Source organism: Coturnix japonica, chromosome 5, assembly GCF_001577835.2.
Source record: "Coturnix japonica isolate 7356 chromosome 5, Coturnix japonica 2.1, whole genome shotgun sequence".
Taxonomy (NCBI): domain Eukaryota; kingdom Metazoa; phylum Chordata; class Aves; order Galliformes; family Phasianidae; genus Coturnix; species Coturnix japonica.
In genome coordinates this window covers 3,177,287-3,295,936 of record NC_029520.1, presented here as the reverse complement: position 1 = coordinate 3,295,936, position 118,650 = coordinate 3,177,287, and the positions used below count along the sequence as shown (strand labels likewise).

At 36.2% G+C, this 118,650-nt stretch overlaps 2 protein-coding genes and 1 long non-coding RNA gene across 7 annotated transcripts; 1 reads left to right on the top strand and 2 right to left on the bottom strand.

Annotated features, from left to right (window-relative positions):
- Positions 1-861: 861 nt before the first annotated feature.
- METTL15 (methyltransferase like 15) lies at positions 862-76,150 on the bottom strand. Of its 4 annotated transcripts, none has more exons than XM_015863454.2 (6): positions 76,128-76,150; positions 74,362-74,641; positions 45,642-45,778; positions 13,319-13,510; positions 10,686-10,864; positions 862-3,303 (listed from the first exon to the last, which is right to left on the bottom strand). In XM_015863454.2, the coding sequence occupies exons 2-6, from the start codon at positions 74,638-74,640 to the stop codon at positions 2,858-2,860; spliced, it is 1,233 nt and encodes a 410-aa protein (XP_015718940.1). In that variant the 5' UTR covers position 74,641; positions 76,128-76,150; the 3' UTR covers positions 862-2,857. The 4 variants fall into 4 exon arrangements, with proteins under 4 accessions (XP_015718940.1, XP_015718938.1, XP_015718937.1 ...); XM_015863452.2 differs by having other exon boundaries at positions 76,110-76,137; XM_015863451.2 differs by lacking the exon at positions 76,128-76,150 and adding an exon at positions 75,574-76,103.
- Positions 56,112-62,960, bottom strand: LOC116653485. The gene is made up of 2 exons (XR_004307390.1): positions 62,215-62,960; positions 56,112-62,017 (listed from the first exon to the last, which is right to left on the bottom strand). It is a non-coding gene; the product is annotated as an uncharacterized LOC116653485 (long non-coding RNA).
- Positions 76,145-116,797, top strand: KIF18A (kinesin family member 18A). Of its 2 annotated transcripts, none has more exons than XM_015863449.2 (17): positions 76,145-76,241; positions 76,822-77,215; positions 77,852-78,009; positions 78,820-78,924; positions 80,015-80,125; positions 83,876-84,073; positions 87,191-87,367; positions 88,096-88,170; positions 88,438-88,547; positions 94,301-94,463; positions 96,921-97,085; positions 98,553-98,674; positions 99,834-100,069; positions 111,537-112,014; positions 112,277-112,381; positions 115,030-115,139; positions 116,456-116,797. In XM_015863449.2, exons 2-17 carry the CDS (start codon positions 76,888-76,890, stop codon positions 116,602-116,604), a joined length of 2,790 nt encoding a protein of 929 aa, XP_015718935.1. In that variant the 5' UTR covers positions 76,145-76,241; positions 76,822-76,887; the 3' UTR covers positions 116,605-116,797. The 2 variants fall into 2 exon arrangements, with proteins under 2 accessions (XP_015718935.1, XP_015718936.1); XM_015863450.2 differs by lacking the exon at positions 76,145-76,241 and adding an exon at positions 76,506-76,738.
- Positions 116,798-118,650: the final 1,853 nt, after the last annotated feature.

The window sequence follows — 118,650 nt, the reverse complement described above, 5'->3', positions numbered from 1 at the left end:
ACTAGGCTTTAAAAGCACTAGCAAAGATGCAATTTTCCTAAAGAACAAGACATAATGAAAACATTCTTTAAAAACATGCCTATGTGAGAACAGTAAGAACTCTCACCAACCAATCATTTGCTGCTTGTTTGTTGTGGTGTTTATTTTTTTTGTTTGTTTGGGTTTGTTGGGTTTCTTTTTGTTTTTTTTTTTTTTTTTTAAGCTTAGACTTTCATGAGCTATTTATGTGTTTCTGATCCGGTGATGTGAAAAGTATTGGAAAGCACAGTATGTCATCAGCAAAGTATGTCAAAAAGTATTAAATACGGTATTTAATAAAGTCAGATTGACGGGTGCCATGAGTTTTCTGAAAACAAAAAAAGCCTTTCCCTCTCATTTATCTTGAGATAAGCTTACACTGGATTCACAGGTGGACACAATTCTAACCACAAAGGACTCAAAGGTAAGAATATACAGAGCTGGATTTAAAAGCATACGTGTCTTCCCCCTGCTACTGCTGACCATGCATTAGAAATCATGCATCCATGTAGAGACACTGAGCTATCTCACCACTGCTGCTTACCCTAAAACAGGAAAAAGTGAATGAAAAATCTAACAAAATATTGCACACATTTATGAAATTACATAAAATCCATAATCCATAAAGTGGATTTTTTTCCACTAAGGTGTTCAATTTTACAGCTTAATTCTTACACTCCGATTAAATGCTTTCCCCCCCACCTTGATCTTCCACAACGTCTGAGGAGAGAAAGGGCAGATGTTCTACTTTCACTTGAAGTTTCTGCAACATTTATTATAGCACTGCAGTTTTAATTAATCCCCCCAAATCCTGCTTTAACTGTACTACGTGTGAGGCGTAAAAAGGCCTCCATATTTGCTTTAATTCTGAAAGACTGATAATAGCACACTACTTGTTTTGAAACAACTGCCACATCAAAACAATACATGCATGGACATAAAGACAGAAACCCACAGTCCACCAAACAGAATTTGTGATCCCATGAAAAGAGCCATTCCTGGGGGGGCATGAGAGATGCAGGTCTGAACTCTTTACTACTTCTGCTAAAGACATTAGGTAGGACAGCAACAAAATGGCTTACGGGTTTTGGTTCTTCAAGTTCTTCTCATTTTTCACGAGTACTTTTGTACAGAGATACACTAAATAATGAGTCAAGACTAAGGTAATTTAAATTAAACAAATTAAATCAGTAACAATCTGCATCTCGGACTGCTTGTCACAACCATCCCACCTCTGCATGTCTCCTTACCTCAGGGCAAACATCCTCACACTTCCTTCCTTACGGTGCTGTGACATTCCTTACAGTATAAACTTTCTAATTAATACCATGTCTTTTCCAATATAAAGTGCAGCATTACAGCAAATTACTACATGAATCATTAATAATAATAGAAATGTTAGTCCGGAAAGCAGCACGCAAAGCCTTATACAATTGCTATCAGAGAATGGCCATTTGTTAGCAACATATACAAAACTATATTTTCCACTTACAGTACATTAAAACCTCTCTCTTCCAAATGTGTGTCCGCCAAATACCATAACACATGTATATCAAAGCTCACGTTTCTGACACTGATTTTTCCCAGTCAAGCACCAATCTCAGTAGATGTGACTATAAAAACACTAAGAAATTACTCAATTGTAAGACATTAGAAGTTATTAATTCATTGTATTACTTCAAAAATTTATTAACCCTTCACATTCTGAAACAATGAAAGCTATTACATAATCATTATTGACATGCAAAAATAGCAACAACAATGAACTTTTACAATAAAATACAAATCTACAGCTAAATCCAATTCATTTTGACCTATTCAAAAAAATATTACCAACTTTACTAGTTAGTATGCTATCCAAGTAGAAAACTGGTGTTTTAGTAGTTCACTTATAAGATAAAAGTCTCTGCTTACCTAAAATAACTCTTAAAACATCATTTGCAAAGGAGAATACTTAGGAAGAATCACAATACACATGTTAATAGCAATTTCATCAACTCAAACTTCTACTGGATCTATGCATCGAATTTAGGACTGCAGGAATAACCTCAAATTACCTACTGCAAATCTTCCTGGTGTTTCCTCACTGCATATAATGTCCAAGTGCAATACAGAGGCCTTCTGAAGTCCCTTTTATCTCAAGACCCACTCATTATTTAAAATCAATAAACATTAAATAACCAGGCTGTCACACATGTAATTATTTTCTTATTAGCAGAGGTAAGAGATCACTCAAACTCTTGGATTAGGCATAAGGTTATGATATCAATTAATGTAAGATCAAGCTACTGTCATACAGATGTTAATTCAATAAGTGAACAGACACAGATTTATATCTCAATAATTCTTTATATCATGAGTTCTTAGGCTAGTTTAAAAACGTACACTAGATTAAAACAGTCAGTTGACTTAGTTGTTTGACATCAACAGCTATAAAAACACGGCTGTATCAATCAGCTACTGAATTTAGACTGGAAGTGTCACAGTTCTGAGTTGAGTCTAGAGGAAACATTTTAAATATATCAAAATTGTGGTTTATAAAAACTTCAGTTTTTGTCCTTTGTAAAGAGATATACGCTTGGTATAACCAGTAACACCCACTCATGCAACTTATTTTACTTATTTTATTACCCTACCTTTTGATGTTTTACTCTACAGCCCAGTCAAAAAGAAGTAGAATGGTGGGTAAAATGTTTTTTAACCATCTTTTCTATTTTATTTTTCTGTTTGGTGTTATCTGTCCAGTTAGTCCTCCAGAAAACAAAGTTGTAGGAAAGTATATATTATATAAATTATATATAATTATATAAATACAATTACATAAGGATTCATTTTTATTTCAGAGTTTAACAGCAGCTCTTAGCTTGGCTGACCTTGCTCTTGGGTTTGTTAGAATATCTTTGGCCTGGGGTGTGAGAACTTTTTTCTGTATAAAAGTCCACTTTGGGTTGGATTTTCCATGGGGGAATTCTTGTGTATTTTCTTCTTTGGAGCAATTTTTCAGAGCCCGTCTTATCTTCTGCCTTGAGCTAAGATTGTATTTTTCCGTCATGTCTATTCCATGAAGAAAACGTTTGATGATGCGATCTTCTAGAGAATGGAAGGAGAGGGCTACAAGTCGACCTCCAGGTTTCAGAAACTTCTCAGCTGTCTTCAGGCCTATAAAAAGCTCATGAAGCTCATCATTTACAAATATTCGCAGACCTTGGAAAGTTTTGGTAGCAATGTGTGTAGGTCTCTGAAGCAGATCCTTTCTTGCATACAACGCTGATGCTGGAAAAGCACCTGTCATACATTTGAAAAGGCACATGTCACAATTTTGTTATTCCTACACTGCTATGCTGACATTAATCCATGTATGCATGATGACTTTGAAGGAGTGCATACTTACCACAGAACCTTGAGTGAGCTTCCTTCTTTTAAATACATAATTATCTTCTGCTTTAGATCCCCTTTCCTGTAATTAAACCCTACTGTACTGAGCTAGCTTGCAGGCTTTCCTACAACCCATTGGAACTGCTTCCTCAAAGGCTTCAAGTTAAAATGCAAAATGATAGCTGAAACCAAAATAGGGAAAAAATGAAGATGATAAAAATTCTTGCTCCCTAAATCAGTGTTCCTTCAAATGTTCATGAAAGGACATTTGGAAATTTGGAAAATGCAGCTAATATTGTTGATTTTTGACAGAGCTGAACATAAGAGTTACTTGGAAGAGAAATCACAAGCTCAGGAGACACCAGTGGCACTAAACTTAATACACTCTGTTCTTGACCTTCCCCAGACAGTTATTCAAATCTCTTTATAAAGGTACTGAAATTTTGATGGGAACTCTAATATAGCCACATTTGATGTATTTTAGGTTTGAATCTTCATTATCAAAGTACAGAGCAAAGAATTGGAAATTTAAGGGATCAAAGTAGAAAAATAAAAAAAGTACAAGAGCCTACAAGATCTGTGAAACTTGAATAAACTTATAACCTATTATTTAAGTAAATGCAGAAATCACAGGAGCACATAAATGGAAATAATTATTTTTCCAAAGAAGAGGGTCCATCAGAGATAAGACAATACATCACATATGTATTAAAAAGCCTTAATCCCATTCCAGTACTAAACTACAAAATTACAAAGTAATGGATCTGAAGTAACTGTAGTTTATTACCAAATAACTGATAATCTATCTAATAGAGAAAAGAGCGTGGTGCCTGTAAAACTAATTGACTAAACTCGCATTTAAAAAAGCTTTTGAAGAAAATTTAATAAAAATATCATATTATTTCTACATTTGCACAAGTATGCTAGCACAAAATACTGTATTTCTTTACAGTTTTAAAGGAAAGATTCTACTCATGTCAGGGAATGTAAATGCACAGCATCACAAAAGCAAATGATCATCACTATTCAACAAAGGTAGAAGACAATAATGAGATTTAAAACTTGAGTTGTTATCAAAGTCATTCTAATGTATGTGAAGCATCCAAGATGCATTTCCACATACCCAATTTTCACAGCTATATGCCATACCTCCTCTGACCCCAGTAACAATAATGCCTGAATTAACTGAAAAAAAACACTGCCATTGCTGTTTCTATTACAGCTGCCTGAATGCTTCAAGATGGGAAGAGGCAATGGGATCCATTTATCTCAACACGCTCTACTATTCAGGGTTGTGAGGCTTTAAAAAAAAAAAATCTACTTCACAATCCAAATAAAGCCAACTTAAAAATGTATAATCTCTGGAAACTTGACTCCTCTATCATTTGCACTCTCTAGAAAAAGTTATATTTGCTGGGAAGTACCACTTCTGTCTTCCAGACCACCATATTCTGTACTTTGTATAAATAAAAAAAGGAACACTTAATCTAATTTCAGGAGTCAAAAAGCTTAAAAAATAAGGGCTTGGGCAAAATGAGAACTCAGTTTCAGAAGTTAAGGCGTCCTAAGAAACCAGCTGACACACCAAGCCTGTAGAACCTGGCACAACAGCTCTTTTTCTACATGCCTATAAACTGCATCAGATTTGAAAATAGAATGCTTCAAACAGCCACTGATTGCCATTTATGTGTGGAGAAAATTGTCTCTTTGTACATAACATAAGGACATCGTATACTGAGGAAAAGTAACTATTTTCTTTAAATGGCCAACTAATAGCTACAAATACAAGGAGTTTGCTCAGAATTCTTGAGTAATTATTAAATGAAATATCAGAGTTAAAATCAGCATATAACGTATTCAAAAAATGCATCAGGACACACATATTTCAATAGCATTCACCAAATGGCACAGTTTCCATACAAAGTATTACCTACTAACAAGCCGGTGGCCTAGAATGGACTATACTTTTTCTCCCACCCAACTCTACCTGTACTACCACTGTTACACAGTATCTCCTTTCTTGCTACAGGTTAAATTTACAGCCCTGACATCAAGAGCTTTCACTTTTGGGGTTTAACTATCCATAGCTGGTGTTCACCTCTCAAAGTAGACCCACAGAATTTGTCACTGTCGTATTTTAACAGCCTAACTATTTTAGCAGGCTAAATATTCTCTAAAAAACACTGCTGGCTTTCTGTGAATAATCTATTTCTGATATTCTAAGCACATTCCAGCTTCCAAAAGCATCACAGATAAAAATGAACTCAACTCACATGAGTACAGGATGAAATTTTGGTACAAAACTGACAGCATTTATTGATTGGAAGCCTAGAATGAGATTCTTTACTGAATTTCTGCAGTCAATCTCACTGTAACTTTAGTGAAGCACTCAAAGTTTTAGGTCCTGTGTCATCAAAACTATCTTTTTTTTTTCTTTTTTTTTCCCTTTTGTCAATGAATTGCATGATACACAGATGAAGTCATAAAAGTCACATGTTAATCTCTGGTCAGATAACTGTCCGATCTTGTTGAGTGCAATATCATCCTTCAATAATCTCCTATGACAATTAACTTCGTTTCAAAAAACGTTTGTATAAAGTAGGAGGTAAATTTGAAAAGTGAATCCTTGCAACACAGATTTATGAAAAACACGAAGAGAAATTGAGAAATTAAAATACTACTATATTCTGTAAATATATTAAAACATTACAGGCCTCAGATGAACACGTGTAAACTGCATCATTGAAAATATACAATGGAATAGAAGCCTATTCAATAAACTGGTAAAGAAATACAGCCACAGAGTAGTGTTAGGTAACTAAAAACCCTAACTAAAACCATAACATCTTAAAATGCAATGGCTTACTGGTTTGTCTGTCAAGATTGCTATCAGATAATACTCATAATTTGTGGTAGTGATTTCTGTCAGACAAATGGATCCTTCATCTCTTCTAATAAAGGCAGCAGATACTATCTAAGTGCCAGAAGAGTATTTTTTTTTTTCTGCTCTACTCTTAGCCCTTTGGTATTGTTAAACAAAATCTGCCTGTATTTTCTGCTAAAATCTCTCACCCAGCCCCCTCTAATTACCACAACACTAAAAGAAAATCCTTCCTGATAACAGGCTTCACAATACACAAAAATACATATCTAAAGAAAGCAAAATGAATTTCATTCATAAAAACATAGCACTTCCGGCTAGAAAACTGGTTTGAAATCCCAGTGAGAGGAATTATCATTTTTAGTTTTGGGTTGCCCTGATGCTACTAACACTTTACAAAATGTAATAGATTCACAAGTTAAAATGTATTGAAATTCTTAAGCTTGTGAATGAAATTAGCAACGTGATGTGCCTGTCAATAAGAACTATTAAAGTCCCCAGAGTGCATGAGTGTGGGAGAGTTTAAAAATTAATTCAGATTGTGCACCTGTTTGCAGGAATTCGTCTGTTGAATTAGAATTGCATTTAATAAGTTTCTGTGACGCAACTAATGTCCTTTTGCCTAGGCTCCCTCAGTACAATGTTAATTCCCACTCTTCTGAAATTCAGGCAATATTACAAATTCCAAACTGATGAAGTCTATAAACGTGGTTCACTCTGAATGAGATTGGCTTTAACTATCAAAGTTTTTTAAACCATTCAGGTTTCTCTAATAACTCGTCATTAACTCCTTTCAAGTTAAGTCCTAAGGACTATAAAAATCTCAAAACGACACAATAGTAGATCACACATCTAGGTGTCATTACAAAAAAGAAAAAAGACCGACTCTGGAAACAAAAATATAACAAATTGTATTACTCACTAGAAACAAAAATTTAGAGTAGTATAGAAAAAAAACACATTAAAATTATCACCTAAAAGTTTCACAATTTCTAACCAGTTTTCCCACCTATCCAGTTAATTCTACACACCCAAAACAGAATTCAAGAAGCTTCAGCAACTGCCATCAGAAATGTTTCTTAGTTGACTTCCACATATATATTTGCACAAAAATTGTAAGCAGAAGAGGTGAACTGCTGGAGAAAGAGATGATGTTTACATCAGTGATAAAAAAAATAACTCACAAACAATTCCTCTTTTTTCCCTATGTAAATTCTAGACCCCATAGATTACTCAGCTGACCCCTTATCTAAATGGATCAAAACCTTTTACAAGTACTTTTTTTTTTCCCCCCCTTTTCTTTCTTTTTGGTAGGATCATATTCAATGGCACAGTACGTAGAAAGACAACTTCCAGGCTCTATACAAAGAGTTAGGAGGACTTGTTTTCTTCAATTGCAACAAAAAACTGCATTGATACCTGGGCTAGCCTCAAGCTGTCATAAGCAAACTCGATATACAAATCTATTTATGATTATTTGAAGCTGTACCTTGACATTCTAACTTGCCAATACAAACTTTAAAAATGTCTGATTGTCATGTCACTGTTATGGAGGTGGGTGCTGTTTTTTTCTGTCTTTTTTCCCCAATTATATCTTTCAAATTTATATCCCAATCAATTAGTAACAGCAATATATCCTCTATTACTTTCTGTTTATTGGGTAGACCAGACTAGCACTTGCCTTTTCCAGTTTCCGTCTAGTACAAATCTAACTTGAATTCATTGGGATTAACTTAGTAGCCAGAACTTTACACAGAGTTTGGAGTTTCGGAAAATCTGAAGTCATACTCAATAATCACATGTAAAAAAAAAAATAAATAGGGACTATATATGACTATATATCAGGTATTCAAATCAACAAAGAGATGCATGGAAATAACCAGTCTCACTGACAACATTTTTTGCTTGTATCCTCGTTTCTTTATCAAGCAGATAATGTTTTTGTACTGGAGAGAAAATTGTGCTCTGATAGAATCTGGAAAATTTAGAAGATGAGATTTTACTACTATAATGATTTAATTGCTTATTTCTAAGGACTTGGCATTTAACTAATAAGTCATAGAGCTTAATCCACTTAAACCCTTAACTAGTCAAGGTTTTCATATTTGAGCTACAAGACGATTCTACAGCTGTAATCTCTGGTTCTTTAGTTATTGTTTACCTTAACTTCACAGATATCATTATGCAGAAGAACTGATTATCAATTAAGCTGTTAAACTTACCAGAAGCTTCCTTAATGTATACTCAGTTCAAAAATCTAGTAAGGATTTACCCTTGATCTCCTCTATTGGAGAAAACAAATCAAAATTGTAAAAATTTCTACCCAAACAGGGATTAATGCAGTGGCCCTAAAACTGTTTTAACTACTTACATACTCAACAGTAAGTCCAAAACACTTATTAACTGTCTCAGCAGAAAAATGCTGAATTAATTTTCCTTGGCAGGCACAGTAAAAAACGCCTTCCTGATTTCACATACGAAGCAGCTCTTCAAACATATTAGAGTTTAATGTGAGAAATAGAAAAACCCTATCACTGAGGCAGAGAGTGACAATTATGTCACAAGTCACATGCAATCCATTAAACATAAAGGGATCACAGAATGGTCAAATTTGAATCAAGGCTAACCCTCCCACTGCTTCAAGCAAAATCACCTAGAAAACATTGACCAGGATCACATCCAGGCAGGTTTTGAGTATCTCCAGAGAAGGAGACTCCACAACTTTTCTGAGCAGCTTGTTCCAGTGCTCCGTCACCCTCACAGTGAAGAAGATATTCTCGCATGCAGACAAAACTTCCTGTGTTTTAGCTTGCGCCTGTTCTCTCTTGTCCTGTTGCCAGGCACCACGGAAAATAGACTGGTCCTTACCATGGTACACTCTCTTAAAACATATTTATGCATTTCTAAGAGTCCCTCTTCAGACTTGTCCAGGATCAACAAGCTCAGCTCTCTCAGCCTTTCCTCATAAGGATGATGCTACAGGTCCCCAACTATCTTTGCTGCCCTCCAGTAGTTCCCTGTCTTGTTTGAACTTGGGAGCCCAGAATTGGAGACAGTACTCTAGATGCAGCCTCACCAGGGCAGAGTTGAGGAGGAAAATTACCTCAGCCTGTTGTTGCGCTACTCTTCCTAATGCACCCCAGGACCCCATTGGCCTTCTTGGCCACAAGGGCAGACTGCTGGCTCATGGTCTGCCCACCTTCCACCTGGACCCCCAGGTTCTTCTTTGCAGGGCTGCTTTCCAGTAAGTCAGCCCTCATACTGCACTGGTGTGCATGCAGTTATTCCCTCCTATATGCAGGACCCTGAGCTTGACCTTGCTGAACTTCATGATGGTTTTGTCTGCATATTTCTTCAAGGACTCTTTGAATGCAAGCGTAGTCCTCTGGTGTGTCTGCCAGTCTACCCAATTTTCTATCATCAGCAAACTAAAGGGTGCACTCTATGCTTTTACCCAGGTCACTGATAAGGTGAACAAGAATGGCCCCAGTACAGATCCCGGCAGACATCACTAGCTGGAGTCCTCCAATCAGATCCAGTGTTGTTGATAATAATATTCTGAGACACGCCATTCAATCAGTTCTTAATCCATCTTGCTGTCATCATTTTTTTCAAGTCTTCACAGTACAGACGGAGCTTTTAATTTAGTAATGAATGGCATTACATTTTAAAGTTCTAAATTTGGTTGTCAAGACTTTATAGCTATTAGTGACCAGACCCAGTAATTTTCAATTCTTGGTTAAATAAAAAGTCCCAAAAATAAACACTACAATGTTAAGGTACAGTATTTCTATCACACATTTTTCCTTGGAAACTTTGACTCAAGAACACAAACGTGAAGGTTTTAAATGTGAGCACAGCTGCCTAACTACATTTTGTTCATGTTGTTTACAGTTAAGAGCAGGTAAGATGAAGTGTTTCAATAGGGGCTTCAGGCTGCTCTAGTTGGCATTCACAAGATGAAGCAAGCTACGTGTTGCTTTACTTTTTGCTTCTTTGTTCTTTAAGCAGAGAGAACAAATCTAATTTCATTCATAATTGGAAACTGCCATCATACTTCTCTTCAAAATATTAAAATGAAGAAATTTAAAACTAAGAGATGCATATGACGTATCTGATATTTGAATGCTTACCAATAGCTAGGACAAAAAATTCCCTAGGCTGCTGTCATTCTGTGTTTTAAGTTGGTAGGCAAAATGATAAATCACTTCATGTAAAATCTATTATTAAACTAATCGGCAAAATACAGTATAACAAGTGGGAACTTGCAGGGGAAAAAAGAGAACTGACATCAGAGCAGAACAGGCAGGATCAGATCCTGCATGATTTCAAGTACAAATAGATCCCTCTGGGACTTTGGGGATTAATATTTTTTCCTCTTTCAGCCACTGTGAAGAATTAATGAGGGTACCTGCAACAATGCTTGCAAGCTGCTGAGTTCTGGTGATGGGATATATGCTGCGTGCCTGAACGATGGCTGAAGCGATTTTCTTGGCGTGCTTCTCCTCCCCGTATGTTCTCAGGATGGACGCAAGTGCCTGTTGATCTAAAGCATTCACAACATCAGCAGCAGTGGGCATGTCAGGGTACCTACGCACAAGAAGAGCCAATTAGTTCACTGACGTCAGTTTTCATTGACAAGAGGTGAAGCTTCATAGCTTTGAGACAAAGTCAAACACACACAGTGTATACAAGTGCCTTTGAGGTTTTCAAGTAAGAGACTGCAAACCAGTGAAAATGTACTTCTTGCTACTTTAAGTGGAGTTTCTTCCTCAGTATCAATTATAACAGCTGAAACTTCCAAATCTGATCATAAACTATGTCTAATGAGCTGGCAATGATAAATACAGTTTAGTATCATGCTAAATTGGAAGTGTGACTGTTCCTATTTTGACAGCTTTAGAATGTAAACATGCCCCTTACAGGTTCATTTTTGTTACCTCGCAACATACATTGTTTTTTATTCAGAACTGATCTCAAGGATCTTTTCTTTCCACATCTCCTGCTATGAAAACAATTGCCTATGAAAATCATTCAACTTTATGGTTCATTAAGAGGCATAAAAATGTATATCCACATATTGCTTTTGAGACAATACAAGTGATCCCATATTAAATGAAAGGAATTACTACAATTGAAAGGGTCTAAGTCATACATATGTATTTCTTCTTAATCTGCTCCACTTCACTATTGAAACAGCTCAAAATATTAACTGTTCATCATCTAAGGATTAACTAAAGTGAAAACATGCAAACTACTCAATAAATTCTCTCCTGCAAAAACAAAAGCATGCTGAATATTTTTCAGGCATTCATTACTACCATGCAGAATCTTAAAAAAAAAAAGATAACAAAACTTAGATATCAGAAGCAAGGTGTATCATAGCAACAACTGTAGCAGAAGGCTTTTGTTATGCCACAGGTAGCCTCTGTTCTTATATACCGTTACACATATGTATCCTCATGATGCAAATACAAGTCTGAAGCTTAGACTCCTGAAATCAGAGGGCTGGATCCCAGCAGAATCACGTGAGATTTTTACACAAAAAACCAAAAATAGAGAAAATAGAGCATCAAGAAATTTGCAGTGTTTAGCCTTAATGTTAATGTAAGAGAACAACTGCTTAGAAACAGAGGTTTCCCATAGGCTCTATGTGAGCAACGAAAGACCAAATTACATTTCTTAAGACTACACGTTCATCAAAACATGAGGCAAATAAATTTTCATACTCCTAGTAGTAATATATTATGCAATTACTGCCACCATCTATGCAACACAGATCTCTGTCATTTACCCATAAAAAGCATAACACGACAGGAATATATATTAGGTCATTTGAAGACAAAAACCGCTGTGTAAGGGTAATTTCATGCTCCTGAGTGAACTCAGCACTAATACTGATTACTTTAAATATAGGTGATTCATTTTGTAATTGTTAATTTAACAAATAAACCTGATATGCCTCCTCCTGCACAATACAAAATAAAACCAGCAAGGCTGCTAAGGAAAGTGCCATAGCAAAACATAATGCAACTTAACAGATCTTAACTGTTGGATATTACTAATAGGATACATATATTTTTAGGACTTATTTTAAGGTTGATTTTACAGAGAAGTAAATGGGTAAGGCAGCCATTGCAGAAAGGAGGGAGGAACATAATTTGGCCTAGTGATCATTCCATGAAAAGCAAGTGTAGAAAAAAAAAGGAAAGGGTATGCAGTAATTAACTGTGAGCCTGCAGTCCGAGGAACAGCACAAATAACATGGAAAACAGGCCTCATGTCATGTTGGGTTTTGTTTTTTGACCAATGACAGGACAAGGAGCAATGGGCAGAACTCGAACACGAAGTTCCATCTGAACATGAGAAAACTTCTAACTTTGAGGGTGACAGAGCACTAGAAAAGGCCGCCCAGAGGGGCTGTGGGGTTTCCTTCTCTGGAGATATTAAAAACCCTCCTAGATGCTTTCCTGTGTAACCTACTGTAGGGAACCAGCTTTAGCAGGTGGTCGGACTCAATGATCTCCAGAAGTCCTGTTGAACCCCTACAATTCTGTGCTTCTACACAAGCCTCCAATCTTCCTCGTGGAACGCACTACAGGAAAAAGATCCTAGAAATACATCTCTGAACTCTGGCTAACTCAGACTCAGTGTCCTGTCAACATAACCATATTTGGCATCTTCTTTTGCTTTCCATAATATTATCACAATCTTTAAGCCTTACAGTAAAGCTTGTCCCTGCAACTGTATACCACACACACCAAAAAAGTAAGATTTGAATGGTGAGAATGGTGTAGTTCAAAAAAATGTTACTAGATTACATACCACTGGAACATTCCTATTATTCTATAAAAGAAAGGAACATGCCTGGATTCTAATTACTGAAAATTTAAAAAGGTTTTGTAGCAAAAGATAGACAGTAAATTTGAGCAAAATTAGGTATGGTTTTATCATGTGAATTCTTCACTTTAAAAGGAAATGAGATATACAGTGTTACTGAGCACACAGTTGAATTCCAAGGATAAGTATTACATTAACAAATACCTGTCACAATCCATCCTCATGTCCAAAGGTCCATCCTTCTGCAGGGAAAAACCTCTTTCAGGAGTATCAAATTGCATAGAAGAACATCCAACATCCAAGAGAACTCCATCTAGAGTTCCAGGCTCAACTCCTGATGAGATTAACAAAGCCTCTGACTGGCTAAACTGTCCTAGAAGAGCTTGAATCTGTTTCCTGTAAGAAAATCACAAATACAAACCCTCAGTTTTAACAGTACAGTGTTTTCACCTAATATAGAAGGAACAAGCTGGTAATGCTCACTTGTCTCTGAAGTAATAGTGTTATTCCCAAAGTAACAATTTAGGTATTTTTCATGTGCCAGCATGCAAAACTGATCCTACTCACTCATCGGTGGTTATTAAGCTTGTCTTTATTTCCTTCCTGCTTAATCTCAAAGCGCCCAAAACGCTCACAACAAATCAGAAGCCTGATAAAATTTCATTTTCCAGTATGGAAGAACTCAGTGTCATCTTTCATATCCAATGCGAATTCTCTGACCACTACAGCATTCCTTATTCTGGGCACGACTCCTAGTTATGGGACGCCAAAATGCAGAAAAGAAACAAATGGTTCTCAGACCTAGAGAAAAGCAGGTGATATGGAATACGACGGCCCAGTCTTGTGGCTAATACTCCTCTATCAGGAAAAAAAGTCCTTAATTCTTCCCAGGGGACAAATACTTGTTTTTATGGTAGTTGTCAATTTAAAAATAATTGGGCAAAATTAGTTGCACTGGATCACAAACAAATAAAAGGTAACAGAGTTGCTTTGATTTAGGCACCTAAATAGTGTGGAGAATAATTTTATACGCTTTTTTGTGCCTTGTACTTCTTTTTCTTGCCTTAAGGAGATTCTTGCTCAAGATTTCTCTGCTGGAGAACAAAAATGGCACAGTAAGGGAAAAGAACATCTCTGACATGCCCAGCTCTCTCTTGGCATCTAAATTTTGAAATCTTTTAATCAGTAACTGCAAACAATCAAAGAAACAAAGAGAAAACAGTACATTTCATTACCTGAAAAGAAACCACTACCTCTACATCAGAGCTCTGATATTGGCTGGATAAGTGCTCCTCAGTCTCAAACTGCTACAAGATAGTCAAATTAACTCACAACTTACATGGGCAGTGGTGTGTGGATGGCACAGTCCCAAAAGGACAATGCTTGTATGAATTCTGAGAAGTCAACATTATAAACATTTTGGAAAAAAGAAAGAACAAAACTAAAAAAACCTACATCCTCCCCCCAAAACAACTGCAGCCAAACTTTTTCTAAACATCAGCTGAAATCTAATCCACTTTTCAGGTGAGTTTAACATAAACACAAACTGGCATTATTTCTATTCAGTTGACTCCAGAGACCACAGTTTTCAAAGAGCTCACAAACAGGAGGGAAATCAACTACTTTTTGTGTCCATCCAATTAGAGTGAGGAAAAAAAAAATAAACGCTCCACTCAGAAGAAGATGCTATAAATACATAACCATATGAAAGAACATTTAGGTATATAATGGTATCCTCATTAGAGCAGAATGAATCTACTGAACATAGCTCAAAAACTGGGAAATGCCTGGAAAGAACAGATTTCACAAGGGATATCAAATTCACACATACACACTTCAGAATTGAGTACTGTCCAGCATGTAATTAAATACAACTATTCAGTCTAATGAGAGCTGAATTCCTGAAAAGTACAATGATCTACTTAACACATTTAGCTTAATTTAAACTAAATAGTTGTAGGTTTGACATTACGTTTCCTTTCAATATGAAAGGAATTTTTTTTTAAAAAGAAACTCTCCACCACCTTGTCCAACCCAGCAGTGTTTCTTTAAAGAAACCATTTATGTTAAACCTTTGTGATTAGGAAAAGGGAAATGAATGTGCAAATTTGATGTAAGTTGAAATTTACTGTTTGGAGAAAGATGTTTCAAATAGAAAGTGTCCTGGAGTTCACAAATAAAGATTAAAAAAGAATTAGATGGACATCTGGATGTCAGCCTTTCAGTTGTGAGAAAATAGAGCCTATGTATATACTTGTGTGTTACATGATTAATTTTACACCACTGGTAGAGTCAGGTGTCTTGGTGAATATAAATCTTTAATAAAAGCAGGTGCATTTTGTGAGATTAAAACTAGATTAAAATCTTCTGTTCTTTGAATTGTTTATTCGTGAGTCAGAAGAAACAACTTCAAGCACCTTGGTTATCTCAAAATATTTTAATTAATCAAATCAAATATATGGCTGTGAGTGATCATTTATTAACTTATCAAAACAAATACAGATGTTGACCTTTTTCATTTTACAGAATGGTAACTATGATGGAATGATGGTAATGTTGACAAGGACTTACCTATTAGATCATGCGAATCCCAGTCTTTAAGCTTGCCCGGGTCACAATGAGTTAAGAGTATTTCTCTTGAGTAGCACATAAGGTATGTGATATAGTTAATGTGTGTAAGTAACAAAACATCTTTTTTTAATTAAAACATAAAAAAGAGGGTAATAAAACCATAGAACTAGCAGGTTGGACACGTATGCGTTAGATGATGAGTATGACATTTACCAAGGAAAAATGTTTCACCAAGCACTCAGAAGCATTTATTAAAACACAATAAACTCTTCCCGTCTACTATTCTTCATACCTCCATCTAAATACTAATGGTATGAAGTGCACAAGATCTTCTTGAGAAAATATTTCAATTCTTTCTGCCCTCAGGTTTTTGTTTACATTGCTGTAAAACAGCCTCAAATAAACAAACTGACAATAAAAACTGCGTACACTACTCCACAAAGGAGTATGTTGTACAGTTACAGGTCATTGGCTTTTCTCATGAATAGGGAAATTCTTCATGCTTTCTTTTTTGGTAGTCCGATGTTTCAAAACCACTTGCCTCTTGCTCAAGAGAAAAATGTTAAACATGGCACACGAACACCATCACTCAACATACTCAGACTATTTCAGAAACCTAAAAACACTATGAATAGCTTGTAGCCCAAACCCATGAATAAAAAAATGAGATGCAAAAGGTGAAACACCAACTTAAATGTATTTAGAAAGAAAAGACAGCAAGGCAATGGCGTAAGGATGTAAAATCAGACAACAATCATCATATTTTTAACACCCATTTGGCTTGCCTTTTTCTTTTGGTTTTTCTAAGTTTTACTGAACTTCCAACTGTTGCTATCAAGCAACTTGTAACTTCTCAAATTATTCAAAATACACACTCTCTGTTCCTTAATTCTGACATTCTCCAGGGAAAAAAGTATTCCCCAAGAATGTAAAGGAACATTGGGCACACACGGATGACATAAGTTAATTTCACCTGCTACAGAGGTTCTTGGGGCCCTAATAGATTGTATTGTAAAACAATCTCAAGAGCCTTCAGGCTTCTGGTAATGTCTGTAGTAGTTCAAAAATAAGTCATGACCTCAAGTTCAAGACCCTTCAACTCAGGTCATAACACAGCGTTTAATTGTATTATACTATGACACAGAGTACAGGATTACTGACAGAAAGCACTTGGATCAATACTTCTCGATTATATGGAAGAGTTAAACGAGAAAGAGAGAAGAGCTCAAAGTCTAATGCATTTCAGGCTCTTCTGCTTTCAGTTAACGTGATATAATGCTCCACAAAAATATTTCACTTATTTCCCTCAGCTGAGAAGGATGCACACACACAAAAAATAGTGAAACGTGAATACAACTTCTACAAAATGAACAGAGAAAAATCTTTTCCCTTCCCTAGTTACTGTGTTGCCACAGAGGTTTCTGTGACATCAATCACAAGTAATTTCACAGAAAACTATGATTATGCTTTCACGGCACTTCAGTATTTTTACACACATATAATGATAGTTGCTCTTGATCCTCTCACCATTGCTACTCTTATAAATTCTAGGTATGAATAGATACAATGTCAGAAAGTGATGATCCCTTGTCCGTAATGAAAACTACCCTCCACTCAACCAGAGTAAATGGTTCCTTTGAGAGAGCTGAAAAAAAAAGTGTAGCTAATTCTTGCCAAAGCCATCAAATAAGGGGACCAGACTGGTGCACTGTTTTGATTCAGTGACTCCACTGAGACTGCCAGAAGGGGTGCCAATTAGTAACAGCTGTAATTAGGATATTGGTACAGGCCTGGTTTGATAGCACTGACTCACTTCACCTAGGTCACGTAACAGCTGTCAGACAACTGCCACTTCCACTCACTGCTGCTCTGAGCCAGAAACATCTACAAGACAAAGTATACTATTTGTAAATCCCTGGAACTTTCAACATCCTATGTAGAAATTGTTATGAACATTACTCAGCCTCAGTGCAACTATCCTCTCTGTATATGTTTTTGTATACTGTGGGAAAAGCCCATATATCTGTCTGAGAACAAACAGACCAGTCTAGGTTGGGTTTTGTGCTACAAAAGTACAATACCCAATAACCAAATCCCAAACGCCGATTAACCTGAAAATGGGAAGATATATAAATGAAAAGCAGTTCCCAGAAATAAATTCATGTTTTCAAATTTAAGAATCAAAATCACAATTTTATGTGGCATGTAGAAATAGAAATAACCCGTGACATAAGTATTCAAGAGTTGGTGAACATTTAAGTACCAAGTGCTCCCACTTAATGTTTGGGAAAATTTAAAGGTATGCATATGTTCTAGAAGTTAAATACTTTTTTCTGCATAACTTAAAGTCATCACAAAGAATGCAAACAGGAAAACCTCATTTCCCATTAACGTGTAGAACACTCACCATCTTACATTGCCAAAACCAGCATACCAACGATGATACACATTCTTTTCTCTCCTCTTATCAATTGTCCTTTTTTTTTGTAACACAGCCTCCTACTCAATCCATTATGAAACTAGTTATTTCTGGCTTTAATCATCCTCCTGTAGCTTGCAACAAAACTCCCTCCCCTTATCCACCCAACGGACTCCATAAAAGGAGGCTTCTTTGATTCCTCACACCTCATCCAAGTACCAAAAATTGGATATAACGTCCTCACAGACATACCTGTATGAAATTTCAGGATGCCCGGAAGCTGACTGCTCATCATTTTAGGACAGAAAGTATCCATTCCTTTATTATGTACATTAACAAATTGTCAGTGAAAAATACTGTTTGATATTGAAGCTGTAAATGCAGTTTTAATTAAAGGAAAATAGTTAATCAAAAGCACACAGATCAACACTGATTCCCACTGAATACATCAGAAATCTTAAGATATCTGAAATCTTTTGTAAGTTACTCATCACAGAATCGTAGGGACTGGAAGTCCAACCACCTGCTCAAGTGGGTTCCATACAGTAGGTTACAAATGAAAACATCAAGGGGGATTTTCACTATCTCCATGAGAAGACTTTGCAGCCTCTCTAGTCAGTCTGTTCCAGTACTCTGTCACCCTCAAAGTCAGGAAGCTCTTTCTCACATCCAGATGGAACTTTCTGTATCCCTCTTTCTGCCCATTGCCCCTTGACTTGTTGCTGAGCACCGCCTGGCCCCCATTCACTTGACTCCTGCCCATTAGATATTTGCAAGCAGTGATCAGATCTGCCCCCCTTAGTCATCTCTTCTCCAGGCTGAACAGCCCCAGGTCTCCCAGCTTTTCATCAAAACAGAGATGCTCCAGGTTCCTGATCAACTCAGTAGCCCATTAATGGACTCTCTCCAGAAGTTCCCCATCTTTCCTGAAAGTTTCTCTTTGGCTAATTTACAGAGTAAGGAGGGGATTTATTTCTGGGAAGACTCAAGAATACTACAATAAGGCAAATGATTCTGAGAGTAAACATCAAAATTCGCAGCTAGGCAGAATTAATACCTTTGTATATAATGAGTAACATTTTGTTTTGTGTAACAGCTTTACTAATAATATTAATATAATAATATTAATATTATTAATATAATATTAATAAATGCAAAATATATAATACACTGTCATCATTCAGACGTGCCAAGGAAGCCAAGCTACTGGAACTGTTTGCCTTTCACCTGTGGGACCTGTCAGTTTGAAGAATAAAACACTGTCCCAACAGAAGAATCATAAATATTTTTCCGACTTCACAAAGCATTAGCTGGGGATTTTATTTTACAATGTATATGAGGTTACCTTTCATAGGAAATGGGCAGTCCAGTTCTACATGGTTTAATGGGCATGGTGTAAGAGCAGTGTAATACCTGTATAATTATTTTGGATCTACCAAATACTGTTGTGTCTCTCAGCTTTTCTGACATAGAGTTTAACTTTAAAGCTAATGAGTCTCCTTTATACAGCTAGCACTCTTTATATTGGTTATCATTCCCTCTCCTACTCACCTCACATAACCTCCCTGGCACAAATAATGAACAAGACAAAACACGAACATAAATTCTGAAACCACTGGCTGAGTAAAACAGTGAACCAGGTGTTCAAAATAGTTCAAAAATGCTCAGTTTCCATGACCAGAGAAATGAAAGATTAATTATTCAAGAAAAAACAAACTGCATAAACCACAGCTTTATGTTTTGGTTTGGATGTATAGTCTCTACTGATACAAGCATGCCTGGCTACGGCAGTTCAGAATACTTTCACAAGCACAACCACTATGGTTCCACTTTTGTTCAAGCAAAAGTGGCCAAGATAAGGCATAATTCTGAAACAAGGAAAGACTCACAAGAATGAAGAAAATTTCTATTTAACACCAAAATCCTGCAGAACATGGTAAGAAATAGTGGATATACATCTGCAGATATTAGAAACATAAGAGCTGTGCATATTAGTGGCGTGGTTGGTTTGTAAAATATGGCTACCCAGCTTCCAAGAGTATTCATTTATTAGCTGAACAAAAGGTTTTGCTTTCTGACTGTTACTTTCACGTAAAACAAACTTGGTTTGCAGAATGTATATTGATAATTTAAAAAGTGACATGCAATGAGCTGTCAAAAAGACTGCTTCTCCCTAATGCCCATGCAGTCAATTGCTATAAAATGACTCCTATTACAACTTCATTTACATATTGTAAGACCATTATAAAAACCACAGACATACAGAATCTCTTCTTCCTCCCTACTAAACCAAACCGTAAATGTAACTTTGGTTATATTTCATTTAGCTAGCAAAGCAAATTTACACAATGCTTTTCCACATCATGAATTCTGGCATTCTGAAGTGCTCTAGTCACAGAGAGAGCCTGCTAAAGATTGTACATAATAGTTGCTTTGACAGACCTGCTGCCACTAATACTTGGAATATATTTGCATAGCCTTTGCCTTGTTAACAAAATACAAGTCTAGATCTTGAGACTCAGTTGTAAAACTATGGCATAATGAATGGAAAAGCAATCTGAACCACAGAAGCTTTTTATTTTTTTCTTACTTATCCAGCAGCCAACAGTATTGGAGAAGGCTGATACAACCCTAAATAGTTTTTATTTCCTTTGAAAACTATGTCTTTGACACCACATCTTAAACCCTAGAACAGTAAGAATGAGTAAACCTGATATCAAAAATTTATTGCAAATGAAACAAGTAACTCTTTCCTTCCTACATGTAATTCCTACTATGCAATCTCATATAAAAGCATGTTTGCATTCCTAAATTATTCCCAACAACCTCAACCTTTTCCCATTTCAAAAAATTCACATGAAGAACACAAACCTTAACAATAAAACTAGCTTGTTTAGGAACATTAGGTCTTGTGTTCTGAAGGCAATATTTAGTCAACTTCCACGTGGAATCTTACACGCAATTCTGTGTTAAACTTTAATTCTCTCCTGTCATATCTGAAACATTTTGTAATGAAAATCTCACAGTATTTAATTTTTAAACACTGCATCACTTGTGAATCAAAAATATCCACAGCTTAAGTGTAATAATGTAACTCAACAGCTGTACAAAGTCTGATTGTTTCAAGCAGCCAATATCCACACCTTAAGTTAAAAAAGTACCATAGGGAAGAACCAATGTGGAAACAATGTGATTGCAAGGGAATCAGCAACTGCTGCACAAATAGATACATACCATCATGAAACATGATTCTTAAAATACTACTTTGGTTATGCATTTTGAAGATAAGTTTCTATGGATCTAGAAAAGGATACATTAACTCAGTTAAATTGTTTCTAACCACAGCAGTAAAAAAACAAACAGGGAAAAATTGAATGAGTTGAACAGCTTAGCATGCAAAACTATGTCATAAAGTAACAGAAAAGAGAACTTGTATGAGCTGGAAGCTTATGACCATGAGGAAGAGGAAGGTGCAGTTGTATTTGACCATAAAATGAATACTATACTAGTGTGAATGTAACCATAAAAAGACAAAGATGTACAAGTCAAAATCATCTTTGTTAGAAAGATAAGCTGTAAGACTTCATCTGGAGTACTGAATGCTACTGTGGGAGCTTTAGTTAAAAGGGAACAACTCAAAGTAGAATTGGCACAGAGATAACTACAATGAATAAGAATTATTATCATGAGATGAAACAAAAAATACCCTAGTCTTGTTTTGAATACAAAAAATAAAGTCGACAATGGATGTTAATGTTCTCTTATTTTAAGCACCAGAGAGATATTAATAGATTAAAAAAAATAAATAGATATTAATCTACTATTAGTTAATTTCATTTAACTAAGAAGAAATTGAACAACTACTATAACCAGAAATTTCCAAAAGAAAAACCCTATCATGAAAAATTAGACTCTAGAATAGCTGATGTATATAGAACTCCTAATTATGTTCTGAGATAGAGCACACTGCAGGAGATTAAATTATGCAGTGGTTTGAAATACCAAGCAATTGGATTCAGTAATCTAGGAGTCTCTTACAGTACATTAATACTTCAACAGTTATTATAATTCTGCATTGTAAAGTTCATCCTTTTCTAGTTATTCTTCTCAAAGTGATGACCAGTCTTGCAAACCAAACATAACATAGACACTGACTGGAAACTTCTACTTTCTGATATCAAATCCCTAAAGACACTGCTTGCAGATAAGATGATTTACAGCTTTTCAAAATTCAGAAGACAAAGCAACTCCCAAAGCTTTTTCTTGCTACAAAAGGATGATTTGGATCCTGAGTCACCCACGTTTGACCATTACTGAAGGAAAACATCCATATCTATTACTTCAGTAAGAGATAAGATAGTTTGAAGGCATTAACTTATCGTGACATATAAGACAAGTTCAGCAATAACCAAGAATACCCTACACACACACACACACACACACACACAAAAACAACAAATACACAACAGCAAAACAACACCCAAAACAAAAAGCACCAAAACAAAAACCCTTTTAAGTCCAGTGGTTGTTTCTATATTTCTTTCCAATCAGAACACAGGAGGGCTGGCTGATCTATATAGAATAATTCAACCTAGAGTTTGATCGTTCATTATTTTGTACACTGTACTTTCTCCCTATTTATGAGTACTTTCCCATATGCTTTATGTGGTTGCTGATTGGATGGTTTGGTGAATTTTCTTTTGTATTTCTAGTTTTAGTAGAGGCTAAGTTGGTACAGGTAAAATAAGCACAGGTAATTTCCAAGTGAAATGGAATACCCCGTGACTGCTAGAAAATGCACAGTAACATGATCTTAGCAGGCTTCAGAAAACAAGCACAGTCCACTTTGTTTAAACAGCAGCTTTACAAAACTGGAATTATGCAAAAATCCTTTTCATACAAATGTTCAGACTGCTACAGAGAACTGTTTTCTAGAACCACAGAATCTCAGTACAGTTTGCTGTAAGACACCTCCAGAAGTGATCCAGTCCAGTTTCACACTCAGAGCAGGTTTGATCAGATGGGATTGCTCAGGGCCACATTCAGCTGAGCCTTGAACACCTCCAAAGGTAAAGATACCACAACCTCACCAAGCATGTTGCTCCATTACTACCACCCTCATGGCAGACTTCTCCCCCTTACACCTAATGAGAATTTCCTGCCTTTTAAACTCATGTCCCAGAAACTCTACAGGACTCAAGCTACATGGCAGCCCTTCAGGCAGGTGAAAAGCTTTAGCACACACTGCAGATAAAGCTGGTAAAGGAATATAAATTATTGAAGTCTTCAAGAACACTGTAGATCACTGATCCTGTTTTGTGAACACTGATGTGTTGGTTTTTTTTTAAAGTAACTTAAAGAAAATTAATACAAAGCAATCCTTAGTATCATTATTCCAATCATAATACATATGGTTTGACACATCCTCTAGAACACTGTTTGGTCCACTTTGTCAAACATGCAGCTAATAGAAGTAGTTCTGAATCATTTACATATATTTTTCAGGTAGGTTCTTTTCTTATATTTGTGTACTAATACTCATTTTTTGATGTTGGATTCTTGACAGCATATGAAATAATTGCTCATCATTACCCTGAGGACATGAAATAATTAAGACTCAAACTGTACAAGGTTTTACAAGTTGTATTTTTGTGTATTCTCAAAATAACTGATTTTTCACTTACATAGCTTAGCTTTGGTAAAGTTGGTAAGTGGAGCTTCATTGTTATCCACTTCCTACAACAGACTCTTAGCTGAAAATTTGTTGCCAAGTAGAATATTGAAAGAAGTTACTTTTTTCCCTATATTCATGTAGCATGGATCACATAAAGCACTTTGGACATCATACTGCTTTTGTCCTTAAAACCAATGAGTTAGTTGAGACACAGATTATTGTCACAGCATTACAGAAGATGCTGTTTGGTGAGAGAGTTCTACTAAATGGGGAGGTAAAACATGCACATTTTGTTACAATTATTTTACATCTCTCCTTTTATACAGTATCTAGGAAAGCAAGTTAAGACAAAACGTATTAAGTCAGAAAGTCAGTGGAGTCTTCTCAGCAGATTCTCTCAGTTTCTTCATTTCTTGTTTAGCTGATACCATCTCTTTATGGATCACTCGGATGAATACTGAGATCTTCTCTAAAGTTCAGTGAAAAGCAGAACAATATTCTGCACAATTAGTACATACAAGTACGCAGCTTCCTTTTGCTACTTAGCCTAACAAATTTTTGCAATAAATGGTCTTCTGAATGAAACAAGAAGGCTTCTGCTGATCTCAGGGACTTGAACCAAATTTCTCTCATAGACAGGAAGCTATTACACTAAGATCCTTCATCAGATCTGCATGTGTCTGGCAGCTATACGCCATTATTTTAGACAGGAGAAAAAATATCCTCTCAGACCATCATCTGATCATCTTCACTTACTGTATCATTTTCCCCCACTTACTGTACTGGGTTTGTAGCACATTATTTGCATTCCTAACAAAACATGAAGATGAGTACTTGAAATGTTCTAAGTACTAAGGGGCATTCAGATCTAGAGATTTGCCAGTAAAGAACGCAAAAGGAACTAAATACAGATGTCACCTTGAAAGAGCCTCAACTTCTGCTGTATTCACACCATGTGCTAACACAGACAAGTCTTACAAATACTTTAAACGCAGATCTGGGAAATCATATGAACACAAATTCCACCATGATACACACTCATGTTTCCAGGTAGCACCTGGCTCACTTAACAAAACACCTCAAAAAAAGGAGATGAGAAAAGGTACATCTTCAGCACTTGCTTCAAGTATTACTGAAAAACCAAAATATAAGAACCAAAAAAAGGCTACATAGGTATTTACTAAATAAAGCCTCTTGAAGCGTGTATTTTGACAAAGAGAATTATCTGTTTTTTACATGGACTCTAATACTGACTACAGAGCATACATAGTGCTATATGTTGACTATTCAACTGTACAATATACCAAACAAGGAAGTTATGAGCCAAACTTCTGTAGGGTGCAGAGAGTTTAAAAAACATCAACCCAGTTATTAGAAAATTTCTAGAGCCAAACTAGATGGGATAACCCAACAGGATTTTACAGGCACCAATCCCTGGCCTCAGACAAGTGAATCTTTACTATACTTATAAAACGGTAATGTATTTATTATCTTTTAGAGGTTCCAAGTGGCTCTGAGCTGGGATATACATATATAACAAAATTAGCATAATGCTGGGGGGGAAAAAAAGAATTTCATTATTCAACAAAATATCCTATATTACAATGTGATGCTGATAGGAAACAAAGATGAAATATTTCACAATATAATGAGAAGTCAGATAAACAAAATTAAGAGTCAATTATTCCATACTACACAGAACTAATTAGGTCTCACCTGAAGTATTTGGACAAGTTACAGATCCAGTGCTTTAAAAAAAAAAGGTAGCCAAACAAACTGAAAAAAATTCAGAGACCAGCACAAACGTGGTTAGAAATAATGACTCATATGGAAACATTCAGCGTTACGTTATGCTTTGTTTTGTTTTTCTTCTGGGATAAAAGAAAGCTGGAGGGGATCAGGATGCTTATCTCTGTAAGAAGTTGTTAAAAAGACGGCAGAATTCAATCATTCTGGATGCCAAGTGAGAACAAGTCAAGGAACATTTGACTAATTTGCTAGAAAAGCAACCATGATCTAGACATTGGGATCAATCCTTTATATGTAGAACTCACAAAATAACCAGGCCAGGTGATTTATGCAATTCCTATTATTTGCATAATAACTCCAAGAATAGGGAAGAATAGAATACTTAAGGAATTCCATCAATATATCTGATGTTGCTGTTTTAGATTAAGGAAATCAACCAGATAGTGTCTTGCCACTGTTTGAAACCTATGTTTTTAAAATTTATAATTTATTACCTCCAAATTCAGTTTTGGAAGTCACTCATGATTCAAGTTCATTAGTTTCTCTGTTTGCTTAGGAAACCTGCATTTCAATTTACAATTGGGAACACGACTGATGCAATTTCTTCTAAACCACCTTATAGTCTTTTCAGTCTTATTACCTGAGACTTCTGAGAGTTTTTTCACTCCAGACTTGTCCCTCTGTTTTAACAATGTAGGCAGAATAGATTCCATGGTGCCCTTATCTTCTACCCTTGCAGTCAAGATTCTCCCAGGTATTTCTAGGAGATCATGCAACCTATTCTTTTATACATTAATGAAGTGATACTTTGTGTTGATAAACTGGAATTTGGAAATATAGAAAATATTCTGCTCAGCTCTATTAGGTTGCATTAGACTCTCCCACCTTCAGTATCATGAATGTCAAGTCATGTTCAGCTGCTTTAGTAGACTTAAAATAAATATACAGAACCACCTCAGGAAACTTAATAGGCGCATGAGATAATTATTTCATCATTGTTAAAGAGCTGTTACATATAGAACCCATAGTTATTTAATTAACACAAAAAAAAAAAAAAAAATCACAATTCTGCTTCCTGAGAACCAAGTAATTATCACAAGACCTGAAAGATCCTTATTTCCCTACCTGTGGGCACATGAAGGGCCACAGAATTTTCTTAAAATCTTTGCTAGTGAAATAAAACAGGAAGTGCTACACAAGCCCATGTAAATGAAAACAGTGGCACAAAAATCTTTAACACATTCAAACGTAAGTATCTGCTTCCCATTTCAAATGAGAAATGGAAAACTTCAGCTCAAAGCTGGATCAGAAAATGGCCCACAAAAAAAAACCAAAAACAACACAAACAAAAAACAACCCATAAAGAGGCGGCTCATTTGCAAGGGATTTTGAACTGGCCTGTGTGAGAGCTGAACTGGGCTATGTGTTCAGAGAAGAGTTTTCACCAATTGATTTCATGCTGAAGTGGACAAAGAGGTGTAAAGCCGCAGTACTTTCCATGACAACTGTGAGAGAGCACATTTCTTGCTGTTGTGCAACACAAAAATGCACAATCATGCGAACAACTATCTTTTTTCCTCTCTCTAAATAACAAGTTTATTTTTCACTCAATACTTCCATCTAAATTGAGATAGCCTAAAGACTTACCCTGTGGTCTCCCTAAAGCATCTTCTTGGCTATCTCCTACTTACCCACAAAATTTTAACTACTGATGTTGAATGGTCAATCAATATTCAACTCCAGTTCATTGCCATCTTGCCTGTCACGTTCCACATTTATATCTTTTCCATTAATTTTACCTCTGACTCATATTACTCCTCCTAAAAATGTCCTACTCCCATTAATCATGAATTATTCAACACATTTGGACTTTCGGTATGCTTATGACAGTGCACTTCCCTCAGCAAACCTTGTATGGGTCTTCTAGACCTGCTTTTGGTCCTTAGATTGCTTTTTTTTTTTTTCCCCTGTTCTCATCCTCATATTCCTGATTTTCTTGCTTTCATCTATATTTTTCCATGTAACTTCTCCAAGAAGTATCAATACTACACAGCAGGTATTCTCCAAACATTATACAAGGGATGCTCTGAAAGTAATGCCTCCTATTTTTATCATGTGGGCCATCATCAAGACATCAGAGGCAGATGCCAACAGTATGGCAGCAGTGGAAAGAAATAATAGAAACAATATTTCTACCCCCGTAATTGCCTGCTTGCTTTCTGCAAAGTAACCGGAATTGTCTCCTGCAGCTTGCCTTTCCCTTCTCTTACAGAATCAAGAGTAGCCCTTCTCCTTTCTGTGTTAACGGTCTCCAAATCCCTCTAGCTCTTAAGCAGCCTTTCCACTCAGTCCTTTGGGAAAAAAAAAACAAAACAAAACAAACAAAAAAAAAAAAACCAAACCAAAAAAACAAAAAAAACCCACTTCTCAGTCCTCACAATTACTTTTTTTCTACCCAGTATGTTTCAGCGATTTTCTCAGCCACTACATGGTTTGTCTCCATTAACTTAATAAGGCCACTAAAACAGACTGATAAAGAAGACAGCAGAGCCCTTGACACACTGCCTGCTGTCAGACTGTCCAAGACACCCATCCAGACACTGCATTCAGCAGCTTTGCATGGGGTCAATATAAAAACTAAGCAAAAAATACAGAATTCTCCTTTTTTGCCCCAAGGGTGCTCAAAATGTTGCTCTTTACACAAAATTACCTGAAAACAATTTAACTATATTATACACAGAACAGCTTGAAAATACAAATGCCTGATGCTTTAAGATGATGCAACTTCTACTCACTCGGAAAACTGGCACATGACTGCTGCAGCTACAGAACTTTTGTTTGCAACTGTGAGCATTTAGAAAATATGTTAAAATTAGCCTTTTAAATTGGCATTTGAATAAGTATTTTTGCAGGGAGCTTTCAAGAAAAGCTGACAATATTTTCACTGCTGATCTCATGAATAGGGAGTTAGTAATGGAGTGCAACAGAAAACTGTTTTATATAAGAGTGATCCCTTCAAGATATACAAACTTGGAGGCCACCAGTAAAACAGTGCATACAAGCAGCTGTTTCATAACAGGTGACTTCAGCTTCATGCACGAACACACAGCACATATTGCCAAGGCCCAGGAGATGTCCGAAAACGACACAGAAGGAAGAAGTAGGGTACGCTTGTACATAATGGCATTCCCCATTCCCAGAACACAGACTGTGATGCTAACAACCAACAAGGAAAAGCATCAGACTCTAAAACACTTTTCTATGAGGGCCACGATGCCCTGGGTGTAGTCTATGCAAGCACCCTCAAGTCTAATCTTGCTGAACTTTGAAGTTCTGGGAAAAGAGCCAGCAACAAACAAGGTACATTTTGGCCCCCCGCTCCCAATTTTATTCCATACCCCTGCATCTCCTTAATTCTCTCTTCCTTAAGTCTTTGGCCACATCTACATCCTGCTGAAGCTGCCAGAAGGACCTGCAAGCATGACTCAGCTGTAATTGCATTAAATTCTAATAAAGGCTCAAGCATTTGACAAGGCAGCCTAGCTTAACCCCTGACTGTGAAATACACACATACAGCAATCTCAAGCATGGCTCAATAGTATGTTTTGTGAACTCTAAATGCAGTAATTCACACTTTTATGCTGTTGTTTTTAGAAAGCTACATTTAGTAAGATACAAAAAAGATCTCTTCCCTTATTTCTATATCAGGAAAGACTCCTAATTGGCCAGAACCAGTCATAAAAATTTAACCATGTTTCTGAAAACACGAGTGCCAAAGGGTAATGCATTGCTAATGGCTGCCAGTGGAATAAATAGCAGTTCTGACGTCAAAACTTTGTTACACTCCAATAACTGGCTCACTTGGGGTTTCAGGTACTGCAAGTTACATGTCAGTTTTAAATAAAGTTATAAAAATAGAATACATGGTGAACCATATTGTCACTATGCAACCTGAAACTATATGATTTATGTCTAATAAAATGTTAACAAAGGTGATAGATAGCATAAAAATAGTATTTTCTGTCTTATAATATCTTCTTACATCAATATAAGAGGGCAAAACAAGGCAGATATTTCTCTTGCATTCCTCAAATGTATGGCCAAAACCAGAGCAAGCAATTTCAAGTGAAACTGATATTTTTAAACACTTAGAGTACTTTTGCCCAAGACAGTCTAGTAAAACTCAAGTTGTAGAATCCTCCCCACTACAACACAACTTCATATTCTTTCTCTAATAACCACACTAAGCAGCAAGCAGTTTTCCTTTGCCTCACTTCCATACAGCTGCTTCTTAATAAAGTACCCTTTTTACATTTAATTTTACAAAAGACATAAAATATGAGTCAGTTTTATAAAACTGAATTGTTTATAGGTTCAGTCAGGCAGCCACCACAGAGAAGATTATACTGCATGTCTGGAGCTTAATAGTTGAACATACAGAAGTTTGAATTTGCAAACTATGGTTGTGATCACACAGAAGGGAATGGACAATGCTTGCAAGAAAAATTACAGATAGAAAGACTGACCTGAGAGGGTTCCCCAGACTTTTAACTGGGATCCCACCCTGGTAGAATACTAGCATTAAACCTGACTCATTTTCCTTTCTAAATCTAGGACTGATTGTCCTGTCTTGACAAAATATAGCAGTAAGTGATAACCATTTTCCATTTCAGGATGGTTTAAGTGCTCTGAGAGACTTCCACAAAAGAGGTCTATCATATATAAAGTTAGATGTAAACTGTCATTTTGCCAAGCACATCCAAGTCCACATCCAAGTCAAGCATATCCAGCAGCACACTGTTCTGTAGCCAGGACTATATGTGTGGCAACAGCATGAGATACAGCTATAATTTCATTTGTAACCTCAGTCAAGTTTGCCTTTTAGTCCTCAGTCTGTCCATAACGTTTGTGTGCCCAAATAACATAATTTGAAAACGCTACTTCTCTTTCCATGCCACCAGGTACTGCAGGTACTGAATACTTCTACTATTACTTCTAATAGACTACAAGAATATTTGGCAACTAAGACTTCACAATGTTTAAAAAACTGAATTTTAAACTCAGCGTATGCAACCATTTAAACACAAATTTAGATGACGGTTAAAAAACTGTTTTTTTCTTTATTTAAATGCTAACGTGGAATTAGCATTTAACTCCGTCTCTTTTCAAAAGTGAACAAACATTAGGGCAGTCAACATCAATCTGAAGAAACAGAAGCCAAAAAAAACCTGCCAAAGGAAATCCCTACAGATAATCACGAGCACCACAGGGGTGGGAAAAAATAGCTTACTACATACACTAGAATATTATCACTGCTATGTTGTCTAATTTCTGTACTTGATCCTGAATGGAAGAAAGCTACTGAGAGCAAAAACTGTCTGCAAGCTCCTTTTAAATAGTAAATTATACCCTATTTATGTACCGTAAACACTTCTCTTCAGATGCAAAACAGTCCTAATTTTCCAACAGAAGATTTTCCCCTCTAGTGAGTAGAGCAAAATGCTTAAGAGAACATGAATGAAAAGCAACAACTGTCCTTTCCAAGTACAATGGGCTATGAACACTGCATTCCTTCTGCAAAGATAAGGTGGCTGTTAATCTTGCAAATGAAGGTCACCTTTTTACTTGCCCTATTCATCCAAGTACTTTCTAACATTCCTTCCTGACACCACAAGAAGGAAGAAGAACCACTATGTTTATACTTCTGTCCAAAATTACTATTTTATTTTTTTCTTACATAGCAAAATGTGGTTAAAAAAAGAACCACGAGGGTCCAGCTGTTTTTTTTGTTTGTGGTTATAAAATCAGCTGGTGCATCTGTCACAGCTGGTGAAACAAAATTCATCCCAAGGGGGAACAAGCATGTTTCAGGCACAGGTTTTTGTGAAGAACAAACAGCCAGACTGGTGATACAGACAACTAAGATATTGTTTGCCAGGGGCAGTGGTGAAGTAATGCACATTCGCAGCCCTGGCCACGTCCCCATTTCTGTCAGTATCTTTAATCTTCTACTACATTGAGATATCTACTTTTTTGTCTTTTCACTGGGGAAAAGCAAGTTTCAACCCCTTTCTTATGTGGCAGAAGTGGCAAAAGATCTTGTCGCACTGCTAAATCAGCTGGTTAAAAGCCATAAAACCATTACCAGTAAGGAGAGTGGAGGAAAGAGAGCTCTGGCCAAGAACAAAGGCATAAGTAAGCAAGAGCAGGTGGCAGCTCCGCATGGTACATATTCTTCTACTGACTGTAAATGCATCCTTTATGCCACGGTGTGATGCCCTACTGCCATCAACTGACACAGCCAAGCAAAGAAGTAATATTTGCATTCCTTGCAAAAAAAATGTAGTGCTCAAGAGTTGCCCATTCTATCCATACTTTCAACTCTACCCAGGTGCTTTCTAACAAGAGTCAAAGAAAGCGTTTAACAACCCTGGATACTCATCCATTCACATAAGACAAACATTCTAACTGAAAATAAAAACACAGCTTAAACTCTAAGTGACTTAGCAAATGAGAATATAAACAGAAATAAACAGTATAAAAGTTGACAAAACATGAACATGCCACACAGACAGCTCCCCTCTAAGCTGCTCCACTTCAGTCTGAGTTCAAGTAAAGACCTTTTGCAAGTAGCCTGTGTTCTGTTCAGTACATAAACTTATTTATATAAGACAGGTTTGTTTCTAATATATTAAATAAGAAAATCCTCTTAGTGCTGACTGTGGGAGGTAACAAGATTTTGCAGACAATTTCCAGACTTTTGCTGGTTTTCCACATTATACATGATTCTAACACAGATGTACTTCTTTCACTTAGTGAAGTGTATTGTCCCAAGTTAATAAAACTTCTAACTGTAATCAGTAGTTACAGTTCCTGTGGATGGGAGACACTCCTCATCATTTCCTTTCTCATTCTTGGCGTAACCCAGAATTTAAGTCAACATCACAAGAGACAATCACAGACCTTACAAGAAGAAACAAAAATATTATCTATTAATTCTGAGAGCTTCTCTTTGCTTTCAGTGTTATGTGCTTGGGGGATGGGGGGGTTGTTGGTTTTGATTTTGTTCTCAAAACCTACAGTACTCTGGAATAGTTCTGTTTTTTATTATTATTACATCTTAGAGATGTAATAACAGCAAGTCCAGAGGATGCCACTAAGATGATCAGAGGGCTGGAGCATTTTTCCTATGAGGAAAGGCTGAAGGAGCTGGGATGGTTTAGTCTGAGAAAAGAGAAGGTTCTGGGGACACATCATTGTGGCCTTCCAATACTTGAAGGAAACAGATCAAAAGGAGGGGGTATGTTTGTTTACAAGGATGGATAGCGATAGAAGAAGGGAGAATGGTTTAAAACTGAGACAAGGGGTGTTAAAGTTGGATATTAGGAGGAAATTTTTCCATGCATTGGGTGGTGACACACTGGAACAGGTTGCCCAAGGAGGCTGTGGATACCCCATCCCTGCAGGCATTCGAGGCCAGGCTGGATGTGGCTCTGGGCAGCCTGGTCTGGCTGTTGGTGACCCTGCACACAGCAGGAGGGGCTGAAATTGGATGATCATTGTGGTTCTTTGCAACACAGACCATTCTGTGATTCTGTGAAATCGTGCCTTTCTGGGAGGTTGATAAGCTTACTAGTCACCTACACTGCATCAAAATGTCCAGCAAAAAATTCAAGCAGCCTAAACGGCTGGAGACGCATGGAAGAAAAAACTTAGCACCATCTGCAAAAAAAAATCAAGATCTGAAATTAAATTAACCAAGTACTACTATTATAAAACACAGCAGTGAGAGAAGATTTGTAAAACAAAACTGCCCTTGCAGAGCTGAAGGCAAGCATTAGCCTGAGCGGGGGTGATTAAATAAAACAAAAGTATATCCCACTGTTTCATGTTCAACAAATTCTGCCCATTTAGATGGCTTAAGATATTGCTAGTTAAAAGGTTTATAGAAATTAAACTTATTCATAGGGATCCTGAAGTTTAAAAGGAACAAAGAACAATACAAGAAATTAAACCCTATAAAGAGAAGCATCCAGCACACCCACAGAAATGGCCACACTGCTGCTCTTATAGATCTCATGATATTAGAAGATACCCTGCCCTCCTGCTCTAATGACAACCTCCAGAAACACTGACAACAGAAAAAATACACCTAGAAAAAAAGAATATATTAAGACAAATATTCACTTCAGTAAATGGGCTTCAGAAAAAGCTATACAGCAACATTTGACAAATTGAGGAATCACTGTATTAAATATAAAGAGGAAAGGCTAGGATCTTCATAAAATTACAATAGAAAACTTATTATTCAGAGCTGTTCCTGTATTTCTAACAATTATATAAATTCTATTGTATCAAGTGCAACTAATAAAATTATACTTATTTTGACTTGTATAATTTATTTCTTTGCTCATCAGCATCAATTGCACTACAGCTCCTGCTGTTTATTGTCCCGGTCGATTATAAGCCCTTAGGTGACTTGTTAGCAAATGATTTGGAAATAAAAAGTGACGCAAAAAGCTGTGTAAATCCTTATTAATCGTTAACTCACTCTACCTTCAAGCCACCTGCAGTACTTCTTAAAGTTGATTATGAGATAGAAAGACGTCATAAAACCAAAACGCTGGGAACATTCTGGTTCTAGTTAAAGGGTATACATTTTTTCATATAAAGCTTGATTGAAATCGTCATTCAAGCTTAAAATATTCCAAGAGTTTAACCAAAGCATTTGTAAAGATGTGTTAAATCTAATCCACATTGTGACTGACGTGAGCACTGCAATAAAACAAACAAAATATCCTACAGACCTCTTAAAATCCAAGACTGAAAAAATAAACTAGCTTTATAACTGCCTCCCCCTCATCCTCAATACTACTGAACAAGGTTATGAACAGAACCAATCAAGGTCTATTTTTCTTTTTTTCTTTAAGTCATGTAAAAGAAACAAATAAAAGTTTAATAGCCAATCCACACTTATCGTACAGTGACCTTTCCAAAAGCACACACTACTTGAGAGAGGAGCTTTACTCTTGTCTAATCACAGTCTTAAGAAGTTGCCCTTGATATTCTCAGGGTGTGCAACCTTGATTCTTAAATCCATCTAAAGGAACTTAGTGTTCCAGATGTGCAAAGTGACAGAACACATCCGTTTGGTCTTGTTAGTTCGAAAAGCAACAGATTGCACATCCTAACTCTGTAATGATAAATGCAGCACATTTTAGGAAAGGGTAGGAATAGACAATGGGAAAATGGACTTCCCTGATAACAGAAGAGTTTTTAATGGCTGTTCCACACTTCACAGGAAATAATTTTCAAAATAACTATGGGTTCTCAGGTTCCCACGTATCCACTGGAATTAAGATACTACTGGGTGCTTTCCCAGAACCAGAAATAAAATTATTTCGGGAAAGGGAGTGCTTCTTATTCTCGTCTTTCCCTCCCCAGATTGCTTCAAACCAAGTAAAGGTGAGAGAAGGTGGGCACTGGTTACCTTGCAGACAGAAGTCTAATAATCAGAAGGAATTTAGTTCTCTTCTGAACTCAAATTTAAATACCTACATTTCATAAGCCTCCAACTTCTCATAGCCAGCAGAATACAGTATAGCTAACAACACTCAATACATGTTGCTTCAGCTGTTGAGATGTGACAGTTTTTGTATTTCTGAGAACTCAGTGCATAAAGAGTTAATGCCATTCACCAGTCAACAATGGACTCAAACACTCGCAACACACAGCAATGACAAGGCCACAGGTAACTTCCATTCATTCATTATGCTCTCTCCCCCCAAGGTTTTTAACAGAAATTCTCTGAAATCTTTCCATCCAAATCCTTACTGTATCAACTATTGCTGTACGTCTTTATGGCAACTGAATACAAAGAAAGCAATTAAATATCTGATTTTACTTTCAGACCTTTAGATATTCTGCACAGCACTTGGTACAGCTGAGTCACATTGGCTACAATCAAATTAAAATGCAAACGATGTTTATTATTATGACAAGAAAAAAATATAATTACGTAGTCAATCTCAGAAGTAATTCATTTTTACAGTCTATGTCACTTGTACACATGGTCCTAGTAAGAATAATAGTTTATGAAGTACAGTGACTCAGAAATCATTCCAACACGTAATGACTTCCCACATGTACTTCATACTTAGTTAACTGCAAAGCTCAATACTAATATAAAAATGTGTTACATATTTTCATTTAGTTTTGTTTTCTTTCATCTTCATTAAATTTTAAGAAATAAAATCATGAATCTCAGACTATCAGATTTCTTGCTATTGTTACTTATTAAGCAACATGTTTAGCTTAAGTACTAAGAGAAAGTCAACAGTGATTAATAAACAAGCACCATTGTGTCCTTACATTCATATGATCACCAGCTTCATAAGAAAATGCTGGTATCTTCTACACTAAAAAACAATAAACTACATACCAATAAAACATAGTTCTACACACAATGACCAGCACAAAAAGCAGTATTGCCATAGTCTACCTGGTTTTGTAGAGACTGCCTCAACTCTCCTTATTGTAAATACAAACATAAGATACAGCTCTTAACAATTAGCAAGCTAACATACTGCTGCTGATTAATACGAAGATATCATCCTCTCAGTGTGAAAAGACCAGTAGACAACTAGCTACCAGGTGCACAAAACTTCAGATCAGACACTACATTCAATTCCTTCCTACCTCTGACTCCCTTGTGTCATTACTGAAAAATGTCAGTTTGTGTCATTACTTAAAAACTAACAGAATACTCATCCCATCAGTTTTGTGAGAAAATACATTAATAAACACCAAACTGGCCTGCTACTCTAAAGAAAACATGACTAATACAGAATTGTTCAAATACAATGCTTTAAATGTTAATTAAAAAAAATGCTTTTCAGGATATCTTGTATGTATAATATGTCAGAATGGTGAAAATTAGAATTTTGTTAAGATTTTTTAAACATTTTTTTTATTTTATTTTTTTTTTTAACATACACTCATTGTAAAAGTAATATAAAACTATCCTACATCTTTTAGAAACCTTCGTATCAAAACCAAGAAGATGAAGAACTGGTTGAATTTAAAAGTCAGTGTCTTCTTCATGGACCATTTAAGTTCAAAACAGATTTCAGCATCATCATGATTTACTTTATTAAAAAAAAATGGGGTGATGGGAGGGAAAGACATTTGTTGCTTTCAGGGAAAAACTAAAACCCAAATGACGCTGCACAGAAGCGTCCTCAGAAACACTCTGTATGTAAAAGCAGTGGCATTAAACTTTAAAAATGTTCTGAGCAATTTTAAATCACACTGATATAAATGAATTAAGAGGAACAATATAATGGATGTCAGAAACTACTGCTGCCTGAAGTAACACATGGCATTGTGCTTCATGTGAAGTCAAGATAGCAGACATATTTAATGTCTTTAAAAAGTAAAGATCTGGCTTTTTGTACTGGAAAGAAATTCACACCACCCACATCCAGCTCTGCACCTTTAACCAATACATCCCTTTCTTATGTGGGTTTGTTTCGTTGTTTGTTTTTTCTCCCCCAAAAAGAGTCTTACCCCTCCTAACTTAAGAAATAAAGATCCTTTCCCTCTGAAGGAGCAGTTAGAATTTTATATTATTACTAGAAACAACAAACAGAAATTGTGACGGAAGAAAACTGACATTCAGTTTCTTGATTGCCATTTGCAGTCAAACAGCTGTAGTTACTCAGGCAAGAAGTACAGGCTCCTTGGCCTATGCTTGCACTGTCTAAATATGTTTACCATGAATCAGGTTCATCTGTAGATGTTAGCACTGACTGCCATGACCTAGCAGCATCAAGAACAGATAGTATGAAAAGCGATAAAGAACCACGAATGAATCACTGAAAATGAAACTCCCTTACCTTCCCATACACTTTTGATAGGAATCCATTAAGAAGAGCTCTGAAGGAGAAAACAGTATGATGCAAGTCTCAATTTTAATTCAAATTCTGCAAACATTATAAATAAAGATAAAACACTGCCACGTGGGGTGCAATCTCCTTCAAATACTTACTACTGCCTACTTGCGAATGTTGGTGTCAATGGTGTCAAACAGGCTGGTTTGGCCCAGTCCCATTACTAGTGAGGTGGGGGGACCCACAGACCCAAGGGTGGGAAAGAAGAGCATAGAAGCAAACCTGCAGCAATGATCTGAGAAGAAACAAACTAATTTACTAAATAAGATGTTGGAATGCAAGATAACACACTATAATACAATTCAATATTAATTAATTAGATTAAAAGCTAATAGTTCAAATATAATGACAAAGTGTCAAAAAGGCAAAGGCCTTCCTCTAATCATGAGGCAAGATGTCAGGCTGAGCAGAAGAGAAAAGAGAGGTCTCATGACTTTGCCAGGAGTTTTCTCTCCTCTCTGAACATAAAGCGCTCTGGGGAATGTAGCTCTTCTCTTCCAGGACAGGTACCCAGAACTGGAGCATTAACTCTTTAACTCCCATTGCACTACATGTTATGATGTGGAATGTTGATAACCAAAAAAATAACATCATGACGTTCCACCCTTTATTCCACAACACTACATCATGATTAATATAAACAAACAATAATTATCATGCATTAAGGGCAGTCACATCCATATATGTACATTACTGACTGCAACACCCCAACCCACCTGGACTTTTAAGGTGGTGTTTTTCAGCACAGAAGTCTGAAGTGCCAATAATGTTTCCTACTGAAGCTCTCTGAGATCAGAAATATTAGTTCTAAAGCTAAAAAATGCAGCCTAAGCCCACATCCTCCACCAAGATTGACAATGGTTTAACAGGCTCATTTGGCCCAGTTCTGCGAGTAGTGGGGCAAGGGGACCCACATTCCTGCAAAGAGAAGAAGGGAAAAAAAAAAGAGTAGAGATTTGGGCCTAAAAACAAAACAGAAGCAATGATCTGAAGAAAAACAAGCTAATGTACTAAACAAAATATGGGAATGAAAGATAATACACTGCAATAGAAATTAATCAGAATTGAATACCAGTTATTCACTCAACTTTAATTTCTGCTTAATACTAAAATCTTAAACGATTGGATAGCACTAACAGAAAAACCAAAAAGATATAAAGGGGCTGTCCTGACATATTTGACTGGAAATCACAAAACCTAGCCCTGGCACGTAAGATATTATGTATAAAAGACAAAATTCCAAATTTCTTATAAAACAATGAGATTGATCTTAATATAATCAGACAATTTAACCAACCTAAAAGAAATAAACATTGTATAAAAAAAAAGCTTAAAAGTGTCTAGCAAATAGAATGAGTTGCAACAGGCTGATTATTATTCAATCATTCTCCATATGTTTCCGTTGTAGAAAGTAAGCCTCAGTTGAAACATCAACATAACTACAGGCCTCTAAACTAGTGTCATTTTACATAGAGCAGTAACATTTGGGAATAGCTACATTAAGACATCTTATTCCTTCAAGATGTAAACAGTGCAAATAAGAATTTCTCTATTATATAACCAGCCTATGAAATTTGCACTCAGCTACTATGTTGGAAATACCCTGTAGCCATCCCACCTCAGTGCAGGAGCTAGACCGATCTTAGTTAACTAGGAGTCAGATCAGGACAGTCAGTGTTTGATTGCAACGGAGGCAGAAAAAATTGGAGCTCTGAAGTGATTTTGATAATTTTGTAGAATTTAAATGCAGAAGATATAGATACTTTGCTTGTCATTCAGTAACAAAATTCTGGCACGTGGTACAACACACTGCTAAAAGAATTCTGCAATGTAGAGATTTGAGATGTTAGTACATTCAGTCTTTAACATCCTACATCTTGAGCATAAAGACTTCTTCTCCAGCTTCCCAAACATACATATTAGCCCACTTCAGTTTCAAATGCATTCTCTCCTATGCTCACTGACTTCCAAAGACAGAGCTGTTTTCCAGCTTCACGTACATAAAATAGTTAACTCTTACTACTGCAACTAAATCCCTGTTTTCTTCAAGATCCACATTGCAATATGGGCACATAGAATTAATAAGTAAACAAAAACTAAAAACTACTGTTTAAAGACCCCATTTGGGTTTTCCCCAGGGAAATGCAGGGTGGCAACTCCCACTCTCTCATGTGTAACTACTCTACATTGCAACAGATCGGTTCATATCTACCTCTCCTGAGGATGAAGATAAAGACACTGGAAGCTGGATCTAGCCAAACAGCCATAATAAAAGACAACCACTTTAGAAGTATGCTTACTGCAACCTGCTGGACAAGGATGTGTTCCAGGAGAACAAGCACCTAAAAGATCCCTCAACTACATTTGCCTATTCTAGAACAATTTTTCATTATATTAGACATCTCAAACTTTTCTTCCCTTAAGATCCCTACACCCTCCATAAAAAACAATAAACTAGTATCTCTGTTTCTTAAAGACTATGTACAAGCACACTTCCAACTCGGTAAGAAAAAGATATCACTAAAACTGCAGGGTGAAGATATTAATATATTCAGATAAATGCTTGCATCCAACTCTTTCCATCTTTGCAAGCTACAAGTTGACATCATATTGTCTGCTAAACCAGTACAAACAGATATTTCACCTTCCTAATGTTAGTACAGAAAATAAACAAGTAGGCACATTGTCTTAAACATATTTATACAAGTTTCTCAAATTCACTTATTTTACTTGAGCCAATCAACAACCTGGGCACAGCTGTGGATTCCCCAGCCTCTTCTTTCAGCTGTGTGTGCTGCACTGTGAGAAAAAGTTATGTGCTCTACACTGCACTTCATCTCTATAAAAACACATCTAACAGATCTCTCTACCCTTGCAGTAAATAAACAATTTTCTATTGTATGTATTTTCTAAGTTAAGTTTTTTACACTATGATTTGGATTTCCCCATCTTCTTGCTCTCGTTTCTCAGCAGGTACTCATAACAACTGATGATAATTGGGGACAGTGTTGTGGGCTCAGTGCATGTTTACATTCATGCTACTGTTTTAATATACAATACCAGATATAAGTAGTTACAAATTTGACAATCTCTTTATATTCACAGCAAACAAGAAATTATTCTAAGAGACTGATTAAGAATATAGTCCTGGTGAAGAAGCACTGGCATTTGTTCCCATTATCTCTTGATTTAGCCAGGAAACAACCAACAAAATGTTAATGACCTGGTCTTATCATCGCACTGCATGTTAGTCACTCTATTTCAGCTCCCTGAACTAAGATCCCTAATGAAGACAATAATCTTGTCTTTCACAATTCCCTGGCAGAGACATATTGCTGTTCACTGTGCGTATATGACTGCAATAACAACTTAGAATATTAACATTGGAATGTGAGATAAGTTAAGAAAACAATTAAGTAGTGTCTACAGTATCTAGTTAACACTGTCAGTTATATAAGAACTCTGTGCTGAGTATAAAATACACACATAAATAGTAATGAATGTTTGAAATCTAGACTGCACTTCTTATGCAATTACAAAAGATTTCCCCAAGATGAATTTCTATACACCAAAGCTGCCAGGAAGAGTTCCCCACTTTTTCATTATCACTTACTACTGGATACTGTTTACCCAAAAATGAAGCAATACTGTCCTGCTTAAGCTTACAATGAACAGAATGGAGGACAGGCACGTTAACTAATCAGTAGCATGAAGAGGGGAAAAAGAAAGAACTCTCATCACAAGAAATTTCCCTTTCACTCAAGCAACCTGTTTTCCTCCTTTCCTCTCTTTTAGGCAATATTTACAGGAAGAGATAAAAATGTTTTTCATCTCTTAAAACAAGAGAATCTACTATTTTGGCTTCTTATATTAGTTCAGCTTTATTTTAACCATGGTACAAGACAGCATCACTTGGCCAGTTCTGGATGCAAGATCCACAGTAGCATTTTTCTACTAGCATTTCAGAGAAGGAGTTTATCTATCACCACTGTACAGATGTAATAAAACATTTCCTAAACTACCTAAATGACCAGAGTGTTGTCTGTACTCAGTAAAGATTTTTCCAACCATACAATGATTTAAAACATAATCATAATGTCTGCAAGGAAAGAAAAATTAAGTGCACACACTGAAGATTTACTTACAGTGAAGTGACACTGGTAGTAAAACACCTATAATTGTGCTACATAATAAATGACTGATACTGAAAGTGTCATGGTTTTAAAAGAAAATGCCAAGAACAAAAAGAGAAGAATGAACTACTTTTAAAGTTCGACTGCTACTGAATATTTATGCTGGAAGGTAACTTTGAAGTGGACCCAAACTAAAACCAAGAACTCAATACATTGAAGGACGAGATTATAGGCATAAAAGCAAATGAGTCTCTAGTCATTCTGAAACCTGGGCAGCTTCAGAAGAGACTGAATTTTTGTTTATTATGCTTTGGTAAGAAAATGTATATGGTTTTGTCATCCAAATGAACCTTTTAGTGAACAAGCTAAATAGCAGAAAAGTACTGTTCTAATATAAAGGGCTTTTGAGCTCTCTCAATGGCATTTTCTACCTCTTAGTTAAGACAAATGATTTATTGCTATTGCTTTTGAGAGGCAGCCAGATGTTGACATGGATAATTATTTAAAAAGAATTAAATCTACAGATAACTAATGGTTATATAGTAACTAATTCGAATTTGAAAGCACCTGAACATATTGCAAATAGAAGTTCTGTTTTCCATAGAACTTACCATATCCTGTTTTACCTAAAATGCAGAAGATTGAAGTTTATGACTATCACACTTGACCTGTACACTTATGGTAACACTGAAAGTAAAACCCAGAAACACCACCATCTCAAAGTTACTTTAGAACTACAGTAAAATATATTAAAGCTTAGCTATAAGGAATTGTATATGATCTGTCTCTACATTTGAGGGTATTATTTCTTACAAAGAACAACATATAGTCTTTTCTGAGAAGGTTTCTCATACTTAAAAGCTTGTAATAATATTGGTTAATTGCTAGATTTCAGTCATCTCTCTAGCCTCTCCCTTTCAGCGGATGTGAAAGGGTTTACTCGTAATCTACATTACTACTGACTAAATTTTATCTTGTTCTCCTGAATTCACAGCAGCAATTCCCAAGTTAGAGGCTTCCCCAGAAAGAATGTCAAAGGATTCCCACCCACACACTGAATATCTAACAGGCCCTGACCCATTTTCTCCTTATTAAAGCAGCACTACATGCTTAAAAAAAATAAAAAATAATGAAAATAATAAACAGAGAAGGTAAATGAATGCAACTACTGCAGTGGGAAATCTACCCTCTTCAGATTTTAATTATGACAAAATCACTACCAAAAAGCAGAGATGCATTTAAAGTACAAACATCAAATATATTTTTCCAGTGTTCTCATTTGGTGACTTATTACTCCTACTGCCTTTCAGCACAGTACAAGGGGGACTTCATTTATTCATTAAGAATTAGAAAAATCCCCTAATTTGGGGATAGTTAAGTCTTCCAACCATATCTCCAGGCATATTTCTGCAACTTGGATTTTAATAATCCTGTAACTAAATGACAGAAGATACAGCATAATTTAAAAGAAAAAAAAAACAATTGAAACTACAATTTTACTAAGATTTTTTTGCCTAGTCAGTCTTCATATCAACAATTAAATCTAAACATTTATAATTTTCTTTTTATGGGACGTTGCATTATTGCAAAAGCAACAAGAATGGAGATGAACACTGCTGCTGTTATGCCGGAATATATTATATATATACATACACAATATATTATATATATATTAACAATCTAAAATGATGAAACACATATGACATTCTGGTTTAAATTTAAACAAAATGGCAGCAGAAAATTCGGTTGATGTATGACTTTCAATTTGTCCAATGCACTCAGTTACAGACATAGTGAAAACCTGATTTTACCAGTTACAGTTGCATAACAGCCTTTTCTTCCTCTTATATTGTCATCTCCCAAGGAAGTGAAGCAGTTTAGAAGTCAAATAACCTCTCCCAAAACAACAACATTAAACAGAGCTTAAAAACAACCCCAAATTAGACAAACAATGTAGAAGCCTATACTTGTGCGTTGCAGGTATTCAGTTAAATCCATGCCTGTGCTTCTTACAAAAGACACAGCCCCATATTTCCCTCTGCTTGCAGCTGCATGAACCTATTACCATTTTTTAATAGCACAACTATTTCTGTGCCTGCTTGGTGAACCAAATGAAGGAACTATATTAATTGACAGTAAACATGAACAAAGATTTTCAGCTGGATGAATTCCCTTGTCATTGGTGCCAACACAGATTTCAATTACTCCTTTTATAAAAAATTACCGTTTCTAATAGTCCAGAAGATATTCAATTCAAAAAAAATTCTACCATCTTTTAATGAGTAACACAAGAAAATTGATTTATGAAAGCACTAAATCTCGTAACATACTCCCAACCAATTTGTAAGCAGACCTTAACAGACTTTTATTTGTTAATAATATACTTATTACTCCTGTTCCCTTTCAACTCATTTCACAGATGATGTCCCAATGAAAGCAAACTAATAAGAAAACATTCCAGATACAAACCTTCTCTGTCTTCAGAAGGCTAACTTATTTGCCAACACTATTGTAAGAAAGATGTATTTATATTTTGAAAAAGGACCCACCTCATCTTTTGAGAGGTAAAAGATGAAAGGTGATGGAAAACATGTAAGAACATAGCCCTGTCTAGTAACACACTTCCAATTGGCATGGAGTCATTTTGCAGTCATCAGGGCTTGAACAACAGTCACTTAAGAGTCCATTTCCTTATAAGGATAACTTGCATCTCTGAAGGTGGACAACATTATGTCTGGAGTCCAAGTGACCAGGGTTTATACAAGTCAACAAATAAAAGCAGGAACTCAAAGAACTATATTGCCACAGTAAGTATGTCAACTGCAATAATATATGGAATAGCAAGAATCTTGCAAATAGAGAACAAACAATGTCAATCATTGGCAGAACAATTTCCAGCACTTGTAAAATATCATGATCTGGAAAATATACTTTCTCCTCACCAGGTTTGCACAGTATACTTGACTTGCAAGAACCCAACTGAGTCAAGAGGACTGTTTAATACTATATGATTGTGTAGATGATTCTGAAAACGTTTAGATATAAGATTAGCTTACACCCTTGAATTTCTCCTCTCAGACCTCTGACAATGACACATGAAGAAAGGAATGCACAGTTAGACCAGCTTCTTTTGGAAAACGTGAAGAATACCTGCTGCATTGTATGAAAAGCACTGCTGTCCCAGAACACAATTAACCACGTGTTTTTCTTTACCCACTGCTTTCATTTCACTACATACTGGAAAAATTTCCATCTACATAAGGAAAATTCTTTTGAAATAAATACTATTAAGTTTTCAGCATGACAGTAAGCATCTTCTCCTTATACTCCCTCTAAACTTAAGTTTTAGTTCTATATTATCTAGCTTTCTATCTACACACATCCATTTCCTGGTGAAATGTAAACAATAATATTGGAGAAAAGTACATTTATCTCTGCATGTTGCATACCTGTATGGGAACCTATTTATGTTCTGCGTCGTTTCTTAAACAAAATAAAGAAACAAGATATTTGTATAACAAAAAAGCCCTTAAAGTCAGCATTTAGCCTCTGTTCATTTCACAAATTCAGTACTACTGAACAAAAAAACTGAAACATGAGGTAAATAATCTTGACAAAAAAACAGTGACATATTAAATTGTTCAGTAGTATCTGAAGTCAAGACAGACATAACACCAAATTTTATTAAAATCATTACTTACATTACATTATTTCAAGGTATATTATTCTTGAGGGTTTGGTTTTTTTTTGTAAAGCACGATGTTTTTGACACAAACTATTTAAAATTGGCTACTAGAAACATACTTAGAGTACTAAAAATGCATTTTACTTCAAAAACCTCAGAAAGACTTGCATGCAAACATTCACAAATGAACTGAACTGGATCTCCTCTTTTATTAGGTATATGCAATAGAAAATGTAATGCTTACATAAACGCATTACAAATATATATAAAAAACTATGAAAACCTAAAACTGTGTAGGTTGTACCACAGTGTTAACAATATTTAAGTCAGGAAAAGACAACTTACGGGTAAGACTCCGAAAGCTGCTGAGCTATTTTATAAGCCGTGGGGTCCCTGTCCAGGGCGTATATTGTAATGTTGCTGGCTTTCTCTAGAAGAGCTGTACTATGACCTCCGGCTCCAAATGTCATATCAAGGAAACACTGAAATACAGAAGAGAACACCATTACATCATAACAGAACCATAACAGATGGAAAGAATATCCTGAGTTGAAAGGGACCCACACAAGGACCACAGAGTCCAATCTCCTGCTCCACACACAACTACCCAAGCCCAAACACTGTGTATGAGAGTGATGTCTTATCACTTGAAATCTGGCAGCTCGGTGCCATACCCCCCACCCTTTGGTGCAGAACCTTTTTTTCTTAACCCCCACTGGAACATCCCCTGACAGCTCTGTGCCATTCCTTGGGTCCTGCTGCGGTCACCATAGAGCAGAGCTTAGTGCTGCTCTCCGCTCCCTGTACTGCATCCAAGTCATTGATGAAAACATTGACAAGAACTAGTCCTAAAATGGAGCTCTGGAAAGGGCTGCCCAGGGAGATGAGTCACTGCCCCTGGAGGTGCTCAAGAAACAGTGTTCTAAGGAACATGGTTGAGGGGGAAATGTTGGTGATAGGAGGACAATCAGACTGAACAATCATGTAGGTATTTTCCAACCTTGGTGATTCTATATTTGCAGTTCCACACAAAACAAAAATCACTTCAGAATAAATGTCTGGGTGGCTTTCCATAACAGAACAATAATTTGGTACAGACACAGATCCATTCTTAACTTCAAGGAAAACTAATTGTTTTGCTGCTTGATTCAACTTGTATTGAGCCATACAAAGCTATTTAAGACACAGGGCTATATAAAGAAGTCAGTACCATCTGCTTTTTAAGACCACCTAAAAGGAAGGCTGATGGAATTATGCATAAATATTAAAAGTGACAATATCACAGTCTTACACCACAAATCAAAGTGTGATGGCAAGGAACACACATTCTGACTGGGACTAACTTAACTATTGCTAAAACATAAGTTTAAAGACAGTACTATTGATTTCAGACTCAGTGTGTGAGTACTAAGGTATGTATTTAGATTACCAATACAGTGTCTAATAGATAAATACAGAATGGCAGGTATGGGATACCTACCTTAAATGCAAGCATTTTTCAGTCGTCAGATGTGACTTATTCCGAGGGCTTAAAGTTGTACCATTTGATAAACAATGTCAGTTTCTGAGCTTCTGAAGAACATCTACTACCCCATATGTATATCATATTCATTTTGTTTTCAGAATACAAATTAAAACAGGATAATTTTCAGTAAATCCAGACATGGCCTCATGCTACTGAAGTTGAAGACAATTGAGGAACTCTGAATTCTCTCAAACTAAATCATACACAGGTATGAATTCCCTGCAAACTGAATGTAATTACTGAAACAAGACTCTCATAACCCAGAAGTCTCAGATCGGAATGCACATTTCATATTTGCAACAAAAGACTATCTTACACTATCAAATCTCACACAAAAATAAGCTAACTTCCAAGGACTGACTAACTAAGCCACATTTACCCAAAAGGACACCTGGGGAAAGTCATTTGCCTGCAGAGAAGGGAAACTGCTCTACATCTTTTGTAGACTCCACTCCAGAGAGGTGTCTGCAAAATCTATCTGACCGCTAGGCTGACAAGGCAGCTTTGCTCCGGCTCCTCTTTTAGGAAACAAACCTGGGACATGGTCAGCTACCTTGGAACAAGGCAAGCTGGGCCAATGAATCCTGCTAGAGTGGGAAATGCAAGCAAGTGAGCTAAAATTTAATGGAGTTTTGTCTTTTGTATGTATAAAGCAGCAGTGCTGTTTTTAGAAGCTGCCCCACAGGCCTTACTCCGTCAGGCTGAAAACCGTGGTACTTAAGAGCTACTTTCTTGACAGAAATAGCTACCTCTTCACTTTCAAAGGTTGCATGACTATGCTTCCATTTCAAATACAATGGTTTTTCAAATTGCTAAGAGAGTATCTGTAATTCTATAGTCTAGGAAAAGCATACTAGAGTTTAGGGACAAAAAAAGTTATTGTTTAATACCAGTGTATTTGAACCCAAGTAGACATAAGACTGAAGAAGTATCTTCCCCGTTTTCTGCATCTCTGAATTCCCACAACTCTCTCCTCCTCTTCTGGCACAACTGATCTCTGCTGCCAGGGCGGGGGCAGAAGATAGACACCATACAAGCTAAACCAAACAAGAAAAACAGATTCTCTATATCCTCCAATATGAATTGCAGACTTCTTTTTCACCTGAAATTATTTAAAAGCTACTTATGAAGAAAATCAAACTACACAGACTTCATCTGAACAATCTTTTCAAGAAAATCACACATTCCAAAGCATCTTTTAAGGGAAATATTGCGACCTGTTGAAAAGGAGATTTAACCAAGAAGTTCCTTGGAATAGAAAGGGAAATACAAAAGCAGTGAAGACCAGAATGAAAAAGAGGCAAAAATTTCTATTTATGTTTCCTAAAAACTGCTTCTGGAATAAAAAGCTTTCTGGAAATCCCTTGATCTTTATAGAAATTTATAGAAATTTCATAACAATAAAACTGACTACTTAAGAAATTAACAACCACTATTAAATTGCATCCGCATTTGTGATTAAAAGCTATCCGAAAAAAAAACACCTTTACAGACTGCTATAATACAACCACATCGTTATTCCAGTCATCTGGACTTATAATCTAAAACACCTGAATTTATCATTTTATTTTCTGCATGTTTTCTTTGAGACAATTAAAACATAGTTAGGCAAGCAAAGATTTACCTTCCTAGAAGTCAATCATTAAAGAAAAGCACTGTCATTTGATTTGATTTCTCAAAATTAAAGGAGATGACTAGAACTGAACAGCCCTTCAAGCTCATACTACACACACTTTACAGTCTAATGGTTGTGGCACTTGAGATCCACAGAAAAACTCTGAACTCTAACAAGTTCTTTTCCCTTACAGAGGCACCCAAAGAAGCTGTTAAAAGAAACCTCATGAAGTAAGATCCAGTTCAGCATTATTTAGACTTAATCTGATTCTACCTTCTTACTTGCGACTAAGGACAATTGCTATTGTACGCTCAGTTTCCAATGTCTCTGCGCACTAAAAATTGCCAGCAGCATCCAACATGCCTCTCTTAGTGAAGCAAGAGCAACAACATCACACCTTCCAAGCCTGTTTTCACCAAGGACTGAGAATATAACACCTCTACTATAAAAAACAATTCCAAAATCTATTCAGGCATTCACAAAACTGAAAAAGAAAAAAGAGATTTTTCTTCAATCATAACTAGATAGAAGAATTTAACTACCTTTTGAAAATATCTTAATACATCAACTCCAAGCCACCAAAACCATTTCTTATTCACTATCCATCAGCCTCAGGGAACCTCTTTTTTTTCAAAGGGCCCGCTTGTTGGCCATTTTTTACACTGTCCCCCTCTAACAGTAAAATCACCTTGCCTACTGCTTGCAAATTTCTTGCATGAGATTATGCAACTTAAAATACATGGACATAACTTACAGTGTCATTTTGGAGTGTATTAAAAACAGCCTAATTTACATCATAACTCTTTGGGGAATAAAAGAAAAAAACAAACAGTGAGTAACATCATCTGGGTTGGGGTTTTATGGTGGTTGTTGGGTTTCATTGTTGTTGAGAAAAGCAACCAACTAAATGCTCTTATTTGATATCATAAGGTAGAAATGTACCACTTCAGCTTTTTCACAACTTAAGCATTCCCTTGCCTGAATCAAACTTATGTTACCCAGAGCCAAGGAAGTCATAGGAAGTGCTAGAAATAAGTAGCTATTTGTGTGTTCTGTAAACAGCCTGTAATCAACAAAATAGCAAGTCACGAGAAGTTCCAGAACATATTCCACTGTTTTATGAAGTTTGAATATCAGAACATATGAAGTCAAACTTATTTTTTGGCAAGTATATGTCCAGACAACTTAGTTATAAAACTGCTTCTTTTTTCCCCCGCCCTTCCAAAGGAATTTTCAAAGATTGTGTGCCTCATGTCAGTTAAGAACACTTGCTGTTATTCTGCTTAACAATCTCTCCTCACAAACACATGCCTCAGCTTTCACTCATTTAAAATATGATTAACTTGTAGCTTGGTGAACCCATTATACATGAGGAATATTAACAAACCATAGAAGATCTTTTCTGAAGCAAAAAATTAATACTGGCAGACAAAAAGAAAATAAAGATCACTGTACCATGACAAGTGACATGCTCTCAATATTGTAACAGCATCTAAAAGACGTTAAGAATTCATGCAAACATTCACTATGAATAAACCCAGGCTCACCAAAGTTGTGTTACTCTTTCATTTAAAAAAAAAAGGGAAAAAAAAAGGAAGTTAAAAAACCTTTAAGCAGCAGCTGACATCTGTAACATGATTTTTAAATAGGGATCACAACACAAAAGAGGATATAGCGCTGATTCAAGTGGAAATGACTGCACGACTCTATACATGGTACTAGATGAAATACCCCATCACCAGCATTAATGGAGTAGGAGAAAGCAGTCTTGGCATCCTAGCTGACCTGGTTAAGGCTAAATTAAGTACATTGTGACACAATGTTAAGGTAATGTTAAAAATAATTAAAAAGGCCTTCTAGATCTTCTATGGATAATCTTGGAAGTGTGGAGGTACGGAAAGCTAGAACCTAAAACAGATGCCTCAATCCAGCAACATTTTGCAGCTAGAACCTAACAAAAAAATTAAATCATTAAGTTGGCCAATTGAATTACTTTTACTGCTAACATAACTACTTTGGTGCACTGATCAGATTTGAAGTCACGCCTGTGCTACATTTTCATACCATCTATATATATTAAAATGCTCTCTCTATATATTTCATTCATTTTTTATGCCTAAAACAGAAGCAAGATGCTTTGTTTTTCATCTTCTCTCTCCCTCTCATCTAGTAGTTTTTAATCAAAAAGTTTTACACTCATGGTCATATAAATACAAGAAAAGTTTATTGTGTGAATTCCTGCAGTGACTCACCATTCCATTGTGAAGTTATGATAGCCCCTTCCGAGTTCCCCTTGGGAATTTTATAATCGGTTTTGACTGTACATTTTAGAAACCATTTGGCTTTTCAGCAACATACAGATAGCACCAAACAAAAGCTTTATAGCCCTCATTTTACAACTAGCTAGTTCTAAGATAGTTATACAGATACCAAAAGTTCACCTTAAATTTATTTTTTTTAAATACACAACTTCACACTGCCAAGTTATCTCCTAATAAATATCTTGTAAGCACTTTTGTTGCCATGTGCCTCCAACACACATTATTTCACTGTGACTGAAGTCATTTGCAATTCTACTTATGATCACATCCTGCATAACTTTACTCCACTATACCTGGTAGCAAATCCTTTTCTTTGACTGTATGACAAAACAAAAGGAGAATGTAAAATTGGGAATTTAAACTCAAACATCATTCATAAATTGAAACTACTTAAAGAATATGCAAAATACTAGAACAGGTGCAAAAGCTTGGAACTTCTAAACTACGATTTCTTGGTTTTTGAATGGCAAGAGATTCCATGGGTTCTACAAATCAGGAATGTGCTTCCTGACATCCAAAAATAACCAAGCCAAGGATACTCTTTTCAGAACTGAAAACAAACTACCTTGCATCCAAGCTACACTACCTGACTTCTCGGATGGAATGAAAATGTCTGGCATTTACTGGTTGAAGAAAGAGAGCCAAAATGAAGACGGACTTTTAGGCAGTTGACGCATCAAATGTCAAAAATAACAAACATTTTTCTTGAAATATCCAATATTGAGTATTCTAAGAAAAATAAGTTCACAAGAAGGAACTGCTACCTGAAGAAAACAGTGACACAGCTGCCTGATGAGGCAGCCACTGCTCACCAGTGTGTTCCAAATCACTCACGACTGGGTCACAACACTCATATTGGCTTCCACCCATCTTTCTCAGTGGGATGACAAGCCAGCATTTGCCACAATAATACAGCTTCTATATTTGAAATGAATGATAGTGTTTTCTTATAAATACATAAAAGGTCAAGCTTGCATTTTAAACTGAGATGCTTGTTACTGCTAATAAATACATAATTTATTATTGTCTTGCCAGACACTGTTGGTAGGTATCTAAGTAAGCACTTACTCTTATTGTTATCTACCCAATCAGTTTGCAGAGGAAAAATAAAATCCTAAAGTATTATTATAAACAAAATCGCCAACACATTGCAAGACATTTTTTGCCTCTTCATTCTACCTGGGTTCCTGTGATGAGTCATGTTCTCTAAACTTCTTGTCTGAGTTTCCTTGTTATTCACAATAGAAATTGTTCATTGTCACAACACAAGTTGTTTTCCACTCTGCTTTATTTTTCAAATATCAACTCTAAGCACATTAAAGTAAAAATATAACTGACCTCTTGCTCAGACATCTTGATTTTACCTCAGCTTACAGCTTCAGTACGCTCTCAGGCTACAAGAACTACTCCATATAGATGTAAGTCGAAAACTGAGTTAAAGAGAAAAAGAATTGTACAAGGATGTGTCTTCCACTAGCAGTAAAAGCTGATCAGTTATATGGTTTTTTTTTTTTTACTTTTTTAAAAACAACTAATTTCTGAAAAACCAAGAATTAATGAAAGCATATTAAATAAAAAAAAAATCTGGAAAAAAGCTAGAGTCAATTTAAAACACTTAAACTATTGTTCAGACACATAGGTTCACAGTGGGAAGACAGTTACTTAATTGCTTCTTTTCCCTTCCTTTCCACAAAACTCAAAATCTACCTCAACAAAATCAACTCAAAATAGAAAACTGCTTCTCAGCCCTGACCTTTGTCAATGCCAATCTCACTTAACCAACAGTTGTAATAAACATAGAAAATTAATCAGAAGTAAAAATCTAAAAAAATTATGCTTGGAAGGAAGGAAAAAAAATATCCAAACTTGGCTGTATTTCTTTCCAAGCCTCTAAAAGTAAGGATTCTGCTATAGCCAGCTCAAAATAGATCTTAATCATCCTAAGGAAAAGGATGGAGATCAGTGACAGACTGCAAGTCTATCCCAAACAATAGGCTGGACTGAGATTGTGCAAGGTCCTCAATGGACTTCTGGCAGAAAACTGTGGCTAGCGCTGCTTCTAGAAGGACTTCCTGAATAACAGCTCTGAACATCCAGCCTCTATTTATACTGAATTGGAACAAGTCTCAAGACTGATAAGCACAGAGAATGAAAGAGAATCTCTGGGTGTGAAAACATGTCCTGCCTGCCACAGGCTCATGCATAAATACACATATATATCCACATTTCTAAGAGCAGGGGTAAAGTACTGTTTAAAAAAAATTACACAGTTGGTCAAAACAACTTAAAGATACTAATTTTAGATCCATTCCGATTTGTAATTACCTTCTTCCAAGCTAGAAGTAAGAGCTGTTGAAAATTAGATATATATGGCTCAGCCCATTCCAAATCATTTTCTGAATTATAACTAAAGAACAATCAAAGCATACATTTTCAATTCCAAAATGTATCTGGTCAGTATTTCAGAACACGACAGAAAAGGCTTTTTTGCACTAAAATCTAACACTTTCTGGAATCATAGAACAAGCATTTCAGGCCTTTTTAAACACTTATTGATACATTCTTTGAGATACAATAAAAAACGAATAAAACCAAGTACTCAAACTGAAGAGGATTTTCTTCAATTCCAGTTCATTTTTAAATCACCTAAATGCTTTACAACACATGACTATCGCACATCTTAGAAAACCAGGAATTTATTGGCACGGCCAAGTGCCTTAAAATTAAGGCAACAGCCCAACTTGATCAAGAAACAAAATCCTTCTCAATATATATACAATCTAACATATCTGAAACAAACTTCTCATGTTGTGTAATAATGACAGGGTAAGAACATTAAGACTTTCCCTCCCCATTCAGTCAACGCTCAGTTTTATGCACAGAATACATACATCAATTTTAGACAGCCTTCATAGATTGCCCTTTCTGGAAATAGGCACATGCAGACCAAAAAACAATTGAACAAAAACATAGTTCAATAATTTTACATAATATTATAATAAAACTACCCTTCTAAGTCAAATAACAAAAAATGTATTCTGCCCAACTTAGTTTGCAACCATACCCAAAAACTGAACGTTCTCTCATGAATATGTACATACTTTAATGCATACATACATTCTACACTGCACAGAGAATTAATTCACCCAGCAGAAGCTGAACCACCACAGACCATAGAACACTGCAAGTTCATAGGGCCCCGTTCCTTAACACGGTCTCAAGTCTCTTAGAAAACAGGCTATTTCTGGGACCAACATAACCTGAAGTACTCCCACGCTGCTGAAACCATACTGAATGTGGTTTTTAAATCAACTGAAAATATAATTATTCTGAAACATCATGTTAAAATTCACAGTTCGTAAGAAAATTGGGGAATGGAAAAAATACTGTTCTGTAAAGCAAGGCATTTTAGAAGAAGTTTTGTGTTTTGTTCATTTTCTTTTTTTTTCCTCCTCAGACCAGTATCAGATGTGAACCTTAATAGCTGCTGGAACTGTTCATTATCAGGAGAACGTACGCAGCATATGCCTACCCTCTTCTTCCAGGTCAACACCCAAGCACATTCATCTCAAGTGCATTATAAGTATTTCCACAAACTGTTGGCTTCTAATGACATTATAGCAGTACACACAATATTTTTCAAAATAACCATGTTAAAAACAGTGTTTTGATACCCTGACTGCTATAATTCAGAATGCAAGCCAGTCATAGTATTTCTATATTCTCCTTTGTATTTTTTTTTTCCTTTTACATTGCTGGAGAAACAACTTAAAAAGATCACCCCTAAACATTTATCATACATGTATTCAACATGTGCACTTCTTACAGCACCTACCTTTCAACCATGGAAAAAAAACTCAAATGTTTCTTATTTTTATGGTTCTTCAGCCAATCACCACTTTTTTTTTTTTATTTCACTATATGAGCTCTTAAATACTTTTAAAATTATTTTTCTGTAAAGTCCAAAAGAACTTTGAACAAGAGCCTTTAAAAAATGTTATTTGATGTATATTGATGTATATGAGTTGCTGTGCAATTCATCACTTCTGATGCAAGATGTCAACATCTGTCAGAATGGCTTGGACAGATCATTTCTATGACCAGTATAATAGAAAAACAGAATGAAATTTAGGGCTGTCTTAATGCACATTGTGAACAGCAGTGGAGAAAATGGAAATAAATACCAGAAGATAAACTTCAAATTTGAATAATTTACAAGGCACTATTAAGGTATAAGATTATCAGTGACAACAAAGAAGTAATTTCACATCTCCTTCTAGGGTTTATTTCAGGTATCATTTTGCATTTTAATTTATTCCTACAATTAATTCCAAACAAGTTACGATGATCAATAAGTGCAAAAAATAAGAGATCCTTAAATTAACTGAAGTACTTCCCTTAATTTCTCGTCAAAACATTCATGTACAATTAAAAATTTAATACATTTTTTAAAACCTATTTAAATAGATATTTTCAGTCAGGAAAAAATACATATATTAATTGTAGTGCTATTGCACATCCACTTGTCATGTGTGGGGGCAAAGTCATTTGCATCAGCTCAATTACACAAAACAATCCAAAATGTCGGTGCTGACTTTGGAACATCTTACTATCGAAATAAACAATCTATTTAAAAGAGACTAATGGAAGTAGGATCACTTTTCATCTGAAAGACAAATGGAGTCTTTTTCCTGTCAACTGAAGTTCATGACTGGACTCAATTTACAACTCTGTTTGGAGTAACATGCTTGAAAACTTATAGCATGTACAAATCTCACAGATGTTCTTGTATCATTAAATAATAGTTATGTAGTTTTGTGGCACTATAAATAATAATTATTGGTAACAGACCTTCTGTTAAATTTTTCCATTATATTCAAATAGCTTAATATAAATACCTACCCAAATTGATTGTATTATACCTCAGTTGTTGTCAAACTATCACCGAGGTACTCTCAAAAAAATGTTAGTTGAAAAATAATTTATTCATTCATCTTTGGTTGATGTTTAAATATGAGATCATGAATTGTGTACAGCCACCAATTCAACTGCACTACAACCAATGTTCTCTTACTACTTCATTCAATATTATTATGTATAACATTTTCTATAAGAGGAAGTCAAAAAGCAGTGACCTGAGCAAGCATAATCTATTTGTTTTTAACATCATTCATGCTGTCTTCAGCAATAGAAATGTGCTGTAGACTACGATGCCTTAAAAACTAAAGGATCTCTGGTCTCCCCTGACATTGGTCGATGTCTTCTATTTTTGCACTGGATGCTAATTGTGTCTGCTAACACTGTGACTTGTTAAAAGTGTTGGTATACCATAATAGTGAACTATTTTAGCATACTTTTTTTTTTTTTACTGTGTTTGTCAACCACAACCTGCCTGAGTTACATGAAGATTTACTTGGATTTGAAGAAGTCACAAATACTGGGCAGGAAGCAGTTAAAACATCACCAGAACTCAGATAACATCCACCTTGACTTGTGATGCCTTTCAGGAAGAAACTCAAAATCCTCCTCTACATCATAGTGATACTTGCAGTATGGCACTAATCCATAAACACATTTTAATCTTCACTAACAACCACTGCAGTCACTGCTTGGAAAGTAGTAAGGTTTTGTACACCTAAGACTAACAACTGACAACCTAAAGAAAATGAAAGATAGGTTCTGAAAGTCCTTGGCCCCATACATAAATTCCACAGCATTTTTAGCATAAATAACGCCACCCACCTCCCCCCATTGAAGAAGAGATAAGCGTCTTAGTTTCAGCTGAAATAGAATTATTTTCATTGAGTGTTTGGTAAGATGCTATGTTTTTATTCTAGGACAAAAATCAATGCTGATAATACACAGATGTTTACAGTTGTTGCTAAGCAATGCTGTACAGAATCGAAGTAATTTTCAGGAAACGGGCCAAGGAACTGGGAAGGTAACAGAATTAGGACAGTGGACTTCAACTGGTCAAAAGGATATCCCATACTATATGATAATACACAGAACGAGAGTTTTGAAGGAAATAGGAGTTCATCTGGTTATCCACTTGCTGGGGGGCTAGCTGGGCATCAGACAGTGAGTGATAAGCAGTTGCATGCCCATCACTTGTATACAGTCGTATATATATATATATATGACATATCATCATAACTATTATACTTTTCCTCCTCTGTATTAGTAAATAGTTTCACCTGTACCCACAAGTTGTTTTCTTTTTGATTCCTACCCCATCTGACTACTTAAGCGGGAGCAAGCAAATGACTGTATGGTACTTGCTACCTGCCAGGTCAAACCACAACAGAAAGGTAGGTGTAAAGTGGTGAGGGAAGAACACAGGCTGCTATTGATAATACAATTCACATAAATTATCTTTTCCTTATATTAACACAGTATTTTTTGGATCACTGTATAATTCAGTCATGTATATCTGAAACACAAAAAACTACCCTGCAGTAATTATGGTATGCCTTCTGATTTTACATTAGAATATCTCAAAATTATTTGCAATGACAGTTTTCTAAAAATACTGTTGTAACTTTTTGGCAATTGTTTTATGACAATAGTACTCCATGCTGTCAAAATCCCTATGGAGTTACTTACAAAGTGAGCGAGTGTCTTTCTGTAGCTAAACATAGCCACTCTAAAACCAGCTGCACAAACATGCATTTTTCAGTAATTAGAAATGTAGTGCTACTAAACTTCATAAAGCAGGGAAGATTTAATGACCTCCAATACACCGTAACTTGAGATGCTCACATTCTCATCTAGTATGCAGGTACAATACTGTAATACATAATTAAAGAACTGCCAGTTACTGATTTATCTTTATGTGAGATCAGCTTTACAAAAAGGAACATACTTCAGACTCGTGGGCAATTAAAACCAGATTAATTTCCTACCACAAATATGAGTTCAAATTCCTAGTGAGACTAGTGTGACTTATTATTTACTTTAATACTCTTTACTTCATTAATACAGCAATCAAAATACAATAGAGACCCTGAGAAAAATCTTACCATTCACCACTGGCAAAAATAGCAAGAAGCAACAACAACCAACAACAAGCAAATATAAATAAATATAGTTTTCATACAATCCATTGATTACAGAATGGACCTAATGCATTCTTCAAAGCATTCAGTCAACACCAAGAACTTTCAGTCTCTTGTTGCACCTCTGCAGCTAGCCCAATACGAATGAAAGACTTAACTGGCAACATACATCTACTGTCATAAAACATGCTTAAAGTGCTTGCAGAGTTGACATCAGTCACTGAAAAAAAAACACGCATACATAATTTGTGTACTGAACAATCATCGCTTTCATTTTAATGCGAACAGCATTCTCATTTGTATTACGGAGGTATTTTAAGATAGCACGCAATGCTAGAAATCACAGCATGCAATGTCATGACTAAGCAAGGCAAACCTGGCTTTGCATTATTGCTTTTATTTTCAAAAAAAATCCAGATGTTAATTACAAAAAGAATAAATAAGCACATCAAGTGCAAAATAAACTGTATTTTACATTAAAGTTGCAAGCAATTAGTTAAACATTTCAACCAATTCTATTGCATTTCAACAGATATTACTGCAAGTTCTCACCAAAAGCTACAGAGAGGCAGCATACTTAACTGCAAATCATGGCAAGACACTCTGTTTATGAGGCAAGTCCTACCTGTAGTAGCATGTTATAAGAGGAGTTATTTCACTCTTCTACTTTATATACATTTATTTTACTTACATATATACACACACTTTTATATTTATTTTAACCTATTATTAACCTATTACAAACTACAGCAAACAATCTGACTTGCTGAGAGAAAAACAAAGACATTTCAAAGTCAGTCAGGAGATCTCACAAAGCCATAAAGATCACGGGGCTAAGAGCATGTTTCCAATCCTCCTTATTGAACTGTTACATTACTACAGCCTCTGAAATTATTCTAAAATTGGTACCTTACTTGTTTGTTCCATGCCTTAGTAGGTGTTACATTTTATCTTTCAGATTTTCTAAATGCCAGCTCTAGCATCCTCTGAGCACTTAATCGTGTTTACTCAATATGGTCAGGTCAGAAATCTTGCATAACATTTGCTGAAATTACATCTTAATTCTCCAGTTATTCTGTACCAGCAGACAAGAGATTAACACATACCTCAGGAGTACTGTTTCTGATGCCATGTATTGACAATGTTTTCCAAACCTGATTAGAAGAACTATGTAAACTGAAAGAACTTCTGTACAATTTTGGTACAAGATAACCATAGCAAAGCAAAACCATTGGCTGTAACATGGAAAACATCAATGCAGAAAACAATCCACGAATATTTCACTAAATACTGCATGAAATCAAACATAGTACCTATCACCACTAGTTATTTGTTTGCATTATGAAGGAAGCATTGTCCTGCACATTAAAAAAAACATACATTAAACAGAATATGAAAATATTCTCAATTATTTCCTCTCTGTACAGAAAATGAAATCTATGTCACTGGTAGGGAGGTGCTCTGGACTTTTGTACTGAGATGCAGAAACCCCATTAACAAGTTATAAGTCTTATTTCTTCATCTTCAGTGTACCAGTATAAAATAGACAGATTTTAACCAGCAATAACTTGGCCTGAAGTCTGAGAAACTAAAAACAAAAACCTGGGTATTTGTATGTAAAAATTGTTTGCAGAAAACAGAAATAGGAAACTAATACCACTGTTAACTATATAGCCAACACTATGTGAACAACACTGTGTATGTCCAAGAAGCCACCACTTATAGACATCAGGTCACATAACTTTATCACTGAACATGCTACTACCACTGTTAATGTACAAAACAGGTTACAACAGTCACTAAATTACTGAGTATCATTTTAGGAGAGACCAGAAAACCTTCAGTCACTGCTGCTTCATACAAAACTGTGCTTAGACTCCTTAGGACACACATCTCTGGTCCAATACAACATCCAAAGCCTTCAGCTATTCAACAGAGGACTATTAACATTGCTTTCATACAGCTGGAGCAGACTGTATGATTCACTTATCTCTGAATACAAGAGCTCAGAGAACCTGATGATATCAGGCATCAAGTTAGAACAAATAAAGTGCTTTTCATGCAAATATTGGAACTGTGGGTATCATGTTGAAGGGAGAGAGCTAAAATTGAATTCAAAGAGATCCAATGTGGATAAAAAAAAGACTATGTCAGTCAAAAATGCATCCAACATGAATGGAACCCACAGTTTTTATTTTCTGCCCCTCAAGGACTTAAAGGTGCAGGATGCTTATTCATTTCCTAACGCAATTGCTTGTAACACTTCCATTAGCACCTGTTGTTGGGCACCAGCAGCAACTGCAAATCTGGTCAGGTGTACTTCTGAATGTAAATCTGCAGTGTATTTCTGATAGTCTTCTGGTTTAGAAAGATCTTTATATCTAAATGCATGTAAGGGAGGAGAAATTGGTCAAGACAAAAAAAAAAAAAAAGACACAGGTACTCAAAACATCTACTTCCTTATTTGGTCTCTAGAAATTAATTTCTCCATCCTCCAAGCTTCAGTATTTATTACCAATGGAAACATTATCTCAAAGGCTTTAAAAGAAACTCAGTTGCACAGAGCATTACAAGTCATTCAAGTTTTCCTTCTTCAGTTCACAGCTGGGGAAACCAGGATTCATGCACAGCGCCAATAGATTTAATAAATAAAAACAAAACCAGTGGAAGTGATTAAGAATAAAATAAAAACTAAAAATACAATCACATCCTGACCACGTTTGACCTAACACCCTGAACACCTTCCCTTAATGAAAGATATACAGAGCTTCGAGGCATCACCTCTTTTCTTCCAACACAGCTCTTCCCTTATGCTCCTTGAGGAAGTAAAGAATCACATACAAAGAAACTGAAGAAAAGGGAGAAAGGCTCCATCTGTCCCAGTATCCCCAGTCACTGGAAACCACCATCACATCAGCATCTGTAGAAGACAGCACATGCTGGGATAACCAGAATCATCTGTTATGTTAAATCAAGGTACAAGACAAATGTTAGAAGTACAAACTATCACAACTGCACACATGATCTGCAAGTCAACAAAAATTACTATTTTATTTTTTCCTTTTCTTTGAATTTTGCATCACGCTTACAGAATTTTGGGAAGAGCTGAAGTTAGAAAACATGGAAATGCTAAGAAAAAAAATCCCCAAAGGACTCTACACATCTGTAAAGTCACAAGCAGGTTAAAGCGCATAATTACTGAAAATGTTACCTAACAAGAAAAAAAAATTCCAAGAGAAGTACAGAAATCAAGAATCACAGAGATGATAACAGTAATGGCAGAACTATTCAACATTAAGAGGATCCTAAACCACACAAACAGAGAACAATTAATGTGAGTTGCCAGAAAACAAAATACTTTACTGGGATGTCAATCAGTAACGCAGAGCTGACAACTGTGCTTTAATTAAATTTGAAACTGTTACCAATTAGTCTAGAGCACTACAGGCTTCATGCTGCCTATGACTCAGTGCACTGACTCATCCAGTAAAACTTCTCTTACAGAAGAACTATGCAGGCATCCACAAGGATGCAGTATCAAAAGAAAAGTAGTTTCATTGACCTTCTTAGAGAAAGCCTTGTTTTAAATTGAAATAGCTAAAGTATAGACTGATACAACTGTCCAATATGTTTACCAAGGCGAGAATTTCTCAAGCATTGTTGTGGTGAGAAGTTCTCAGCCACTTCCCTGGGAAGAGAAATACAGGTTACTTCAGATTTTAAAACTCCTACAGGAATTCTGCTATTGTACTTCACAGAACTGACATTCTGCAGCCCTGCAATAAAAAAGGGTAAACTAATGGGAAGATAATCTTGGGAGAAAGACCATTCCATTGCTATTCCTGTAAACCTCCTGAAATATAAGATGGATTTAAAAGCAAGACCTATCCACTTGTTGTTCTTTCTGAATGCTAGAGTTATGACATCAGAGCTGCACAGCATCTTAGGAAAGGCAGCTTCTCTTCCTCCCTCAGCTAACACCATGATGGTGCCACCACAGAAGGAGCAACCAGTTTGTGAAGAGCAGATAAAGAGTGCCCAGAACCAATACATGCAGTTCTGATTAGCCCTGGACCAACAAGCTTAGCACTGGTTCTCAAAATGCCAGGCTGCTCACAACCATCTTCAGCTGCAGCTGTGCATTCTTGATCCTATCTTTATATTGGCCCCGTGGTTACAGGTTGTATCAGCTTCTCTTTCATCTGGAAAACAACAGCAAGTAAAATGGCACTTTTGTTATCAGCTTACTCCATGGCTGCACAATCAGAAGAGCAAGAAAGGAAGCAAGAACATAACCAGGCAGCATCAGGCAACACACTGCTGCCTGAAATAAGCCAAGCCACATCAGCTTAGAATGAGCAAGAAACTTGCAATTAAGAAAAAAGTCAGAACAACTTACCAAAGAGCCCTAGGGGTACAGCTTCACAGGATGCTAATCCTTGGAGGAGAGGGGAAGGAGTTCCACATTAATTTGTCATAAGCCTTTCTCCTTCTAGTGCATTTCCCCCAGCACTGGTGCTGACATCCATATGCCAATTTATCTTACCAGCACAGCATAGGAAAGCAACACAGAAGAAAAAGTTGTAACACTCTCTGCCACTGTATTTAACTCGTTTGCCAAACTGTCAGGAACCTGACAGAGACATAAAGATGCATAGGGAGCACCAACTCACTCTGGCAGCTCACCTGTTCATGCAACCATGACCTAGACAGCATGGTTCTTACTTTAGGAATCAACTCCTTCAACTTCTGCTTTATTTCCAAAAGTTAAGCAACAATGGAAATTGCAATACTAATACCGTCAATAAAAAAATGCATTCAGTTTACAGATGAGCATTGGAACCTCAACCACACAGTTTCCATGTGCTGCTCAGAAGTCACTATACCACCCTGGTAGGTCACAGCACGTCTCTTTCTTGGCCGTCAAACACACAGGCTCTAGATCTGCCTCTCAGACATGCTATGCACTCACTGCTCTAAGTCAATGCTGCTCCAAAGCAATAAAACAAACGCTCAGTTTGAGATGTTAACCTCTTCCAAGACGGAGAAAAAACAGCCATTCCTACCACGGTACCCACAGATTTGAACATAATTTAGATACCAATGGAGACATAACTAAGTTCTTTAAAAAAAATAAATATCAATCTCGTTACCTTAAAGTCAGCTATAAGGATAAATACTCAGTAATGAATTTGAATGAATGTATCAATGAAGACTAATGCAATAGCTATCCATGAGTAACTCAGATGTTATAAGGATATGATTCATGATGCAAAACAAAACCCAGCATTCAAAACAGTGTTTGAATAGCTAACACCAAATAAAGACATGTGGCCTTGTACAAGAACTAAACAAAGTAAAGGGCTGCTTATTCACACAGCACATTCTGACTATGCCTATTTTAGCGGGCCAGAAGAAAAGACTTAAGCTGCAAAAAAACTCTTTTGTCTGAAATCCTACACACATCTCAAGGCAGTTTACTCCACATTAGATCTACTTTGGTTCTTTAGGCTGAGTATTTTTTAACAGTTGGAGAACAAGGGGCAATCCTGGAACACTACCTCTGGCTTAGTCAGAAAAACCCAACTTGTACTTCACAACCTCCATCAAACTAAGCAGGAACAATTATTGCATTTTCTCAAACACAGATAATTTAGTTAAGCACTAAACTGCCAATGCAGGTGAGCGCTCTAATTGTGCTAAAAACAACTCTGTTAAACTATAATTGTGCTTTATATCAACTTAAAGCCAGCAACCACCAGTTTCTGTGGCAAATTACTTTATGTAAGAATTATTAAAAAAAACAGAAACTGATGAAACCTGGAAAACCTCTCAATGTCATAACTAGGTGACAAAAAACAAACTGTTAGTTATCCTCTATTGGGATCCTCTTGTTCAGACTGTCTCGTTCCCAGATACAAGCTTTATATTTGCATTGAATCAAGATGTAAAACACGACTGTTATTCTCTGTAAAGAAAACAAACAACAAAAAGAAACCCTAGAATTGTGAAATACTGCAATACTAATTCTTGTCAAAGCACACTGCATGAAGCATCACAGCTCTTACAGAAGTTACTTAGTTCACAAGTTATCTGACAGGATCTACAGAGGAAATCACATGGACGATCTTCATGCGAATAGCTGCTTTTCCCCTATGCATTTCCCAGCTGAACCTCACTCAGTTTCTTGAATTTCTTTTACACTCACATACGGACACAGAGTCACTTACGTACATTTAATCCATCTCAAATAATTCACAGGTTTTTCAGTGTGCACTAAAGTCAGTCATAATTGCATAACACTAGTTTATAACAATACTGTGATATAGATAATACAGTCAGAGGACAGAAATGATATATACTGTGCCCAGATGCATTTTTCCACACACTTGGTTTGATATGTCTCTTGTAATACTCCTACGATACACCAGTCAACTTCCCATCTCTTGACAAAGTTGAGATTGGATATAAAATAAAACATAAAATACAACATGTAATACAAAATTTTCCTCCCCTTCCAGTCTGTGCTTGTAAAAACAACACTTGTTCAACTGCAAACCAATGATTGGACCAGCAGTTGAATAAATACAGACCTGAGTTTAAGAAAAAGTTTGCTGTTGTTTTTTGTTGATTTTAACATATTTGTTGGGAAGGGGTGAACCATATCTAAGCACAGAAAACACAAACTATTGCAAAAAGTCATCTTACTAAATGCTGTAATGCAGTGCAAAACATAGCATTAACAGCAGATCAGCAAGGTCCCAGGCTGCAGCAAGTGAGGATTTACTAATGCAACATTGAGTTGCCCATTCCCCAGTACTCATTCTCTTGAAAGACTTGACTTCCCTGATATATGTTGGGAATATAATACAGCTCAGAAAAAGCAGTTTAAGAGGCTTCTAACGCATGTGAAAAATAACTTACTAACGCAGCTGGTACAAGAGCCTACTGGGGTGGTGCCCTGCTTAACCTGCTCTTCACTAACAGTGTAGAACAGAGGTAAATTTGTAATACCTTACCAAGACGTAATTAAAGAAGAACAGCAAGTCTTCATTATCTAAAATGTTTGCAAATTTCCTCAAACCAGGAAATACAGCCTGATCATGTCACCATAACAAAGCAACCTAGATGAGTTTGCAAGTACTTTATTAATGCCTTAAAACATCACAATGAGTCACATCTTGGACATCATCCCAAATGATCTATGTAATATAAAGGAATCCCACTAGTGTTATAAAACATGCGTATATTAGAAAGGTCTCTAATACTATATTATTCAGAAAGAACTGGTAAAAAAAATACAAGTAACTAACAAGAGTTCTGACCAAGTAAGAGTTTACTACTTGAGAAATAGATTTGCATTCCACTAATAAGGCTGTTTCAGAAAAGATAGAATTTCCCACTTGGAAGAGGCCAGTTTTAGATTTTTTTACCTTCCCCTGGTAAGCGCTTGCTTATCAATTCAAGACCACCAAAGAAGTTTGTATTCAGTCACTTCATTCTTCATTGAAAGCAAAACATAAAACAAAAAATACTAATCTTTCTAGTTTTAGTGAACAGCATCTGACAAAGTTTACTGAGCATTTAACCAGAAAATACTTCTGAAACTGTCAGAAATCTAGAATTATTTGGATTAGGAAGCAAAAATATTCATTAAAAAGCTTTATGAGTTTGAGATTTTTCTCCCTGATGTTAGCACTTCAATCAAAGTACTAGCAGATAAGTACCCATGAGAAAAAATAAGATTTCTAGGAACCTTTCCTCTCTAACTACTAGAAAGAGCACCATCAGTTGAAAGAACATACCTGCATAGTTGGAATAATACAAGGGTATAGTTGTAATTACACACTAAATAGATAGTCAGAGGGTATCTGAGAAAAGACTCACCAGTGCTGAGGCTTTCAGTTGAGATGGATGCTCACCAACATTGAGGCTCACCACAAAAACTCCACAAAGGAGCAATCTCCAGAAAGAGATGCTACCTTAGTGGCCGTCAGCCCTTCTGGGAATTACCAGGTGAATTACCTTCACCTGTGCTCCAACAGCTGACTCATCACTTGCCTCAGATGGTTATTCAGAGGTTCAGGCTGTGATCAACAGTTTCCCTTACAATACATCACATAAGCCAAAAGACATGAAGCTTCCTAAAGCCACTTAACAAGGACTTCAAACTAATCTTGTGTCATGGAGTTCTCTCTAGAGCTCACTCCTTGACAGCGGGAACAAACCCAGGGAGAGAAAGAACAAAAGCACCTCCCTTCTGTAACTGCACAGTGTGGCAAGGCCTGGCCACGTGCATTCTGGGAGAGGGGAAGGGAGATTGCGAATGGGACTAGGAGGGGGGAAAAACAATAATCTGAGAATGAACAGCAGTTTAATAAACCCAATGACACCGTACAATAATGAGAGAGTTTCAGAGAGAAAACCAAGTTCCAATCTCACCGGCGGGATGTGGAAGGCGGTAAGTTCCGACCACGCTGTCTCCTCGCAGAGAACCGGGCCAAAAACCCCATCCCCTTCCCAATCTCCCCTCCAGTTCCCCTCCCCACATGCCCATTTAAGGCAGTCCACAAAAAAAAAAAAAAAATGTCCCCTTAGCTCCCATTATCCCACATGATGTTCTGATGTGGAATAGCAACACCAACAAAATTGCAAAACCATAACATCTTGAAAAGCCAAGTACTAAAGTCTAGCTGCCCGCCCTGCTGAATTCCAAGCAAATATACATACATCTCATCAATGAACCTTCCCAGTCCTACACAGAAAACTACTCTTCAGTTGATCCCAGTTCTGACTTGAGATGGATAAGGGTCTTTCCTTCTCCCAGTTTACCCTAAATCTGTTTAGTTTATCTACCACTATCTCATGCACACATGGACAAACCACATCTCTATATTCTAATCTGTTTTGATTCTCAATTTTTGTACCAAAACTTAGATAGTATCTCTCCACGCAATACTGCTACCAATCTAGAGAACCATGTATGACATACAGACACTCAGATAATCTGAAAGCCTGGGTCACACTCCTGAAAATGCTGTACTTTGCAGTCTACTACTACAACAAACTCCAAAAATGAAACATAACCTAGTATTAAAGCATGGATTCTAATGTCATCTCAAATAAGAAACAAAACTTTATATTTAAAGTTATTTCACAAGGAAAAACAAAAAGAGCTTCTGAAAAATAAAAACATTGACAAAAAATGGTCAAATCCACCCTCTAAAGCAGTCATTCCTATCTTCTAAACACTGGAATAGGTTCCCCAGGGAGGTGGTTGAGTCACCATTCCTGGATGTGTTTAAGAGCCATTTGGATGTGGTGCTCAGTGATATGATTTAGTAGACTGTTGTTAGAGTTAAGGTACTATGATTAGGCTGCAGTTGAACTTGATGATCTTCGAGGTCTTTTCCAACCTGAGTAATTCTATGATTCTGTAAAGCAGCACTAGAAAATGTTGAAAAAAAAAATATTCACGCTAAACCAAGCTTTCCAAATCTTAGCATGTACTACCAAAAAAGTGACACTGATGATACTGATATGAAATGTATGAACTCCTTCACTGTATACACTAAGCCACACATGTAAATAGGCACAATTTTCATTTAAGCCAAACCATGCATTATTACAGAAAAGCTAAAATTGACCATATAAAGGGAGAAAAGGGGCTTACACCTCATGGCTTTAACTACCAGAAAATAAAGGTGACAGAACAAGAATCTTAGTGCTCTATTCCAGTAAATAGTAATATATTATGCCACACAAATAATTTTAATGCTATCTATTAGAGATAAGAGAAAGGAGCACAAAGTATGCAGTAAAACAGATTTCTAGTTACAAACAAGAAACAACTATTTCAGTTCTACCTCATAATACTCTTTCATCTACAAAAAGTCACCAGAATTAACTTTAGAAAAGCAAGATTTAGTATTACCAGACCATGTATTACACTGAAGGAATGAATGAAGTGACAAAAAGTTGTTTGTACTCCAGGTCTACACAACAAAAAGAAAACCAAATAATTAGCATGTAGAAAAAACAAGTGTCTTACATCATGTGTTATACTAAGTACAATACAAAATGATTTTCCACTTCTGGTCTACTCAACAAGTCAACAAAACGCTGCCAATAATACCCATTTCTTACATTCACTTCACTTTTGTACTTGAGCAAAGTATACTACTAAGCTGTGCTTGTATACAGCTGAAATACCTGCAAGGTAAAAGACTTGGTATATATTCAAAACTGGATAATAAACAACTTAAAAGAACAGTACAAAATAACACTGATAAGAAAAAAGTTATTTCTAAATCAAAACCAGTGAGTGCTTCTCCATTTTTGGTACATTATAGTGCCTGACCTGGGTTTCCTGGATCCCCTCTGCTGTCTGGCACTGGGCTCAGAGGGCTGAAGTGGAATGGAGGGCTGTGGAGGTGCCCCATCATTTTACTGCAGGGAGCTCTTCTGAAGTATTTTATTAAAATCATACTTGAAGTTAGAAAATATATATATTTGAAAATATAAAAAATACTTGAAAAAGTAAAAATCCTTTAAAATGTTTTTATCCAAATACCATTTTCAAGATAGTTTAAGAATAATAAATTTTTTTGGAAATAATTTCATATAATATTCTCACAAGGTTCTCAAATACCTATTATTATTGAGTATTGATATCTTTTTACAAAGGTTCCATCACAAAACGAGAGAGGGAAAACGGAGACAAGGAAGAATACATGACAGAGGATGGTATTTCAACAGCTTGTTAATCAAGGGGGTGGACAAAATCCAGTCATACTCTTAATTTGGAGTATCTTGCTTTGCTGTCTTTTGTAGTGGGTCCTGAAAAATAAAGGGATTATAAATTCCCTAATGACGGGCAAATTAAATCACCTTGGATTTATTTAAAAGCACTGCACATCTGTTCTGTTTTGAAACTGACACTGCTATGTGCTTAGATTATTGGTAGCAGGAAATAAGTACTCATATTAAATCTCCAAAATGGCAACATATGAAGAAGGCATGGTCAAGAATCCCTTTGGAGTTTAGTTTTTAAATGGAACTTGTTTTGTGCTGTAGAAAGAAAGTAATTCTATAAACTTGAAGGAGTAGGGGTGGGAAGAGTAGGTTGATGGCTACATCTGCACAGGGAGGAATCTTTCGGTTATAATTCTTGGGCATCCGCCCAGCCACCTCTTCTTCCCACCTGCAGCATTGCTCTCAGCAGACAAATGTAAATGTTATCATCAGCAACAACAACAAGACGGCTCTCAGCAACTTTGGTCTGCATCTTTCTCTATTGCAGTAGGGGAAGGGATGCCTGCAGCTGCTATCTCCAAAGAGACTAGCAAGGGAGCTTGGTCTGCCTACAGAGAACAACTCCACAGATGCACAGGATTTCATTTTATTGTAATACCAAGTCAGCTTGCTGTTATCACTCTATGGCATAACAAATGATAGTGCTTCAAGAGACTATTTAAGAGTCTGTGTTATAATAAAGCAAGATTCAATGCTTTTGGGTGACTCAGCTTGTAATGACGCTGTATATGCTCTCCTTTTCTGTTGTGACAGCATTAGTCTTTGCACCTCTTGGGGAAAACTAATAAAAAGCACCAGAAAGTAATCTAAGCCCTTTAAATTTTAACTTGAGTGAGCCTGTGATCCCAGAAAGGGTGATAATTAATATATGTAGCTACTCATTTCCTTCCCATCTAGTACTCTGCGGCTTGTTTAGTCAGCCTTCTGGTTTAACTTCCTTATTAAATATTTGAATGCTGGTTTGCAAACAGGAGTACAGAGTCTTTATCACAAAATATTACTAGGGGTTTAATGCCATAACGGTACTGTGGGAAATATCTGCAGGTTTTTCTTTCTGTTTTGTATTTCTGTTCAAGGCAATCCTGTTTTGAGCAGCTTCTTGCAGGCTTGTTCTGTATAAAGAAATAATTCAGATATAAACTACCAAATCTGATGTCCAAAATTAATGGCCATCTGAAATCATTGAAATGTTCAGTCTGATTTTTATTATTTTTTCTTCTTCCCAGAGCTTGAACACATATCATTTTGATGGTGTTTACTGGTGCCTCAGCACTTTGGGAGAATACTTTTAAAACTAGTTTGAAATTGTAAATATGTTTATTTGAAATTACTGAAATAATATTGCTTCGGGCTCTCTCTTTGTAAGATGTTGATTTAGCTAATACGTATGTACATCTCTCTGAACATAGTGCCTCCTATTTATTTCCATGGAAATTACAACAGATACAAAGATGACAATAACAAACCCCTCACTCTGCTGGTCACAGCATCCGGCCAAACCAGCCTGTAAACCATTGACAAAACTGTATTAAGTAAATTGGTGAATAAGTAAATTAATATTCCGTGTCGATCTTGGTATTTTGGCTGCACCCTACAAAAAGCCTCATACAACTTGAGAACTCCAAATGCATTTCTCTGGGTCCTTTTTTCAAATTCCTATTTATCTTGAAGACACTGTGGAACACTTTAATTTTGAGAGCCTTTACTGTAAATGCATTGCACCAGTCAAATCACTTGCAGGTGGCTTTGGAAGCACTATGAAAAGCACACTGGCCACCAACACAACCACATAACTATTTATATACCATGATACCTGGAAACCCTTCTCACAAAACATAAGTCCACACTGCAGGGGACCATAGGGAGGAAGGCTATTTTTATACTGGATATAAACTTGTATGGATAAAGTAGAAAAGGTAAAGGAACACCAACCTATGGACAAAGATATAAGAAAACTAAGACAATAACTCTACAACAATAGACTATGCTTTTTTAACACCAGCAGTTAATCTCAGCTTCATGTGATTGTCATCTTGACTAACAAGAACCATGCAATAAGAAGGAAATATTTATGTTCTGAATTGACAACACCCAACAGTGGCAACAGACCTTCAGGAGGTAGAAGGCTACTATCTACAAACTAATTGTGACTAAAGTGCTGCTTGAGCAAAAGATCAACATGAGACTGTCAACAATAGCTGGTTGTTCCCTCTGTTACTTTGAAAGGCTGAGCTCACTCATTTTCTGCTGAAAATGAGTCTTTAAATTTGACATGTGCACGCATAAACATAGAAGTTCCTATAGAGAAAGAAACACTGATCCAAAAGACTGATAGCTAATAGCAAAACTGGATGTTTTTAGGGAATATTTCTTTCTAGAAGCTAGATATCACATTATTCCCAAGCAAAGAGATGCAAGCAGCGCAGTAAAGCCATGAGTGCGCAACAGGCAAGAAATGCCAGATTTTTGTCTCATCTTATATTAGCTATCATAGAAAAGTTATCATCTTTAGAAAGCAAAAAGATCAGCATAATTTGAGAAAAAGATCATCCAGTATTAACTGTTTCTAAGTGAACTGCTTAAAGACTGGAGAAAAAGGGAATAAACAGTCTCACTAACCTTCCCCACCACCATCCTGATCACCTATCATTCACAGATGTCTATAAGAAAAAACTTCTAGAGCTACTATAAAACAAATACTACTCCTAGAAATTACTTTATCTACAATCCTGTTTATAGTAGACAACCATAAAAAACCACATAAGCTTCACCATAAAATCTGAGCATATATATATACACACATATTTGGATTCTAGTTGCATATAATTAATATATATATAAATATATATATAAACCTCTTGTTTGTGCTGGAGCAATATGACAACAGATTCCTAGAGCTCCGCAACTCATAAGAACCTGCATTAGAAAATCCTCATGGGAACAATTAAAATCTCAAATTTTCACAGAACTCAATGCCAGGAAATTATTTTTGGTATTACTGCATAACACAAGAGAGACTGGCAAAGAAACAAGTGACTGACACAAAGGAAAAACAACTACAGAAAAAAGCAGTGAAAAATGAGGAAAGACATACTTGGGGATTTCTGAAGACATGCGTTTCAAATAGGGATGCTTGGTTCTTTCTCTACTTTTAAAGCTCAAGAGAAGAGAGAAAATTAACTGCCCCAAAAACTGCAAAGACAGCAGCTGAGTACACGTAAGGAACACTAGCAGACTGAAATAGCAAAGGTATCATTTAGTCAATACAGTAAACTTAAAGGGGAAATTACTGGTGCATGGATTTACTGCAACAGACCTTTCATTGAGAAAAAGTAAAGGAGATCAGTAAAAGCTTATTTGTACAATGTGTTTTCAAGAAAGGACTACCAAAGGGACTTGGTAGAAATAGGTTCTAAAAGCAATAAAATGAGACTCAAAGATAAGCGGAACTATTATTGCTTATATCCCTGACAGCTTCCACAGAGATGTCAATCAACAGGAATATTCAGTGGGAGGGTACAAACACCTTGTCCTCAGCTGTGACTCACTCAAAGTAACATTTATGTTCTAAACAGTCTCATTCACTGACCAAAAACAATAGAAAGATGCATCTCTAACCAGATTTTCTATATATTGGCAATTCATTGTCTTGGGATGCTAGAGGAAACAAAGGCCCCCTTGTTATTTTATTTGATAACAAGGAACATAACTGTATTAAAACTGAGTAAGTGAAACATTTCCTGCGTACACAGGAAAGAAGGCAGAAAAAAAAACCCCACAAAATCCGAGATGAGAATTTATGTTCCCTGATCCCAAAAATAATTTTAAAAGACCAAACAAACATGGCCTTCCTAGTTCTACAGCCATTTCAACAGAAACCACAGCATGCAAAGAAAAGCAGTCTCAGTTTTAGTTCAGAATCTCACTGATGACTCTTCCCCTAGTAAAGCTCAATTGAAGCTCCGCACCATTCAGCTCACTCATTTTCATAACGTCGATCTTTGTGAAGTGCTGCAAATACATGATCTATGGGCACTAAAAAAAAAATGAGCACCTATGTTTTCAACTACACTGAACAGTTTAAATGCATTATAAAAGCATCTGCTCAGGATGACACTCATTCTCTTATGTCTGACATTAGTAATTTGACCACTAGTACATGAACCTCTGCAAAACAGGGTGACAGAGGGTGACGGAGCACTGGAACAGGCTGGACACCTGCCTGGACATCTGACTGTGCAACCTGGTGTACGGAACCTGCTTTGGCAGGGGGGTTGGACTCTATCTCTGGAAGTCCCTTCCAACCCCCATGTTTCTGTGAAATGTGAATGAAACTTGAAGTTTGACATATATTATTTAGGTATTTTCAACAACAAAAATAAGCATGTTATAATAATCACGGCTGCTCCAATTATCACTGGTCTTCAAAAAATTTGAAATAATGGAATGACTTCCAAACTAAGGAAGTTCTCATAAGGCAACACAACAAAACTAGAGTACACCACTCTGATCTCCCCAATTTCATCTCAAACCTGCTACATTCCTTTCCACTGTCAGCTGACGGCATTTCAAGTATATATAAATAGCTGCACGTTTTGCACATCAAACTTTGTGTACAATTTCATTGTTTTAACTAAAACTTATCACTGATTGACCTAATACAGTAAGCCTGTGTAAAGCTAACAGAAAAAGCACTCACTTCTCAGGCAAAACATCTGACAAGGGAAAGGCTCTTAACCATAAGATGCATGTGAAATTCTTTCAACTTAGTATCCTATTTAAGAACTCCCAGATGTTAACAGTTTCACCACTTAAGTTTTGTAAAGAGAGTGTGAAACAGTATACCTAAACTGCATATAACACATGTAGCGTAGACATACCAGTGCTACAGCACAGACAGATCTGAGCCAATCCAGTTATCAGAAGGAATCTTTCCACAGTACTTTGACTTAACTAGGCAGCTTGCAATACTTGTCAAGTATTGATACAAAACTGTTTCTGGTGCTACACATTCCCATTTGTAGCTACAGCATCTTCACACCCCTCTACATAGTATAAGCACATCCTAAGGACACACAGTACCTCAAAAAAACTGAAACAGTGAGGAGAGAAACCAAATGAAGGAATTTCTTCAGAGGTTGATCAAACACTGGAACACACTGACCAGGCCCACAGTTGGGTCCTCAGCCCTAAGGTACTTGACAGACACAGACATGGCACTAAGGTTTAGTGATGGGACTCTGACAGTCAGGCTAACAGCTGGATTTAATGATCATGAAAGTCTTTTCTAACATAAATGATTCTATAGTGATTTTTCAACCTATGTACTTAATAGATCTTACACAGAAGAAAGAGAACTCTTCAAAATTTGATGACATAATCACACAATCACCCTGTTCCTATTAGCAATTAACACTACATAACACCCTACAAACACACAAGAACAGCCTAAGAAAACAAGCACAAAAGCAAGAGACTACTGGAATGCTACAGTTTTAACAGATTATCTATTTTGCAGGATTTGTGAAGGCCAGGCTTACAGACACCAGACTTATACTATCATAAATATAAAACCTTAATCAGGATGGCAAAATAATTTAGAAGTTTAAAAATGCAGAACAGTCTCAAAGAACATCCCATATTTCTCTAAAGGAGAGTTATCACTGCACCATACAAACTTTGCTGCTGCACAGAAAGTAAGTCATAGGTATTAACCAATAATTTAACTCACCTGGCCTGACTGGGGGGATAAACAATCCATGACCTCCTCCAGCATCACTGGTATGTGTAATCTTTCAAAGTTTTTGTTTTCTGTACTATGAGGTGACTCTTTAGTTACCCTTTTCTGTGTAGTTTGCTCCATTAACTCATATTCAGAAAGCTGGTTTACTGAAGAGTGGATCCTTCTGGCCAAAGTAGCCAACTTGATGGGATTCAGTTTTAAGTTGCATTGAAGCAGACATTTGTTAACTTGGCACAGACTCTGAGATAACATTCTGGAGTTGATCATCCTAGGAAAACAGATGTTGGGAATTACTTGGGTAAATATTTAAAACATTAAGTGTTTAAAAAACAAAACACAAAAATTACAGATGCTGTAAGTAAAGCATTACAACTCACAACATAGGAGTTTTTACAGAAATGCTATCTCAGCAAAAAGGTTCTGATAATTTTTACTTTTAGTTTCTTTTTAAAAATTTGAAGACCATGTAGCAATCAGTGATATCTAAGGAAACATAACTTAATTTTCATAAGAAATACCTTCATTTTCTTTACATAGCTAAGACTCTCTCAGTGTTCAAGCATCTTCAGATAAGACCCCATTAAACAACTAACAACACTTGAACACAACTAGAACAGTGGCTCAGCATTCACATCGTACCCCAACATTCTACCATGCACATTGAAACACTTGCTCTGAATAGCAGCACTTCAGCTGCCAAGCTCCCTGTATTTCTAGTTGAAACAGAAAAAAGAGAAATCAAATTGTGCCACAGGGTTTATAGCACAGTTGTGATTAGCATTCCAATTTACACATAGTTAAATTCAACAACAGAATAATTCAAAACTGAAGATTAAAGGAAGGCTTTATTTGCATTTTTATGTGCACACACGTTTTGTTGTACCACAGTTCAGACTCTCTCCTTTACCACACAAAAAGACTGCACATTTGTGCAGATAGCCCTTTGAAATAAAGACTAACCTATTTTTATACCATTGCATTTGTAAGCACATACCAGCTTTTAACCTTGAACCAACAACATCCAGTCCTTTGCAACAAACCCTAATATACCTATAGAAGCTAATATCAAGATTGGGAGATCAATAACAACCTAACTTATGCTACCTTGCTTTATAACTTGTACAGTTGGAATAACACAAGGATATATTAATAAGTAAGATAGCAAAACAGAAACCAGAGAATACCTAAGAAAAGACTCACCAGTGCTAAAGCTTTCAGTTGAAAAGGAGGCTCACCAATGTTGAGGCTCAATACAAGAACTTTGCAAAGGAGCAATCACCAAAAAGAGATGCTACCTTAGTGGTGGTCAGCCCTTAAATGGGATTTAGAAGTGAAGACAAGCTCCACCCCTTCCGGGAGCACACCTGAATTACTTTCACCTGTGCTCCCACAGCTGCCCTGACACTTTGCCTCAGGTGGTTAATTAGAGGTTCAGGCTGCGATCAATAGTTTCCCTTACAGACCCCAGAAGGTGTTTACTACCCATCTGCAATTATGCGACTGAGCAGGGGTTTAAGGTCGCGAGCTGCAGCAGAAGGCTACGGAGATTATTAGGGGCCTGCAGCAACGTGGAAAGGCTGACAAGGTTATCGAGCCCGAAGAAGGATCATATCAGCGCTTGTAAGTATGGAGCAGACCCCAAGGGCGGCGGCTGACAGCGCTGTCCCCTCTCATCCCCCACTGTGCTCAGCCCAACCCGGCACTACACAAACCACGCGCCCCACGCGTGCACCCACCCGTCGCCTCGTGCTTACCCCACTCGCCGTCGCTTTGGTGACGTCACGGCGGCTGTGCCCAATGAGGAGCCGATGGGGGCGGCCGCTGGGGTTTGAATTCGGCGGCTGTGCTGGGTGGCGGTTGTTCCGGAGGTGAGTGTCAGCCCTAGCGGCACGGCGGGCGGAGCTGGGGGGTTTACTGTATGGTTTTGCCTATGTTTTGTGCTTGGTGGCTGGCTATGGGGTATCTGCTCCTCCTGGGGTGAAGAATGAGGCCTGGAGGGCGGCTCTTCGCTGGTCTTTGAGCGGTTTTTGTTGTTTGTTTTGTTTTAATGTAAGATTATGTGCTGCGTTGCGCGGCCTGTAATCTGTAGGCAGCTCTGAACTCTCATGCAGGATGGGAGAGTGTCTCGTTGTGCTCAGCAAATAGCTGACAGCTGATGTGTGAATCTGCTCTGAAGTAAAGGAAAACTGCAGGTGGATTAGCAGCCATAGTAGGAGATGTCAGACTGATTTTTCTAAGGGAAGGACTGCTAAGCTTCCTTAAAGCTGTACACGCCTATGTTATGTTTTCATGTCACTTAATACTGCTTCTCGGAGCTTTGTGGTGGTTCTTACAGCTGACTGAGCATCAGGCAGGGCAAGCACAGGTGCATAGTTTAACTTAAAGCCTAAACAAATGGGAAGGTTGCATTTCAAGCATAAGACATTTTAATTCTGTTGTTGGTTGCAGGAAAGATTCAGCTGCTTGGTCTGAAGGAGCCTTGGAAGCAGAGAAAGGAGAGTGAAGCTTGTTGTTATGTCTACTGCTAAAGAAGATGATGTCTGTAGCCACATGAAAGTGGTTGTCCGCGTCCGTCCAGAAACTCAAAAGGAAAAAGATGGCAACTTTCCTAAAGTTGTTCACGTTGTTGACCAGCATATTTTGGTCTTTGATCCAAAGGAAGAAGAGATTAGCTTTTTTCATGGGAGAAAACTGACCCACAGGGATATTAATAAAAGAACAAAGAAAGACCTTAAGTTTGTTTTTGATGCTGTTTTTGATGAAACTTCAACCCAGCTGGAAGTTTTTGAGCATACAACTAAAAGCGTACTTGATGGCTTCTTAAATGGATATAATTGCACAGGTAACTTTGCTATATACCTCTTTTCATCCTAAAGTTTCACTAAATTCTTTGGTAGTTCTATCCTTGTATCTGGCTGCTGCACAGGCCTTAGGGATCTATGTTTGAATAATTAGTTGTTAGTTACAATTATGACTGTCTTACTCATTCTATATGGAAGGTGGACTAGCTTTGTTATGTTTTGAAGAAGAGTTTGTGATAGGGTTGTAATAGGCTTCAGAATTTGAACTGAAATACGTGTGCTTATGAAGTGTATTTAAGGAAGCGTTATTCAACCAGGGGTGGCTTCATTGTGTGTACAAATCTATTTTGCTAAGTTTTCAAAAGCTTTTTGCAACTGTGAAATAGAATACTGTGATAGTTTAGAGTTAGGAGAGTAAAGAAATAATTCACAAGTAGTTTTAGTGAAAAATACTAACTTTAAACTAAAAACTTGAAGATACACATGTCTTTTGAAATAGCTTTCTGATTACAGTTGTAGGAAGGGAAGACTGGGTGAGAAACTTAAATAGTTTAATGAAACAGTTGCACGATATGATACAGGGACTTGAATGTACATTTGAAGTTTGTTCTTGTTTGGCTTCCTGATACAAAGTATATATTTTTGTTGTGTGTGTTTGGTTTTTTTTCTTAATGCAGTACTAGCATATGGTGCAACAGGAGCTGGAAAGACTTACACAATGTTGGGTTCCCCTGAAGATCCTGGAGTGATGTATTTAACCATGATGGCACTTTATAATTGCATGGATCAAATAAAAGAAGAAAAAATATGCAACATTGCTGTATCTTATTTAGAGGTAAGCCTGCTCCTGATTTTAGGATGCTGATTTTAAGATGGCTTATTTTTATAAAGCAAGTTAAACTTTATATTCCTTTTATCTTTCTACCCATTATGAACTGTTCTGGGACTTTATGAAATGTATCCATGATGGGGCTGTAACTGGATAGTGCTCAACAAATTTGATATTACTAATAGACACCTGTTACTGTCTTGTATCCTCCCAAGAAGGCCAATCTCTTCTAACACATTCACTTCACATTCTAATGATGCTTTCCTGTAAATGCTGTGAAACTGCACAACTAAAACATAGTTAATACAGTGATAGTCAGTTCAATTTTACTGTAGCTCAGGTTAAAAAAAAAAACACTTAATTGAGGGCTGCTACAATACTGTTTAGCTCAGTACAAAAAAATTATTTTGGTCTTTGCTGCCAGCCTCTCCTCTCTTTATCATTTTGGCATGACTTTTCTGTTCTTACCTGTCTTGGCTTTGCTGCAAAGCAGTAGTGGTAAAATTACTGTTATATTCTAACCCCCACTAAGTCATGGTGGATTAGTAATTAGTGGTAGGGGAGGAAAGAAGAGGAATTAAGGTGTTTGAAGAGCTTCCACAGAAAAAGATTTAAGGTGAATGACTTTAACTTGAATGAAAATTGGAGAAACTATTTCTCAAGATCAGTTGTGGAAAGCTTTTGAGCAAAAATCCTACAGATTAAATGTCACTTTATCTTAAAATATTATTAAAAAATGAGACTGCCATTTAAATCCAATCCTATCAAGTATGTTAAGGTAACTTCTCTGAAGAGTTTTTAAATTCCTTTTCATAGGTGTACAATGAACAGATCCGTGATCTTCTGGTAAATTCTGGGCCGCTAGCTGTTCGGGAAGATGCCCAGAAAGGGGTGGTGGTTCAAGGGTTGACATTGCATCAGGTATGTAAATAGATACTGAAATTCGGGGGGGCCCACAATATTTGAGGTCAAATTAAGTTGTGATTGCACAGTGGAAGTTGCTCGCAGCTTAGGAATTCCTTCGTGGATTGTTTTTTGGTTGTTTCTTTGTGATGATCACTAGTAATGTAGTAACCTGCAAACCTAATAAATAATTAAAGCATGTTCTGAAAAAGCTACTGGTGTTCTTAAGTAGACATGGATAAAAATTTGTCTTCTCAAACAGATGCTGCTGGTTTGATGCTTATCTTCAGGTAGTGGGAAGCTTGTTGTTTTGACTTGTAGTCTTAGTATTTCTTAAAGGACTAAAAGCACTGCTTTCAATGCTATACATGAGTTTTCAACACTTCTGCAATCCTTGTGCCTAGAGTTTGGGTTTTTCTGATTGTTTGTTTTTAATAAAGACACTTTAAATAAAAAAAGTGCTGTTTCCAGATAAGTACAGCAATTAAAAGTTATTAACACAACCTCATTTCCCAACCTGATAATTAATGTTGCGGACCTATCTTTTTTCTTCCTACACAACTTTGGAGCCTGTTAAACACAATGTAGTTTCCAACTTCTTTGTGCATGAAGGAGTGAAGGAAGGAGTCATGTTAGTTTGGCACATCCTTTAAAGGCCTTCTTTTCCTAAGCTTTTGAGCCTTGGACAAAAACAGTTCCATATTACTGTTTGAAGCATTAGTACAACAAAGATTAATTAAGGCATTCTTAGGACTTCTTTTAACTCTGGATAGTACTTGTGGATTTAAGGAATTTTTTTGTGGACCTTTTTGTTTTTGGCTTTCAGAAAGAAGTGTTTTCTGTTTTTGAAGCTATTAAGTGCTTGCTTTTCATGCTTGAGTGTTTTTAACTGAGAGTATTTGAAAGGCCTCAGATCCAAAACAGCAATTTCTAATAACTCTATTTTTTCTAAGTACCTTGGTTTTCTTTTACAGTGAATGTTAATTTTTTTAACCATTTTTATCTATATTTATATATGTGAGTGTATTAGAATCACTGTAAAATTTTGTACAGCTAATCAGAAAGAGGAGTGAAAAAAGTGTGTTTACCCTGTACTCTTCTTTTAAAGCCCAAATCAGCAGAGGAAATCCTTCAAATGCTGGATTATGGAAATAAAAATAGAACACAACATCCCACAGATGTGAATGCCTCCTCTTCTCGTTCCCATGCAGTCTTCCAGGTAAGATGATGTAGCAGGCGTATGCTAGTATTTATATAAGTTTTACTTGTTGCCTAAATTTGAATATGATGGAAGTGTTTGAGATACGTGTATACACGTATATTATAATGCACAGACCTAAAAATGTTCCAGTTCACTGCTCATACTGAATAGAATTGGACGTAAATATGAGGAAAAGCTTTCTAATTCCAACTATAGACCTTAGAAAAGTCTCTTCTTTAAAACTGTGGTTTTGAGTTAAGAATATGCCTTGATATTGTAGATTTACACTTTGGAAGGCCTTTCAATGCTCCCTGCTTTTATGCTGCTCTAATGCTGCATAGCATTCTTGAACAAAATATATTTTACACAATGTCGTTATTCTTCTGTCCATAAACTGAACATTTCAAATGCTGCTTTTCTATTACTTGGTTTTACATTGATACAGGCTTTCTTAGTATTTTAGTGTATAGCCAGTTTTAACACAAACTAGTTTTTAAGCAGATACACACTTGAACAATGAAAGTGAAATGTGTATTTCTAGTTCCTGTAGATAAGGGTTTTTATGCACATTGTACAAATGTGCCAGTATTTAAGACTTTTCTGAAGATCATTGCTGTTGCGATGCAATGTAGTGCAAGAACACATCAGCAGTAAAACTGCTGTTAGTAAAACTAACCATTAGTGGCTGAACAATCCAACGCTTGGTGAATTCTGCTTCACAATGAAGGAGCAAAGGATCAAAAAAAGGCATCGCTCTGAGTTCTTGGCTGCTACAAGCCAGTTATCCCTGCAGGAATTTTTGTGACACTTCCTGCTTCAAACCCAAAAAGTCAGGAGGACTGAGGGGCCCCACTTTCATGATCTATTACAATGTTAATTTCACAGTCTAATACAATATTGCAAACTATTACAATGTGCTTCCAACTGTTCTTGAATACAAACTAATATAAAAAAATATTTAAAAATTGACCTTGTTAGCTGAAGTATTGATACATTTTCTATTGCCTATGGCAAATCACAATCTTTTATGATTTATACGTTGCTATTCTGGGTTGCAAAACATTACTAAGCAGCTTGGGCTCCTGTCCTTGCATTACACCTCTGTTTAACTGTTTTTTTTAAACTGATTTAACTGTTAAGCAGTTGTTAACTGTATTTGCAAAGTGAGGCTATGCTTATTAATGATAGTCAATAGTTGATATCATCATTTAGATGATGCCAATACAAATAACTGTAAAATAAGTCCTCTAGATCTAAATTTCAGTCATTATTGACAGTAAATGACTGTAAATGTTTTGTATATTTATGTATTTCTGAAGTATCTAATAGCAACATTCCTTCACAGAATGTGTTGGTTTTCCTATACCTTAGGCTTCTGTTTGAAATTGTCCTTTCTCATTTCTTCAGAGTACTTCCCTCCTGTGGTCATAAAATCAAAGCAATGAATTCTTACTGAATTGGGTGGCTTGATTGCTGCATGGTCGCCTATTTGTGCCATTTTTAATGAGGCATAAAGTGCAGTGCTGCAGATTGAGGTCAGAGCACAAACAGCTGAATTCCTTGTTTACTTGGGGCTGGAGTGTCTTATCCTCACCTTTACTTGATAGCAGAAAGTTCAGATTTGTTTCATCTGGCAGGCTTTTATTCTTCTCAGTTCATTTCTAAAAATGGCAAGCAATTAAGTAATTTAGGTAGCTGTTGCAGTCTAGTGGTATTTTTAAAAGGAAGGCAAGCAATTAAGTGAATAGAGATGCTCGAGAGTTCATCTTCTCCAGTCTGCATTCTTTGTTTACTCTGGCAAATTGATCTCAGTGTAGGTATGTTTACTCATTAGCAGAAATTGCTTAAGCACCAAATGAAATAAGATGTATTGACAGAATGAGTATGTTTATATTTTACTGCAATTTTGTTGGAATGTATGACCAAAAGAAACTGCTGTGAGCAGACTCAATCCTTTAAATGCATTGTTGCAAACTAATTCTCCTTAGAGAACAGATTTGAACAAAAGTGCTTGAGGGTGAGTGGGTTGTTGGCTGTTGGCAATGAAGTAAAAACATAATGAATTGAAAGATCCTATGGAATCTAAATGCTGTAGGAAGAAAAAATTCAATTTCTGTGCATGTATGATTATAAAGCAATTTAGGATGCCCTTTGTTTGTGATGTATTAAACAAAAGCACTGTGGTCATTGATTTCTGTAGGTAACATTTGGGTGTTTCCAGGTAACTTTCATTTTGTATGTGTATGAATATACTCCAAAATGGTATGATGCATCAAAGAGTACAACTAATACTTGTTCACTAGATACTTCTAAAGCATTTGACTTGGAAAAAAATAAGAGTTACTGTGAGCATTTGCAGCTCATGTATATTAATTCCTAAGTGATTATTCTCCAGATCCATTTGGGAGCACAGGTGAGAGTAATTTAGCTGTGCTCCTGGAAAGGGTGGAGTTTGACTCCACCTCCTCTAGACCTCATTTAAGGGCTGACCACCACCAAGGCAGCATCTCTTGGAGATTGCTCCTCAGTGGAGATTGCCTCAGTGTTTCCCAGCAGAATGAAGGATTTCATATAGGTGAGTTTGTCCTGTAAATAACCTTTTGGATATTTACTACCATCTTTTCATTTTTGTCACCATACAAATACACTTCTTAAGGGGAGACTTTAGATGCTCTGTCTACCTGAGGCCCTTATTACCAGCACTAGCATCTCTAAGAAATAATTACAAACTAGTCAGCAAGTACTGTAAGTAATTGCTTCTGTCAGTTTGCAGCTATTTCCTTTATTTACACAACACTGAAAGGTTTCTGTTGATGAATAAAGAAGTGGGAAGTGCTTTAGGGCATTTCCTAAATCTTTTGGATTTTTATAAGAGCTTGAGTCATAGAACATGATTTGGCTGTTACTCCACCTTTTTCTAGTTGACTAAGCTAATGGCTGTTAACTGGATTTTGGTGGTGTTACCAGCTTGGGGTAGCTCCTTCATGATGATCAGTACAGAGAAATGACTTTCCTCTCTTGTTGTATATTGATGCTACTAAAATAGTACAATGGGTCTTGATTGTATTATTTGATGCAGAAATATTTACATTTGGTATAGACTTGTTTACTCCCCTCCAGTACAGTATGACAGAAAATACAAAGGGCAAAAAGGGGTAAGTGGGGAACCATGTGGTTCAAAATAAAGGCAGCTTAAAGAGGACAGAAAGTTTTTGCTTTGGAAAAATGCAACTAGTTTTGTCACTGTGTGAAATATCACGTGGAATATATCACTATTCAGATGAGGTCTGCAGTCTGAGTTGTGTCCCCTTCCTAGCTTCTTGCCCACTCAATCTGTCTGGCTGGAATGTAGCGGGGCTGACTGGAAAGTGGTAAAGGCTTTCATACTTTAAAAGTACTGCTCAGCAATAATGAAAACCTTCCTGTTATCAGGGCTGTTCCAGTTCAACTGTCCTAATTCTGAAAGACAGCAACATATGAGCTTATACAAAGAAAACTAACTACTCCCCAACCAAACACAATACAACCATACTCAACTTCGTTTTATCCTACCTGAAGCAGGTGAATCTGAGGTGTCGGAGAAATAGTTATATTCCATTAGGGCAAAAAGTGCCTGTTGATGAGTATGGAGAGGTTTAACTTTGAATGCAAAAGGTTCCCAGTGAGTATTTCTGACAAAAGTTGTTCACTATAAAATTAACTTGGTGCTTAGAGTAATAAGAGACTGAGTAGTGCTTAACTGTTTTTTTTCTTTTTTTTGCCTTGTAGATTTACTTAAGACAACAAGACAAGATAGCCAGCATTAGTCAAAATGTTCGAATTGCCAAAATGTCCCTCATTGACCTCGCAGGATCTGAACGCGCCAGTGCCACAAATGCTAAGGGGGCTCGTTTTAGAGAAGGAGCAAATATTAACCGCTCCCTGCTAGCTCTTGGAAATATCATTAATATCTTGGCAGATCCAAAGGTATGTGCTGGTTTCCCAAGCTGTCTTCAACGTCTTGTCTTGTGGAAATGTTTTCAAACGTGATAAGTATTGTGTTGTGTCTTTTTTGATTCTATATCTTTACAGTTTCCTTTTTGCCTATCGCCATGGAATATATCAGAAAATGTATGTAATAGGGTCTTCATTCTCTTAAGAATGTCTCTGTAGACTCTGCTGAGGAATGGGATAGGGAGGGAGTTGTTTTATAAACGTTTTAGTTACTGAATCATCTGATGTAGCTTAGTTTTAGCCATGTGAGCTTTGATGCTGACAGTAATTTCCATATGAAAGAGAAACAATGTGTTTTAGAAATCCTAAGTATCTGATTATATAGATGATGGGAACCAGCATCCCTTGGATTTCCCTAAGTCAAAGGTTTATTTAGCTAAACTCTACAGGGTTAGGTTTTTTTACTACACAAAAAGAATATTGGATGAAAATGTTCTATACCGCTTTGCTTAAACTCAGAGCAGAAATACTAAGGCTTTAAAATGTTGCTGTTGCTGGGGATTCTGCCCACTATCAACCGTGTGTAAGTTTATTGGGCCTGATGATGTGCATCTGAACTGTTTCTTGGTGTGTTTTTTTTGTTGTTTTTCTTACCTCCTAATTCTTTCCATTTTGTAGAACACACATTTTACACAATAATAGAAATCAGTGGATAGCTTAACCAGTTCATCAATGTAATGGAGGTTCATTTCAGGATTCTTTTTATTTGGTAAAAGGGCAGCATTTTTGTATATAGAAGTCACCTTACTAATCTTAAAGTGAAAAATCAGGATTATCCTTTTATAGGAAGGAAAAAGAGCTTCTTGGGACTTTCTGTAATGTATTTTTGGAGATATTTATTTCCGTTTTTTCTGCCTCAATTTGTGGTTAAACTAATAGATATCATCTGATTGAGTGTGTTATACTGTCAATAGTATGAGAACTTCAAACAAATGTTGAAAAACCATATTGTAATGATACCATTATTTGTCAACTGCTTTTCAGCAAAACAATTTGTGCATCAGGAAAAGCTTCCATGGACATGCTTGCTTTCCTATTTATTCTGTAATTACTTAATTTTTATCTTCCTGTATACTTGACTTGGTTATTGTAATCCATTTCTCCCCTCTGATTTTTCTCAAGATTTCTTACGTAAACTATGTTCTCACCTGTCTTTAAAGTACACTTTCTTTTCCAGTGTTCTCATTTTACCCTTGTGTATGTCCAAACCTGCCTTGTCATTAAATCTCTTATGAATGTTGCTGTGTACTTATTTCCTGCGTCAGCTGGGAGGGCCTTGCATTTCTTTATCTACTTTTTTTAGTGAATACTACGTTCTTATTCTTTTTTGTTTCTCTTATATCTTCTGGCTATACACTGACTTTCACACAGGCCAGTCAGAATCCTTTTATTTTCTTTGATCTTTTTAGAGTATTATCCTGTTTCAACAAACTATTTTTTTATGCTTTATTCCTTTTTTAATGCTTTGTTTGGCAGGGTCTGTAAAGTAGAGCATGTTTGCTTTAGGTTAAAGTAAAATAAATATGCAAGATGTTACCTGTTTGGTACAAAAGTCCAGTAGGTAGGTATTTAATAGAACAGTTTTAAGGTAATTCAGCTGAGACTGTTATAATAATGGATGTAGTTAAGGTGGATACTATAATACTTGCATTCAGTTGTTTTCCATTATAGTCACACAGAACAAAAAACAAGAATTAGTGTGCCTGCATTGCTTCTAGGCAGAGGGAACAAATCTGTTGTCTACTCAATACAACAGATACTTTCAAGAAAATAAACTGCCTCATTTCTCCCCTCCAGATTAATATCCTGCATTTAAGTTTTGATAGATATATATATATATATATACACACACAGGATATATCATACATGTACAGGAAAGCTTTTTTTTCCTCTTCCAGAATGGCTGCCAAAAATACAACTTCGTGTACAGAATTACTTCTAAATTTCAAGGGATTTAATGATTTATTTATTTATTACCCTATTGAGTGTCTGATGTTTTACTTATATGAAAGGACTGTTAGCAGAGGTTTGAAGAGCAGGGTAGTATGCCCTTGTAGTCAGTAGTAAGTTGTTAAATCTCAACTGAGCAGTCAAAGGCATAACCCTATCAGGCTTTCCTGCCTCCAGCTACTAATGTTCTCTAGCTTGCTGGCAGTAGGGTCATGTTTCCCAGGTCAGGAAGTGCCATTTTTGTTTTGGGTTTTATTTGTGTTTATTTTGAAGGGGGAGACTAGGTACGCCTTCTGGATTTGATTGGTCTTTTGTGCTCTTCTGCCCACCTTGTTTGTGGCAGATAAATTATTCTCTTGATCTGCCTCAGTAGCTCAAGGGGAACAGCATGAACAGTTGTATGAGAGAGGGACAAAACATCCTGAATTTTTGCGAAACTCAAATCAGTCACTCTCACTTCTTGGTCAGCTAGCAGTGTCTCCTTTTAAATAGGGAAAATGATCAAAGCTTTTCTTTCCTCTTATGCTGCCAGACAAAGTTGCAGACTTTCACCACCATCTTGTTGGGATGAAAGGCAGAATTTAAAACCTTTACCATTTTGTATAAGTGAGATAATTTACATTGATTTATTTAGTATGGAATTGGGGTACTTGTGGTTTTTGTACTGGAAGATTGAGATTCTCTAAATGTGATGAAGGAAGAAGCTTTACAGAGCAAACTCAGTAAATATCATTGCATAATCAAAACTCATCTGGACACAGTTCTTGGGAGCAAGCTGTAGCTGATGATGTGTTGAGCTGAGGGATCTTGAAAGAAAGGATTTTACAACCTCAATCTCTCTGAACTGGTTTAGCATATGTTAGTTTCTGTTACTTGTGCACGCCATAAAAATTTTTGTTATGTATACAGACATTGGGAAGTAACCTGACCAGTGATTCTTCTATAGAGGTATTAAACAATTCTAAAAGACTTAAAGCTGATTGGTGTAGTTGTAAGTATGATTTTGAGGAAGCTTAATCTATATGTAAGAAAAAGTCTAAGCCTCTTTGTCATGTTTAGTGGTATTCCTGGAACAGTAAGCAAACATTCAAGCATATTTAAAATACAGTTGCTTAATACAATACAATGTTTTCTTTATAGAGCAAGAAACAGCACATTCCTTATCGAAACAGCAAACTCACTCGTTTGTTGAAAGATTCTCTTGGAGGAAATTGCCGAACAATAATGATAGCTGCTGTTAGTCCATCTTTCATGTTTTATGATGATACATATAATACTCTCAAATATGCAAACCGGGCAAAGGATATTAAGTCTTCTGTGAGTATATTGGTATTTATTGATCTTCTGTCTAAGGATACAAGTATCTTGTTAAGAGAAGTGTTATTTCTTTCAGAAGCCTATTATCAATTTATTTATTTTCCCCCCCACACCCCAGAATTCTTCTGTTATCTCTTCTTTCTTCATTTGGGTGTTTGGCACTTGAGAGTGTGCTGCTGGCTGAGAAGGTTTTGTCTGGCAAGCTTCAGGTTTACAAATAATCTTCAGCTGGTGGTATCCACAACCAGTTTCAGTGTCTTAACATTACATTTTCAGAGACCAGTAAAGCATATGAAAGAAGAGTCTGAACAGTTGTCCAGCTCTGTCACAAGTAGGATTCAGCTGGAGCTAAGAATCTGAATGAAATTATGTATATTGACAAGTGGAAATCCACTGGGGCTTCCTGTCTTCCTCTCTGTAGTATATATAAATATTGTTTTGACTTGTTTGAATAATCCTTCATACTGTGATACTAACATTTATTTTACATACTATGGGGTTTTACTATTTTATTTTTTTATTGTTCTTTTGGGGAAAACTGTATGGCTGCATGTATGCAGTGCGGACTACAAAAGCTAAAGTTTGTGGCCAAGCCAGAAATACATTCATCCCTTTCCTCAGAGTATAGTGGAAATGTTATTATATGGTACTTAAACACAGTCTATTTTTATGCAAGGAAATAAAACAATCTCCTTCATGAATTCTAATTTGTTTCCTTTCTTTAACAGTTGAAGAGTAACGTTGTTAGTTTGGACAGCCACATAAGCCAGTATGTTAAAATCTGCAATGAACAGAAGAAAGAGGTATGTTATAATCTGTTGTTTAAAAAGTTCACTTATAGATGTTATAAGTTTGAATTTAAAAATGAAACAAAAACAAAGTTAATGTGACTGAACCTGTAGGGCAAGTATTGTCTTAACTCTGTTATTAACTTAAGAAATGATCATTTTTATTTTTCAAAAGGACATAGCTTAGTGCTATTTGTAGTGTGTTTTAAGACAAATGTACAGAAAGGTGGTTTCAAAACTTGAGGGGAAGAACCCTGCTAAATTGTGCCTCTTTTGTTTAAGATCATGATGTTGAAGGAAAAATTGAGAATGTACGAAGAAAAGCAAGCAAGCATTCCTGAAAGCCAGAATTCTTCTGTAATTTCAAACCATCAGCAAGTGGAAATACAAAGGTAAACTGATTTCATGAAAATTTTTCCTTCAAGACTGTTGTTAGCCTGATTATAAATAGGTAACTAATATAATAGCAGATAATATAAATGAATAATATAATGGGTAATATAGATACAAATATAATAAAGCAATAAAAATGTATGTAGAATGAATTTATTCTTTCAGTATTTGTTTTGTAACTTCTCACATTGTTTGACATAGGGTCAACAATTGACAGTACTGTCAATTCTGTTCAGAAAAGGTGGAATTAAAATGAAACAAATACTGTGTTCTTGAGAGAGTATTTTAACTTACTAGGCAAACTATTCAACAAAATACTGCAAGATGATCATGTTGTCTGATCATCAAGAAGCGTATGACATCATGAATTGTATTTATGGCAAATGTCTTATAACTACTTTCTTATGAAGCGTTTACTGACAGTGCTATGCTTCTGTCATGTGGGCATTATGGTGCGTGTTATATTGATTCCCATCAGACTTTTCTTTAACTGCTGGTATCAAAAATATTTGTATGTGTGAGAGGAGGTGGAATCTAAGTGAAGTCATGAACTTCAAGAAGTAAGCATATAATTATAAAAATGCTTATGTGATGGGACTTATTAGGCTTAGCTTTGTCTTCATTACTGAAATGAAACTATTTCATTGAGAAGTTGGTTATTTTTGTTCCAAGGCTACCAGTATTCTTCTGTATAATTGTGCATATAAAGTTCTACCACTGACAATACAGAAGATATAGAAATATCTTAGAAGATACAGAAAGCTCCGGTTACTCCGTAGGAGCAACAAGTTCATTCTGAGTACCAGGGTCTAAAGATTTTGAGGGGAAAGGTAACAATGTTCTTCAATCTCAGATGTATAAATCACTATATTGTAGTAACTGCCGTAGTATAACCTCAGTTTTGAGATGAAATTTACGTTTCACTTTATCTTGTCTTCATTTATTCTGAGCCTTTACTTAGCAACATTCCTATGAAGCTATTTTAACTTGCCTTTGCTTTATATCTTATTTTCTTGTTCTTGTCTTAGTGGAAGGACCTGCACCTGCAAGTGATATCTTCCTAAAAGAGAACTTTTAGAACTCGTGTGCATATGTATATGAAATATGTTTGCAGACCTGGCAGTGTTCTACTATGTGAAAATGAGATGATGTTAGTGAAATATTTACAAATAAAAATACTCAGGACAGCTCTTGTTTGTATCTGTGTGGGTAGCACAGAGCTGGCTTAGGGTTGTTCACTAAGGTGTTATTATTCACATTGAAAAATCACTATGTCTGCTAATAAGATATAACAAACAACTGCCAGCCAGATAATCAATAGGGGAGAAAAAAGTGGGGGAGGAATAAATCAAGCAACTATTAAATATATGTAGGCTGCACAGTAAGCTGAGGACAGAAAAAGAATGATAAATGTAACACTATAGATTAGTGTTGCATTTGAGTGCTATGTAATAAAATAATACAATATGTCAGTATGTTTAAGAAAAGGGGAAACCATAGTGGAAAAGCTTCCTGAAAGGTAGCTGGAATCATCTTGTGGGGCAATAAAAGCCCTTTCTATAGGACTTGGAAAACTAGACAGTACTTGAGTAAGAGAAAACAATTGGTTGTTTTGTTAATGGGAAACTAATCATTGTAACTTTAAAAATGGGAAGGTAACTTTCTTACTTGTAAGGTATCATAGCTTTTAAGATATATTACCAATAAACTGGTTAAGTCTAGACAAGCAGAGATAGTAAGTTTCTGGGAGAGGCATAGTAGAGTTTCTGTAAGGCTCTTTGTTAATTCTAGGAACACGTTATCAAATGGAAATTAGTACTCTACTGCATATTAAAAGAAAACAAATTTATATGCAAGTTCTAATGCTGTTTTTTCTGCTCACAGCCAGATGAAGTGTTTTACCATTAACTTTTCAGGGTGTGGAGCAGAGGGGCATATGAATGCCAGGTTTCAGCAAAGCCCCTTGCAGTTTGGTTTTGTGGGCTGATAATGTAGAATATGTAAATGACAGCAGATGCTGCTATGGCTGACAAATACTTCAGCAGTAGTACCCTTCCTATGAAATTTGAATGGCAGGAACTTGAGTTATTCTTTCACATGGAAACTCATTTGTGTTAGTAGGCTTTTAGTTCCTATTGCTTTTAGATTTCTCAACCTTCATGATGGCTTTATGATGTTCCTAGCTATCTTCCTTGTGTGACATAACTCGAGAATACCTAAGATGTTTGCATGTATTTGTTACACAGGTCAGTATGAGATGGTTAGGTTTTGATTTGAAAGTCTTACTGGGCCTGTCCCTTTGTATCTCATCATATATGATATTTATTCACCTACTTAGTTCAGTTACCTCTTGAACTGGCCTCTTGAATGTGTTTTTGATCTGGGAAAACCCCCTGAGGTGAAAGTAAAAATCCATTTCTTCGAATTACAGGTTAGTGCAAGAAAACAAATATTTACTAGATTAGTACCCAACAAGCAGCTCATTGAAACTGAGCTAGTATAAAGTCTTCCATGCTCTTAGACAGACTTGTCTGCTTAGCAACAGATTAGGATCTTGGAGAATTTTCAAGGAAAGGAGGTAATCTTTGTTACATTTGTTTGGCTAAACTTAAGCTGGTTGAGGTTCATTGTGTATGTTTTTTATCTACTGAAGGAGAAGAAATTTATTATGCATTGTTTAGAGATGTATTGTTACCATCAAACGTCTGGATCAAAACCAAAGAAATTGCAGCTGTTGGGTATCTTTAGCTGTACTTGTGAAACCTCTTCAGAAAATAGTTATGAAATTGTGTAGGGGGAAATGCTTTTACTTACTGGATGTTGGTTGTCTCTTCTTTAATCATAAAGTAAACGTTTGATATTTTATTGGAAAGAGATGGTAAAGTGTCATTCTTATCTGCAGAATGTTAGCAGTTTGGACAAGTTCCTTCTTTAACTGTAAGTTTAAGAGGTCACTGAACAGATTACTTAGCCCTGTCTAAATATTACCACTTTTCTAGTGTGGCATATATACCATGAGTTCTGTGAAGAACATTCTTCTCTCTCCTATCTAAATTAGGGTTTTGACTGCTATGGCTACATCAATTCACATATCCCTAAATAGAGGGTGTTTGAAAAATTAAAGCATACTAAATAATAATGATGAGGATTTTGAGGCAAGCCAAATGAAGTTAATGTAGAAATATCTAAAATGTAGTTTTAAGATCGCTTTTTTGTAATTATTCAGGTTCTAGTAATTCAGGCTGGTGCAAAAGCAAAGTCAGTTTTCTTTTGTCAGAGAACTTTGTTTTGCATCAGTCCTTCTCTAGACAAAACACTGTGTAGCCGAGATTAGTTCTTCTGGTAGTACAAAGGTTGTGATAAACCTCTTTTTAGTTATTTACCTTTCATTTTCAAAAGGATGTTTAAACTTTGACCAGTTTTCCTGTTTTGGGGGTTGGTTTGTTGTTTGGTTGGGTTTTTTTTTGCACTCTAGGGTTAATTTAACTTCCTATAATTTGCCCTTAATTTCATTCTGTGTGCCAATAGTTAGTCCAAGGCAAGAGTCTGTAAGATGTATCTTCATTTTTCAGGTATATTCTATGCCAGGATTTGTTAAGAGAATTTTTTTTAATGTTCTGAAACATCCATAGAGGTGCACATAAGTCTGTCCCCCTTCTCTGCTGAAATGAGTGATAAAGTAGATTTAGCGTTTTCTTCTTCCTCATGTGAGGATCTTTTCACACTGATTCTACTCATGATGTGAATGATCAGTTCTTCCATGCAGATGTACAGGTTCTGTCAGTACTCTGCTACTTTCTCCCTTCTGTTTGGCACAAAGTAGAAAGTTTTAACCACAATATAGTGTTCAGTTGGTGTTCTAGAACGTCTTCCAGTTTGATCTGGAAGAGGTTCACCTGCTTATGCTGCCTGCTTCTGCAAACCTAAAGATCATTACTGTGCTTTCTGTTGATTTGAGATAGAAGATGTGTCTGCCAGACTTTCAGGTTCTTCAGCCTATTGATGCAGACAGTGGACACTGTCTTTGGTACTGCCACCCATACATAGGTTTGTGAGCTCTGAAACTAGGCAGTCCAGAGATAACCATAATCTGCATGTGCTTATATGTTCACTCTAACAATTTTAAGTGAGGAATAGGGGAGATTACTTCATAGAAAGAGAAGTATACTTATTGAGATAAGCAGGAGTTTTGCAAAGGCTTCTCTACTTGATACTATAGCTGGAACACTGCTTTTTTTAACTATACTAAAGGATAATTTACCAGTAATTGCTGGTAATAGTTCCTGATAAATATGGACTACAGGTGGAGATCCTGTTCTGCAGCTCACTTAAACTCTTTGCAGAGTTTTACTGCGGTTAAAATGAATAGAATTTGCCATCACTTGTCTGCTGTTTTTCCAAAGCAGGTGGGAGGGACCATGTTTCTATGGATCCCATGGAGGCAAAAAATTCATCCACTTGTGCAAACATTCACTCATAGGGGTGACTGTTTGTATAGATAGTAATAGTGTAAAGTAAGAGCAGTCACATTCTGCAGTAGAATATCTTATTCCTTAAAGAAATATTCCTAGATTTACTGTGTGTCTGTACAGATTTTTATATCAATAAAATAACTTTATCTGGAGAGCTTTGGGCAAGACTCCTGAGCTTGTGAAACTGTAGAATAGAGTTGCTCTGTTCTTAAATTGCAAGTAAGAAAATAGAATAAAACACTTTAGTTTGTTCAGAAGTTGCTGCTTCTGAAATACATTTACTAGAATCTATGTGGCAAGAATGTCTCTTCAGCTTGTTCTCTACTTGAGCATATGCTCACTTTTATAGTAACTGGACAGTATTTCATGATGCTCTGTAATAAACAATGTATAACAATCCAATTTCTGTCTATCTTTAGAACGCTTGCGTGTTAAAATGTTGTCTGTGAGAAATACTTTGGTGTTGTGACTGACATATGCAGCATCTTTTTAGCTATTCTGGACTGCACTTGCAGTATTTGGAATTGAAGGGAAGAAAGTACCACCACAGAAACTTATATTGCAATGTAGTAATCTTTCTAGGGTTTCTCCTTATTCTTGTTACTCTAATTTGCATTGCATACCAGGGATAAGCAGATTTTTGAGACCATTTAGACTTAAGTCTAGTTGGAGTAACTTCTAAGTATCTTCTATCACGCTGTTTTCCCTGTTAGCCTGGTAGGTGTTAAAGAATGATGCATATTCTGATTTACAGCATCTGTGATTTAAAATGTACAACAGAATTTTGGCAAAAGTGATCGAATGTGGACTCCTGTGCAGTTTTCCTTTTCTTGAGAAGGCAGCTATGTGTCTGTGGGAACAGTAGTTTGATTATATACAACAAATTGCTGCACAAAGTAGAGAATCTTTGGAATACAGAGCAAGGATTTCTGTGAAGAGTTTCTAGATGTCTTTTGTTTTGAGTCCCAGTGTTATCTTCATAAACATAAAGCTTCATTTTAGTGACAGCCTTGAAACCTTGAAAAAGCCTTGAAAGCTTTGCATCCCTTTTTGAATTTGAGCCATTAGTGGTGCACTGAAACTTTTTTGTGCTCATCTATAGTAGATCTTAGGTTTTTTCTCTTTTTTTTTTAATTATAATAGCCTGAATTGGAAACTTTCCCAAAATAAAGGATGGATTTCCTTTAAACAAATATATATATTTATATATATATTTATGTATATATAAGGAATTAGTAGCTCACTTGCTTACCTTAATTGTGATGCTTCACTTTTAATAGATACAAAGAAATTCTTAAAAATGTTTTTGCAAACCGTGAGGAAATCAGAGGAGAATACCTAAAGCTGGAAATGCAGCTGAGAGTCAGTATGCTGAAGACTTATTACCAGAAACAGTATCATGAACAAATTCAACTGATGTGCTCTGAAGAAAGAATAGAGAAGGTGAGTTGTCTAAATCCTAAAGTGTTTATGTAATTTAAACAGTTAGCTAGTGCTTTGTTATTTATACTGTTGATATGGGACACTATGGTTAACCCTCAGTTAATATTTCTAACTAATACAGAAACTGTCAGACTTTTTTTCCTCATGTCACATAAACTGTGTATGTTTCTGCTTGTTACTGTTAATTGTGTAAACTTTTTTTAGCTTAATCTTTTATGGGTGGGAGTGTCATAGTTACTTAATGCCTTGGGGGACTCGTGATCTTTTCCAAAACCAGTATGGTGATGTATGGATGGTACAGCTATAGAAGTAGTTATGAAGCTGAGGAATCCATGTGTTATTACTAATCCTATCTATAAAGAAAAACATTCACATTGGGCTAAACAAGACAGATTCTTACTGTTTCCAATACTCACCAGAAAGTTCTCTGAATAGTTGCTTATGGGCAAAGTCACGTGACCCAGAATTGTGCATAAATGCCTTGAAATTTAACTCAAGAGTTTGAGACTCAGTATTAACAACTGATGTTGTTGCACTGAATGCTGTGTGTTCATGCACAATTTCATACACATGTCTCTTAAGAGCTGACTCAACTCCTTTGTTGCATCTTAGCAGTACCGCATTGAAGTGCTCCAATGTTGTTGTTGCCATTAGATAATCTACAGATGTGACTAAGAGGCAAGCATTGCTGGTTCTATAAATACAATGCCAAAGTTACTAACAAGAGTAGGTCACAATAATGGTAAAATTAAATGAGACCGTTTTGGTTGGAGCATATTGGATTTAAATTTGGAACCCAGATATTTGATTGCTTGCAGACTACAACGCTTCTGTTCTTCCAAGTATTTTCTACACATTTTACAGTCTCTGGCCCTTCTCTCTGAAACGTACTGTGAGGCTGCAGTTATATTTCTGAAATAATGATTTTAAAGGAAGAGTCTTCTAAAGCTAGATACATCTTCCATTTAATTGTTCATGCTCACTAACTGCATATAATCATTTTAGACAAGTTAATGTAAAGCATGTTTTCTAACCTGTACTTTAAAAACCTCAGATTAAAAACTTAAAATCAGAATTTTATTTTTGCTTCATTATGAAATTATTCAAGTTTGTTCCCTTAATCTGTGCTGCTGCAAATGCTTTTTCTGTGACATACTTTTTTGCAACAGTTCAGTTGGTGGAACTTTGGTCAGTCCTGAATGATCATGCCATTTTTCACTTCTCTGAGTTCCAGCCCTTCTAGAACTCAAGCACTGTGTGCCCAAATGTCCTGTTTACATACTCTTCCTTCCATTTTGTTACCCTTCTTTCTATTTTCCCATTCCTAGAGTAGTGTTAACCTTAAGAAGTATAAGCAAGTCTTTATTCAGTTTGCTGTATCTTAAAGGTTTCTTTATCAGCCTTGCAATCTGTTCTTTCCAGTGTTTGGTTTAAGATACGGTAAACGCTGAAATTCTTATAGGCTTTTAAAAAGCGCATTAGACATGAAATCCTCCTCTCCGGATGCTTTACTATGGTTTTTACCTCCTTTAAAAGGAGTGTATTCCTGGAAAGCATTAACATCACGGCTTCAGTTTTTCTGCTTACCGCAATTGCTTATGTTGAAATTACTTGTTGAGTGTATCCCAGTTCTTCAGTCTGGGAGTGACAATTTTCCATCTCATGCAACTTATGCAGTCATAAAACAGAGTAGGAGCCAAGTGTCTTGGCCAGGAGAATGTGCTTCGGAAGTCATGCCCTCTAATACAGTCACATTGCTAGCATGCTTAATTGGTGTTTTTTTTTCTATTTCATTATAGTAATGTCACATCTTTTTTTTTCCTTGGGAGGTATTAGAAGGGTTTGTCAAATGGTAGGATATTGTCAATGCCATCTTCATTGACATGCCTTTTCTGTACCATTTAAAAACTGAAGACAAGAATGCAAAATAAATCATCTGGTTTTCTCTACTTCAGCAGTCTTAAAAGCTTTGCCCTGGCCTTGCTGGACAGAGGGAACCAGCAGTAGTTGAGTACTGCTGTTACTGTAGTCTGATACTTAATTCTTTTTCTTGGTACTTTCCCTGTGGAGATCACATTGAGCTTCTGGATTCTTTGATCTCTTTGCATTTTCCTCACACTGCCTTATCTGCTAAGTGAAGCTCCGTCCAGTGTCTAGTCATTGCTTGAAGCACACATGCAGCTCGGGTGTTTTTGCCGTGCTGGTTCTGTGTTCTGCTCACCAGGTATTGAATTAAACATGTTGAAAAGTTAGCAAAAAAGTATAGGAATGTTTACACATGATTCAGTAATGCTCCATAAGGAGAATAAGCTATTTTACTTTTATTAAACTAGACAAAAGGTAAAATATTTGCTGTGTACTGTTAAGTGTAAGTATATGGAATAATTTTGCAGAGAGATGCTGGAGAATATCATATGAAAGTTGCTGCTTTAAACACCATGTCTTTTTCAATTTTAGGCCACTTGCAAGCGGGATCATATGCTTGCAAGGCTTAAAACTTACTGTGCACACATACAGAAGAAGAAAGAGGAGAAGATTGAACGTTTTGAAGAAAATACCAATTGGCTGCATCGCGTTGAGAATGAAATGCGCCTCCTGGATCAAGAGAGCTGTATTCCAAAGGTAAGAGGCCTTTCACTTCAAGGGCAGATTTCATGCGTTGTAGGCCAACATCTGACTCAAGAATATGTTTTTCTTCTCTTTCCATCTCACTTATGATTTTGACTGAGACTAATTCTTTCAGAGTGGTTTTGAAACCCAGTGTTTTAGATTTTTACCTTAAAGGTACCACATTGTTTGTACAATTATTCTTTCTAAAAGTTTATGATTACCTGCAAAATACATTCTAAAGGTAAATAAATGGTATGGTTGAGCACTTAAGACAGCAGCTAAAGAGTTGATTCTGTTTCTTGCCCTGTGCTTCTGTTATTGCCTTCACAGTAGGTCTTAATGCTTGTCTAAGCATGCCTAACCTAATTTTTGTCTTGGCCAGAAAGAAAAACAAACCAAGAACATTCTTTTCAAGGTTGCGAGAGGGGTGAGAAGCAGAGAAGAAATTGCGTTAAGCTCTCTTCCAAGTTTTAGCAACTTGAGTTTGATGCAGTCCCAGATGAGCACCAGAGCTAGCAGAAGGGAAGGGATGAAAGCATGTACAGGAAGAAAAAGATGAGGAAAATGAAGGGTTGGGTTTTTTTCTCCCTGCCTTTTGATTTTTAGCTGGTAATTAGGTTGGCTCAAATTACATTGTGTAATGAGCGCTTGTATAGCTCAGATAATAGAATATTTGTATTTTAATATCTGTACTATAATAAGGATGAGTAAAATTTTTTTGTACTGTAAGAGTGGATTTAAAAGTATTACAAATAAAATAATGACATCACAGGAAGATGACTGAATATTAAGACTTGTTCCAGTCAGTTATTGAAATACAAATATGGAGCAAGTACACAGGAAAAGAAGCAAGTGTATCTTTGGCCATGCAGACATAAATACATGCATGCCTGTTGGACTCCTAAAGCTAGTTAGAGCACACTCCTCTTTTTGTTGAAGTGTTGGTGAACCTGAAGGCAAAAAGTCAGCATGCTAGGAAAAACAGCCATGCACCAATATGGTTAAATATAGATGCATCAATTTATTGCCTGAGAAGCCATACTTTTTTAGCAGTCAGACAAGGGCGTTCAAAAATCACACACACTAATTGTAGGAAAGCTACTACAATAACAACCCTAAAACTGCCCTTCAAAGCCACGAGACATGCATTCTTTTCCTAGAGGTGTCCTTGGTTCTCATGCTATTTATCCTGCTCCATAGCTGCTGCTCTGTGAAGTCCTTATCTTGATCCATGGCTGCTGCTCTGTAAAATTCTTGTATTACAACACTGAAGGAATTTAACAAAACATTTATGCATGTAAATTAAAATCAAGCAATTCACACCTATCTGCTACAGTAAATTTATTATGATACTACTGATCCATTTTAGTTTTACATTTCAGTAGATCACCTATTAATATGATTATTTTGTTTTATGCTTCAGTTTCTCACTTATAATTTGATGTATAGTTGTTTGTTTTTCCTTGCAAATTTCATAAGGAACTGCGTGAAGATCTTCAGTGTTGCCATTTAAACCTGGAAGTTAAGGACCTGAAAGCCCAGATTGAACACATGTTATCTCTATTGTCCCTTCAAGATCAGCACTATAAGCAGACAGAAAAGTAAGTACAGTTTCACGTGAGGCCTATTTAAAACTTCATTTTGGCATTTGTAACTTTGGAATACATAGCTATAGAATTGATACTTATTTAAATCAGAAGCATGATTTTGCTCACTTTTATTTCTAGATTTAGAATTGTTTTCTTTCAGAAATTCTTTCAGAATTAGATTTCTGTTTTATGTCATTCTTTGTTTATCTGAAACTACAGCCACTGCCCAGTACTTATTTCTATTTCATTTCTATCTCTGTTTGGTTTTAAGGAATTGTTGATAGGCCATGAAATCTTTTTTTTTTTCCCCACTTTTAAGTTGAACAGCACTGATTTTAATTGTTTGCATTTGTATTCATGTCTACAGTGCAGGGAATTAAATGTTTCTACCTGTACTAAGAACGTTATAATTAAACAGTATATATGTGGACAGACTGCAAACAAAACGGCTGAATTTGCAGGTAAATATCTGCTGAATAGAAGCGTTCAGGGTGTGAGAAATGCAATGAGAAGTAATCACAAATGTCTTCAGTAAATATATTTAAAATGTATATAATGAAATATTTCCAAAAAGAAATAACTTTCTTCTAGTTATCCTTTGAAGAAAGGGTGTTTAGCTTTACATTAAAAGATACACAAGCCTTTAAGGCTAAAAGCTAAACAGTTTCCATTTCTGTAATTTCAAAATTTCCCTTCGTGCTATTTTTTGTTTATGCATCCCCTTGGCTATTTTTTGAATCTATAGTTTAGTCTTGCAACTGTGGCAACAGCTAACAAATTCCTTTATTCAGATAGAATTCTGAAACTTCTGTCACTTGAATTTGTTTTGCAGTTGTGCATGCATCTTATACTTGATTTCAGAAATACGATATGATGACTTTTGTTGTACCATTTGAGGAATCTTAGACACAGTGGGGAAGAACTGAAGATCTTAAACACTGAGGGAAAAGCTAAGCTTGGAAAGTACTTACAGAGAAGAGAAAAGTTAGTTGACTTAGTCAAGAATGTTTTTTCCTAGTTTAATTTTCTTGAATTATGTAGCACTATGCTGCAGATCTCAAGAGTGGAGGAGGAGGACAAGGAAAAACCCTTGAATTACTAGTGGTGGCAGCAGTGCTAGTAGAGACCAGCTAAGTTGTGATTCAGTCACATTTATCTTCTTGTTTTACAGAGTTCTAAATGCTTTGCTTCCAGTTCTTCGCAAGCAATATCTGATTTTGAAAGAAGCTGGGTTAGCAAATACTGTAACTGAGACTGAATATGGAGAGGTAGAACAGCTGATTCAAAGACAAAAATCGGTAGTTTGGGCTGACCAGACTGGAGGTGAGGAACAGAAAGAAAACTGTGGGCTGGATGTGTCAGCTATCTTTGCATTCCCACAACTTGTGAACAAGCAAAACACCCCATGTAAGTAAATAACTAAGTTCTTCTCTGTTGGAAATATTAAAGTATTTCATGAAAAAGCTGTGTCTCAATATAATGGTGGATGCACACTTCTGCTAATACTGAGGTTGAATGTGAAACTGAGATTCAGGGCCACTTTCTGTAAAAACAGGTGAATGCCATTCCTTATTAGACAAGAGGAATAAGCTTACTCTTTCAGTACCCAGACACTTTTCATAGCTCTAACAGATAACTCCCTTTTTTTCTTGTAACATGTCCCATGCATCAATGTTTCTAGGTATACTTTGTAGCATTACTAACCTATCTATTTCAGCCTCTCGCATGATGTTGTTGGAAAATGTTCTAGTGTCGATTATATTATTTCAAAGTGATTCTAAAAATTAAGTGGCTAGTACAGTTACTCAGTACAAAGTAATACCTTTTAACAGGGAAGCACATTTGGCCCATTTTGAGTTGACCTGGAAACAACTTAGTACAAAGTCTTCTAAGTTTATTTCTTGAAGGATCAAAGGGTTCAGAGTTTTCGTTGTGAAACTGACTGTTTTGTGGTGTGGTGATGACCCCATGACTTCCCCATAACTCTAGACAGCTGTTTCTTCTTGTTTGCTGTCTGGGGAAAAAATTTTGAAGTTGCACTGGAGTATTTGTACTGAGGGATGATGAACGGGATCTCAGAGCTGCTGTGGTGCAGTGCTTTAATCTTCTCTTCTGGATAGGCAGCACTCAGCACATGGGAGCTGTCTGGGTGAAGCTAATAAACCAGTAATAGTGAAAGATCTTCATAGGTTACAAAAAGGAAGCTTTTAATAATTGTTGTGCTTCTCAAAAGCTGGTTGATGTGGAGAAGCAGTAAACCCTGGAGCACTGCAATTAGTTCCATGCTTTCTTTAGCTTTCTTCTGTCATTCAGCTTATTCTTAGATTGAGAATTGTCCTGCCCAAGTTCTTTTTTGTTCTGTTTTCATCAAATGCCTGCACAGTTTTAACACATTAGTATTGCTGTTGATTGTAACCAGAGCGCTGACCTTGTTTGTTTGGCTGTGTGCAGCATAAGGTCAGACTGTACTGTGTGGGCTGTTTCTTTAAGGTATAGAACTGTTTGTTTTACCAGTCGAGGAGAGAAGGAAAGAGCTGGCATGTTGGACATAGGGCTCTGCCCCTGCTAGTCAGAGACTCAGCAAAGTTAAAAGCAGTTAGTGGCTTACTTGGTTGTCCTTCTAAAGATGAGGGCAGCAGATTTCAGTGGGAGATAACATTCTTTCACTCTGCTCCAATCATAATTCCAGTACAGAAAGGAATGGGATATATTATCACAGGTTGCTGGCAATCTTTGGGAAAATTACAGTAGTCATAAGTGATAGTATCTGTGTTGCTTCTGTGATAGGATGCTAATGAAAATCTGTTTTGTAAAGCCTTATGAAATGAATGTAAATAGTTACTTTCTTGTTGTATTTATAATTATCTATTTATAAACAAAGAGAATACAGTTTAAAGTTAGTTTCGTGGTTTGTTTATTCTGTTACTAAGTAAGGGAAACTGTTGATCACACTCTGAGCCTCTGATTAACCATCTGAGGCAAGAGATAGGTCAGCTGCAGGAGCACAGGTGAAGGTAATTCAAGTGTGCTCCCAGAAGGGTGGAGCTTGACTCCACCTCTCCTAGCCCATTTAAGGGCTGACCACCACTAAGGTAGCATCTCTTTCTGGAGGAAGAGACTCCTCTGTGGGGTTTTTGTGGTGAGCTTCAACATTGGTGAGCATCCATCTCAACTGAAAGCCTCAGCACTGGTGAGTCTTTCCTTAGATACCCTCTGGCTAACCGTTTACTATGTAGTTACAACTATACCCTTGTATTATTCCAGTTATACATACAACAAAGCAGATTTGTTTAGTAAAAGACTTGAAGGTGTTATTGTGTTTCTGTCAAAACTCCTCTGAGAATTCAAGCACTGCAATATCTTGATTCTAGTGCTAGAACTAGAATTTTAAGTGCTAGCAGTTGAGCTCACAAAATGACTTGATTCAGATCATGTTTTGTTTATATAACTAGATAAGCGCACTTGTGGAGAGAATGGAAGAGGCTGTTTTCCTTCATAGTTTTGATTGTAGTTATCTGCCTGAAACTTGTATGTTTAGCATAATCTCATTTTATTTAGTAGTACTTAGAATGGGTGGCTTGTGAAAGTGTCAGTCTGACTGTGGAAGGAAAATGTGAATTTATTTAAACCTTTTACAAATTAAGAATTCAAGATTCACACTGAATCAGTTTTCTCTTTGTCTGTCTTGTGAATATGAAAGGCAAGCAAGAAGGAATGCTGCTAGGTAGTACTTGTGTTATGGATGTGTTACTGATTCACTAAGGTCCAAGACTGACTGGGTCTCTTCTCTTTTTTGCTTGAGTATCAAGGGAAGATGTGTTGTTATATCCGAATACCTTTCCTGTGAACTCTATAAATTGTAACTAAATATTGATTGTAGTGATTGGCTTGTTATATGTGGGATATTGTCATAAGTCTGGATTTTTGTGGCTTACTTACAGTAGTGCAAGTTTTGTTGTGGAGTTCTATTTCTGTTCTGCTTTTCATCAAACGCTACTCCAGATCTATTCTTGCTCAGAAACACTAAAATCACTGTATGAATTCTGCTGGAACTTTTAAGGCATAAACTTTTCACCCTTATAGGGTCAGTAGGCAAATTCAAGGGTTGTCTTGCAGATCTGAATGAAGTAGACATTCTCCAGTTCTAAATGTTGCACTGGATGGCTTTCTAAGTAAATGGACACTATTTTTGAGAGATTTTTTTCTTTCCACCTGTGAATGGTGTCTTTCCTTAAAGATGTTCATAGAAATCTTTGTTTTTGTTTTTGTTACTCTGTGTGAAAGGAAATAAGAAAAAATAGGTATTTCATCTCCTGCTTTTACTATAAGCAGGAGAAAACCAGTTAGAAAGAACCCTCTTTCAAGTGGAGGTGACGTAACAAAAAAGGATATGCTAAGTTCTGATTGGATATTCATCATGGTTTTTGTCTCTTAATCTAATTGTGCTCTTTCTGTTTGCTTTAAACTTGTTGTAGAAATGCATTACGATACTTCTAGGGTCCTCAAATAAATCACCAATACCTGATATTCCTCATGAAGAGTCTACCTCTCTCCCGTTGGCAGCATAAGTCAGTGGGCTAACTTGAAATAAGTTTTCTTGAACAGCTTTTTCCTCGGGGGTATTTCTTGCTATAAAATTTATTGTTCAGCAGGTGGCTGTAATTCTACAGAAAATTGTAGGCATAACTGTACAGGATAAAAATGTCTACCAGATACCTCTGTATTGAGAACTTGAGACTTAAAATGGAATTGGAATCAAAATCAACTTTGCTTAAGGAATTTAAGTTCTAAAGTGGATTTCTCTGCTCAGGGGAAAAAATACTACTTATTAATGTATTTATAATTTCTACATTATTTTAATCTTTCTGCTCTTTCCTAAAATATCATGAGTGTTTACATTGTCATTTCTGACATGTTGGATGATGAGGATGGAAAATGATTAATCCATTTCAGCTGTAAATAAAAGTGACTGAAGAAATTCCAGCAGAGCACAGAATAAATGCAATGAAATAGCTCTTCTTCCATTACGTGTTTGAAATCACTTGAAAAATACTTGGAAGTATTACATGGTATTATGCTATGGAAATAACTGCTCTTTTGCAGAAATAAACTAATAAAACTTAATAAAACTATTAAGAAAAAAGAAAAAACACCATAAATAAGAAAAAAAACACTTTAGCATGGTAAATGTAAAGTAGTAGAAAGTCAGCGTCCCAATCAGAAGTAGGAAGGATGTTTTTCCTTCCAATGGAAGCAATGTTTTTCCTTTAAAGATGAAATAAATAATTCAGTTCCTTCTCCCTCAAGTCATTTCAGAAGTATGCTTGGCAAATGTTAGCAGGAACTGATCTAAGATCTTAGCGAACAAATAAAAAGGAAGAATTTTACAGATTTCTCCCCCATCACCACACACACGCGTGCACCTTTATCACGCTATTTTTTCACTTGTTTAAGATGCTGGGAAGGCAGCAGGGTTTTTGCACAAATATATATGTATATATAGCTGTGTTGCACAGCAGTTACTTTTTCTTGTATAAAAATCCATATTTCACCTATAATGTAACTGTGCAGCCTTATTGGGGGAAGGAGCAAAGCAGCTAATTTTTTGTGTTTTTATTCTTATTTTCCACAGTGTAAGTAGGGGGCAGTGGTTTTTATTTTTTAACAACAATTGTTGTACTTGTTTCTAAGGGTGTGTGCAGTATCCATAAGTTATCTGTATTTACATATAGTAAATACATTTTCAGAATAACATTATGCACAAACATCTGTGCTTAAAGGATGCTGCTTAATTCTGCATATCGTAAAACATGAGGCACTGATTGCAGGAACTCAGTTTTTAGTGATGCATTTATCTTTTGCTGACAGCTATTCTGGAGGGAACCTCGACATGTTTGAAATGCAAATTAATTGTTGATGAGTATTTTCTCATAAATTAAAATGCTTTAAATCCAGTAACTCCTATTGGATTATAATTGCTGACTCTGAAAATCCGATGTGGCTGAATCAGTTCTGTAGATCAAGAAAAGTCATGAAAGCAGGACCTTAACTTTTTATGGGTTACTCCATTAACTATGTTCTTACTAAAGAAGTAAGTCAAGATAATAAGTGACTTAAGAAAAGAATCTAAAAAAAATAATAATGCCAAAGTTCAAAGTATGAATTCTAGTAATTTAATGTAATTAATTAGAAGTAATTTAATTAATAAAATCTAGTAATTCTAGTCTTGAATTCTAGTAATGCGTAGAGCTTAAAGATTTTCTTATATGGAAAAGCTCTCCTTTGTTTAAAATACTATAAAGCTGTAGGGGGAAAGAACAAGATCAAAAGGCTAGCTATTCTTTCAACATGTTTCTATGGTCAAATTATCAAGACAATAAATGTTCAGTGAGAACTACTTAAAGCTGGTAGGCTTTGCTGCAGTTTATGTAGCTTGTCATACTAATGCATTGTATGTATAATGTTTAAAGGAATGTTTTGTGCAGGATATAAGAATCTGTCCCTAATTTCTCATTGGAGTTATTTTTCTTTTACCACTGCAGGATTTTTGAATGTAACATGAAATAGCTTCAAATTTATCCTAAAATGAAACATTTTGATTTAATTGCAGATTGCTCAATTTAAATTATTTAAGAAATATTTTTTCCGTTGAATTTATTCATTATCTATAGTACTTAATTATACATCCTTGGTACTTTTGTTTTCTTAAGTACGAAAAAAAAAATCACATTCTTACAACTTGACTGGCTTGGTGGTATAGTCGAGGGGTGGGTTGATGGTTGGACTAGATGAACTTAGCAGTCTTTTCCAACCTTAATGATTATATGATTCTATTCCATGACTGAAAATTCATCAATTCCAGAACCTCTTCTCTGCTTGTGTTCTTTTGGAAGCCTTAACATGGTGTTTCCATAACTTCTTAACCATACTATTAATAGGTAAGGTCTTTTAAAAACAGTTTATGAATGTACATTTGTTTTCACTCATTATTTTTAACTTTAATTGTACATTATAATTGTTTTTTTGTGAATCTAAAATGTCCAAATTTATGATCAACTTGACTGTTTCCATCAGGTTAAGTACACACTAGGAAAACCATGCGACTTCATTTAAAAATGGATTAAGACTTTGTTTGTGGCTGTTTAATGGAGAGCCATACAGGATTCAGAGCATAAACTGATGGGTGGAAAGCTATGATTGGTGTTTGCAGTTGTTTCTGTGAATAGGAAAGATCTTGGCATTGTTACAGGCATCCCATTTCCGGAAGCCTTACTTTACATTAGCAATGAAAGAATGAAATTGATTTACAGTGGGGGGGGGAAGTATCCATTACTTTCCCCCATTGACAAACATCCAAAAGTGAAGTCAATTTATTATATGGAATGACAGGAAAAATTGGGATGTAGTTGCACAGAGGAGAAGAATCATTAAAAATGCAAGAAGCATGCTGCTTGTCTACAGGGAGGATTCTTCATATATTGAACAGCTTTTTCACAGTTGTCCTGTATGACTGAGTATTCTTCTCATGCGGTGTAAAATGGTATTCCTGACCACTGGGACCCACAACAAGCCTGAATTTTAGCCTTTTAGTTCACAGCTATTATGTTTTTTTTAGGGTTGCTTTTTTTGTTGCTGCAAAACAATTGTTAAACTCACCTTTGCAGTGAGGTGCCTTTGGGTCACGAGGAGATTAAAGAAATGAAATTCATTCCCCAGACCTCATTTGCAATGCGGAATTCCACAAGTCAGTTGTTAAAAGAATCAAAATGTATGATTAGTATAGTAATTGGATCAATCATTGGTTGCTCAGAAATGTTTATTGAAATGAATACATTAATATTTGATTTTGCTTTAGCAGAACAACCTGGCAGACTTAATTTAGAACGTTTCCAGAAATATTCCCCTTACGTGCTTGTATTAACATCAGTTCCAGAAGACAGGTCTTGGCCATTACTTTGTCCTCTGCATCAATTAGATCTAGCCCAATTTATCATTTCTCTTGTCATTAATTCTACTTGCTTTTTTTGTGACTCATTCTGTAAATATTGCATTGTTTTTCATATTAGCTTGTGTTTTTGCAAATGTCTAATACTACTTTTTCTACTGATAAACAGGTAGTAAAGAAAGTTAATGACAAAAGCTACTTCACACTGTTTGGGTGGGGGTTGCTCAGTTATGGATGACTTTTACTTTTTAATTGATTGAATTTGGTAAGAATAACAATATATGAAAAGGAATATGACAATTACTCTTTAAACTGGATTTCAGTCTGGGAAGGTTGAGCCCATCTACTCTGCACTGTTGAGAACTCATTCTGGAGTACTTCATCCAGACTTGCAGTTCTCAATATAGAAGAGACGTGGACCTGCTAGGGCACATCCAGAGAAGGGGCACAAAGATGGTCCAAGTGATTGAACACCTCCCCTTTGAGGACAGATAGAGTTGGGGGCTGTTCACCCTAAAGAAGAGAAGGCTTTGGAGAGACTTGGTAGTGGCCTCTCAGTATCTAAATGAGGCTATAAGAAACAAGGGGACCGATTCTTTAGCAGGATCTGTTGTGCTGGAAAAAGGAGCTGATTTGAAACTAGAACAGGATGGTTTGGTTTGATTGTAATAGGCTTTTAGGATGATGGTAGTAAAGTGCTGATACTCCAGGTCAAACTGGACTGACCTCTGAGCACTTGATCAAGCTGTGCATGTCCCTGCTCATTGCAGAGGAGTTGGGCTAGGTGACCTTTAAAGGCTCATTCTAACTCTAAGGATTCTGTGACAAACATCTAAGTGATGGAGGCAGGCCAGGGAACACTGTGAAACTTAAGAAGGCAGCTGGGAAAAATCTGGAGGGGCTCCTCTAAGAAGGTAATGTCAACAAACAGCCCAGCTGAACAGTGAACAATGCAGCAGGCTCTAAGTAATCCAGGAGATTGTGAAGTGTGCAAAGGATGACCTTCTGGTCCAGGTATTAGAAAAATTAACCAGAGAAGTGGTACTGGACCTGGTGCTCACTGATGCAGAGGAGGTTGTTATAGAGGTTAAGACTGAAGGTAGTCTGGGCTGTAGTGACCGTGCTCTAGTTGAGTTTGTGATCTCAGGGAAGATGGGTCTGGCAAAGAACGGAGTAAGGACCCGAAAAGTAAGAAGAGGCAGAAAACTAGCATGGCTGAACATGCATCTGCTATTCAAGCTGAGGAATATAAGAAGGTATCTAGAGAGGCCTGGGACGTGAGCCCATATAAATGTAGTAAAGTTCAACAAGGTGAGTGCAAGGTGCTATTCTTTGGATTGCTTGGTTTAGATAATCCCACCTACATGTATGGTCTGGGAAAAGAATTCACTGAGAGTAGCCCTGAAGAGAAGGACGTGGCAGTCCAGGTGGGTGAAAAGCTGGGCACGGATCAGAAGTATGCACCTACAAAAGACCAACAGTGTCCTGGGTAGCATCCAAAGAGGTGCCCAGCAGGGAGAGTGAGATGACTGTCCCCATCTGCTCTGCCCTCATGTGGCTCCATCTGGAGAACTGCATCTGGATCTGTGATCCTCAAGAAACAAAGGACATGGAGCTGCTGAAGCATGTCCAGAGGGTGGACTGCAAGCCACAGAGATGATCAGAGGTCTGTCTGGAGCACCTCTTATGTGAAGAAATGCTGCGGGAGCAGGCTTGTTGAACTTAGTGAAGATGTTGTTAGGAATGTTGTTGTTTCCTTTTTTTATGAGTGACTTAATGCTTTTTTTTTTTTTTTTGAGTCTTTTACATGTTCTCTACAAAAACGGCCCAGGGCTTTTTTATTTTTTTAAATACTTCTTGCTCTGAGTTTAATTCCAGAAATAATTAGGTTTTAAAAATAGGTCTGGATTTTGACTAACAGCTTATATTTGCCCTATGTGGAATTGTTGAAATTGTCTATTCATGTAAATGTATTACAGTGTGAATTACAGTTTATTGTGATGAAATTCAAGAAATTATTAATGTTGGCAATAGTTCTATGTTCTTTACCTATCTCATTCATGGTTTAAATGCTTGCATTTACGGTTAATTTAAAATTGCTTCCAGTATAAAAATGCTTCCAGTATTCAGTCCTGAAGAAGCTTCTAAAACTTGGCTCTCTCTCTCTCTCACCAAAATGTTTCCCCATCAGACTTCCTTCCTAGTACCTTTAGGACATTAGCAAAACCTCACTGCCTTACAGTAAGCAAACTTTCTGAAACTGGAAACTCTGTCATAATGCAACAGCAGAAGAAGAGAATTCTAACCATTCTTTTTCCCGAAACATGCTCTTGCAGATGCATATGAGCAGGAGGAAAAGAATCTTAATAAATAAATATTTTAAAATCTGTTTTAAAACATCTAATGGATAGTTATTTCAAAGACTAAGTTGCAATATTATATAGTGATTATTATTTTTTTATTATTTAAGGCTATAAGATCTTCTGTTAACTACTTTTGTGTGTAGGGACCAGAAAATTAAAAAAAAAAAATTGGAGGAGAAAGGCTGGTATGGAATGTCTTCTATGGAGAATGTTGTTCTTTCAGAAAACCAACATTAATGGGAGCGAGTTAATGAAGCAGGATTTTGTTGATTAATCAAGGAATTAATGAAGCATAACATTGTTGATAGTGTCACAAATTGCATTCAAGTTATTGTGTCAACTTTTTGTTGCACTTCATCTGGAGTATATTGACAATACATTAGGCTAAGTTTAGTAATAATATGAGGAATATACATTTTTTGCTTTTGTTTAAAAAAATCCCTTGCATACATTGTGTATAACAAGGCAATCTGTAATAGGTGCATGCACAAATGCATCTATGTATAAATAAGCATTCAAATTCCATTTGTTTTGCATCAAGCAAATTTCTTAGGCTTGAACTTTACTTCTTTTTAAAGCTGAAAACATCACAACAGAATGGTTACTGTTCATGTAATTGTCTGTGAAACTCAACTCATAAGTAGCTTAGCTTCACTTAACCTATTTTATTGTTTAGGAATTGTTGGTTAAGATTATGTTCTCCGTTTAAACGTTTTCACTGTATGGGATGTTTATTTTTACATGGTTTCACTATTAAATGTTGGTGATTCAGAATAGATTTGTGCCATATATATTGCATCTAATTTACTTGCTGCTTTGACAATGCTTTGGTACTACCTGCTCCATCTTCACCAAACATGTTTAGGATTCATGGTAGTTTTTAAATCCTCCTCTACTTCCTCGCAGCTCTGTTTTATTTCATCTAATTGGCTATCATCTCTAGATGGTCATGAAGCACCTATCATATGCTGTGTCTAGTTTCAAAGTATGTAGTGACTGCCCAGGAAATGCTGATATCTCCCTTCTTTTGAATGCTTTTATTCAGTGAGGCTTTTATATACTAAGGAAAACTCCCAAGTGTGGTTTTAAATAAACGCTATTCTTTTTTTGTCTATAGTAAGGTTGGATTTTAACAGCGACTTACAACAGTAATGAGAAGTGGTCTACAGTCAGAGAAAGTTTCATTCACACTTCTGTAAGAAATCAAACTTGGGCAGGCAGGAGGTAGATGCAATATCTTGAATCAATTTTTCTCCCCTTCAAAGAATTATTATTGAACTACTAAAATAGCACATTAATAATGATGTAAGTGAAGTTAGGCATCCTGGGAAGTTTGAACTAATTCTCATTCTGGAGCAAAAAGTATGGAGTTTTAGGGATATTTTTAACACTGGTAAATGAATACTATAGTTAATTCCTGAGTAACTTTGAGCAATTTAAAAGCATGAGTGGTTTTTGTCTTAGTTTTCTACAATGTAGTTACTGCTTAGGAGTGTAGGAAGGGTAACTGATTGATATAATGCCTACAGGCTGAAGTGGGGCCAGTCCATGTTTAAGTGTTTAAGGATGGTGGCCTTTTTCTTGCTCTTTTCATACAAAGTTGCATATAGAAGCACTTTGTTTTCTGGCAGGTCTCTTCAGCCCTTGATTTGTGTGTCTGTCTCACTTCCTCCCTCTCTGACACTTAATTTTCTGCATTTAACTACTTGTGGTTGACTTAAGTCACTGCTAGACTAGCTGTTTCAACAGTCTTTAGATCAGTCTCCTTCCCTGAAAACTTAAATAAGAGTTTTTTCCATTTTGCTTTTAAGATTGCTTTTGTTTTCAAGTAGGTGGCAATAAAAATATTTTGACGCTTGCTGAAAAATGCTACAAATCAGGATGAATCACAGCAATGGCCAACTGGTGCTGCATTGCTTAGCTTTTTATTCCTAAGTGTGTTTGGGTTAGTTGGTCATTTAAATTAATAGTTTAGTTTTCTGGAGTAGATGTATCAAGATTAACAAAATTCAGACAACTGCTATCTTTGCCTTTTTCTAAAACACTACTGCCTCATTTGCAATGTTAAAGGATTTCTTTCCCTCTAACAGATTTGGACTCATTCTTGTATAATAATTGCTCTTTCTCCTGCATGTTACTTGATAGGAAAAAATGGCCATGTTTAGGAGGCAGCTGTAGATTACTGTGATGATACCATCTTAAATTAAGAGTTGTCATGGTAATGCTGTCATTTTCAATACTCTTACTCTTCCATTCCCTGTTGTAATGTCTCATCTTTTGCTTGTGATTACTTGTAATATCTCTGGGATTAACTATATGGGTCTATGCATATTTATAATACTTGGAGTGCCACAGAACAAATGCTGCCATCTGGACAATGCTGCATTAGAAGTAATAAAAGTTACATGATCTAATTAATATGTAGATGAAATAAATAGTATTTTTGTTAACTTATGCTAATATCTTTTGCTAATAAACATATTTCAGAAGGGAATAGAAGGGAAAAAGCATTGTTTAGGTGCTAAAGGTAGGTGAATGTGCTAACCAACTGCTGACCATTGTGCAGGTTCAAGTTCTGGCACACCGTCATGGGAAATGAAGAAAAATACACAGCTAGTGGAGTTTTCAGTGCCACCACAGAAACAAACTAGGCGAAAGCTAATGGACTGTCCAGTCAAAACTCCAAGTCCTGCTGCATCCAAGCACTACAGCCTTTGTCATTTGGAGGATTCTCTCAGCAAGGAAATTCGGCCTATTGTGTATACACCAGAATCTTGCAGAAGAACAGAAAGCAGCTGTTCACAGACTGTGTTAAAACAAGCATTACACCTGGCGGGCCTTCAGGAAACGAATGAATGCAATACAGGTATTCAGCTGAGAAAACCCACTGTTACAGACTCTACGTGTGATGTTATCATAGAGTGTGATGAAGATAGAATGGACTCAACAGTAATTCTCAGCAAAGGTGCAAGTGAAACAAATGCAATATCTATTGACTCATCTGCAAAGGAGCCACAACCATGCAGCAATAGCATTCTTCAAAGGTATTTTTTTGTTTCTGTTTCCTAAATGTTTTAATACTATTTATTTTTAAGAACCTATCTTTTTGTCATTGATGTAAGGGTTACAAGTAAAATTAACTAATGCTTTGAAAAACAAGCCTTCGATTTTAATTAGCATCAGATACAATTCTGCTGTTATTTGAAATCAATGATATGTTAGTAATAAGAAATGAGGATTAAGTCAGCAGTTCTATTTGCCTTCTCTCCTGAATAGATTTCATAAAGTACAATCATTTTATTTCAGACTTGGTCTCGCTTCCTTAAAAAACAGAAATCCTGCTTCAGTACTTGAGAAGCCCTCGTATATGGCAATGACTTCAGCTGCTGAGAGAAAACGAAAGGTGCTAAGGTAAGGTGTAGCAGAAATGCAAGTTGTGGCCTGAAGCAGTGATTGAGCTCTTGGTGGGAAGGCAGGGCCAACACAGGGGAGTTCAGGTGCAAGCAATGTACCAGAGTGACAAGAAGGTCTAGAGCTAGGGTCCACCCTTCCCAGACCTTGAGAGTTGGCGCTAGAGGCAAGGGAAGCTTGCTGAAGATTCCTGCCTAACAGGTCTTCCAAAGGTGAGCAGCTTTTTTCCTTTATTTCTGCACCTGCTGCTGCTGCACTTGAGTTTCTCCTCTCTTGCTGCAGCCTGGGACTTTGCTATGCCGCTACCATTGTTGTTTTCCATCGCATTATAGTGTTACATAAGGTGAAAGTTAATTCCTGCAGTTCCATTTAAATGAGTTTATGTTTATTTCTCTTGTTCTTACTACAGTTTTGGTGTAATTTCAAAATCAAAAGCATCTTATATAAGTCATCCAAATCTGCGTATGAGATGCTCTGACTCAAATATTTGACAAATCAAATAATTCTCTCAATTAATTGAGAAAAATGGTTTTTAGCTTGCTTTTAGTTTAGATGTTTCTGTTTTGTGGTTTTTTTAGTAGAATGAGTACAGACCAGCATATCTTCTATATCTGCTGTTGACTCAATAGAAAAATATCACATAATTCTGAAAAAAGGAAATTGTCATCATCCAAAAATCTAATTTATTTGGAAATGTTGTGCTTTCTCTGGAAGACATAAGACTGCCAAAATGGAAAGTGGAGAAAATACTGACAATACTTGTGGTCATTTCCTTTGTTTTTCTAATAATTCACTTCCACTCTGAGTTATGACTTCATTCTTGTAGTTTGTTCTGGTTGTTCTCTCCCATTTCATCAGTTCTGTATTTAGACCTGGAAAGAGGTTTGGTGGGAGTGGCAGAAAAGCTGCAACTGCGAAGGGACTAAGTGGAGTCATGTTGCTTATTGTTTGTTTTTTGTTTAAAATTACTTAACGTATTTGAGGGTAACCTGTCAGGTCTGTATTGATGAAACGGCTCCCTTTTATTTCCTCAAATGATCAAAAATTGGTACAACTTTTTAATAGATCATAGCGTAAGTCACCTTCTGCTATGCAGCCAGTGGAGCTGCCACCTAATAGTCTTGAAACAATTTTAGAAGACATATTAGAAACAAGTTCTACAGCTGTGTCTCAGGGAATGAAAGAAACTTAAAGAACTATTTATTAGTATCTTTGAAATAGAAAGTTTTCCTGGAAAAATAAAATGTTGTAATTGTTACTACCTTGTTAAATACTTTCCTTCTGGAATGAGGAAGGAGGCATGTTATGCACTTCCAATTGTTCAGACAGTTATGAGTTAAACAAAATAATTTATTTGCTCTCTGAAACAGAACATGTTGCCTCAGTTCTCCTTAAGGAAGAGTAACTGAACTTTTGGGGCCTGCTTTCTCTGATGTTAAGGCATATGTTTTAAGACAGGCTCCAGGAGTGTTCTTGACTGAAACTCTTTATGCCTTTCTCTCGGTGTTTATGAAGGAGTGAAAGCTACTTATTTGTCACAGGAAAAAGGGTAGTCCTTTCTTATCAAAGGGCCTCTTTTCAATTCATCTTTATTTTTCCCATTCTCTTTCATGCTTTACATGTTTGCATTTGTTCACCCCAGTTGCTCATCTCCTACTAACATGAAAATAAGAATATAGATTTCAGACATTCTCTATGCTGTTAATATAATTAGAAATGGTCGTACTGTTAGGAGATAAGTCAGTCAGATTACAGGGACTGTTTTTACTAAGTAGAGCTTAGGCTAATAAGATTGTAATGCTGTTCCAAGAAGCAGTAATGTGACTAGATCTTAGGGCAGATACAGGACAGACCTTGGTCTTCACTGCTTGCTATATATTTTCAGAAAACTATTAAAAGCACTAGTACAAGTTAGAAGACTATAAATAGAGATAATACAATCCCATTAGAGGGATGGTTAAAGCACAGAAACTTTGACACAAAAAGAATGAACTTGTTTATGAGGCAGTCTTACAAGAGTGAAACCAGGGATTCAAGTGAGGTAAGCGTGTAAGGCTGAGATTACAGATAGGTTCATATTTTTCCCTGTAGACTTTAATTCCATCATATTAAAAGGCATAAAATACACTTCTTCTTAGTGAGTTTGAAGCTATAATATCTTTATTGCAGCTTCTCTGGAAAGTAGAGAAGCCACAGATTCCACTGCTGTTGGAGCCTATAGAACAACTACTGTAGCAGTAAAAAGTTTGATCAGTGTGCATTCCTTGAACAAGTCACTTCAGAGGTGCTACACCTAAGTTAAAGCTGTTTCTTAATGTAATCACGTGGTGTTTAATGACCATCAAACTGACTTCTGTGGTTTTTCCAGGAGATAATGTCATGTGTTCCTCACTTCAAAATTAAGCAATGTTAAGTCTCATTTTCACAGCTGAAATATTCTTCTCAATTGTTTTTTTTAAAGAGGAAGAAAAGAAGAATTGTTCCCATATATGAGCATCATAGAGAAATAAGTTCATTCTTTTATTTAGCTGTGAACTACCGATACTAGATAATGCTATTTAATTTTTTTTTATATTTTGGAAGAATAAATTTGCTTTAATATAGCTTAATCACATGACTGAGAGCAAAATCTCTGGCTGTTCTTCCAGTTCTACATCAAATGTTGGCTCAGGTAATCTGCAAGACCCAGTTTCTCCAAAGCGTGCCCGACAAGGAATCTTGTTAAACAACAGAGTATTGAGAGTACCCAAAATGTCAGGTAAGTGTCAAAACACTGTGTGGGCAGTCAAGTTTTTGTAGGAAGTTCAAATTTGAGGTTAATGCACAGAGTTCTGGTAACTTAGCACACATGCTTCTTTGATCAGTATTGGTTTGAATTGTCATTGGATTGAATTATATACCTATGCATTTAATAATAAATACAATAAATAATAAGAAATATAATTCTTAACATCCTGTAAACAGGATAGTAACTAATGAAAACTCAATATTATTGTAAGCTTGGTGAAGAAAACCTTCTTACAAAGCTGAGGGCTGCCACCAAAAACTTTCTGTGCTGGTTGAAGTTTGAAATCTAGTACCACTTTATTTTATTTATTTTTTATTATTTTTGCCAATTGTAGTTCATCAAACTAAAATAATTTAAGAACTTGATACCAGTTCTTTACTGTTTTCTTCATTTGGTGATTCTGCACTGTTTTTAAAGAGATCAGTGTTCTATAATGTATACTTGAGCACTATTTTGGATCAGTGCAGTAGTTGAGGAGAAAAAATTAAAGCACTGTTTAGGAGTTACTTTGCTCCAGACATAGTTTATAATAGTATCGGATTGTATTCTGTGGAAGTTTATTACCATAACCTCAGTTATTTTCATAAGCCTTTTGTTTTCTACTTTCCAAAAATTTCTGCCTTTCTGAGTTCATGATGCTCAGTTTTTTGACACCTGCAATAGACCAGTCATGTAGCTTTTGTCACAGGCATTACCCTGGTTTTTCAGTGTCTAATTTCTTTTTAGATGAGAACTGCTGTGGGACATACAATTAGGTATGAACATATGTTATATATGACATATGTTGTATATGTCATATGAATATATTACACATTTTCAAAGTTTAACTGAACACAAAGTACACCTTACTGCCAAAAATATGCATTATAAGAGTAGAATGAAGCACCACTAAGTCCCTAGAAAGAAAAGTAGCATCCAAATTGAGTACAAAAAAGTTTCTCAAAAGATGAAAAGCTTATTTTTTAGTTTTGCTATGTATGTACTAAAGATCAAGAAAACCAGGGCATTTCTATGGTTTTCATGATCACTGGGCCTTTTTCTTTATGGAACATTTTGTGTTTAAGTTTAGGGTCATATTGTTGGACTGGCTAAGCAAATAGCGAACCTGGTTGACTGAGCTTGGATTGATCCACATGTTTTGCATATCAAAATCAGTCTTTTAGTAAGGGCTAACAATCTGTGTCAGAAATCTTAGGAATACTCTGAAAAGGAGATCCAGATAGCCCAAATTCTGTTTCTTTATTGGATGAATGTCTTCTGTTTGTAATAATGTCTTTCTTCATTAGGAATTAAAACAAAGAGCTTGAAGCAAGAACAGGATGTGCCAAGAAACCTTGTAAGAAGCTTTTCTGAAGGAAATGTAGCAGTAGGTGTTAAATCACAGACATCCAAAAGCCTTTTGCTTCATGTTTGCAAGAAAAAAAATAGGATTTAGATTCTGACTTCATCCATATTTCAAATGGGACTGATGGAAAGCAAGTGAGAACAGTGACTTTTGTTTTCCTCTGCTAAATTATTCTGTTAAAGATGTCTCTCTCAGTAATGCAGTGTTTTATAAGACCCACTTACTGGAAATATCTGTATTTTGTCAAACTTTAAAATAAAGTACATTTGTTTTTTGTCTCCTCTTTGAAGCTTACAAATGTTCTTGATATAATAGCGTATGAATGTGAAATATTATTTGAAGTTGTGAATTTAGAAGTGGATGGTAATACCTTACACTGTAATTTTTGTGAGCTTCCCTGTGTATGACTAGAAGATTAAGACTTGATAAGTTGTAAGACTTGAAAAGTTACAGCACCACTAATTGCCTTTAAAGATCCTCTAATTCTTTACCCACACTCAATTTTCTAATAATTTTGCGATAGAGAAGCTAGGAATTCTTTTGTCCTGCTAATCATTTGTCACTGAAATTTTATAGTATTAATACTGTGAAAGATGTTCAGTGTACTTATGTTCAGCATTAGCATGCCATCTTATTCTTAGCTAGCATCCCAATTTTGGATAGCTAATACCAATATAGTATACCTGGAGGAAGGAAAAATACAGGAAGGATTTAATTTTTTTTAGTGTGTTACGTCTAAAATGTTTTAACTTTTTACTGTTTTACTTGTACATGTTTTTAACTTGTTTTTCCATTTTTAACTGATCTATAAATTGGTTAATTATGTAAATAACTTTGAATAAATTTTAGTTATAAACAAGAGCGGTATGTGAATTGACTTTGAAGAAAAATTACTTTTTCTTACCTGTGAAAGAGTCAGAATTTTTAGGGGCGCTAAGATCTACTAGTTCATGCTATATGTGTTGGTAGATAAATGTTCAGAGACAAAGAGTTGCACAGTTATGTTGTAAACCTGGCATCCAGCTTACCCTTAGCAATGTTGTGCTGGTGTATTTGGCCTGTACAAGGTAAGTGGTAAGTATATCTGTGAACTTTCCCAAACTAATTGGAAGCAGAGGAAGAAGTCCAGTAACCGGTTATCCTAATGTCAAGAACCTGTCTAAATTCAGGAAGCAACTTGCAATTCAGTAAGCTAGGTGGCATAAAGTGTGCTGCAGAACAATGTTCTGGCTTTCAGCAATTTTAAAGGGCTAAAGGGTTGCACACACACTTAACATGGTGGAAATAGCAACACGTTTTCTTGCAAAAGCAGTGAACTAGATTACATTGTCTGATAGCCTTTATTAAATTTGTTCCTAAAAATATTTTAAGTATTTCCAAATCTTTGTAGGCTTATACAAGCATTTTTGCTCTCTGTAGCCCTTGATATTTAGGCCAACTACTGCAAACCTTTGCAGTTCATCTTTCTAGCTGTCATGTTGGTGGCTGTTGATGCAGTTGAGAGTTTTAAGACCACTTGTGAAGAAGGAAATAGTAACTACCTATTTAAACTTCAATGATCACTTATGGGAGGAGCTGAGGTATCAGAGTCTTTCTTCATCAGCAATGTTCAAAGAAGCAACAGTTCCTTTAAAATAAGCATCGGTGGTTAAAAATGAAGAAATTAAATCACCTTCTTATGTTCTAAAAGGGTTATATGTGATAGAGTCATTGTGGAGAGCACAGGTTGGTGCTTAGTGAAGACTGGGAAAATGTTGGCTGTTGAAAACGTTTGTATGGAAAGCATCTTAAATGTAAGAAAAGCATTTTTAAAAGTTTGGGAGTGACTGTATCCCAGTCAGATGTTAAATTAAATAGAAGGAAATGAATGGGGAGGAAGTGATTTTAATACTTCTTCTACCATGGTGAACAACATGTTTTGGGGGTTAATTTTACCCTAGTACCAGTCTTGTACTTGTAGAGACTTTTGTTTTTTGATTTGAGACTTCTTTTTTGCAAGCTATTTAATACAGAATGTCCATGGGAGGCATTTATTCTGCTTCACGTCTGCAGGAGACACGTTGGGCTTTGCTTGTTGATGCCATTGTGATAGACATGGCTTTTGTTAAATGTAAGGCTCAAGAGAAATATTTTGAA

Bases quoted from the DNA above. Each gene is read 5' to 3' on its own strand.
- METTL15 (XM_015863454.2), bottom strand. From the start codon at position 74,640: ATGATCAACTCCAGAATGTTATCTCAGAGTCTGTGCCAAGTTAACAAA. The intron at 45,779-74,361 runs GTGAGTTAAATT...TCTGTATTTCAG, and splicing joins TATCCCCCCAGTCAGGCCAG to TGTTTCCTTGATATGACATT. The intron at 3,304-10,685 runs GTACCCTCATTA...AATGTATGACAG, and splicing joins GCTTGCAAGCATTGTTGCAG to GTGCTTTTCCAGCATCAGCG.
- KIF18A (XM_015863449.2), top strand. From the start codon at position 76,888: ATGTCTACTGCTAAAGAAGATGATGTCTGTAGCCACATGAAAGTGGTT. The intron at 87,368-88,095 runs GTGAGTATATTG...TTTCTTTAACAG, and splicing joins CAAAGGATATTAAGTCTTCT to TTGAAGAGTAACGTTGTTAG. The intron at 88,548-94,300 runs GTAAACTGATTT...CACTTTTAATAG, and splicing joins CAGCAAGTGGAAATACAAAG to ATACAAAGAAATTCTTAAAA.